Source organism: Schistocerca nitens, chromosome 2 (assembly GCF_023898315.1).
Source record: "Schistocerca nitens isolate TAMUIC-IGC-003100 chromosome 2, iqSchNite1.1, whole genome shotgun sequence".
Classification (NCBI taxonomy): Eukaryota; Metazoa; Arthropoda; class Insecta; order Orthoptera; family Acrididae; genus Schistocerca; species Schistocerca nitens.
Window position 1 is genome coordinate 284945849 of NC_064615.1, and position 125058 is coordinate 285070906.

General features: G+C 40.1%; 1 protein-coding gene and 1 pseudogene across 3 annotated transcripts; one reads left to right on the top strand and one right to left on the bottom strand.

Annotated features, from left to right (window-relative positions):
- Positions 1-17063: 17063 nt before the first annotated feature.
- Positions 17064-17181, bottom strand: LOC126238416 (5S ribosomal RNA; annotated as a pseudogene).
- A 30959-nt stretch (positions 17182-48140) lies between these two features.
- Positions 48141-121034, top strand: LOC126236032 (oligoribonuclease, mitochondrial). Of its 3 annotated transcripts, XM_049945057.1 has the most exons (7): positions 48144-48272; positions 68309-68411; positions 75674-75777; positions 97700-97861; positions 97939-98032; positions 120290-120416; positions 120739-121034. In XM_049945057.1, exons 2-7 carry the CDS (start codon positions 68384-68386, stop codon positions 120860-120862), a joined length of 639 nt encoding a protein of 212 aa, XP_049801014.1. In that variant the 5' UTR covers positions 48144-48272; positions 68309-68383; the 3' UTR covers positions 120863-121034. The 3 variants fall into 3 exon arrangements, with proteins under 3 accessions (XP_049801015.1, XP_049801014.1, XP_049801013.1); XM_049945058.1 differs by lacking the exon at positions 68309-68411 and having other exon boundaries at positions 48141-48272; XM_049945056.1 differs by lacking the exons at positions 48144-48272; positions 68309-68411 and adding an exon at positions 48279-48550.
- The last annotated feature ends 4024 nt before the right edge of the window (positions 121035-125058 follow it).

Sequence of the window (125058 nt, forward strand, 5' to 3'; positions counted from 1 at the left end):
GTCCGAGCAGATGTAATTTCGATGTATTGCTCACGTGCTGCCTGCGATATGTAAGGTATAAGAGAATCTCAGACCAGAGAGCAGTGTTGACTGCAATAGGAACTGTGTAGCTGTAGCAGTAAGTTGTTGCTAGCGAGCAGTCTGGTCTGGTGTATCGTGTTGGCTGGGCCGGTCGTGGTGCAGCGATGCCGGAGCCTGAGCATTATTGTATAAGGTAAAAAAAGCAGCCTCGTGCATATGTAGTATTGTTATCTCAAGTCCCATGTAAATGTTTTAAAAAATGTCCTAATAATAATCTTTCTCATAAAAAGTAACTTTTAACAATCATTCATTTCAATTTAAAGAATTTTACTAATTTCTCCAATCCATGATCATCCCGATTATTGCAAACGAAAAATCAGTTGTTTCCTTTCATAAATGACAAATCTATCGGCCAGCATTGCACAGGGCTGTGCCAGAAAATTTATTGTAAGAGCAGATATATATGCGTTATCCGGCGACTTCATTGAGGTAAGAATTTTTATTTTTTATTCAGAATGATCTTTCAGGGCCATGACGCAGCACTGCTGACGTCCAAAATTTACCAGGTTAAATTCACAGTCAATTATTGAAAAAGTTATAAGTGAGCGACAATTTAATTGAGAGGTTAGTTACATTGTATTATTACCAGGTTACTGAATTTATTTTTTGTTGGGACGTTACACTGAATGTGAACGACATAATTATAATTTTTACTGTTGAGAAGTTTAGGAATTTTTCTGTTTTGAGGTTACACTAAATGAGGATATTATTTATATTATTTATTTTATTTTGTGGGGAGGTTACACTCATTATTTTTTACTGCATGGAATTGATATTAACTATCCCAGCACAAGGACACATCATGCAGCCTCAGTTTTATTGTCAGTTACTGGCCTTGCCAAATTATTCTAACTTTATTAAGTTTCCATTAAATTTGAGACACCAGTCTGGTCAAATCACACACACTCATCTGAGTGACGATGTGCAATAGTTGAGACTCGGAACCGAATTAGGGATGCTTTAGATTTTAATGGATGCCCTAAATTAAAAGTGGCAAGTGCCCTTTAATAATGAGCTTATGGGTTGTTCAGCCGAGTTGCTGATTTCATTTCCTGCACAATTCTACACATTGTGCAGAAAATGGTAACAACTTGGCTGAACACCTGCAAGCTCACTGTTAATCAATTACGCCAAGAAAACCTGAGAGATCACAAGTGCCAATTGGTTCCTTTAAAATAGATATAGCCAAAATAGTTCCCAAAAGTTGCTCCATCTGAGATATTAGTCTATTTCTAATATCTTTGGCGCTGTAAAGGCATTGATTCACAATGTACAATATCGATGAGTCCCAACTAGAATCAGTCAACCCTTGGGTTTTTCTGTGACGGTGAGTAGATGGAATAAAATGCACAAAATGATTCCATGAAATGTAATCACTTTATTAAACATTAGTGATCATGCAAAAAATTACACATGCATTAGCACACACAGTCCAAAACTAACTAGGTAAAGACCATGCTCATGGAACACAGGACACTTATATTAGCACATACAGTCCAAAACGAACTAGACAAAGACCAATAACAAATTAAAGGACACAACAAACATTATGTTCTTAGGGCTCGATTTTGCTTGCTTATATAGACATCAGCATGTCAATGTCACTACAACCCACACAAATACCGGTGTGTAACTTAAGGTCATCTTAAAACAAACAATGGAAACTCCATGTTGGAATATCAACAATATTAGGAAAATGACAGATTACTACTCATTGTAAAGATGATCCGCTGAGCCGCAGGCACGCACAACGAAAAGCCTGTTCCTCATTTATAGCTCCCAGCCAAAGCCTTCTTCAGCAAACAAAAGAAAACACACACAAGTTCACACAAGCAAGCACACCTCATGCACACACGTCCGCTACAACTGGCATCTCTGACCAGAATGCGACTGCCACATGAGTAGGAATCTGGATTGGGACAGGGAAGGGGGTGAGATAGCAGGGTATGTGTGGAGCGCTGTATGGCGGGGTGCACAGGGTCTAGATGGCGATCTGACGTGACTGCCAGGCGGAGTGTCGAATTAACACTGGCCAACATGTCACATCACATCATGTATGTCAAAACATTCCACGATTCACTTCAAATGGCGGCTTTCACACAGTCAGTTGTAGCGATCTAAGGATCAGTGAAAAACAAATGATTACAATGGTGAAGTGTGGTATATCTTTTATACAATTTCTTTGTCTTTGTTTCCAGGACCTTTTGAGTTCATTTAGTCGAATGTTCGTTTATATGTTCTTTGTGTCTACCTACTGGATCTACAGCTCCATCTAGCATTTCTGCAGTGATGATCCGGCTTTGAACAGGTAAATAACGACTCCATCAGCAACAGTGGGGTAAGACAGGAGGACAACGGCAATTCTCAGTTTTCACTCTGAACTGCAGGATCAGGTATTTCCGACGCCCTACAACCGCAACGTCAACGATTTCCAGCACAAGGTAAGACTGTACAGCACATAAAATTGCCAGCATTTTGGACGTTCAGATCAAAACTTTGGTTCTTGCATGCAGAGAGCATTTTTTGCCAGCATGCCATTCACAATGACACCATCCAATCCCATTGCATCATAGCGCATGTCAATGAATTACAAACGATTCTGGCAGAAGGGGTCTTACATTCTCGCAGTTTATGTGGTGCTTAAGAACTGCTTAATTAAACATTTCGCCTCAGCTCCCGAAAATAGGCTACAGCAGTTAATGACTGATGAAGGGTTCGGTAAAAGTCACCTTGTCAACTTCTGCATGATCTTCATACACTAGCAGGACCGGATTAGCTTCCAGAACAATCTTTTTGCATGCCTTGGTTTAAGAGATTACCAGATAATATGAGGATAATTTTGGCCATGGAAAAAGATGTCCCCTTCAAGTGTCGGCAGAAAAATCTGAGGCTCTGGCGGCATGCTTATAATTGATAGCTGGCAGCACTATCGACTGCATTATTTCCCCTGGAGGCCACAGAGTGAGCATTTTGGAAACAGGTTCATTCAATGGTCCTGGAGCAAGCACAGAAGGGGAAACACCAGCTTCCCCTACCGAGCAGCTAGCAGAAAGCATTCAGGTTCTGTCCACGTAAGTGACAGCTCTGCAAAACAAGCAACGTTTGTCATAGTACAATCAAAGGTTATAGAAGGATAAGACTCACTGGTGCTGGTTCCATCAGATGTTTGGAGACAAGGCATGCAAATCCGCAGCATCATGTCAGTACCCACACTCATTTGATGGCCTCTAAAGAGCTCTGCAGGTCGTCGCACAAGAATTCTCAGTCCCCCTCCCCTATCCCATTCTGCTGCAGCCCGCATCTCGTGGTCGTGCGGTAGCGTTCTCGCTTCCCACGCCCGGGTTCCCGGGTTCGATTCCCGGCGGGGTCAGGGATTTTCTCTGCCTCGTGATGGCTGGGTGTTGTGTGCTGTCCTTAGGTTAGTTAGGTTTAAGTAGTTCTAAGTTCTAGGGGACTTATGAATGGTTCAAATGGCTCTGAGCACTATGGGACTCAACTGCTGAGGTCATTAGTCCCCTAGAACTTAGAACTAGTTAAACCTAACTAACCTAAGGACATCACAAACATCCATGCCCGAGGCAGGATTCGAACCTGCGACCGTAGCGGTCTTGCGGTTCCAGACTGCAGCGCCTTTAACCGCACGGCCACTTCGGCCGGCGGGACTTATGACCACAGCAGTTGAGTCCCATAGTGCTCAGAGCCATTTGAACCATTCTGCTGCAGCTACCATGCCAGAATGCCTTGGTCATTCGCAAACGATATTGTCTGTGGTGTGCAATGCACGATGACTATGGTGGAAATGTCAGGTCGTCATCCTTTATTCGCACCCAGCTATTCAGATTGTCACATGTTCCTGAGTTCAATGACATCAGCACCAGAGGAAGTTATCGGATGTTGAAATACACTATTGGCCATTAAAATTGCTGCACCAAGAAGAAATGCAGATGATAAACGGGTATTCATTGGACAAATATATTGTACTAGAACTGACATGTGATTACATTTTCATGCAATTTGGGTGCATCGATCCTGAGAAATCAGTACCCAAAACAACCACCGCTGGAAGTAATAACGGCCTTGATATGCCTGGGCATTGAGTCAAACAGAGCTGTACCAGCCGTCCATGCAGCTTCAACACGATACCACAGTTCATCAAGAGTAGTGATTGGCGTATTGTGACGAGCCAGTTGCTCGGCCACCATTGACCAGACGTTTTCAATTGGTGAGAGATGTGCAGAATGTGCTGGCCAGAAAGGTCCGTACAGACCTTCAACATGCGGTCGTGCATTATCCTGCTGAAATTTAGGGTTTCGCAGCGATCGAATGAAGGGTAGAGTCACGGGTCGTAACACATCTGAAATGTTACGTCCACTGTTCAAAGTGCCGTCATTGCGAACAAGAGGTGACCGAAACGTGTAACCAATGGAACCCCTATACCATCACACTGGGTGATACGCCAGTAGGGCGATGACGAATACACGCTTCCAATGTGCGTTCGCCGCGATGTCGCCGGCCGGTGTGGCCGAGCGGTTCTAGGCGTGTCAGTCTGGAACCGCGCGACCGCTACGGTCGCAGGTTCGAATCCTGCGTCGGGCATGGATGTGTGTGATGTCCTTAGGTTAGTTAGGTTTAAGTAGTTCTAAGTTCTAGGGGACTGATGACCTCAGATGTTAAGTCCCATAGTGCTCAGAGCCATTTGAACCATTTCACCGCGATGTCGCCAAACACGGATGCGACCATCATGATGCTGTAAACTGAACCTGGATTCATCCGAAAAAATTACGTTTTGTCATTCGTGCACCCAGGTTCGTCGTTGAGTACACCATCGCAGGCGCTCCTGTCTATGATGCAGCGTCAAGGGCAACCGCAGCCATGGTCTCCGAGCTGATAGTCCATGCTGCTGCAAACGTCGTCGAACTGTTCGTGAAGATGGTTGTTGTCTTGCAAACGTCCACATCTGTTGACTCAGGGATCGAGACGTGGCTACACGATCCGGTACAGCCATGCGGATAAGATGCCTGTCATCTCGACTGCTAGTGATACGAGGCCGTTGGGGTCCAGCACGGCGTTCCGTATTACCCTCCTGAACCCACCGATTCCATATTCTGCTAACAGTCATTGGATCTCGACCAACGAGAGCAGCAATGTCGCGATACGATAAACCGCAATCGCGACAGGCTACAATCCGACCTTTATCAAAGTCGGAAACGTGATGGTATGCATTTCTCAACCTTGCACGAGGCATCACAACAACGTTTCAGCAGGCAACGCCGGTCAACTGCTGTTTGTGTATGAGAAATCGGTTGGCAGCTTTCCTCATGTCAGCACGTTGTAGGTGTCGCCACCGGCACCAACCTTGTGTGAATGCTCTGAAAAGCTAATCATTTGCATATCACAGCATCTTCTTCCTGTCGGTTAAATGTCGCGTCTGTAGCACGTCATCTTCGTGGGTAGCAATTTTAATAACCAGTTTACCACACAGAAAACTTCTTTGGGGCAGAATCCTAAGTTCAAGTCTGTTCCGGGCAGGGAGTTCGTGCACATGCAGTGACACTGCTTTATATGAGTAGCCACACCCAAATGCGAAAAACTTAGCTTCAAAGACTTGCTGTCCCAATCAAACAAAGAGTAACTCCAAGACTGAAGGAAAACAGCTGAGAGTTGGATTTACATCTACCTCTGACCCTTCCAAACGAGTGTTTGTGACAGATAGACGGTTATGGAAGGACTTTTTGATTGACACATGGTCTGATAGTACAGAGTGCGTCAAAAAGAATCATCCGATTTGTTACCTCTATATTTCTGAAACTAATAAATATACACAATGAATTTTATTTTTTGATGAATGGGAAACTAAAAAAGTTTTTTTCCATAAGTTTTGACAGGTGTTCAGTATGCCCCCTTGAGATGCACAGCATATGTCAATGTGGTATTAAATTATTCCCACACTGCAGCGAGCATGTGTTAAGTTACAGTTTCCATAGCTGCTTCTATGCAGTGTCTCAGTTCATTCATTCTTGTTGGTAATGAAGGCACATAAAGGAAGTCTTATATAAACCCCCACAAGAAATAAACACATAGTCATCTCCAGTGACCTTGGAGGCCAGTAATGTAAGGCTGAATATTTTGGTCCAGTGTGACGAATCCATCGTTCAGTAATCCTTTGATTTAAAAATTCGTGCACTTCCAGAGGCCAGTGTGGCGGTGTCCCATCCTGTTGGTAAATGAAGACGTTCGAATCAGTTTCCGTCTGTCGAAAAAGAAAGTTCTCAAGCATATCGAGATATGTGCTTCCTCTAACCGTGGCCTCGGCAAAGAAAAATGGACCATGCACCTTTTCCTGTGAAACTGCAGAAAACACATTAACTTTTGGAGTGTCCGTCTTGTGTTGAACTACTTCATGTGGCTGTTCCGCATCCCATATTCTCACATTATGACGGTTCACCTTTCCATTTAAATGGAAAGTTGCCTCGTCACTAAACACTAAGTGTGGAAGAAAACTGTCATCCTCTATCTTGCCAAGAACGAAATTACAGAACTCCACACGTTGTTGTTTGTCACCTTAAAGAACAACTTGTGGTAGCTGAATTTTTTATCGTTTCATGTGTAAACGTCGACGCAACACATACCAGACGGACGTCGGGCACATGTTGAGCTGTCGAGCTGCACGGCGAACGGATTTCTGCGGACTACTTGGGAAACTATGGCGGATGTGTTCGAAGTCTGTGTCAGTCACTGGGAGACACTTCGGAGATTTGCCTTTACACAAACAGCCTGTGTCACGAAATTGTTCATGCCATCGTCTAATGCTCTGTGCTGTAGGAGGATACACACCATATCTAGTACGCAAGTCATGCTGAACAGTTACTAGTGGCCCGCACTGCACAAAATGTAGAACACAAAACGCTTTCTGTTGTCCTGACACCATTTTTACTAGAAGTGAAGTGGGAGCACACAGCTGCTGCCTAGCAGGACCCGTGTAGAACTCGAGAGTTTGCTCTTTCCAACTATATGTTAGTTCATGCACGTATTTCAAATAACTTGATATGCTTTTTTATTCCAGTCTCTGATCACAAATGAATTCTTTAGACGATGACCGGTTTCAGTCTGTAATGACCATCTTCAGATCTAAAATATATACATCTAGTGAGCAGTGTGCCTTTTAACATAAAACAGCAATATGTATCACAATATACTGTCATACACCAGGGAAATGTACAGATAAAATATGGTATAACGTACCTTTTTTACACCATGTCCTAAAGTGATACGGCCATAATGGCATCGTCAAAACATATAAATATAATCAGCATAGCATCGTCACATAGATTTAAAATATGGTGTAGAATAGGCCACATCGTCCACATAGTGATTACTGCCAACTAGCTACTGAGGTACAGTAACATCCAGAAACCTGTTTGCCTACACGGTCCCTAGATGTCACTACTGTGGGCTTGCTTATATGTAGTCATCGTTTATGCAAAAACATAATCTGATAAAAGTACATTAGATAAAATGCATGTAGCAGACTTATTAAAATTGATGACTATCATAGAAACCAACTGTGATACATTAAAAGATGAATGCTCTTACCCATGCAAAATTATTAAAAGAAAATATATGAAGAGTATAGGTCCGACCCTTATTTTTTATGGTGAATTTACGTTCAACAATTAATATAGCGTAATACATTGTCTGTGGCAACCTATAAATTACTTATGAAAGATAAAATGTCTATATGACAGCCGAAAAAGAGACATCATCACTGATCTGCCTGCCTATATCATTTTTCGCTCCTGTAAACCTTTCCGGGGTGAGACAGAGTGATTTAGCTACCAATGGCTGTTCTGGTAAGAGGCACGTGAAATGCTGTGTGTTATGACGAACTGTCGCCTTAGCCTCCGACATAGAAGAAATGCCTGGAAATTTGTTGAGAATGTGCTGTCATTCTTTATCAGTACTAGTCACCAAGGTCATTGCATTTTTCAATAGCCCGCTCTTTCCATCCTGAGACCCTTTCCATTGCCAACATCACTGTTGTAACTGTGTGAAAACACTACTCGGCAGTTGGATCCCGAAATTCGACACACCCCAAACAATAACAACCGACAGAGTCTATAATTCAAGGCCCAATTATTCCAAGAGCTACTTTGCCTTTGCAGTTGTACCCACGTTCATACAATGAGCTACCATCCACCCAGCAGTGGGATGGTGGAAAGATTCCAAGTTGGTCAGGCATGTGGACTTCATACTGCAATCCACAACAGACGTGCCCCACATAGATGGTAGCAAAAACATAGTCGCTGACGGTCTGTCTAGATGTGCAAGCGTGAAGATCGTACAATGGGACAACATTGTCCATGCACAAGAACTTGATCCAGAGCTATGCATCGGCATGAGGAGGAATGATTCAGTTTGAACCTGAAACAAGTAAAGACACTGTCATGCAGTTATGTAGTGGGATTTTTCACATGGCATAACATGGGTTTTCAAACCCAGGCCTTTTCAGCACGGCATTTCTGCTACATTCCATGGACCGTCGCATCCAGGAGTACAGGCTACCACACAGATGCTGTCCAAGTAGGTGGTGTGGCCCAGAGTCAATAACAACTGTCGTAAATGGGTACAGCAGTGTGATCACTGCCAGTACCTACAGCGTGGTTTAGCCACATGCATCTGGATCTGGTCCAGTCACTACCATACTCAAATGGCTACTGTTGTTTGGTCGCTATCGTAGATTATTTCACAAGGTGGCCTGAGACCCTTCCCATTGCCAATATCACTGTTGTAACTGTGGAAAAACACTACTCGGCAGTTGGATCGCAAAATTCGACACACCCCAAACAATAACAATTGACAGGGCTTTCATAATTCGAGGCCCAATTATTCCAACAGCTACTTTCCCTTTGCAGTTGTACCCACATTCATACAGTGAGCTACCATCCACCCAGCAATAGGATGGTGGAAAGATTCCACTGACCCCTGAAAGTGCCAATGAAGTGTAATGAGATTACATGGAAGGAGGACCACGTTGTTAGAGCTATGGTCAGCCTTCAAGGAAGACAACGTATACCAGTAGAGTTGGTGTATGGCGAAGAACTACGTTTACCAGACAAGTTGATTCAGACAAGTCATCAGATATCCCTTCAACACTCTAGATTTTTGTGTGTAGAAGACAGTTCCGTACAACCATGGGCCTCCTTCAATCAGCTGCTCCCAAGCCTCATGAGAACTAACACATTTTTATCCTCAGCGATCTGTGCAGCTCGTCACACATATGGTTTCGTGGTGACTCTGTTTGCCCTCCACTATTTCCTCCTCACATGGGAACATTCAAAGTGCTGCAACAGGGATCACATACCTTCAAGATTCGCTAGAACAGACGTGAGGAGATGGTCTCAGTTGAATGGCTTAAACCAGTTCATCAGGATATGGAGACAGGGAAGACATCAGCCGGTGCCTCCACTTCTATGGGCCGTGTTCTTTCGGCAATCTGCCCACCACCAACAGACAATGCGAGCGAAAGCAGCTTCAACATCAAGCATGGTACTCAGCAGCCAGTCACGCGGTAATTTTCACCGACTAGGACGCGAGCTGGATGCATGATCAGACACCAGTTCCCCGACATTCCCAGGGCTCCAGGTTTTTGTTCTACAGGAAAACGGGACCCGATGTAGCGACTAAGTGATAAACTAATAACGAGTGACTGCAACAGTGAAGTATAGTATGTTGTCGTTGTGGTCTTCAGTCCAGAGACCGGTTTGATGGAACTCTCCGTGCAACTCTATCCCGTGCAAGCATCTTCGTCTCTGAATAGCTACTGCAACCTACATCCTTCTGAATCTGCTTAGTATATTCATCTCTTAGTCTCCATTTACGATTTTTACACTCTACGCTTCCCTCCCCTACTAAATTGGTGATCCCTTTGTAACGGAACATATTAAAGGCTTTACTTTAATGAAGTATGCGATCCCTTCCAAATTCAACCAGTTTAACGAGTATTTATGATTATAGAAAAGTTATTGTGTATGTTAACAATGATTGCACAACATGTCTCCATAAACAGTCAACCCATTAAATTATACTGAATAACTGACCCACACAAAAGTTTATATCACTTGATCACTGATACAGCAAATGTCATCATGAAAAACACTAAGTTTATCTTAAATAATTAATATGAAGTACGAAAAATAGTGGCCAACTTAGGTGTTTTGGATCTCCTTAAATAAAAATCACCCAGTGAAACCTATTTGTTCACTAGGAGCGTTTTCACTCAGTATTCACGTAATCAATCCTATTTTAGACGAAAACCAATGTAATTCTTCATAATTCACGTTACTTACTTATTTATGCAAATTAGAGAAGTCAATTGACAAACTTCTAAAAAACGACCTTTTTGTAACAAAGAATTATTCTGTCAAGTCAACAAATCTGTCTGTCATTTTAATAACATGTTAAATTATGTCACTCGATGCAAATTAACAACTTTTCTGCACAAATTATGATAACAGATGTACATGTGACTTATAAACTATATCTCTTTTTAGTAATTCTTTGACAATGTTATAAATACAAGCAGTCGGAGGCAGTCCGGGGCAGTCGGAATGTCACTTTGGTGAAGTGTGTTTCTGTGTTATTGTTTGGCAAAACAAGGCAAAGAACATGTAAAGGAAGTACTACTTTGTGTTGTGTTATGGTCTTTGGTGGACAGTGCAATTAATATGGCCACTAAAGTAATAAATATTTGATGTTTACATACGTGTTGGTTTCGCTCGTTCTTTATCATCAAAAGCACATGAAAAACACGGGACCTCATGTTTTTTAACCCTAGACAACCAGATTTAGAGCCAGCATCAGCATCGAGACACAGCAGCGATCCAGCAAGCAGCAGCGATTACTACAATACAATACATTGTAATGGCGCCAACCTAACATCAAGTGCTAACAAGCTCCGTAAATTGGAGTGAAATAGTGCGTTTACAGCAATTAGCGATATCAACGACGACCAGGTGGACCATTTACACCTTGATGCCTCAGAACGTGTCCTACCAACCGATCCCTTCTTCTAGTCAAGTTGTGCCACAAATTCCTCTTCTCCCCAATTCTATTCAGTACCTCTTCATTAGTTACGTGATCTACCTATCTCATCTTCAGCATGGTTTTGTAGCATCACATTTCAAAATCTTCTATTCTCTTTTTGTCTAAACTAGTTATTGTCAATGTTTCACTTCCATACGTGGCTACACTCCACAAATACCTTCAGAGAAGATATCCTGACACTTAAATCTATACTCGATGTTAACTAATTTCTCTTCTCCAGAAACGCATTCCTTGCCATAGCCAATCTACATTTTATATCACCCCTACTTCGACAGTCATCAGTTATTTTGCTTCCGAAATAGCAAAACTCATTTACTACTTTAAGTGTCTCATTTCCTAATCTAATTTCCTCAGCATCACTTGATTTAATTAGACTATATTCTATTATCTTCGTTTTGCTTTTGTTGATGTTCATCTTATATCCTCCTTTCAAAACACTGTCCATTCCGTTCAGCTGCTCTGTCAGGTTCTTTGCTGTCTCTGACTGATTTATAATGTTGTCGGCAAACCTCAAAATTTTTATTTCTTCTCCATGGATTTTAATTCCTGCTCCAAATTTTTCTTTTGTTTCCTTTACTGCTTGCTCAGTATACAGATTGAATAACATTGGGGAGAGGCTACAACCCTGTCTCACTCCCTTCTCAGACACTGCTTTCCTTTCGTGCCCCTTGACTCTTATAACTGCCATCTGGTTTCTGTACAAATTGTAAATAACCTTTCGCTCCCTGTATTTTACCTTTGCCACCTTCATAATTTGAAAGAGAGTATTCCAGTCAACATTGTCTAAAGCTTTCTCTAAGTCTACAAATGCTAGAAACGTAGGTTTGCCTTTCCTTAACCAATCTTCTAAGATAAGCCGTGGGGTCAGTATTGCCTCATGTGTTCCAACATTTCTATGGATTAAAAATTGATCTTCCCCGAGGTCGGCTTCTATCAGTTTTTCCATTCATCTGTAAAGAATTCGTGTTAGTATTTTGCAATCGTGACTTATTAAACGGATATTTTGGTAATTTTCACACTGCTTTCTTTGGGATCGGAATTATTATATTGTTCTTAAGGTCTGAGGGTATTTCGCCTGTCTCATACATCTGGCTCTCCAGATGGAAGTGTTTTGTCAAGGCTGGCTCTCCCAAGGCTATCAGTAGTTCTAACGAAATGTTGTCTACTCCCAGGGCCTTGTTGCGACATAGGTATTTCAGTACTCTGTCAAATTCTTGATGCAGTATCATAACTCCCATTTCATCTTCATGTATATCCTCTTCCATTCCCATAATATTGACCTCAGGTACATTGCCCTTGTATGGACCCTCTATCCTCCTTCCACCTTTCTGCTTTCCCTTCTTTGCTTGGGACTTGTTTTCCATCTGAGCTCTTGATATTCATACAGCTGGCTCTCATTTCTCCAAAGGCCTCTTTAATTTTCTTGTAGGCAGTATCTGTCTTACCACTAGTGATACATGCTTTTACCCGGCAGCTGTGACCGAGCAGTTCAAGGCTCTTCAGTCCGGAACCGCGCTTCTGCTGCTGTCGCAGGTTCGAATCGTGCCTCGGGCATGGCTGTGTGTGATGTCCTTAGGTTAGTTCAGTTTAAATAGTTCTCAGTCGAGGGGACTGATGACCTCAGATGTTAAATCCCATAGTGCTTAGAGCCATTTTGTACATGCTTTTACATCCTTACATTTGTCTTCTAGCCATCCCTGCTTAGCCGTATTGCACTTCCAGTCGATCTCAATTTTGAGGCGTTTGTATTCCTTTTCTCCTGCTTCATTAACTGCGTTTTTATATACGAGGGTTATCCCAAAAGTAAGGTCTCCTATTTTTTATAAGTACATAGACCTGTTTATTTTTACAATGGTTTGCATCAGTTTACAGCTTGAACATTTAGCTATTTTTCGACATAATCACCATTTCTGTCGATGCATTTTTGTAGACGCTGTGGCAGTTTTTGTATGCCCATGTCATACCAGCTCGCCGCCATGCTGTTCAGAAACTTATGAACCTCTTCTTTCACCTCGTCGTCTGAGCTGAATCGCTTTCCGGCCAAATGTTCTTTTATCCTAGGAAACAGGTGATGGCACTATAGGGCGGGTTGGTGATTATGTTCCACTGAAACTGTTGCAAGAGAGCAACGGTTTGCCGAGCGATGTGTGGGCGAACGTGGTCATGGAGAATGTGTACGCCCTTGCTCAACATTCTTCTCCGGTTCTGAATTGCGCGTCTGAGTTTTTTGTCTCACAGTACCTGTCAACGTTAATTGTGGTCCCAGCGATACAGTTCGGACGACGAGGTGAAAGAGAGGTTCATAATTTTCTTAACAGCATGGCGGCGAGCTGGTATGACTGCCACAGCGTCTACAAAAATGCATCGAGAGAAATGGTGATTATGTCGAAAAATAACTAAATTTTCAAGCTGTAAACTGATGTAACCCATTGCAGAAATAAACGGGTCTATGTACTTATAAAAAATAGGAGACCTTACTTTTGGGAGTACCCTAGTACTCTCCTTTCATCAATTAATTCCACTATCTCTTCTGTTACCCACGGATTTCTACTAGCCCTTGTCTATTTACCTACCTATTCCTCTGCTGCCTTCACTATTTCATCTCTCAAAGCTATCCACTCTTCTTCTATTGTATTCCTTTCCCCTGGTCTTGTCAATCGTTCCCTAATGCTCTCTCTGAAACTCTCTACAGCCTCTGGTTCTTTCAGTTTATCCAGGTCCCATCTCCTTAATTTCCTACCTTTTTGCAGTTTCTTCAGCTTTAGTCTACAGTTCACAACCAATAAATTGTGATCCGAGTCCACATCTGCCACTGGAAATGTCTTACAATTTAAAACCCGGTTCCTCAATCTCAGTCTTACCATTATATAATCTATCTGAAACCTTGCAGTGTTCCAGGCCTCTTCCATGTATACTACCTTCTTTCATTATTCTTAAACCAAATGTTAGCTATGATTAAGTTATGCTATGTTAAAAATTCTACCAGATGGGTTCCTCTTTCATTTCTTAACCCCAATCCATATTCACCTACTACTTTCCTTCTCTTCCTTTTCTTACTATCGAATTTCAGTCCCCCATGACTATTAAATTTTCGTCTCCCTTAACTGTCTGAATAATTCCTTTTATCACATCATACATTTCCTCACTCTCTTCATCATCTGCGGAGCTAGTTGTCATACAAATCTGTACTACTGCGGTAGGCGTGGGTTTCGTGTCTATCTTGGCTTCAATAATGCGTTCTCTATTATGATTGTAGTAGCTTATCCATGTCCCTATTTTTGCTCGTAATTAGTATGTCTTTCATATAGTTTCTTCATCTTTGTTTATGGCGCATTTTGAACTTGTGCAATCGAATGTTCATCTATATGTTGATGATTAATGAAGGAACGTTCTTTACATTCTTTTGCGTTTGCCTACTATGTCTGCAAATGGCATTCCTACACTGACAACGGACTGTCACATCACGTCACGTCAAGGTACTTCGCGAAGAAGGGTTTGACGCTGTCACCGTCTGCTAACATCGGAAGTTAACTTGTCTTTGCCACGCACACTTATGCAATAATACCATAGTGGATTTTGTGGTTTTGTGTTTTCTTAATTTTTATTTTATTATTCTGCTTTGTTTTTGTGTCAAATTGAGAATGCTCCACGACGCCTTACATATTTTTTTCAGTTGTTTGTTCTTCCACAAAACAGGTGAGTTATCTGAAAGTGTATAATTATCTGTTTGTCTTCTTGTACAATTAACCACAAAACCACAGTATTTTAGATTCAAAATTATTTTAGGAAACTTCCTTTTTGTTACAGGACCAATATCACACTCCAACAACAAAATAACTGAAGTCTAAATCTCTTGCTTGATACATTTTAAAATGTTATTTATTATAAGAAAAATACACTTAACACAAAGAACAATTATTTACAGATCTGTAGCTTATGAACATAAACATAAACCTACATCACCCCCCACCCTACGCTCAGTTTGTAAGTCAATTATGTGAACTTTTTGGGGAATTTCACAACTTGACCAAATTGGGTAACTTCCTTTGATGAGACTGTTGGAGTTGTGGGTAACTCATTCACTGGTGAAGCACTCTCGTAGGCACGTTTCAATCTGTCAAGTGAGATGTTCGATGGCACAGCCTTAAATTTTAGAGCGAAATATTCATAGGAGCCTTCATAGGGAGGTACTAGTTTGGTTTTCGATTTTTCATTCCTTAAAAATACATGAGTTGTATTATGCAGATCTTTACTAACAAGTGGTGTTTCCTTAACCTTCTGGGAACATTCTGAAGGGCGTAGTTCATCCATATGTTTTGGCGTAACTGAGAAATGAAAGATGATAGATCTAGTTCTAGTTTGTTTTCCGATGTTACAATTAAATAACCAGCAGTGTTAGAGTTTGCCATACACCATCTCCGCAACTGTTGAGTTCTTGTCTTCTCTCACACAGCAACACAGTTGTAGGAGACTGGTTGGAATTATGTCATCCCATTTATTTTTACAATGTGCTCTGATGGCTGCCTTCAATGTTCAATGTAATCACTCTATTTTTCTCATTTCATTTGGGTGGTATACCGTAGTCTGAGTTAACTTAGAACCACAAGTCTTTGCTAATGCATGGAACAGCTCTGATTTGTACTGTGCTCCTTGGCCAGTCACTATTTGGTTAGGTGCTCCAAATCTAGTGATCCAGGAGTTATAAAATGCTCATGTCACGGTTTCTGCTCGCTCATCACGTAATGGAATGACTTCTGTCCAGTTAGTGAACTGATCAACGCACGTTAAACAGTCTATGAATTCGTCTGAGGGAGGCAGGGGGCCAGTTAAATCTATGTGTACTACCTTAAGTCGTCCATCTGTACTTGGAAACTGACCAATAGCAGATTTAGTATCTCTAGTGCCTTTGTTCTTTTGGCATGCTATGCAGATTTCGCCCAGTTCTGGATATCCCATTTTATGTTTGGCCAAATGAATCTGTGCATGAGTAATTTCACAGAAGACTTAATATAAGAATGTGTCATGCTGTGGTAATGCTGAAAAACGGAATATATAAATTATTGTGGAATATGAGGACGAATGTTACTGGTTGATATCAGCACACCAGAATATCTTCCACCAGGGTTTCATGCTGTTTAAATTTCAATGAGGTATGAAGACCAGAGCGAAGTTTCATAAATTCTTCATCACTCACTTGAACTTCTGCTATCATCTAGTAAACTATTGGTACTACTTCTTCCAGTCTGGATAATTTGTGAGTCACACTATTTTCTTTTACAGAAAGGTGTCTACTATCTGTCATAAACTGTGATATGAATTGTAGATGATGGAATTGCATAGAGGTTGCTTTATTGTTTGGTTGTTTAAAAGCATGTGTCAACGGAGCATGGTCAGTATGCCCAGCAAATGAACGTCCTTCAAACAAGTATTTAAAATACCTTATTGCCATGTACATGCTGAGAACTTCCCTATTGTATGTTGAATATTTCTTCTGGGATGGCGAGAACTTTTTCGAGTAGAAACCAGCTAATTTCCATATTCCTTCTTCTTTCTGTTGCACCACTGCACCAGCGTCTACAAGTAATTCAAGATCATTTTTACATTGTGGTGTAAACTAACTCGCGTCCACAGTAGAATACTGCACATGCACCCTGGGTAATGCTAAATGAAAAAAAAAGCACTCCGTCTTCAGGCCACAAGTGGCCCATCGCGACCATCCGATCGCCGTGTCATCCTCAGATAAGGATGCGGATAGGAGGGGCGTGTGGTCAGAACATCGCTCTCCCGGTCATTACGATGGTTTTCTTTGACTGGAGCCGCTACTATTCGGTGGAGTAGCTCCTCAACTGGCATCAGGAGGCTGAGTGCACCCCGAAAAATGGCAACAGCGCGTGGCGGCCCGGATGGTCACCCATTCAAGTGCCGACTACGCCCGACAGCGCTTAACTTCGGTGATCTGACGGGAACCGGTGTATCCACTGCGGCAAGGCCGTTGCCTAATGCTAAATGAGCTAGAGCGAATTTCGGCATCCAGACTATATCTTCGATCTCCTGGCTGACATACATGGATCCCAGAAGACCAGTAAGTCAAGGTCCTTATCAGGCCCAAATGACAAAGAACCTTGGAAAAATAATCTGTATCTGCCAACTAAATGCTGAGCGACTTAGCACAGACAAGAATGAATACATCTCGAAGTTCCTGCTAGAAGAAAATATTGACATGGCCTTGATCCAGGAAACTCATATAGAAAACGATAACCAGCAACACTATAAGGGTAAAATCCGTGGACATGAACTACTCGGCGCAACCTATCATCGACCATTTGGTGCCGCGACCTATGTCTAGAACAACATCGAAAACGCCCAACTCATACAGTCAAGCACAGATGGCGATATCCACCAATTAGCTGTCAAAATAGCCGATATAACTGTTGTTAACATACATAAGCCACCGCATATACAATGGCCCCAAAGGATGTTATATACCCATCCACACCTAGCTATATATATATATATATATATATATATATATATATATATATATATATGGGCGATTTTAATAGTCATCATACAACTTGGAAATATACACTCCTGGAAATGGAAAAAAGAACACATTGACACCGGTGTGTCAGACCCACCATACTTGCTCCGGACACTGCGAGAGGGCTGTACAAGCAATGATCACACGCACGGCACAGCGGACACACCAGGAACCGCGGTGTTGGCCGTCGAATGGCGCTGGCTGCGCAGCATTTGTGCACCGCCGCCGTCAGTGTCAGCCAGTTTGCCGTGGCATACGGAGCTCCATCGCAGTCTTTAACACTGGTAGCATGCCGCGACAGCGTGGACGTGAACCGTATGTGCAGTTGACGGACTTTGAGCGAGGGCGTATAGTGGGCATGCGGGAGGCCGGGTGGACGTACCGCCGAATTGCTCAACACGTGGGGCGTGAGGTCTCCACAGTACATCGATGTTGTCGCCAGTGGTCGGCGGAAGGTGCACGTGCCCGTCGACCTGGGACCGGACCGCAGCGACGCACGGATGCACGCCAAGACCGTAGGATCCTACGCAGTGCCGTAGGGGACCGCACCGCCACTTCCCAGCAAATTAGGGACACTGTTGCTCCTGGGGTATCGGCGAGGACCATTCGCAACCGTCTCCATGAAGCTGGGCTACGGTCCCGCACACCGTTAGGCCGTCTTCCGCTCACGCCCCAACATCGTGCAGCCCGCCTCCAGTGGTGTTGCGACAGGCGTGAATGGAGGGACGAATGGAGACGTGTCGTCTTCAGCGATGAGAGTCGCTTCTGCCTTGGTGCCAATGATGGTCGTATGCGTGTTTGGCGCCGTGCAGGTGAGCGCCACAATCAGGACTGCATACGACCGAGGCACACAGGGCCAACACCCGGCATCATGGTGTGGGGAGCGATCTCCTACACTGGCCGTACACCACTGGTGATCGTCGAGGGGACACTGAATAGTGCACGGTACATCCAAACCGTCATCGAACCCATCGTTCTACCATTCCTAGACCGGCAAGGGAACTTGCTGTTCCAACAGGACAATGCACGTCCGCATGTATCCCGTGCCACCCAACGTGCTCTAGAAGGTGTAAGTCAACTACCCTGGCCAGCAAGATCTCCGGATCTGTCCCCCATTGAGCATGTTTGGGACTGGATGAAGCGTCGTCTCACGCGGTCTGCACGTCCAGCACGAACGCTGGTCCAACTGAGGCGCCAGGTGGAAATGGCATGGCAAGCCGTTCCACAGGACTACATCTAGCATCTCTACGATCGTCTCCATGGGAGAATAGCAGCCTGAATTGCTGCGAAAGGTGGATATACACTGTACTAGTGCCGACATTGTGCATGCTCTGTTGCCTGTGTCTATGTGCCTGTGGTTCTGTCAGTGTGATCATGTGATGTATCTGACCCCAGGAATGTGTCAATAAAGTTTCCCCTTCCTGGGACAATGAATTCACGGTGTTCTTATTTCAATTTCCAGGAGTGTAGAACAACAGATCAAAACGGTGAACAATAGTCGCTCTACGTTAAGTTCCTATTAAATTGTCTTTCGCCCTGACTTCTGATAATCAAAATAATTGCTCACCACAAAAGTGGCAAATAACTGTCACCACTTGCCAAGCGATTTGTTAACATTACGGGCGGCACACTAACAGTTACTCTGAGAAGTCTAAGTCATCCAGGACGGTGTGTATTCCCAGGAGGGTCCATGGCAATGTTCCTGACCAGGAACTGCTGTGGCACATTAGGCTGCCTTAACGGCGCGATGCCACCACTCTTGTGAGACCATTGCTCAGTGACAGGTACGAGGTGATTTAGAACTTATGAATACCGCACAGCTCACAAAGTTTGGAAAACAGTGAGGATTTGAATTGGCAGACCTGGTCAGTAGTTACAGATTAAGGGCAACCAAAACGAGAAATCCAGGTGTTGATGAAGGCACTGGCGACTGAATCATCTCTAATATCAGATAGATGAATGACTTTGATCTACTTTATGATCGAGTTGATGACTGACAGTATATATCGAAAGCCCTGGGAAGGAGGGAGGGGGCGACGATATCGATGTGCACATGATGTAGGCGTCCTTTGGAGATTCTGAATGGCCTAAAGAGGACTGTGCATGTTGTTCAACTTTATTTCTCTGGCAAGGTACAGAGATCTTTGTTCAATCGCGACAATCGTTCGTTACCCCTCATCAGACGAATCGGTCAGTAACCAGCTTAGTAGAGTCCTTGAGGCCTGGGTGAGCGAGAGAGTGTACGGAGTTGCAAACTGCTCGTCAGGGAGGGGGTGGTATTGCTGGTTGGAAAGTACCTATTGAAGTGTCGCACACAATGGGGACGGCTGAGCCAGATGGTTGGCTTGGTTCAAGAGTCACATGCATTTTGTGTTCTTTGGTAAGTTTGCCAATGGACGTCGTTGTTTTGCTGGATGGCCAACTCACCCATGTCAATGGGGAAAATGATAATGTTCTCCTGTGACAGAAAATCCGCGAAAACTTTATAAAAACCAAGCACATAGCATATGTTTGTCGAAAAATGTCTGATTACGTCTATGTGCTGCAGGTGTCAGAGAGGGATGTCTTTACCTGGGTTGCAGAAGGCATCTGCATGTAGCCAATGGTTGGCAAAGATAGTAAGCGCTCGCCCTTCGATAACGTCACGGAAATTTATTATCACCTCACAGACCTCAAGGAGTTTGTAGCCTAAAGTAGACCAGTTTTGTTAGGCAGGACAGAGTTTTTGGAAAACAAATCGGAGAGGTTCAGTAGTATCACCGATACGTTGTTGCAGAATCGCGCCTATTGACGTACTGCTCACGTCAGCAGAGATGGAAATGCGGGCGACAGACACCAGGTGTGCCAGTGTGATGGTGTGGGCCAAGGCAGAGTTGAAGGACGAATGCTTGGATCGTGTCATCAGTCCATGGAACTTTCCTCATGCCCGAAGTCTTTTTACCGATCAGGGTGTCAGTGAGCAGTGCGATGGAAGTATGTAAGGAAGGTGACGACGGTAAAAGTTTATAATGGCTAGGAATCTTCACAATTCATACTAGCCCGTTGGTACAAGGAGGTTACAGATAAACTTGACATGGTCGGATGTCAGATGGATGCCCTCAGCTGATACTGTATAGCCAAAAATAGTTACATCATCGTGAGGTAGTTGATGAGACTTCTCATGGTTAATTTCGACATAGTTGTTGTGGAAAGTGTCTTAGACCTGCACCAAATGCTTTTCATGTTCCTTGGGAGAGTGAGAGAAAATCAGGGTGTCATCTAAACAGGCATATATGAATGGGAGGATTGAACAATAAAGAATCATATAATCGCTGGGCCGCATTTTTCAGACCATATAGCGTGAAATAGTACTGGGAAAGTCCTAAAGGGGTAGTTAGAGAAGCCTTGGGGATGCCGTAGAACATGGGAATTCGGTGGTAGGCCTCGTAGCAATCAAATACAGTGAACACATGTGTGCCATTGAGCAGTTGGGAGACATCCTGAATGTGTGGGATTGTATAATTGTCTATAATAGTGTAAGAATTCAGAACCTTATAGTCACCACACAGTTGAATCACCCCATCTTTCTTCTGGACGAGGTGCATGGGGGAAGACAAATTGCTGTGATGGGCATATAATGCATGTGTCAAGTAATTCACCAATAGCTGATATGTGTCACAGTTTTTTGGGATTGAGGCAGCAAGCCTTGTGTAAGGGGGGGGGGGGGGGAATTCCCATTAGTAATTGTACCTATGTGTGGACTGTGTGAACCTGTGGGAGTAACTTCACTCTTGGTCCGAGGGGGAAGAGCACACTTTGAACAATCACTAGATCACTGGGTAGCAAAGTTTACTGACCTTGGAGTCCTGGGCAGAAGGTGGCAGCGGAGGAGGCGTGAGTGTAGCCACTGAAATGTCGTTGGGCATAATAATTGCTTCATGGAGAGCTGATGTAGTGTCTGATGAGTTCACACCATTGTGCCAATGCTGTGCCAATCAGCTGGTGAAGTATGGCGTTGTACACTCACAGAGCAGCAGAAGCAGAGTGTTCAAGCATAAGTTCGACCAGTGATGTGATGAATTGAGACGTTATATTGGAGAATTTGGGTGAGAGAGTTAAAGAGGGGATACTTAGAGGGGAAAATGGAATAGAGCTTAATGAGCCCAGGAATAGAGAGCCATAGGTGTGCTGGAGCAATGAGGCCCACTAGATATTAGGTGACAGCCCGAAATGTTGAAGGAAGTCTATACCCAGAATGGATATGTCGACATCTGCAATGTGGAAAGTCCAAAAAATGAAGATCAGAAGTGAGGTGGACCTGAAGCTCTGCAGTACGAAGGGGAGTGATACTAGTGTTGTTAGCCACACATAGCATTAGTTTGGTTGGTGGTGTGAACGTAGGGACTAAGTGATGGCAATGGAGTTATCCTCCATACCTTTATCAATAATAAATCTTATGTTCAATGTTTGGTCCACCGTTAGAGATGGTTGCCAGAAGAGGAGGTAGTGTTAACCGACTGTTTTTCTGTAAGGTACACTGTGGGGATGGCTCAGACATGGATAACTAGACCAGTCCACAAGCAGTGTTTGGGAATAAGCAGGGAGGTCAGCAGTTCCACGTGATGTCGCCAAAGGTAGTGTGGTACCAGCAGAGGGGGTACGTAGAGTGAGAGGTACTCCGTACTGCCTGTGGGACATCTGTTAGATTCTGTGATGAGACAGCCAACTGCTTGGATGAGGCCTCGGCATTGCTCAGGAAAAGTCAGCAGTAGGTGCAGGTTGTGCACAAAGATTGCCGCCAGGTGGCTTAATGTCCTCTTGAAGAGCTGTGTGTACTCTTGCACATCCTCTGCCACTTTGGCAAGATAGAGGGTTGTGGGGGAAGGGGTCATCAGTAGTTCCAACCCTGTTTTCCACATACCCATCGGGGTTAGTGAGCTGGTGCCTATGATGAAGGACGTGGTAAACCTGGTATGCAAGGTGTAATTTAGACTCCAAATAATCTGAATCGCGAGAAAGGAACTGTAGTTGTAGCTCATATGGTAGCGTAATGAGCCACAATGTCCATAATGTGATTCAGGCATGAACTGCACATCAACCAATATGCCAGAGCTGGGATGGAGTCTGTGAACCCAAGCTTTCTTCATGGATAATGTGGTGAATAACTTCAGATGGAGGGGGGACAGAAACTCGATTATCGATGCTTTGGCAGGTGAGTATTTATGGAGAATACACAGGCAGAGAACAACGCCGCTATTAAGGACTGTGTGATCATATTGATAGCTCACCAGGAAGATAAAACGTGAGTCCTCATCTGTGATGCTGTGTACGATGAAAAGGTTGTCAACCAGGGCGAACCAGGTCTCAGGGTTGTATTAAAATGGGGGTCAATTTAGGGAACCTGCTTGTGAGAACACGCTCTGTCAGAGAAAGTTGAACCCTGAGTGTTTGAGAGAGACAAGGCACTGACGGAGTAATCTTGACAGAGTGATGCATGGTGTCCAAGAGCAGTGTCAACCAGCGTCTTCGTGGGAGGGTCGAGAAGGTGACCACACACAGTGCACGACGTGGTAGGCGCGAGAGCTGCTCAACACAGTTTTCAGATAAAGTGTTCACAATAACTTCGCAATACTGTCCGTCTGTACCTTCTGCAATGAATCCATAGACGTCCCAGTCTATAGTCAGTAGGTTGAAGTCGCCTCCAACTAGCGTTGCATGATCTGGATATTTGCGCGCTACTGACCATAGACTTTCTTCGAATGACTCTAGAATTGTCACAGTGGAATCAGGAGGCTGATAAAAAGTCCAACAATTAACTTCGTTTCACCTAGATCTGTTATACACGACCTGATAACTTCACTATCACACTGAACTTCGACCTCAATAGAGACAATATTTTTGTCAACTATCTTCCCACGAACCATACGCGACTGGAACCGGAAAGGGGACAGTGGCACGTAAAGTGCCCTCCGCCACACACCGTTGGGTGGCTTGCGGAGTATAAATGTAGATGTATATGTAGATGAATAACCACTCCACTCATACGGCATCTCGTCTGTCTTTCCGATATATGTTCCATGACTCATTAAATATCTCAGAGCTTTCTACTTCAGGTTTCAGCCAGCTGTTGGCCCCAAGGATAATCTGAACACGAGAACTGTCCTGAAAAGACAGTGAATTCGGGAACTTCATTACTAGTAGTTTGAGAATTTACTGATAACATTTATGCAGGCGAGGTTTCTTTATTCTGAATGCGGTCTGATTTCGCTATTGCCTATCAACTGGTGAATGTTCATCACAGTATCTTAAACAACATCATAGTGTAAAATACCCCAAGTGCACTCCACAAGTACTTTGCTACCCAAATACCTGCTTCCTTTGTGTAGTTTATCCCTGATCTGTCAAAGGAAGTACTATAATTCCCCACCAAACAATGCAGATCCAGAAATCTACTGTCAAGACTGTCACAGAGTCGACAAAGTCTTTAGTTGAGACCCTGCACATGGCTCCAAACCAAAGAACCTCGACTGACTCTGGGAACAACGTTTCAAATTGCGAGCTCTGCTTGCACCCTGCGAGCAAGGCCAGCAGTCTTCATTACCTCTGCCAGCCGCCTGTATAAACTGAGAAGACGTGAGCCACAACTTGAAACCAACTGCACCCTGCATGCACAATAGCCGCAAACAAGATCTCCTCCACATTTTTTTCGCAAACTTTTGTACATGGCTGTACGTTCAAAGACTGTGAATGGTTTAAATGGTTCAAATGGCTCTGAGCACTATGGGACTTAACTTCTGAGGTCATCAGTCCCCTAGAACTTAGAACTACCTAACCCTAACTAACCTAAGGACATCACACACATCCATGCCCGAGGCAGGATTCGAACCTGCGACTGTAGCGGTCGCGCGGTTCCTCAGAATTTAAATCGAAGAATGGTCTATAATATGGTCACAGAATTATGGCAAAAAACGTATGATACAGGGTATAAGTACGGAATCATTGTGAAAGACTGGCAGTACTTATGTCATTTATAAAATAATAAATATGCCAAAAGGGCATTAGTCACAAAGACATTTAAGATAAAAAAACTGTGATGGCAAGCCACTAAGGGCTGCTCGTTACTTGCGTGGTGCAGGTTGCAAACGGACTCTAATACCCTTTTGACATATTTATTATGTTATAAATGACATATAAGTACTGCCAGTCTTTCACGATGATTCCGTACTTATACCCTGTATCATACGTTTTTAGTCATAATTCTGTGACCATGTTGATTTAAATTCTGAGGAAGGCACTCCTAGCAGTGTTGAAACCCGGTTAATTCGTTAAAAATTAGTGACTGAGGGCTGTTTTCTTTCTATTGCCTCCTCCACATCTTGGTACAGAGCTCCAACGCCACCCCTCCAGCAGAAATATCGAGTACATGTTGCTTTTCTTTCTGGCTCTGAACGCCATCTGCCTAAGGGACTCCATAATGTGCATAATGTTGGGCCTCCCAATAACTAGTAAATCCCTATCCTCCATGTGCCTGCTAAGACCCAGCTGAAGGAGCAGCCACCTGTCCACTCACAGGGTGAATGGGCAACGCCAGATGACCTCCTTCCATATTGGCCCTCGGCCTCGAGAGACGTAAATGCATTACCACGGACCACTCATGAGTAGCATACAAGAGCATGTAGCTTCAATTTCTATTTTGGTTTATCTGACTTTCTTGTCTACTGCGACAAACACACCATCTCCATTTCCCATTTACCTACAATTTCGATGCACACTTAAATTTTCTCCAAAGATCTTATCGCTACCTATTTCAGGTTTCAGCCAGCTTTTTGTACCTCGTATTATGTGAGCCTTACTGCTTTTCCGAAGTGCTTCAAACACTGACACTTTGTTGTGAATGGTTCTGCAGTTAACCATTAGGATTTTAATACTCTCATGTGTGGGAGACATATATTGTCACATGACACAAGTTCGAAGTAGAAAAGAAGTTTCAGTGGCAAGCGCCTACAGTGCCTTGAGTGACACGTTGAGTGTAATAACTTGTAGTCTTGTGGCCGCTGTGCGCCAACGGCGATGTATACACCTTATTATCCCATGGACAGTGATGTCTGGTGCAAAACATGTGCATTCAACAGTCTGTGAAACATGTGGAGTGCTGAGGTCGACATGACCTTGTGGACACATTGTAGATGATGCACTTGGTTTGCAACACTGTGAATCTGGATATGTTAGAGGGCCAACTTGTGTTGCGTGAGGAAGGAAATGTTACAGTTCCATTTTAAAGGTTACTTGAAGTAGATGCTGCACTTGAGATTCACAGTGCATAGGCAAATTGAGATGAGAGAACAAGGGGTTCATTGTTCGTGGTGTGCAAACAACAGTCACTGAAATAATGGCCGAAAAGGCGGAAAAGAGTCCGGCACCATCAATACGGTAATTCTCTACCTTTTGTTGTATGGCGAACGAATAAGAATCACCAACACAGTGTCTGCTGAAGAACACTTTTATTAAGTAGCAATAGCGCATATACACAAAGCGTCAACATTCGAGACTAGAACCATGAAAAGATAAACATGTCAAACGTCCTTGATCAAAGGGTCTGCAAGTCAAACACGAAGATGATGTTTCATGTGGTTGATAGTTGATCAATCTGAACAGATACCTCCACAAATCTATGTCTAGATATATACTCTGTGAACTACCTTGAAGTGTGTGGCAGAGTGTATGTCTCATTGTACCAGTTGTTAGGGTCTCTTCATGTTCCATTCACATATGAAGCGTGGGAAGAATGATTGTTTGAATCTCTCTGTGCATACAGTAATTATTCTAATCTTATCCTGACAATTCCTTTGTGAGTGATACTTAGGAGGCTGTAGTATACTCCTAGACACCATTTAAAGCCGATTCAGGAGTCTGGCCGGCCGGGGTGGCCGAGCGGTTCTAGGCGCTACAGTCTGGAACCGCGCGACCGCTACGGTCGCAGGTTCGAATCCTGCTTCGGGCATGGATGTGTGTGATGTCCTTAGCTTAGTTAGGTTTAAGTAGTTCTAAGTTTTTTAGGGGACTGATGACCTCAGAAGTTAAGTCTGATAGTGTTCAGAGCCATTTGAACCATTTGATTCAGGAGTCTGCTGGTTTAGTTTCTTCAGTATCTCTGTGACACTCTCCCATGGATCAAACAAATCTGTGACCACTCGTGCTGTCTTTCTATGTATACAGTCAATATCTCCAGTTAAACCTATTGGTGTGGATACCACACACCTGAGCAATATTATTGAACCAGTTGCACGATTGATTTATAAGCAATCTCCTTTGTGTACTGATTGCACTTCCCTCGTATTCTATCAATAAACTAAAGTCTACCACCTGCTTTACCCATGACTGAGCCTGTGTGATCATTCCATTTCATATCCCAACAAAATGTTACCCCCAGGGATTCGTTTGAGTTGGCCGATTCTAGCAGTGAGTCCATCGATATTATAGTCATAGGATATTGGAGTGTACAATTTTTGATTTGTCAGTATGTAAAGCAAATTGCCAATCTTTGCAAGATCTGACTGAATATTTATGTAGCTTCTTTCATTCAGTACTTCATTATATATAAATGCATCATGTGCAAAAAGTATGAGGTTACTATTAATATTGTAAGCAAGGTAACTAATATGCAACATAAACAGTAAGGGTCCCAACACACTTCCCTGGAGCACACACAAAGCTACTTCTACATCTGACAATGACTCCCCACCCAAGATAACATGCTGTGTCCTCTCAACCAAAAGGTCCTCAATCCAGTCATAAATTTCACTTGATACCCCATGTGATCGTTCTTTTGACAATAAGTGTAGGTCTGGTATAGAGTCAAATGTTTTTTTTGAAATCAAGAAAAAATGCATCTACACGTTTCATTCAGCAACTTTCTGTCTAAAGCCCTACTCTCTGTTTTACACCTATTATGCAGTAATTTGTTTCTCTAGAAATTTCTTTATAGTGACTATACCATGTAGGATCCCTCCTATTATGAACTGCTCTACTGGGTACATATCTATCCAGTGCATGGTCAACTATTCTTTTAATCTTGAGCCAGCGTTCCTCTACATGTTCCTGTTCTGTGCTGAAAGCTTCAAGTTCCTCATTGAGGTATGATGCTACTGGCTTTTTATCTTGTTTACTGAATATATATTTCTTTCTGATTGTTTTAGTTGTCCTTTGTACTTTTGTAATCATTGTTGCCAAAACCACATCATGGTCACTCATACCAGTTTTGATGTGGATGTCGTGAAAAGGTTCAGGTCTATTTGTTACCATTAGATCCAATATATTGCCATCACGAGTGTGGTTCCTAACTATCTGTTCTAGGTACTTTCCAGAGAAGGCATTTAGTAATGTCCAATAGTGTGTCTTATCATGCCCACCCCTAACAAAACTGTAGTTTTCCCAGTTGACTGTTAGGGGATTAAAGTCTCCACCAATGATCACAGTATGATTGGGGAACTTACACACAAATGACTGGGGTTTTCTCTAAAGTTTTTGGTTACATCAGGAGATTCAATTGGTGGGCGATAGATGGACCCAGTTATCATTTTATAACCGCCCCTGATACTGAGTCTTCCCCAAAGAATGTCACATGCAGCTTCAATTTCTATTTTGGTTGATCTGAGTTTCTTGTCTACTGTGACAAACACAGCATCTCCATTTTCCATTTACCTATACTTTTGGTGCGCATCTAAATTTTCTCCAAAGATCTCATTGCTACCTATTTCAGATTGCAGCCAACTTTTTGTGCCTAGTATTATGTGAGCCTTACTGTTTTTCTGGAGTGCTTCAAACTCTGGCACCTTGTTGTGAATGCTTCTGCAGTTAACCATTAGGATTTTAATACTCTCACTTGTGGGAGGCATGTATCATCACATGACACAAGTTCCAATCTACTGCTCCCTCACCATCTGTCAGTGTAGAAAAGAAGTTTCAGTGACAAGCGCCTACACTCTCATACAGTAACCTCAAAGTTCATTTCATTTATTCAGAAATGCAGAAAATTCTATTGGAATCTGTATTCACAACTTGTTTTACAAAAAAAGACATAGCAAGATGGTCTACATAATGGATGTTTAAGCAAAGGCAGTTTTTGCGTGTTTATTTCAGATTTGCAGGATGAACTCAATGACTGGCGTAATTATTTGAGAATGGATTTAGAATCATATATCTATCTTTTGACACTCATAACTCCCAGTATAATATGAAAAAAAAACCTTGTATTGGGAGATCACATGAGTGCATACCTTAACCAACTGATAGGATCATTGTGCAAAGGTTTTACAAAGCAGGATCATGTTGTGATAGTGGGTGGAGCAGGAAACAGTATTGACAGGGTTCAGGACTACAATATTCAGTGTGACCTCGAAAAAACAGTATCTGCAATGAAACATACAAATGTTGGCTTTCTGCTTTCTTGCAGTATGATCGGCCCCAATTCAAAAGATCTGTCAGGTGGGTCAATATGGAGTTAGATCACTGCTACTTTGTCACGCTTGGGTTTGGTTCCTGCTGATACTATTGGTAGGTGGGACATTACAAGGCATGCCTTGCATCACAATAGGAAAGGAAGGGTAAATTGGCTGGGATGATAGTAAAATCCTTAAGAGGGTGGGGGCTCTGAAATTCATGGGAGTTCCTCTCTTTTAGGCTCAGATTAGTGTGCAATGATTCAGTGTTATCTGGAATTAAGCTTAATAAGATCCTCAGACAGGCAGATGTTAGAGAAGATAAAATACCACAACATTCTCATAAAAGTACAATGAAAATAATGTTAATATATCACAAGATTCTTATAAAAATTCGGTGAAAAATAATGTTAGTACGTTCCATCAGAATATCAGGGGATTAAAAAACAAAGTAGATGAGCTTCTTGTTTGTTTTGAAGATTTAGAAACTGAGGGTGGAATAGATGTACTATGCCTGTCTGAACATCATGTAGTCATAGATATGGAAAAGTTAAATGTAGGTGAATATTAGCTTTCAGCACATATAAGTATACATACCATGGAGAGAGGAGGATTTTCCATATATGTTAATACTGTTAATAGTGTTCAAAATTTAGAAAAAAAAATTATGTAGAGCAACATTTAGAAGCGAGTGCCTGTGAGTTTAAACTAAATAATGGTACTTTTATAATTGTAGTTGTGTATAGGTCTCCACTGGGAAATTTTCACCTATTTCTGAAAAAGTTGGGTTCTTTATTGTGCTATCTGTCAGACAGAGGAAAGCAAATTATTATTTGTGGGGATTTCAATGAAGATTTTCTGGAAGAGTTTGATCGAGAGACTGACCTTGATGTATTACTTGATTCATTCAATTTGACATTATTTATTGATTTTCCTACTCAGGTAGTACAGGAAAGTAGCACAGTGATAGATAATGTTTTTACAGACAAAGATAAATTTAATCAAACTTTTCCTGCTAAGAATGGTCTTCCTAATCATGATGTGCTGTACTGAGTACAGTATACGACATAGCTCCATACAGTGATGCAGGACAGTCCTCCAAAATAATGCATTCAATTAACGATTTAACAATAGTACATTTTAGGGAACCTTGCAAAAATTAAATTGGGGCAAGGTGTCCAGGGAACCTCACACTAATTTAAAGTGTAACCTATTTCATAATGCCTTTGTGGGTATATTTGAAAACAGTTTTCCTAAGAAAACAGTGAGACATAAGTGTAAGAAACTGTCTAAAAAGCCATGACTTACTAAAGGAATAAAAATCTTGCAAATAGACAAGGAAAATATATCTTATAGCTAGAACGAGTAATGATCCACACACAGTTAAACATTATAAAAACTATTGTACTATATTAAGAAAATTCATTAAGAAGTCGAGAAGTATGTGCATTATGTCTGAGATTAGCACCTCTGATAAAAAATTAAACAATTGGGAATATTGTTAAAAGGGAAACAGGGCAACCAAGAGTGCAGGCAGACTGTATTTGTATCAGACTCAATGCAAGTTTGTTAACAAAAAGTCAGAAGTAAATACTTTTGATCATCGTTTTTATTTGTTGTAGAGAAAACAGGATCCAGTTGTTCAGTAGAAAATATAAGGCTGTTTATGGAAGAGTCAATACCTATGCATTTTGATAAAATTGAAATTCTGCCCACCTCTCCTACTAAAATTAGGAAAATGATAAATTCACTCCAAAGTGAATGCTCATATGGAATTCATGGCAATTCCAAGAGAGCACTAAAAGCTTGTTCCTAACAAATCAGCCATACACATAGTAGCTCACTGAAAGAGGACATTTTCCTGGATAAACTGAATGATGTTACTGTTAAACCATTGCATAGAAAGGGGGATAGGTCTGATGTTAACAGCTAGCACCCAATCTCGCTTCAGACAGCTTTATCCAAAATCACTGAAAAAGTCATGTATTCAAGAGTAGCTTCACATATTTGTAAAACTCAAGTACTAACAAAATGTCAATTTGGTTTTAAAAAAGGCTTTTCAACCGAAGATGCTATATATGCTTTCACTGATCATGTATATTAAATGCTCTGAGTAAGCACACAGCACCCAAAGGGATATTTTGTGATCTCTCAAAGACTTTTGACTGTGTGTATCATGAAATTCTTCTAGATAAACGTAAGTATTGTGGTATGAGTGGGACAGCACACAAATGGTTTGGTTCATATTTAACTGGAAGAATGTAGAAGGTTGAAATTAACAGTACAGATGCTCTGTAAAAATCAGCAGAGTCATCTAACTGGATTGGTATCAAGAATGGTATTCCACACGGTTCAGTCATCAGTCCCATATTGTACTTTTAATGACTTGCCCCTCTATTTCATAAATATGCAAAGCTAGTTCTTTTTGCTGATGGTACAAGTATAGTACTTTGTCTAAAGTACTGGAGGGGACTTGGAGTGTGGGCCTATATAGATGTGAAACTTGGACAATGGAAACAGAAGATGGCTAGAGGCCCTGGAGATGTGGTGTTATAGAAGGATGGTGAAGATCAGCTGGAGAGGCAAAGTAGCAAATGAAGAGGTGCTTAGAAGAGTGCAGGAAACAAGATTCTATGGAGGCTCATCTACAAAAGAAGAGACAAAATTGTAGGGCACATCCTAAGACACAACATCATTGGAACAATAGCAGAAGGAGCTATTGAGGGAAGCAATCGGCAGGGCGACCATCGATATCATACATGCAGCAGATCATGAATGATGTTGGACATAACATGTACGTGGAAATGAAGAGGAAGGCAGACAGAAGGGAGAAACACTAGAAGAAGAAGACACACCCAACAAAGAAGAATCAGCTGAAGAAACTGTAAATACAACCCTTCATGTAATTATTAAATGGTTCCCTGGACTCTCATTACATTTTGAGAAAACACAGTATGTACAGTTCTAACACCATTGACAGATATTGACTTGCTACGGGAGAATGTTCAAATTTTTGGGAGTATGCATTGATGAGAAATTGAATTGGAAGAGAAACATTTATGATCTGCTGAAATGTATGAGTTCAGCTACTTATGCTATTAGGGTTATCTATCAGGGATATTGCAAATTTTGGTGACAAACATATCAGTAAATTATCCTACTAAGCCTATTCTCATTCACTGCTTTCATATGGCAACATATTTCGAGGTACTCGTTGCACAAAAGTGTGTAATCAGAATAATAGCTGGAGCACACCCAAGATCACCCTGCAGACATTTAAAGAACTAAGGATATTCACAGTACCTCCACAATACATATATTCACTTATGGCTGGTCGGAGTGGCCATGCGGTTCTAGGCGCTACAGTCCGGAACCGCGAGACTGCTACGGTCGCAGGTTCGAATCCTGTCTCGGGCATGGATGTGTGTGATGTCCTTAGGTTAGTTAGGTTTAAGTAGTTCTAAGTTCTAGGGGAATGATGACCTCAGAAGTTGAGTCCCATAGTGCTCAGAGCCATTCACTTATGAAATTTGTTATTAACACATCCCAACTCAAAAATACAAACATCAAAAAAAGTTTTGCATTACCTCAGTTCCAGGAGTTCTGGAACCTGTACGGAAAAATGGAATAGAGATCAACATAAACATCATTTCCGCCCTTTTTATTGCTCATAAATACCACACATTGCATGTTGTACCACCATACAGCGAGACCTTCAGAGATGGTGGTCCAGATTACTGTACACACCAGTACCTCTAATACTCAGTATCACATTCTCCTGCATTGATGCATGCCTATATTCGTCGTGACTACTATCCACAAGTTCATCAAGGCACTGTTGCTCCAGATTGTCCCACTCCTCAACGGCGATTCAGCGTAGATCCCTCAGAGTAGTTTGTGGGTAACGTCGTCCATAAACAGCCCTTTTCACTCTATTCCAGGCATGTTCGATAGGGTTAATGTCTGGAGAACATGCTGGCCACTCTAGTCGAGCGATGTCGTTATCCTGAGGGAAGTCATTAACGAGATGTGCACGATGGGGGAAGAAATTGTCGTCCATGAAGACGATGCTGCCGATATGGTCACACTATCAGTTACAGGATGCTATTCACATATGGTACAGCTGTTACGGCGCCTTCCATGATCACCAGCGGCATATGACGACGCCATATAATGCCACCACGAAACAGCAGGGAATCTCCACCTTGCTGCACTCGTTGGACAGTGTGTCTAAGGCGTTCAGCCTGACCGGGTTGCCTCCAAACACTTCTCTGACGACTGGCTGGTTGAACACACATGCGACACTCATCAGTGAAGAGAACGTGATGTCAATCCTGAGCGGTCCATTCAGCATGTTGTTGGGCCCATCTGTACCGCGCTGCATAGTGGCGTGGTTGCAAAGATGGACCTCGCCATGGATGTCAGGAGTGAAGTTGTGCATCATGCAGCCTATTGCACACTGTTTGAGTCGTAACACGACGTCCTGTGGCTGCACGAAAAGCATTATTCAACATGGTGGGCGTTGCTGTCATGGTTCCTCCGAGCCATAATCTGTAGGTAGCGGTCATCCACTGCAGTAGTAGCCCTTGGGCGGCCTGAGCGAGGTATGTGATCGACAGTTGCTGTCTCTCTGTATCTCCTCCATGTCCAAACAACATCGCTTTGATTCACCCCGAGACGCCTCGACGCTTCCCTTGTTGAGAACCCTTCCTGGCACAAAGTAACAATGCGAAAGCGATCTAACCGCGATATTGACCGTCTAGGCATGGTTGGACTACAGACAATATGGGCCATTTACCTCTTTCCTGGTGGAATGACTGGAATTGAGTGGCTTTTGGATCCCCTTCTTCTAACAGACGCTGCTCATGCATGGTTGTTTATATCTTTGGGCGGGTTTAGTGATATCTCTGAACAGTCAAACGGCCTATGTCTGTGAAACAATACCCACAGTCAACGTCTATCTTCAGGAGTTCTAATAACGAAGTGTGTAGCTATAACACCAGAAGAAAGAATGATCTTCACCATTCTGGGTTAAATCCGACTTTAGCACAGCACAAAAGTCTTTGGTCGTTTACCAAATAGCATTCAAAATCTGGCAGGTATCCAACCAAAATTTAAAAAAAAAATAAAAGAATCTCTGAACGACAACTCCTTCTATTCATTACATGAATTTTTAGATGTGAAGTAATAACTGAAATATATATATATATTCCACAGCATTCCGAAATGCTGTATTCATGATCTAGGGAACAAGTCTTAATGTAATGCAACGTAGTGAGTCCTGGCGGTGATGTTGAGAATCCTGGCAATTGGAACTGCAAGGATCTAGAATTTGCTACTGCAGTTTCGAAACAAGAATTGACTAAAATCATATCCAACACTCGAGCTATTTACTCTGTCCTGGAGGATGATTTCATGAAGACACATACTGTACTTGCATTTTGACAAGGTGCAAATAATATTTTTACGATTTGAGATATGTTTAAGAAAAAGCGTAATCTTAAAAGGCATATACGTGGCCAATGCGCTATGTAGTTCATTTTGTTTCTAAGTCGAGATTTTCAATTCGCTGTCTGAAGTCAACGGCAACTTTTGGAGCAGAATATAAAATTCCATTCTGAACTCTACACAGGGATTCATAGTATATCTGGAAAGTTGTGCTTGTTGTATTGAAGTAGTGAATTCTACATTTTGCCTCTAAATAACTCTTGTTATCACATATCATTTTAGTAAAGAAAGAGATATAATAATTACTATGTCCCTGAAGGCCATGTTCCAAGATCTTCCATTATTTGCTCAACACAATATTCTGATTGCAGTCTTCTTTAAAACAAATTGGGCCTACCATATTTTTGCTATGCTGTCACATCTCACATTACATTCAGGCATTGGACAGCAGTGAGTGAAAGTATTCTAGCAATCCCCAGGCACCAGATCGAATAGATTTCATTACTTCGCTTAACTCTTTGCAGTAAACAGTCAGCAACGAATAATATTTTTTAAATTGTGTAGTATAGTTTCCCTGTTTGACTTGGGGTGATTCGCTCGTAATTTCTCTGTTAATGAATTACAAGACCTGCCTTCTTATCCCTATAACCGAGTTCACACACACATCTAACGTGGCGCCATGGCTTGTGGCTTGCTGTAGTGGTATCGGGAGCTATGGTTCACGCAGATTTTAGAATCTTATTGTATTCGTTGATATAGGCATTTCGAACAATTAATTTTTAGTTTAACAGCCACCACATCACACTTTGGAGCTATTTTCTGGATATAATCCACAATTTATATAATGCTTAGTCTAACAAATTACGAAATTATGAAGTTTATACGACATACATACGCACACGAACACACACACACACACACACAGTTGTAGAAAATCAAACATATGTTACTATTCTTTTAGTTCTAGAAGCCGCGAAAGTGTACCTGTGTACCACTGTTTTCACTTTTTCAGAAATAAAAGAGAAACACACTGAAATCGAATAGACTACAGCAGCAATAACTGCGACAGAGTGCACGTGTTTCGCAACACTGCCACCAGAGAACAGTGGTGATAGCAAAATGGAGCAACAAAGTACAACCAAGCTGAACTTTTTGTGGCGTGACAAAAGTTGCATATCTTAAGTTGCGCCACTAAAATCTGGATGTTGAAACATACAACTGCAGTAGGCCACTAGCTGTGCCAATGTTTTGTTGCATGTGTGAATCTGGCTTATCACTCTATTACCTGCTTTTAATTATCTGCTAACAATATGACTCCTACACATTTCGATAAATTTGGCCATGAGTCATCTAGAAAACGGACGTATATCTGCCATTTTAAAATTATCTCTGTACACACAGACGAGAAACACGTTTTAGCGCCAGACTGTGGCGATCTCCCGTCCACAAGATCCAACTTGTCTGTGCAGATGTGATTTATTTATTTATTTTAACATGCAATCGATGTCGTCAGAAGAATTACATCTATTTGTACATTATGTTTTATATAATAAATATTACATGGTAAAAATATAGCAGTGTTGTACCCTATTGGCTTATAACTGCCTCTACACCCATATCTATACATAACAGTAAGCCTTAATTTATCAGCATTAACATGCAGTCGATGTTGTCAGAAGAATTATAGCTATTTGTACACTATGTTTTATATAATAAAATATTACATGGTAAAAAATATAGCATTGTTGTGCCCTGTTAGCTTATAGCTGCCTCTACACTCATATCTATACGTAATAGTAAGCCTTAATTTATCAATCTATACTATAGTTAGTATTTTCCTTCACCCACATTTTGGTTTTAGTTTTGAAAATATCCAGTGAAACCAATTGAGCCTGATGGGTAAAGTGTTGAATAATTTTATGCCTATGTATTCATAGCTAGATTGGGTTTTCTTAATCCTGGTTGTGGGTATATCAATCACATTGTTTGTCGAGTAATTTGTTGATGAAAAGATTCCTTATAGTGTAGTGGTTTAAGTTTTATGTTAAATAGGGAACAATATATGTAAAGAGATGGGACTGTGAGAATTTTTAAGTCTTTAAAATAAGGTCTACATGAGGTCTTGTTGTCAGTGATTCCATAAAGACATCTAATTGCTTTTTTCTGCCAAGTGAAATTTTTTTTGGCTCCTGGGGAGTTATCCCATAAAAGAATACCATATTGTAGACGGCAGTAAAAGAAGGCATAGTATGAATGAAGTAATAAATCTTGTGTAACACACGTGTGTACGAGGGCTATTCCGAAAGTAAGGTCCGATCGGTCACGAAATGGAAACGACTATGAAAATCCGATAAAGCTTTGCACAGATGTGTTGGGTAGTGTCTCTAGTATAACCCCAGTTAGCATCACGCCGCTCTTCTCATTTCTGAGCTCGCAGTGAGTGCGTAAAGATGTCTAGAAAATAGTGTCTGCTGCCAAGTACGGGGGCCTGGTGAGAAATGTCCCCTGAAGCTATGCAGCTAACATTACATAACTGTCGTGCTGTTTCGTCTTCAAGACAATTCTCAGCCGCATTCTGCAGGGGCAATGAAGATGCTCCTGCATCGTTTTCAAATGGAAATGTGAGATTACCCACAATACAGCCCGTAATTGTCTCCCTCTGAGTTTCAGCTCAGGTCACATGAACCGCTGGTTATGAAGACAACATTTCGGCACAAGACAACGAGCCGTAGGCCAGCGTAGAGAATTGGCGGAGAGCACTGGCGGCTGCCTTCTATAGCGAGGGTATGGGAAAGTTGGTACAACGCTACGATACACGTCTAAGTCGGGTCGGCGACTATGGAGATAAGTAGCTGCAAGGTGTATCTAACTGTTGCAAATAAAACATTTTTGATTTTTACCGTGGTTTCCATTTCGCGACCTATCGGACCTTACTTTCGGAATAGCCCTCGTAGTTTGGGTAGTAGGTAGGTAACTCGTGATAACTTTTGACATACATATTCTGTATGTGTGACCCACATTAATTTCGTGTCAATTTGTATTCCTAGTAGTTTAACAGGTGATAACTCAGTGTTACTGTTTGATAGACAGAAGATTATCTTGACAGTCTTTTTATGGTTCATAGTTAACTCATTAGCTTTAAACCAGATATTAGATTTTTTTGAGACATTCTTCACTTTCCTCCTTCAATTTGCTTATATCCTTTCCGGAAATAGCTGATGTTGTGTCATCAGTATAAAGAATAGATTTACAGGGTAAGTTACTCGGAAAGTCATTTACAAAACCGAGCGGGGTGGCGCAGTGGTTAGACACTGGACTTGTGTTCGGGAGGACGACGGTTCAATCCCGCGTCCGGCCATCCTGATTTAGGTTTTCCGTGATTTCCCTAAATCACTCCAGGCAAATGCCGGGATGGTTCCTCTGAAAGGGCACGGCCGACTTCCTTCCCAATCCTTCCCTAATCCGATGAGACCAATGTCCACGCTGTCTGGTCTCCATCCCCAAAACCAACCAACCAACCATTTACAAATAATATAAATACTCGTAGTAGAGGGCCAAGCGCTGAGCCCTGAGGAATATCTCGTTTTATACTTAGAGTCTGTGACTTTTGGCCATTATGCTGTACAATTTGTTTTCTATTGCTGAGGTATGATTCAATTAGTGAGAGTTCCAAGTGTTTGATTCCATAGCAACACAGTTTATCTAGTGATAATTTGTGGTTAACTGAGTCAAAAGCCTTACTCAATTCAATTAGAATGGCTTCAGCAGATAATTCTGACTCGAATGAGCTTAGTACAAGAGAGACAAGGTTTTCAACTGCTTTGACTGTTGATAAGTTTAACCTAAATCCATACTGAGAATCATTTAATATATTATTGTCTGATAGGTGTATGCATATTTGCTGCAGTATGCAGTATTCTATTATTTTTTAGAGAATAGGCACAAGTGATATTGGTCTATAATTATTGATACAATACTCGTCACCCTTTTCGTAAAATGGTATGACAACTGTATTTTTGAGACATTCTGGAAAGTGTCCACTAGAGAGCATCCAGTTTATCAATATGCAAAGAGGATATGATATGAGATCTACAATTTTTTTAATTACAAAGTTTGACAGGCCATAAACATCTTCATATCTGGAGTATCCTAATTTAGAGGTTGCTTTAATTATATCAATTACCTGCACTTCTCTCCATTTACAAGCTGACACTATGTTTGTAATGTTTTGTTGAAAATTTCTACCAGATGTGGGGTGAGAAACAGATATGTGTGTAGAATTGGAATTATGGTTGCCCTGAGTTGAGAGGCTAAGTTTGGCAGAGTTGACAAAAAAGTGATTGAAATCATCAGCAGTGATATTAGCAGCATTTGTGTTGTCTGTATAGTTTATATTCATACCTAGCTCTGCTTTTATTACTTTCCACGCAGCCTTATATTTATTGTGTGATTTTTTAATGAAATCACCATTTGCCTTACACTTGGCTATTTTAATTCCAGATTTGTATTTTCTTTTCAGGTTTTTGTAAGTTTCTTTGTCTACTGCTCCCTTTTTGACCTTACGATGACAATTAATTACCAACAGTCTCAGTTTTTATAATTGAGGTGAAAACCACTTCTGTGAAGTTGAGAAGTTGAGTAGCTAGGTTTCCATACTTTTTTCTTTTTTTTAACCAGTGGACAGCATCTATGGACGAGTGCAGAAATGATTTTGAGGGACGTGTTGAAGGCTATATCCACATTTCTAGAGGAATGTATAACAGTATTCCAATCTATAGACTTAAGTTGTTCTCTATACTTGCTAATATTTCTACCTGTAAATAGTCGCACACACTGAGCTTGTTCCTGGTCTTCTTTTGGTTTTTCAGTATTTAGTTTCACCCATATACCTCTATGGTCTGACAGGTAATCGGCATTAAATAAGCCTAGCTCAAAATCACATTTGTATAGATTTGTTATTAGATTGTCAAGACAGGAGAAATGCCTTGTAGGAATTTCATTAACACAAAATAAATTATAGGATCTTAAAATGTTTACTAAATTAACATTTCTGGCTGTCACTTTCCTAATGTCTATGTTTATATCCCCAAAAATTAATATTTTGTATTTATTATACTTTTGTATACTGATCTCAAGTTTTTCTAAATATTCTATAAATTGTTCTACATTACTTTCAGGAGTGTGATATAAAAAAAGAGTTATGAGCTGTATACTAGGTATAATTAAAGCAGCTGCTTCAAAAACACCTTTAATGCATAAGTCACTAACTTCAAGAACAGAAAACTTTAAGTCTACATCATTTGCTGACATATGTGGATGAACTCTCATACGATTCACTGGGTCTGCGGTAGTATGTAGCTAATTTGAAACCTAATGGTACATACAGTTTTATATCTTCTTCCTTTAACCAATGTTCGTTTATTCATAAAATCGTTCTTTTGTTACTTTTTAATAGTATACCAACCACATCAGCTTTATTTTTCAGAGACCTGACATTTAAGTGCAGAAATAAGATAGAGTTTGTGTCACAGGAGGGGAGGAGTACAGTATTATGGGGCAATGGAGAAAAGTTAATTGTTTTTCCAGCCCTGGAATCGATGTTAGAACCTACAGATCCGAGCAGTTTCGCTCAAGCCCCCAATTCCAATTTCTGCACAAATCTCAAATCTACGCAAATATCCCGTTCACACGCAATGATGTGTCTGCGCAGATGTGATGTGCGTAGACATTGTTGCATACAGATCGTGCGTGTGGACAGGCCTTAAGATAAAAATGCAGAAATATACAACAGCTTCCTGTGTGCCGCTCCTGGACGAACGGCAAAGACAAAATTATGCTTCTTACATAGTGCTGTGAAAACGAAATTTCGTATGACAAAAAGCAGAACAGCCGTAGAACAGGAAAAAGAAGAAATATAAATCAGCATCTACAAAATTAGCCTCTGAAGATGCCTTTCAAATAATGAAGGCAGAACGCGGATGGAAAGAAAAAAATTTTCATTTATGATTAAATGTTTCTGAAGTAACAATTACCAACATAAAAGTAATCGGTAAATTCGTTTCGCAGTTGTTTGGCTGATACATGTGTAGGGGTCCCAATACTATATTTGATTCGGCACATCTGTCTTTGCGTAATTCTCCCTTTCGACACTGACATTTAGCACGAGTATTGAACACACAAAACTTCTGCCAGTTGATAAAAACTTTTTGTAACTGGCAATTACTTGAGCAAGATACAAGAAACTGTGTCCGCTACAACTTGCAGAAGCTACCTATGGGGTCTAAGTTCTGCAAGTTGACGAAACTTGCGGAATTCAACTAGCTGGGGGACTGGGGGTGGTTTTTCGTGAAAGGCGCTTGCAGGTGTTTATTTGCTATAGTTGAATTCTTTTATCTTGGCGGCTCGCGCATGCCCGCCCAGACGCGGGAGATTGCTGCGTTGCCAGTTGCACACGACGCACGCGCCAAGAGAAACAGCGCCATAGTACAGTATAGTTCGCAAGCTTACGTTTAGGGGGGAGCGCGCAGTTTATGAAGTAAAGCCACCACGGCCGCATTAACCCTTTCGCTGCTACAGAGACGTGCTCCCCGCATTCCGCGCTGTGCGCGATTTTATCACTGCACTGATCGCCTGTGCTGACACATGGTGTTTTCGACTGCTTTGACACACTTATCATTCGATTCCACAACAACTATTTGGCCCAAAAATTAGATTTTTACACATCTTCTTGACTGATACCTTCCCCCCACTTCCTTTGACTGACTGAAGTGCTTTAAAATAAAGCCAAACGCGCCCGGTGTAAATAAAACTTTTATTACAGTCGCGAAAGACGGAATATTTCTCAGTATTACATACGACACCTATGTGGTACTTAAATTAAATGAGATATTGTTATACAGTAAATTTTATATGAAATTTAGGTACCTTGTCCACATTTCATTCTCAACATTGTGGCAACTAAAATCGACCATACGGAAAGTATACGCTATGGACTTTTACCTCTGCAAACTCTTCAAAATTTCGTGCAATGGTTTACTACATTTAATGCTGCACAATAACTGGGTTGAACATCGAAACAAAATTAAGTCATTTATGGGGGGAAGGTATCAGTCAAGAAGATGTATAAAAATCTAATTTTTGGGCCAAATAGTTTTTGTGAAATCGAATGATAAGTGTGTCAAAGCAGTGGAAACACCATGTGTCTGCACAGGCGAGCAGTGCAGTGATGACAAAATCGCGCACAGCGCGGAATGCGGGGAGCACGTGACTGCAGCAGCGAAAGGGTTAATGAAGAGACAAAGCACTAGAAATTTCAAAAAACTGCATTCAAACGAATAAAATTCGTGAAGTAAGACACTTCGATATTGGTTTAAAATAAAAAAAAATATTTTGCACCACACGAGGTTTGAACTTTTTTTTTTTTTTTTTTGATGGGATAATTTTTATTAAAACAATTTAATAATCATATTAGACAATTTCTGAAATACTTGAGAATGGCGGAAAGGGATATATAATAATTTGACTAGCCTTCCAACTACACTTTCTGGACATTAATTGAATCTGAAGTGATCAGATCTATATAATCAGTCTTTCACTGGATCAGATCTATATAATCAGTCTTTCACTGAGAAACTGACTTACACATCACAGTGCAAAAATGAACAGGCAATGTGCCAGCCATTGAATATTACATTTATCAGATAGAATCTTATGGTTTTAAACAATCGATAAGGACATTTCTATAAAAACTGTCTATTTCCAAATTTCTAGTATAAGCCAATAATGCACCTTTAATGTTTTGTGTTTTGACACTATTTCGACACACAATCTCAATGTCACATAAGTTCTGTACATTAGCTTATAAGTTGCAAAAACTACTCTCTGAAGTAGAAAAAGTACACATCATTAATATACTGTAAAATCTTAAATAGTATCCTTAAGGTAACTACAATACATCACTGTCAACACAGTCTTCTTTTTTATATTAACCAATGCCTATTCTTTCAAATACAATTTTTAACATATTACCGAACTTTTTCTTGTGATTCGAATAGCTTCTAATTTTGTGAAACTCACACAGCATGTGTACCTTGAACTCTATGATGCTATCGGATCCTAATTTGTTAAGGACGTAGTTAACAAAATTTCCCAGCAACCAGTGCACAGCGTTATTTTTTGCTTCTGGGAAATAGCGTGCGTCAGGCCTGTGTATCAATGACAGCGATATATACTCAGGGGATGTTCTTGTAATCAGAGCTATTTGCTCTCGGACCCACTTCCAACTATTCATGTGACCACTGCAAGTATATCTGTGAATTACTGTGTCAACTAGATGGCATTGTTGACATAAATTTGTTTCACAGAGTCCGATTGCGTGCAGTCTTTCATTGGTGCTAACTATGTTGTTAACTGTCTTGTACCATGCCGTTTTTATGTTAGACGTGAGCACATTAGAACTAATGTTTTTCCAAATCTCAGTCCACTCAATGTTTGGAAACTGTCGTTCTATTTTGTTTCTTCCTTCGCTTTTCTTTCGTTCCCGCATTATGGCTCTCGATGTTAAGTGTCGTGACTGCCTGAGTTCGACACTGACATAACTAAACTCAACATAGAAAATCCTCACGTGCTGTAAGCGACTGTTGATATTCTGCACGTCAATCGGGGGAAGCAGGCTTGGAGGTTTAATGATCTCGAAAAGTTGGCTGGTTATGCTTTCTCGTGAGTCTCTTATTAAATTAACTTGCCTTTTGATAAAAAGAGCAGAGGCTTTATCCGTTATATCAGTTAATCCTAGTCCACCATTTTTAGGATCTAAAGTGGCTACTTTAGCAGGTACTCTGAACACTTCACCTCTCCACAAAAAGTTGGTGATTTTGGCCATTATTCTCCTCGCTATCATTCTCGGTATTGGAAACAGCTGGGCAGTATAATAAGCCTTAGCAAGGATGCATGAGTTGATATACTGTGTTCTTTGAACTTGGTTCATATATCGAGTTAAATTCTCTACAATGGCTCCTTGCACTTTTCTGCTGCAACTTTCCAATTTAAAGCCGTCATTTTCATAGGACATGCTGTCAGGGTGATCCCAAGTGTTTTATGTTGTCGGACTATTTTTGCCCACTCGACGTTGATATTATCAAAACCTCTGAGATTTAACATCTTACTTTTTTTTTCGTTTGCATTGGCTCCAGATGCTCTACAGTACGAATCAATCACCGTTGCTAGCGTGGTTACCTCGTCATTATTCCTTATAATGACCCCTATATCGTCAGCATAGGCTCTTATAACTGTTTTATTTCCTGATAATGTTAAGCCTTTTAATGTAGCATGGACATGTCGGAGGAAAGGTTCCAGCGAAATTGCGAAGAGCGACATGGACAGAGGACTTCCTTGAGGAACACCTCGTTGTATTTGCATCGGCCTGGATTGTTGACAATTCACCGCTATTTTAGCATTTATTCCAGTTGCTATGTTCTTAATCAACTGTATGACCCTATCGTTGAAACCTACTTTCTTCAATGTCTGTAGAAGATATTCATGATTTACTACATCGAACGCTTTATAAAAATCTAAAAACAATAAAGCACACTTTATGTTTGTTACAGAAGTTATTGCAATGATATCCCTGAATTCCGCTAGATTTTGAAAAATGGTTCTGCCTTGTGCACATTTCTGATGTTGACTAATAATTTTATCTGTAAGGCATGAAATTCTCTTGTTTATTATTCGAGCTATTAATTTGTAATCAGAATTCAGCAGTGAAATTGGACGAAAATTATTTAAATCTTTGTTTCCATTATTTTTTGGCACCAAAACAATTTTACTCTCCTTAAACTCAGCCAGAATCATTTTCCCCTGAATAACCTCATTTACAATGTCCGTGATTTTTGCACCTACTATTGGCCAGCAACGGATGTAAAACTCTGCTGGCAGACCATCCGGTCCTGGGGATTTTTTTGGTGGTGAGGCGCACAGAGTCTCATACACGTCTTCTTCAGTGACAACCTCGAGAAAATTTTCGTTATCATCTGTCAGCTGTGGAGCTAGGATGTCAAGGAATTCTTCCAAGGAAGCATCTCTACTTTGATGTACAGAATATAGCTCGCAATAATAGCGATAAATCTCGTCCATGATATCCTGCTGGGTTCTGAGAATCGTACCGTGTTTTGTTCGAATTTCATCAATAAAAGTCCTTCTCCCGTTTTTCGTATGCTTCACTAAATGATATAGGGAAGTAGTTTCATCTTCTGACACCGAATTTGCCTTCGATTTTATTTTCAACCCTTCCATTTGACTTCTCTTGATATTAAGTAACTTGGCTTTGACTTTTTTGATGTCTGCTATCCGAAGTGAGGAACCTGCTGAGACTTGATCATATAGATCTCTCAAAACGGAATAGTAATACTCTATAGTGGATTTCATTTCCCTTGCGCTCTGGGCACTGTATTGAATAAGAACTTTCCTCAACTTTGGTTTTGCCATTTTAACCCACCAGTCAATAGCAGTGGCATATCTACAACGGGCTCGCAGGCATATTGCCCATGTTTCTTTAATCAGATCTTCTAAATCATGATTTACTAACAAGGAAGTGTTCAAATTCCACTGATTCTTGAATCGGCGAACCGGCTGTCTTGTTAGATTTATGCAAGCTAAGACACTTGAATGGTCTGAAAAGTACGTAGGAATGGTTTCTACTTTTGTCACGGAAGTTTCAAGATTTTTAGAAATATATAGTCTATCAATCCTGCTGCGTGATATTGCCGTGACATAAGTGAACTCAACACTGGAGGGGTATTTGATTTCCCATACATCCTTTAATTCTAAACCAGTAACTAGTTGTTTTAGTTCACTTGAGAAATTAAAATTAGGTAACTGATCTTTTCGATTTAAAACACAATTAAAATCACCTCCAAGTAATAACTGTCTTGGCGATTTCCTTAACAAGTATATTAGGTCATCTTTGAAGAAACGTGCCCTGTCAGCTCGATGAGAACTTCCTGAAGGGGCGTACAAGTTGACGATAGTCACATCATAGATATTTAGTCCTATTCCTCTTCCGGATTCCAGTCGTTCCACCTCGCTTACTGAAATCCCTTCCCTCACCAAAATAGCTGTTCCAACACTTGTTTCGTGAGACACATTTATGTAACTGACAAAACCGGGAATTACCAAATCCGAAATTAGAACTTCTTGTAACAGGGCAATATCAGTCGCGGATTCGTACAAAAATTCCTTAAGGGCCGATAATTTCAAACCGGTCGTGATTTTATTTATGTTTATAGTGGTGACAGAATAAGATTGCGTCATTGTGCTGTCACTATGTAGTTGTTTTGATGAACTAATATAGTTTTATTTGGTTCAGGGTTCAGTTAAGCTGTAACAGCTTTCTCGGAAGGCTGAACATGGAATAACACTTCAGTCAGTTTATTAGTTACTGTCCCGTTTTTTTCTGCTTCTAATGTTTTCTCTTGTAACGCAAGCAGACTGATTTCCTGCTAAACTTTCTGATTTTTCCTCCAGTGATTCGTGTACGACCGTTTCGGACTGAACATTCTTTGGGCTTGGGTCGCCCCTACCGGATTTTCCCTTCCCTTGGTTACGAACTACATTCTCATTTGGTTGTGTCGGTATTTTACTTCGCGGCTTATCTGGAGCAGCAGCAGACGCTTTCGCAATCTCGGTTGCCGGCGGCGCCTGCCCTGAGGTGTTGACCGTGATTTCATTTTGGCCACCACTTCCTCTTTCTTTATTAATTTCACCCACTTTCTGATCGAGGGAAACAAGTGGAGACTGAAGTTTTGCAACCTCTCCCTGAATCTGTTTATTAACAGATAGATTCTGATCTTTGCAATCGGCTACTGCACCTGATGTTTCTTGCAAATTAATGCTGCTTACACCCCCTTCATTTTCTGGTACCGTATGTGTATTATCTTTCTGTTCATTAGATTCCATTCGCATTTTGCCTTCAGGTTCCTCTGCCTCCTCATCGCACTGTTTTTGCTTGCGAAGTGAGGGAGTGGGACAAGACAGCTCGTCCTCTGAACAACTATCAGTTATCTCCAGAGGTCGTTTTTTCGGTTGCGTTTCAGTTTCACGAGTAGTGGCAACAGGGTTTCCTTTTGTTGTTAACGGGGGAAACTGACTGTTATCGTGAAGGGAGACATCAGCTTGGCCCGCTGCGTTAACATCCTCAACCAGTTGTTCCGGGCTATTCTTTGGTAACAGATCATTTAAGGTAAGCTTCTGACGCTGTATCAAATTACTTTTAAGAACAACAGTTCGCCGCGGACATTCCTGTCTGAAGTGGCCGGTTTCGTTACATATATGACATGTAGCTTCCTGACCTGTATAAACAATTTGTGCCTTATACCCACAAACAGTTATGTGAGACGGAATATTCGTCTTAACGTCCATCTCTACACAGCGGACCCCGTTAAAACACTGCAGTTTAAAGCGAGGCGACCATCTTTCATTTGCAATTGATTTAACGTCTCCGTAGTTTGAAAGAGCTTCCTTAATCTTATCATTTTCAATTTCAATGGGAAGATTCAAGACACGAACGGTTTTGTAGTGAATGTCCGCTCTATAGATGGAAACCTTACTTTTATAACCATTTCTATGCACAAAATCTACTTCATAGCCCCACTTTCGTAACACTTTATCAACAGTCGAAGCACTGATTAACTTGACAAAAACACAGTATTTTTCCTGATCCAGTTGCCAGGTATGAACGGTTTCAGAATTTAGACCAATTACCTGTGTAATCCAGTCATCTATTTCCAGGGATGTCGGCTGAACAGGACGGGATTCCTTGTCAAAAGCAAATACCAGAGTATTCTTCCTGAGGTTTGTAGCCATGGTTAATCCAGCGAAGCAATTTCGGTTAAACAACCGAAATTCCAAGTAGCAGCAGCAAGACCAGAAAGAGTGATCAGATCACAAGGAACAGGAACGAACACGGAGATTAACGGACGGACGGCACTCGGCGGAGCACAAGTACAGCGATGTAAACACTGAAGTGCAGCGGAACAGTTAACAGCGGCCACTCGCGAGCGCGGCTGAAACGGAACTGTACTCGTTAACTATCGCCTTCCAATCCAACGCCTTAACCATTACGCTAACGCAGCTTGTCTTGCATTATGTCTCCATAAGGACTCTAACACGTCACGCAAAATTCTGACAAACACTGTTGGTATGCCTATGAATTACTCGCACTTCGTCGAAGTACAATAGGAAATAAACAATTACCGCTGTTCTTTATTGCGAAAGAGCGGTTCGTGAAATTGATACAAACACCTTTCCTTGCTATCGCCTGAATTAAGAGTCTTATTGCTTGTTTGGTTTAATTAATTAATAGAAAATGAAGCAATTGGCATAAAGAATGGTTTTTCCAAACTTTCGAAAAACAAGTCTGCTATCAAGACATTGCTTTTGTTCTATTGCTTCATTTATGACTGAACATTTCTAAAACTGAAGACACTCGTCCGTGCTCTGTACTACAGTCGAGATCTGGCAACGTCGTTCTCTGTTCATTGGCTGACTGTATGTTTTGACGTCAGATGCGCAGAACGAACCTAAACTCGGCCGCCAAGATATATGACGCGCACTTTAGTGGACACTCGCTGTACAGAAGCAGCCACACATTTCTGAGTACTCGAAGGATTACGCTCTTAACAACCGAGGTATTAGCTGACATGCACTTGCTTTTGGGTTCATAGTTCGCGCGAATTACAAAGCTTTTGCGAGCCCATATCCGTAAATGTTGACCAAAATAATGAGGGCAGAGGGTGTGTAGTAAGTGTGTTTTTATTATAATGTTGGAGAAGTGCCCTAGTTTAGCAGGAAGATTCATATATCGGACGTTTTCAGTAAGAATTGCGTTAGATGTATTGCAGACGTCTGTATAACGCCGCATTTCAACCAGTTCTTCAGTACTTTGGCCGATCCAGAATAAAACTAAGTAAGAAACCTGTATGTTATATACGACTTCTGAACTGGCAGAATGTGTTAAAACAGTCTCTTCCAATTATCTCCCGCTTTAACGTGCATTTGAAAACTAATTACAGTAATTTCTGAATGACAACTTTTTCCACTCACTAGATGATTTTTATATACATCAGTAGTCACACAAATATTAAAAGAAAAAAAGAGAACGTTGAATTATATAGTTTAAAGCAAATTTTGTTAACAGTCGTATTCATGGTGTGTGAAACAAAGATTAATCTAATCAAGCCATTTTTTAAACTGTCGAGAAGGTGTTACACTCTAACCTTCGTTAAAAAAAATTGAGTGTCATGTAATATTTTGTCTAATGTAATATCTTGTGTAGACACCTTTATTAATCTGACACGTTCCACATCATTACGAAGTGTCGTATTCATGATCCATGGAACAAGTACTAATCTAATCTGTCTTGAAAACAACAGACACACATCCGAAGAACGTAATGAGAGCAATATATGCATATTGAAACACCGCTTACGTTTTAGGTGTCTGGCTTTACCTTAAGACTACAAATTGTAACATTCCAAATTGTAACATTCTGTACTTCCTCTGAGTTTGTAAGTAACCCGTTCAGTTTTTTGAGCGGCAGAAGCCGCCAGCCAGTTTATTTATTTTGATCCAGCTTTGAGCATTTTTATGCAGTGGATGTCTTCATAGGGAAATTACATATATTTTACAAATATGTTTTGTTGACATTGTTACAGTACACATACTAATAATAATATAAGGCACATTATATATATATTTTACAGTACATAGAGAATAATATATAGTAGTATCAAATAAATTATAGACATACTAAGGCAAATACAACATAGTTTACAGTTAGTAAATTATTTCTATCTCTGGTCATCTTTAGAACAGGTGAAATTCTAAAATATTGTAGAAAGCCTTTTCTTTCACTCATTTTTGATTTTTTGTTTGAAAGTCATTAAATGAGACTGTGGGCATATATGTTTCATTTGCTTAGTTTCTTCCTTCTTCCCTGGAGATGTAGGCTTAGCTGTTTTAAGTTTCCTTTAATATTGAATAGACAGCTGAATTTTTATTGTTCCTTAAACCAGACATCTTTCACCTGATTGCAGTGAGCATTTTCTTCTGGTCTACATTTGCGACCATTTGCTCTTGTGCAAGCACTTCATGAACCAAACAGTAACTTTCCAACCAGTCATAATTTTACAGGTCACTGCACATAACCTTGCAGTGCATTGCACTTGACATCGTACAATAATTGTATTCTTTTAGTTTACTTTATGAAGAAGGCTGTAGTTTAGTAATTTGAATATTGCATTTATTACTACATTTTATCAAAGGCAAATTCATTCAAGAAAACTACAGAATTATTAGACAGATTTGCAGGCTAGTAGGCCTACTTACCTCCAGGAAACAAAACGTTTGGTGCTGTCAATACATACATATCAAAGAGTGTGGAAGTGGTGACACCATCCCCCAACTTTGGAACTGTTGGTTCCTGCTCAGGGTGGGGGGAAAGGATAGGTTGGGGAGGTTAAAAAGGAAGGGAAGGTCACCAAGACCCCAGCTACTCTGTGATGTAGAACATGTCATTTGTAAACTAATTTATCATCCATACAATCTGCTGTATGAATCTCATACTATTGTACTCCCCCATGTTACCTATCACTAACCATTTTGACAGTATTCTTATCTTATTATTCAAATCCAGCTGATAAGCAGATGTTACTGTTAATATTTGACTGTTTAGAATTACCTTATGTTATCCTTTTAAGATATAAATCACTAAAGGTAGGTAGATTGAAAAACAAGTTATCAGTGAGGCTTGCACTGTGCCTTAAACAGTCAGAGGACAAATAAATAAAAATTATTTAGACACAGTAGAATCCATAACTTGTTGTTGTTGTTGTGGTCTTCAGTCCTGAGACTGGTTTGATGCAGCTCTCCATGCTACTCTATCCTGTGCAAGCTTCTTCATCTCCCAGTACCTACTGCAACCTACATCCTTCTGAATCTGCTTAGTGTATGCATCTCTTGGTCTCCCTCTACGATTTTTACCCTCCACGCTGCCCTCCAATACTAAATTGGTGATCCCTTGATGCCTCAGAACATGTCCTACCAACTGATCCCTTCTTCTGGTCAAGTTGTGCCACAAACTCCTCTTCTCCCCAATCCTGTTCAGTACCTCTTCATTAGTTATGTGATCTACCCATCTAATCTTCAGCATTCTTCTGTAGCACCACATTTCGAAAGCTTCTATTCTCTTCTTGTCCAAACTATTTATCGTCCATGTTTCACTTCCATACATGGCTACACTCCATACAAATACTTTCAGAAAAGACTTCCTGACACTTAAATCTATACTCGATGTTAACAAATCTCTCCTCTTCAGAAACGCCTTCCTTGCCATTGCCAGTCTACATTTTATCCATAACTTAGCAAAAACTTAATCTCATTACCTTTAAAAACTTGAGAGAATCTGTGATAATACTTGAAGGTGTAACATTAATATGGCACTGGAAAGTCATGGATGGAATAAAAATGCTGGAGAGTGTCAAGATAATGCTCACTATATGGTGGAGGCATTGAGTGGCAGAGTAGTGCATAAGAAATATTGAAGTTACTGCTTAAGTTTTTGGACAATGTTCTTCTGGTTGGTCATCAAGCAGATGTAAAAGGCTGTTCAGAAATTGAAGCGAAGTTTTGTGTATGTCAAGGCTGTTTTCACAGGTGGCTCTACCTTGTTGCTGTGCACTACCCGTGAGCAGACTGCAATAGGATGGGCTGGTTGGGTGTGTGTGAGACAGGTCTTTCACCGGAGCCTTTCATACAGATTTGCCATGTATAGTAAGGTGTAGGGAATAGATGTGGCATAAAGAGATACCAGGATGTTTTGTAGGTTGGGTGGGCAACGGAAAACCACTTTGAGTGAGGAAGGAAGAATATCGCCCCTTTCAGGGCATGTTGAAAGGCAGTTGAATGCCTGATGGAGGATATGGTTAAGTTGTTCCATTCCAGGAATGGGGTGGTACTTCTAAGCAGATGGGTAGTTGAGGGGACTGGTATATTAGGAGGATTTGCAGATATGGTGCAGGAGCTCTGTGAACTAGATTTGCACAGTAGTACTTGTTCTGTACAGCTTTACCAAGACTTTCAGTATAGTGGACAATGGCATCTCAGCTGGGCTCCACAGTATTAATGTCTAGAGTCATGGGGGTCATACACCACTCTCATGAGTGTGGACAATTCCTCAAGAATGGTGCATTGTCTTGCTGAAAGTATAAATCACCTGCAGCGTACTGTAGATGAACAAGTGGATGCATGTGATAGAAAAGAAGTTCATATATCATTTGCCAGTGAGAGATGATGTAGATATATCTTGGAATCAACTTCATCTGTTGTAAACATACCACCTCAACTACCTTCCTGAACAGTTCTTCATTGGCAAGTGAGGTGCATTGCCTTGTGTGGTACCTTTGGCTCATATCAGTGAGTGTCACACTAGTCATTCCAGGCAACATTTTTCCCTTTTTTGCATTCAGAATCTATAACAAGCTCACTAGATATTATTGTATTTTTTTGTGGCTAGAAACATGCTTCCACCACCAGTGTTCGATCTATCTTTGTGATATACATTCCAGTAGGATTTTAGAATTTCATTGCTATTAACATCTGGTTCAGACAGCTTTATGTTCCTAGTACTGTTCGGGAATTGTTACCATTTATAAGTAGACTAGTGCTGGGGCCATTCCACTGACACTCCTGCAGCAAACTACCACTATATTAACATTTTCTTTCTCTGAACTATTATGACAAATGCTACCCTGCCTGGAATTGGAATGCACCTTATCGGGCCTGTGGAGGGATTTCTGTCTCAAAAAACCCCACTTGTGCACACCACACATACTCCGCTACCCTAGTAGCCACTTCATTGCTGTGGGACACACCTGACTTACATGGGGCATCCAACAATTTTCCGCCCAATAGCTGAGGTCAGGAAATCCACGTAAAAGATCATAACAGAATCGCTGAGCCTCTAGCTTAAGCGTTCCACTCAGCTCCAACCATAGGACCGAGATTGATTCTGAGAATGATGCTGCTAAACGATAGCTCTGTTCCCACCCTGCAGGCAAGGCTAACAGTCTTTACCAAAGCAGCCAGTCACTTGTAGGAAATGAGGATGGCCTCTGAACCCATGCGGCAAGCATCGTTCGTGCCCTACATCAGCCTCAATTTGCAGGTGGGTGCAGACCCTCCTCCAGACCTTGGACAAGGCCCCTGGAAAGCAAACAAAGTGGACACTGATCTTCTTTCTCACCCTGCCCACTGTTTCCTGACACTTAATGGCTCAGCATTCATTAGCTGGGTACGGGCTACCCTGGGGTACCTGAGCTGGGGACTAGGGATGGCGGTTATTGTTGAAATAACCATTTCCCAGATGCATCATTTTATTTCATGTCCAGTTTAACCTGACTATTAAAACTGCTGAAAATAACTGGTTCCTTAAATAAGTGATATTCTGTTTTTTATTGCTGTTATTTCCAGTAATAAATGTAGACACCAAACAAAGAGTGAGAAATTCTAATATGCCCTCATACTTTTGCATTATATGTTTAAAGACAAGCAGAGTCAAATGGATTAATGAAAGAAAACAGTCTGTTTTGCTGCAAAAGTAATGTGGGATTGAATACTGCAAAAAATTTTCCTACTGATTCTAATTTTTTGAAACTCTGCTCAAAAATGGTGTTGTGATTGAGGATTGTACCTGGTTTGAGCATTATGAATAGCCAGTGCTAAAAGATGAAAGCTGAGATTGGAGAGCTCTAATTTTTCGTGTTGAGTTGTCTGTTTACAGGGTCTACATACAGAAAAAGCACATTATGTAGACACAGGCAGCGAATCAGCTACTTTTTTTTATTAGAAGCTGTAAATGAATTGTTAAGTTTTTAGTTTATGACTGTTGCCATAATTTCCTTTCTGTTTTACGATTTCATGTAAGTGGTTGACAAAGAATAAGTTTTTGTGTAAACTTTGTAGTATTCTTTTACTTTAGTTATTTTGAATTACAAACCTGTTTTGTAGTCGGATATATTAATGTAATTTTTAACAGGGATTTGGATATATTTGATTTTTTCATGATAAAGGTGAAAATGCTTTTCCAAAAAATTCAAATACATGCACACTTACATACATATATTAATCCTTGTTCCATAGATCATGAATACATTATTTCATAATGATGTGGAACGTGACACTTTAACATAAATTTTCTTTACACAAAATAATTAATCAGTTTTTTATTTATTTTCTTTTTTACAGTTACTACTTCGTATCTAAGAATTCATCTATTGAGTACAGGGAGTTGTCATTCAGAAATTCTTTTACTTTGCTTTTGGATATCTGTCAGATTTTTAATACTATTTTGCAAATTACCAAAGATTTTTGTGGTAGCGTATTTTACCCCTTTCCATGCCAAAGTGAGATTTAATCCGGAATAGTTAAAATCATTCTTTCTTCTAGCATTGTAGCTATGCACTTTGCTGTTATTTTTGAATTGGGATGGGTCATTAATGAAAAAATTCCATAAGTGAATATATGTATTGCGAAGGTACAGTGAATATCCCATCTTCCTTAAATAAATGTCTGCAAGGTGATCTTGGGTGGGCTCCAGCTATTATTCTGACCACACACTTTTGTGCAATGAATATTTTCTCTGTTAATGACGAGTTACCCGAAAATATGGTGCCATATGAAAGCAGTGAATGAAAATAGGCATAGTAGGCCAATTTACTGATATGTTTATCACACAAAATTGCAATAATCCATGTAGCATAAGTAGCTGAACCTAACCGTTTCAGCAGATCATCATTGTGTTTCTTCCAATTCAATTTCTCATCAGTGCACACACCCATAAATTTTGAGTATTCTGCCTTAGCAACAAACTTCTGTTCATAGACAATATTTATCAATGATGTTATGCCATATACTGTACAGTATTATATAAACTGTTTTTTCTCAAAATTTAGTGAGAGTCCATTTGCAGAGAACCACTTAATAATTTTCTGAAAGACATTATTTGCAATTTACTCAGCTGACTCTTGCTTGTTGCATTTGATTACTATACCTGTATCATCAGCAAAAAGAACTAGCTTTGCATCTTCATGAATGTAGAGTGGCTAGTCATTAATATATATTAAGAACAATAAGGAACCCAAGACTGGACCCTGTGGGCCACCATTCTTGATACCTTCCCAGTTAGAGGACTCTGCTGGTTTTTGCAGACCATCTGTACTGTTAATTTCAGCCTTCTGCATTCTTCCAGTTAAGTATGAATTAAACCATTTATGCAATGTCCCACTCATACCACTATACTAAAGCTTATCTAGAAGAAATTTATGATTCACACAATCAAAAGCCTTTGGGACATGATAAAATATCCCAATGGGTGATGTTCAGTTATTCAGTGCATCTAATATTTGATCAGTGAAAGCATATATAGCATTTTCTTTTGAAAAGCCTTTCTGAAAATGAAATTGACATTTTGTTAGTACTTCATTTTTACAAAAATGTAATGCCACTCTTGAATACATTACTTTTTCAAGAACTTTGGATAAAGCTGTCAGAAGTGAGATTGGGTGGTAGTTGTTAGCATCAGATCTATCCCCTTTTTTTTATGCAATGGTTTAATAATAGCGTATTTCAGTCTTTATCTGGAAAAATGCCCTGATTCAGTGAGCTACTACATATGTGGCTGAGAATCCTACTTATTTGTTGGGAACAAGCTTTTAGTACTCCGTTTGAAATGCCATCAATTCCATGCGAGCTTTTACTTTTGAGTGATTTATTATTTTCCTAATTTCAGAAGAAGAGGTGCTTTGAATTTCAATTTTATCAAATTGCATAGGTACTGCCTCTTGCATATACTGCCTTGCATTTTCTAATGAACAGCTGGAGCCTATTTTCTCTACAACACTTAAAAAATGGTTATTAAAAATGTTTTCTACTTCTGACTTCTTGTTAACAAACTTTTCATTGTGTTTGATAGAAACACAGTCTTCCTGTGCTCTCTGTTGCCCTGTTTCGCTTTTAACAGTATTTCAAATTGTTTTAATCTTATCAGATGTGCTAATGTCAGACATAATGCACATACTTTGGACTTTTTAATAACTTTTCTTAATACAGTGCAGTAGTTCTTATAATGTTTCACTGTTTGAGGATCATTAATCCTCCTAGCTAAAAGATACAGTTCCCTTCTCCATTTACAAGATATTTTTATCCATTTAGTAAGCCATGGCTTTTTACATGGTTTTTTACAATTATGTTTCACTGTTTTCTTAGGGAAACCGTTTACAAATATACTCACAAAGGTATCGTAAAATATATTAAATTTTAAATTAGCATTATGTTCCCTGTACGCCTCATCCAGTCTAACTGTTGCAAGCTTTCCCTAAAATTTTGAATTGTTAAATCATTAATTGTACGCACTATTTTGGAGGACTGTTTTGCATTACTGTATGGAGCTATATCATATACTGTAACTAACTGTGCATCATGATCAGACAGACCATTCTTAACGGGAAAAGTTTTTATTTGATTAAATTTATCTTGGTCTATGGAAACATTATCAGTGTGCTGCTTTCCTGTACCACCTGAATAGGAAAATCAATAAATAATGTCAGATTGAAAGAATAAAGTAATACTTTCAAGTTCAAGCTTTCTGTTGGACTCTTCAGAAAATCTTCACTGAAATCCCCACAAATAATAATTTGTTTTCTTCTGTCTGACGGATAGCACAATGAAGAATCCAAGTTTTTCAAAAATAGTTGAAATTTCCAGATGGGGACCTATACATGGCTACAATTATAAAAGTGCCATTATTTAGTTTAAGCTCATATTCACATTCTTCTATATATTGCCATAAGCAAAATTTTTGAGTTTCCAAATTTTTCTCACTATGACAGATTTTAACATGTATGGGAACTACTCTTCTCTCCATAATGTCTCTACTTACATGTACTGAAAGCTTATATCCACCTATATTTACCATTTCCATCCCTGTGACTATATGGTGTTTAGACAGGCATAGCACATCTCTTCCACCCTCAGTTTCTAAATCTTCTAAACAGACAAGAAGAACATCTACTCTTTTTTTTTTTTTTATCCCCTGATATTCTGATGCAATATATTAACATTATTTTTCACTGTGCCTTTATGTGAACCTTGTGAGAGCTTCTTACCTGAAGGTAAATGGTGCATTACACCATGAAGGGATCAGGCTGGCCACAAGCACTTAAGAACCAGCCCCCTTACCCAGCCTCTGTGCTGAAGCTGGTTAACCGTCACTTAATATCTGACGGCAACTCCTCATGATGTGTGAGGCGTATACGTCCCCAGTTCTCCACTATACCATATTGTTGCTCGTCCATTTGGGATCTGCACGAAGTGTCTTTTGGAGCCCCTTGGCGTAGGGCACATACAAGCTCAAATCCGTGGTTTTAACTGACTGCCACCCTGGTTACTGCAGAGGCACCAAGTAATATTAGGTTTAGTGGAGTACAGGATAGATTGCACTCCTGCTTCTGTTTTTAATATTATATTTTATGACATTTTAAATGAGCACCACAACTATGTAGCTGTATTTACAGATAAGTCTAAACAGGGGGAATCCGTTGGTTATCCCCCTGCAGGTCCCGGCAATGGCCCTCCTGCCAGGTGGCCTTTGCTGCGGCTGGGTGGTGCCTGTGGGGAGGGTCCCTGGTCGGAGAGGCTGGCATCAGGGCAGATGACACACAATGAAGCGTAGTCTATCATCTCTTGCTGGTGGTGAAACACCAGCAGTCTCTAAGTGATCACGAGCTCAATTCAGCGCACAGAAGTAAGACCCCAAATTGTTCCCCTCACTGGCCACACAATGGGAGGAACATCACGCTAAGGACGGCATCAGATCTTATTCACCCTGGTACCTTGTATGTTAGAAAGCTAATGGGGAATCTTTAATGAAGATGAAGCCTCAGTTTTTTGTTGAGCATTTAGAGGACAAGTTCGGGGAGGTGGAGGGCTAGTCCAAAATGAGACATGGGTCTTGATCAAAACAGCATCCTCTGCCCAGTCATGGGAGTTACTCATTTGTGACAAGCTGGCGGATGTTTCTGTAACCATCACGCCCCATAAGAGCTTAAATATGGTGCAGTGTATCATATTTCACACGGACCTTCTTTTGCAGTCCGGCGACGAGCTGCACGCCAATTTAGAGCGGCAAGGTGTACATTTTCTTCGACGTGTCCACCGGGGTCCGAAGGATAATCAGGTTGCCATCAGTGCCTTCATCTTGGTCTTCAAGGGTGATACATTGCCCAAGGAGGTCAAGGTGATGGTCTACCGGTGTGATGTAAAGCCCTATGTCCCTCCCCTGATGCGGTGCTTTAAGTGCTGGAAGTTCAGCCATATGCCTTCCTGCTGTCCTTCCAGCGTCACATGCCGAGATTGCAGACGCCCATCACATCCCAATACTCCATGTGCCTCGCCTCCCATCTGTGTCAACTGCGGAGGAGAGCACCTCTCACCTTGCTCGCCTGACTGCAGGATTCTCCAGAAAGAAAGGAAAATCATGGAGTACAGGACCCTGGACAGACTGATCTACACCGAGGCTAAGAGTAAATTTGAACTGCCCTTCTTCACAAAGGCTGGGAAAGGTGTCCTTCTGCTGGGTGCCAGAGCACATGAATATTGCAGGGAATAAAACGACAGATGTAGCAGCAAAGGAGGTGTCTCACGATCCTCAGTTTGTTCAGTGTGCCATCCACGTGCATGCTATTGTCTCACTGTTGAGGTACAGAGTCATGTGTCAATAGGGAGTGACAGGCAATAAACTCAGTATAGTAAAGCCCACAATGTGACCGTGTCATATTTCCGTCTGACAAGGCAGACAAAATGAGGTCCTCCTTGTTAGTCTTTTCATAGACCACAGCCCTACGATGCATGGCTTCTTACCCCAGGGAGAGCACCCTCCAAAATTTGGTGCTTGTGGTGAACAGATCACTGTGCACCGCATTTTATTAGACTGTGTTTTGTTTTCAGACCAGAGGGCAGCGGCAGATTTGGCGACACATCTGTCCTCTATTTTAAGTGACTATTAAATGAATGTGGTTTGAGTTATGAAGTTTAATGATTTTGTCCAACATGTTTCTTAAGGCTTTAGGGTGATGCTCTTAATGTGTTAATAGGGTGACTGGCTCACCAATGTTTTTTATAAGTGATCAACTTTGCCTGTGCCTATCTTTTATATTCTCTGTCGTTTTACTTATATTTTAATCCCAGGTACAGGACCATTCAGCCTTTCTCCATTGTCTTAAGGCATGTAAAATAGTGATTGTGTGGATCAACACGAGTGAAGTTGGAGTGGGTGAATGAGTGTCATTTTATAGGTACCCCCCCACCCCCTCACTGAATGACAGCAAGTTTAGGCATTTCATCCTCATTCTTTTAAAATAAGTGCATGGGTGCCTAATAACCTCACTGTTGAGTACTCGTAAACTCCAGCTCCCCCTCCACACACACACACACACACACACACACACACACACACACACACACACACACACACACAAAATTTCCCTTAGGGGCTCCATTACTTGCCTAACATTGGAGCTCACAATGAATAAGCAATCCCACCCTCTGCACTTGTCCATACCTCTCAGGAAGGCTGACTACAGTCCCAATAAGTGAGCTATCCTGTGCTGGCTCTGTGTATTTTCAGCAGTGGGGAATTCCTCAAAACTGTTTTTGAGGTGTAAAGGGACAGTCTTGTGGCCTGTACCCACTGTCACATTCCACTCAGAGATCCACGATCCCGCCACTGTTCGTCAGTGACAATCAGCTTTCTGGGACATGGGAATTGGAAGGTGCATCAGCATCAGGGGTCCAAGGTGACACTATAGGCTCCAAAGGTGCCAAAGCATTCGTCTGAGGTGCCCCAGCACCATGGCAGTAACCTGAGTCCTGTGGACTGCGGCCGAAACAGCTTACAGATGTTTACGGACAGCGGCCAGTTCCCCCTGCATCCATACACAACAGACACAGTCCCTACTCGTCTTCAATCAGTTCTTGTCTGTACCACAAGTAATGTAACACCAACCCAAGAAGTCACTAAGCTCTGCAGCTACTCTTCAACAACTGCTACATGACAAGAAGAGAACAGAAGCTCCTGAAATGTGGTGCTATAGAAGAATGCTGAAAATTAGAATGAATAACTAACTAATGACGTACTGAGTCAAATTGGACTAAATGGAATCCATTACACAACTCATAAAAAAAAGTGATTGGTTGACAAGAAAAGTCCTGAGGCATCAAGCAGCTTGCTAATGGGAAAGGGAGGGGGGGGGGGGGTGAATATCGTAGAGCGAGACCCATGCTTGACTGCAGCAAACAGGTTCAAATAGATATGCAGTGAATAGACAAAATTATGGAAGCACTGCAAGAAATACATGCTTGAACATGAATGCAGATGCTAACCCAGCCTGTAGGTTGCCCTGTTGTATTTTACCACAAATTGCGCCTTCAAGTGTCAGTCATGGTGAGAACAGTGTTGTTTGTAGCTGTGAGTGCATTATGTCGGAGCTCATTGACTTCGAATGTGGGCAAATTATTGGTGCTCATATAATGGGTGCTTCAGTAATGAGTATTTGATGTGTCAAGAGAGACTGTGTAGAAGATTCATAACACATACAGAGAAAGCAGAAAAACATCAGACAAGTCACACTGTGAATGAAACTGTGTGTTGACTGTCATTGAAGAGGACTGTGACGAAAATTAAGGAGATGCCCTCAAAAGTCACTGCAGAACAGGTTGTCACACTCACAGACCCTACCCCCTGCGGGTCCGGGGTAAGAATAGGCCCGAGGTATTCCTGCCTGTCGTAAGAGGTGACTAAAAGGAGTTTCAACCATTTTGGCCTTCCATGTGATGGTCCCCCTTGGGGTTTGACCTCCATTTTTCAAATTTCTTCTGAAGTACGAGCCTTTTGGGGAAGGACGCCTTACGTGGTGTCTCACTGGTCCTCAGTGCACTAAGACCTTGGCACTCAGCATTGTAACGGCGTTGTAACCACACCCACTATTCCTCAAATTGGGCCTAAACGCGTGATGGGTTGCACAAGTTACGCCCATAGTGCATCCCCATCTGCACCTACGATCATGATGGACTTTCCATGGCACCCAAAATCCAGCACGGTAGCCAGCCCATTGTGGTGGGGTCGTCATGTACCCTCTAGGTTGTAGCCCCCTGACAACACAGGGATCGTACTGCCGATACCTGAGCTGCACCCTCCCCACGTCGGCCAAGGAGTAGATGCCCATCTCCTTGGGGCGTCAGGACTCCCGGCAATGGTCACCCTGCCAGGTGGCCCTTGCTGAGGCTGGGTGGCGCCCGTGGCGAGAGCCCCTGGTCGGAGTGGGTGGTATCGGGGCGGACGTTTCGCAGATGAAACGTCAACATGTATCGGGTCGCTCTGCGGCCGAGTCTTTTAAAAAGAAAGTTACTGTCTCTGATTCTGGTTCTCCTGCCCTTTCCCCCTTGGCCACTCCTTGGGAGGAAGGACAGGCCCGCCGGCTTGGGGCGAAGTACTTCCCCCGCTATTTAGTCTGTTCTCGGACCGATGGGGGGACGTTCGCCACCTCCAAGCCCATGTTCTTTGTCCAGCACATCGAGGACATCTTCGGGGAAATCGAGGCTCTCAGTAAAATGCATTCGGGGTCCGTTCTTATAAAGACCACCTCCGCCACTCAGTCAGTGGCGCTCCAGGCGTGCGACCGACTAGGGGACATCCCAGTGTCCATTGTCCTGCATCTGGCACTGAATAGGACGTAGGGGGTTATTTTTCATCGGGACCTCCTGCTGCAATCTGATGAGGAGGTCAGGGCCAACCTGGAGTGCCGAGGCGTGCATTTCGCCCGGCGAGTCCAGCGCGGCCCCAAAGACCGTCGCATCGACATCAGGACATTTATCCTCACCTTCGAGGGGGACGTTCTCCCGGAGAAGGTAAAGGTGATGTGCTACCGGTGCGACGTGCGACCTTACGTCCTGCCTCCTATGCGCTGCTTTCGGTGTTTGCGCTTTGGGCACATGTCGTCACGGTGTGAGGCTGAGCCCCTTTGTGGCGATTGTGGACGTCCTCTTCGTGAGGAACAGATATGCACCCCACCACCTCGGTGCGTCAATTTGTCCTGGCATCCACTCGCCTAGATCTTTAGACTGCCCCGCGTATCAGATGGAGAAGAAGATTCAAGAATTAAAAACTTTGGATCACCTTTCTTATTCTGAGGCCAGGAAGAAGTATGACCGCCTCCATCCTGTGACGTTGACAACTTCGTTTGCCTCAGTTGTGTCCACTCCTTCCACAGTATCCTCACCCCTATCCTGTCCCCTCCACCTCCTCACCCCATCCGGGGTCTATGCCTCCGCCTCCCAAATCCCTCCCTTCCAAATCCTCCTCCCTCGCAGCCCCTGCCCCCTCTGCCCCAGGGGCCACCCTTCCTCCTCCTCCCCCTCCGCCGCGTGAGAAGCGATCCTCTTCTCAGGCGTCCATCGGGGAAACGTTCCGGACCCCAGCTTCCGAGGTCCGGCGTTCCAAAACGGACCCCGCGCGTGAGGACCTCCTTCGGGTCCAGCCCACCATCCCCGTGCCTCATCGGACTTCCCAGAAGGCCTCCAAGAAGAAGTCTTTATCCCCCTCTCCACCCCGGCGTGTTTCGTCTGACGCTCCATCCGTGAGTCGCTGCTCCCGGCCGTCCTCAGTTTCGCCGGGACGCGCTGCCAGGCGCTCAGCTGGCCTCTCGTCGGCGAATGATGCTGCCCCTCCTACGCAACCCAGGAAAGCAGCCGCAGCTGGCGACGACTCAATGGAACAGGATCCGCCTCCCGCCGGTTGTAGCGTTGTTCCCTCGAAACCTGGCCCTCCGCGGCCGTCGAGGTGACCAGCTCTTCACCCGTTTCGTTCCCCCTTTTTTCTGACTAGCGATGGCTTTGTTACATTGGAACATAAGAGGTATTCGATCTAATCGGGAGGAATTACAACTGCTCCTCCACCTGCACTGTCCGCTCGTCCTTGGTCTCCAGGAAACCAAGTTGCGCCCAACTGACCGTATTGCTTTTACCCACTATACCTCGGAGCGGCCTGACCTCACCCCTGTGGACGGTATTCCAGCTCATGGTGGGGTCATGTTGCTCGTTCGGGACGATGTCTATTACCATCCCATCCCATTGACCACCCCACTTCAAGCAATAGCTGTCCGTATTACTCTTTCTGCCTTTACTTTTTCCGTTCGTACCGTCTACACTCCATCGTCATCCGCAGTTAGTCGGGCTGACATGATGCACCTGATTGTTCAGCTTCCTCTGCCGTTTTTATTGTTTGGAGACTTCAATGCCCATCATCCTCTTTGGGGCTCTCCTGCATCTTGTCAGAGAGGCTCCCTCTTGGCGGATGTCTTCAACCATCTCAATCTTGTCTGCCTCAATACTGGCGCCCCGACTTTCCTCTTGGACTCTACTCATACCTACTCCCACTTGGACCTCTCGATCTGTTCTACCACTCTGGCCCGTCAGTTCGAGTGGTATGTCCTTTCTGACACCTATTCGAGCGACCACTTCCCCTGTGTCGTTCGTCTCCTGCACCACACCCCATCCACACGTCCTTCGAGCTGGAACTTACCGAAAGCTGACTGGGGACTTTACTCCTCCCTGGCGACCTTTCCGGACCACGATTTTCTCAGTTGTGACAGTCAGGTCGAATACCTCACGGCTGTTATCATCAATGCTGCCGAACGTTCCATTCCTCGTACTACCTCTTCTTCACGTCGCGTTTCCGTCCCCTGGTGGAATGAGGCTTGTAGAGACGCTATCCGTGCTCAACGACATGCTTTACGCACCTTTCGCCGCCATCCTACGTTGGTGAATTGTATTGGATACAAACGACTCCGAGCACAATGCCGTAGAGTCATCAAAGACAGCAAAAAAGCTTGTTGGGCCTCTTTCACCAGCTCCTTTAACAGTTTTACTCCCTCTTCTGTCGTCTGGGGTGGCCTGCGCCGGCTGTCGGGCATTAAGGCCCACTCCTCGGTACGTGGCCTGACTTCAGGTAATGAGGTCCTTGTTGATCCTGTGGATGTCTCCAACGCCTTCGGCCGCTTTTTTGCGGAGGTTTCAAGCTCCGCCCATTACCACCCTGCCTTCCTTCCCAGGAAAGAGGCAGAAGAGGCTCGGCGACCTTCCTTCCACTCGCTGAATCTGGAAAATTATAATGCCCCCTTTACTATGCGGGAACTCGAACGTGCACTTGCACTGTCCCGGTTCTCTGCTCTGGGACCAGATGCCATTCACGTTCAGATGCTGGCCCACCTTTCTCCGGCAGGCAAAAGCTTCCTTCTTCGTACCTACAATCGCGTCTGGACCGAAGGTCAAGTCCCCATGCGTTGGCGTGACGCCATCGTTGTTCCTATACCCAAACCCGGGAAGGATAAGACACCTTCCTTCTAGTTACCGCCCCATTTCTCTTACAAGCTGTGTCTTGCATGGTTAACGCTCGGTTAGTTTGGATTCTTGAATCTCGATGGCTACTTACCAATGTTCAATGCGGCTTTCGTCGCCGCCGCTCTGCTGTTGACCACCTTGTGACCTTGTCGACATTCATCATGAACAACTTTTTGCGAAAGCGCCAAAGTGTTCTTCGATTTGGAGAAGGCTTATGATACCTGTTGGAGAGGAGGTATCCTCCGCACTATGCACAGGTGGGGTCTACGCGGTCGCCTGCCCCTTTTTATTGATTCCTTTTTAACAGATCGAAAGATTAGGGTACGTGTGGGTTCCGTATTGTCCGACGTCTTCCTCCAGGAGAACGGAGTGCCTCAGGGATCCATCTTGAGCGTAGCCCTTTTTGCCATAGCGATCAATCCAATTATGGATTGCATTCCACCTAATGTCTCAGGCTCTCTATTTGTCGATGACTTCGCGATCTACTGCAGTGCCCAGAGAACATGCCTCCTGGAGCGCTGCCTTCAGCGTTGTCTAGACAGCCTATACTCATGGAGTGTGGCAAATGGCTTCCGGTTCTCTGAAGAGAAGACGGTTTGCATCAACTTTTGGCGATATAAAGCGTTCCTTCCGCCATCCTTACATCTCGGTCCCATTGTTCTCCCATTCGTGGAAACAACTAAGTTTCTAGGGCTCTCACTGGACAGGAAACTTTGTTGGTCTCCGCACGTCTCTTATTTGGCTGCCCGTTGTACACGTTCCCTTAATGTCCTCAGAGTTCTTAGTGGTTCATCTTGGGGAGCGGATCGCACTGTCCTGCTTCGCTTGTATCGGTCCATAGTCCGATCAAAGCTGGATTATGGGAGCCTCGTCTGCTCGGCCATCCCTCTTACGCCGTCTCAACTCCATCCACCATTGGGGGTTACGTCTTGCGACCGGAGCATTCTACACTAGTCCCGTCGAGAGTCTTTATGCTGAAGCTGCCGAATTACCACTGACCTACCGGCACGACGTACTGCTTTGTCGGTATGCCTGCCGGCTGTTGTCAATGCCCGACCAACCCTCTTATCAGTCCTTCTTCGCCGATTCTCTCGACCGTCAGTACGGGTTGTATGTGCTGCCCTGCTGCCCCCTGGAGTCCGCTTCCGTCGCCTGCTTCGACAATTGGATTTTGCCCTCCCTACTACCTTCAGAGAGGGTGAGAGCCCGACACCGCCGTGGCTCCAGGCTCCGGTTCATATTTATCTCGACCTCAGCTCGCTCCCGAAGGAGGGTACTCCGGCTGCAGTGTATTGCTCACGGTTTGTTGAACTTCGTGCGCGACTTGCCAGTCACACCTTTATTTACACTGATGGCTCCAAAACTGACGATGGCGTCGGCTGTGCCTTTGTCGTCGGGGCCGGCAGCTTTAAATACCGGCTCCTCGACCAGTGTTCCAGCTTTACGGCTGAGCTTTTTGCTCTCCATCAGGCCGTTCAGTATGCCCGCCGCCACCGCCATTCATCGTATGTACTCTGCTCTGATTCACTCAGTGCTCTTCAGAGCCTTGGAGCTCCATATCCGGTCCATCCCTTGGTGCAACGGATCCAGCAGTCCCTCCATTGTTGATGGCTCTCCTGTCAGCTTTCTGTGGGTTCCCGGCCATGTAGGAGTGCCTGGGAATGAGGCTGCTGATGCTGCAGCCAAGGCTGCAGTCCTCCTGCCTCAACCAGCCTCCCATTGTGTCCCGTCATCTGACATTAGTGGGGTTGTTTGTAAGAGGCTTGTGTCTTTGTGGTGGGATACTTGGTCATCACTTCAAGGAAACAAGCTCCAGGCAGTAAAACCGTTCCCAACTGCTTGGACAACCTCCTCCCGACCATCTCGGCGACAAGAGGTCCTTCTGACCAGGTTGCGGATTGGGCATTGCCGGTTTAGCCACCGCTACCTGCTCTCTGGTGACCCAGCCCCGCAGTGCCCTTGTGGTCATGCATTAACAGTGCACCATGTTTTATTGTCGTGTCCCCATTTTAGTCAATCTTGTGTTGTCCTGTCCCTGCCATCTACTTTACCGGATATTTTAGCTGATGACGCTCGAGCAGCTGCTGGTGTTCGTCGTCTCATTACTTTGACTGGCTTGTCCAAAGACATCTAACTCCTTCACTTATTTTATCTGCATCTTTGTAAGAACTTTCTGGTGTCCCCTCCCCCGCCCCCTTGAGTTTTGCTAGATTCTATGTGCTCTAACAATTGTGACTGGGCGCTAATGACCTCAGTAGTTAAGCGCCCTTAAACCCCAAACAAACAAACAAAAAAAAAAAAATCACAGATCCTGTCAGCACCAAAACAACATGAAGGGAGCTCCGAAAGCTGGGAATTGTAGGAGAAGCTGGAATTCCAAAACCACTCATCACTTATGCAAATGCCAGTAACAGGAAAACCTGGTGCCAAAGCCATAAAACCTGAACCATACGGCAATGGAAAGAAGTCATTTGGTCATTGTCTTGTTTCACACTGTTTCCAAATTCTGACAAAATTTACGTCCCAAGAATGAAAGGTGCCAGTGGTTCCATGGACATCTTGGGTACTCTGCATGTCACATTACTGCTATCAAATAATCATTTTGGCTGATCAAGTCTACCCCATGGTAAATTGTTTGTTCCCCAATGGTGATGCTGTGTTCCAAGATGACAGAGCTTCTGGTGACATAGCTTGTATCATCCTGGAATGGTTTTGTGAGCACGAGGATGAGTTGTCACGTCTCCCCTGGCTATCACAGTCACCAGATGTCAATATAATTGAGCTCTTTATTCTACCATGGAGAGAAGGACGTGTGGTAGCCATCCACTTCCATTATCGTTACCTGAACTTGCCACTATTTTGCAGGAAGAAGGGTATAAGATTCCTTTGAAAGCCAAACAGAGCCTGTATTTATCCATTCTGAAATGACTGGAAGCTATTTTGAATGCTAACAGTTTTCTTACGCTATATTAGATGTGGTAATGTGTTGTTGTTCTTGGTGTGTCTGTATTTTTGTCTAGCCTTTGCGCGTCACACTAATTACGCATAGATGAGGCGACGTGCACAGGTAGGATAATGTGATGAGCTACTATAAAGGGTGTACACATCATCATCATCATCATCATCATCTTAACAACAGGGAACATAGGTTCACATTAACAAGTTATACTACAGGAATAAAACTAAATATGGAGAAGAGAAACATTAAATATGTGTCCTACAAGGTTTGGTACTTGGTCCACTGCTGTCTTTGACCTAGATAAATGGCTTACCAAAGGCATTGAAGAAAGTGTAGAAACTGAGATGAGATGTTGATAAAAGTATAAGATATTCAAATACAGATAAGAGAATGAACAGGCTTAAAGCTGGTTCACAGCAAACAGCTTTGTACGTTAAGATTTTTAATTGTGTAGTTTCAAACAAACAAGAGTCATGTGTGTTCTTAGGTTTTGTCAGTGAATGTTGTGCTTGAAACCCTCTTGATCAAACCCTTTGACAGAGGATGTTAGCTGGAATAACCATGATGATGATACATTATTCTGTCCAAAATTCATTCTGCTATTACCAATCCATGTGACTGCATGACCAAGAGACTTTGAAGGAAATGAAAATGACTTAAAGGATAAGAAATATGGGCACACACTGGATGCAGCTCCAAGTATGAAATTCTTAGTCATCCAGGTTGATAAATAAATCCAGATGGATAAATAAATCCAGATGGATAAATAAAGTTAGGCAGTACTAGCGTGTGGATGTGTTAACTGAACAGCTCAGTTCTGCCTGCTTGACATTTTGAAATCTCTCTCACTTTGTTAATCTGCAGATATGTGTGTCACTTCTCTTGGTACTGTCCTGCAGCATAATCTTCTGGGGCAGTGCAGCTAATATAAAAAAGTATTTATTCTACAGCTGCGTGCAGCAACAATGTTCTGACATGTTGATAGCCAGATATCTTGGAGAAACCTCTTTAGGCACTGTAGCGGTTCACCTACTTTGTTTCTTCGTTTGGTGTCCTTGGTGTCGACGTACTGGGTTGCTACGCTGGCTGAAAAATGTGTTATGGATTCCGACACTGACTACTGTAAATAATGTAGCCGACAGATGCACAGTTGCGTTTCACAGTCTTTTACTTTCACTTTTCGCAACCCCCCAATAATACACAGTTACATCTGGCCAGTGCACTATTGTTCTAACTTCCCGTAAACCTCATTAATAGTTTTCAGGTGAACATCCACATACTGCTACAATAGTTTCCTGTTGAACATCTACGAGCAGCAAAAGCTTAACCACAATGTTCACAGTTCCTGAAGAATACAAAGGTATGTGTGGAGCAGACACTGTCAATGTTTTCACACATGTCCTAATTATGTAACACTTATTACACTGTTAAGCTGATGCATTGTTGTCGTTCTAACCAACACAGTTTCCTCGTCTGAAACTCTGCCATGAACTGACTGTTTTGTGACAAAAAAACTGGCCCTTATATATCCCCACAAAAGTAGTTACTGCACGTACACATTGTACAAAGTTAAATTTACAGAAATTAGTTAAAATTTAACTCATTAAATTAACTGCATATTATTTGTTTAAATGATGAAATTAACATATATAGTTAAGTAAACAATATTTTTGATAAAACAGTTAATTACTTTGGAATTAAGTGCTTGCTTTGCTAACATGTTTTCGAATAGAGCGAAAGAAATCCTTTAAGAATACTCTTAGTTGTTCCTCCAAATGTTTATAATTAGCACAGAATTTATATTTGTTTATATGTCAATAATAGAATTTAAGTTATGAAACAATTACTGATGATGTCACCCTATAACAAAAGATACTAACTAGGCATAGTCAAAATAAATTAGAAAATCAATTACATACATAAAACTAAGCACAAAATTAGATCTGTTGTTATATTCTTTAAAACTAAGGGCCAAATCTTTCATTTTTATGAAAATGCAGATTATACTCACGTATGTTAATGGTAAATTGTAAAAAGTGAAAAAACGAATTTAAGGAGGCAGATGGCAAAACAAGAGGGGAGGTAAAATTATCCCAACTCGCTTCGTCACATCACCCCCTCGTTGGACTGATCAGATAGATACTGCAAATAGCTAAATGGGCAGTTTAGTGAACACAAGTGACACCAGAAATTGGGTTTAACATCGACACAAAAAGAAATATTACATCTGTGTTTTCAAATTTTAACTTATATGAACTTACCATATAAAAATCTCCATACAAAATATTTAAGTCGTGTATCATACATTTGTACAAAACATCTACAAGATACACTTTTAATAAAATTTTAGGCATCTTCATCATACGTGATGTCCTTTTTGGGTAAGCGATGATTATATACATATAAGATACATATAATTTGATACAGGTCCTGTCTTGCTTAACAAAAAATTAATCCTCATGGGCAGCAAAGAGTTAAATTACACTGCGCATTGCAGTTCATGTGTGGACAAAAAAATTTCACTTGCTCAATGTTTAGTAATTTTCAAAAGCTCTTCCACTTTTTCAATCGGCTTTAACACACTTTCTCATCAAGCTCTCCATGCCTTCAACAGGTCCAAGTGGAAGTTAGTTAGGAAATGCACTGCAATCAATTCCCTTGGAGGTGGTTCTCATCCGCCACAGTACATGAAAAAATTAGACGAAATACCCTATTTTAGTACACTTACTTTTCCTTCTAACTAAGTCTAAGAAAAAACATTTAAAATTAATGACAAATGATATAGTCATTACATCATAAATAAATACATGGTTCTTATAACATTACAATAATTACACTAAATTCACTGTAGTATGAAAGGTGTGGGCTAATAAAAATTTAAAATCAAGTACACATTACACTACAAAACATGACTCAGTCATAACTGTCTGAAACTGGTTAAACTTGAAAAATTTTTGTTTCTTTCCCTTTTGCAAAATCGCAAAAACTCAAGATGTGCAGTAACGTAGATTTACTAATCATTACATTATGAAAAAAGGAAAGTCACCATCACATAACGTAATTACAACTCAACTCAAAATTAAGGGGGTGGAAGTTGTACCAAATTGTAGCCACACTTGTCTACCCAACTCTGAGCACTACTCTCATTCAACCAGAAAATTAAATTCTCACAAAATGTTACCAAAAAGTTGACCTGTCAGAATGTCCACATGAGTCTAGCATCACAGTTATCAGTTAATCAGCAGAATTACTTTTCTTCGTCCCAGTATTACCACTTTAAGCTCATAATTCCTCAGAACACAAATAGAAGTTTTTAGATAATCTGTAGACCCAATGACGTAGTGTTACATATGCTGTACCTCACAAAAATATTGCTCTTTCTGTTAATCTCTCATTCCAGCTTAAATGTCATGAATTGCACATTATCTTTTTCATTACTCAATCATGTCTGTCAGCTCCATTGTTTTACTTAACTAAGTGAGAAAGGTAACTGGTGGAGTGAATTCTCAAAAAATATCCTTACTGCAGAGACAGACTCCCTAACACTTACGACCCTAACATTATTCATTATTTTCTTATTTCATTATTGTTTCTTTATCTAATAAATAAACACCTGCTCTGCTTATTTAATGCACAATTGATGCTACTCAGAAACACTCCACAGTAACAGATCCTTATGCAAAGGCAAACTTAACTTTTATTATTGATCAGACAAAACTATCACTCAGCAAAACTATTATTTCACTGTATTCTAGCAAATTTCTTGAAATTCTGGCCTGAATCGTGATATACATACAAACCTTGCTTATTCGTTCCACACACATTACTTCAGGCAACTATGTTTAAAGTTGTAATTCCTTAATATTAGAAAAGACTTTACCATGACACATTTCTATGGGTAGTTGGTTATCTTCAGGCAACTATGTTTAAAGTTGTAATTCCTTAATATTAGAAAAGACTGTACCATGACACATTTCTATGGGTAGTTAGTTATCTTCAGATACTGACTGCACCGAACACAAACACTTCTATTACACCGCAATTAATATCTCATATTCAAGATGATTCTTTACTGCACCTATGAGCTTATTACTTCAGATGTTAATTATCCTCCACATATGCTGACACCTTTTCTTGCATTACTTATAACTGACACAACATACTTTTTCTAACATATTCCTATACTTAAGTACCCTACTGCACAAATTACATGAAAGTCGAAGATAGAATGTTTGTGATTCACTTATAGACTACAGATAGGATAGTAGAAGAGTTTGACTGCCTCAGGAAACATGAAAAATGAGACAGACAGCTGGGGTAAGCATTATCCCCACATAATGAATCCAACTCAGGATGCTGAACCCCCTACTTTCTATTTGCACAGAAAATTAGTCTCAAATGTTACATCAATGCTGATATTTTGAATTGCCATGAAATTGCCCTCCAACAGCTGTCTCGCCAATTCCACAGTTAATAGTACCTCTTGTTTCACACTCTTTGATAGCTTACCAGTAACACTATTAATTTTTGTTCCAGAAACATATATTACTACTATACCCTCTGTGTTCTTAATAGACTCAAAAAATGCTTGTGACATGCCATTCAAATCACTACCACTGTCTAGTAAACACTTAACATGTATACCCTGTACACTTGCTGTTATTACAGGATGCCACACTTACATTTTACTTGCCATGTGTTCTTCTTCATACAACAAATCCTCATTAATCCTTTCCCTGGAAAAACTATCATCCTGCTTACCAAATTGATTATCAGAGACAGTCAATTGACAGACTAACTGTCCCCTGTGAATACATTTTTCAAAGTATTATGTATGTAAAAAAAATATTGACTGCTATATGAAAAATTCTTTAGTACACAGCTATGGAACTAGAAACCAATACCATCAGCATCTAGAGAGGAAAAATAAAGTTAAAACTCGGCAGAGCTTGTTGTACAATGCCATTAAATTATATAATAAATTACCCCAAAATATAAAAGATATCGACACTATTGGACAGTTCAAAACAAAACTAAAATTTTTTTTATTAAATAAAAGTTATTACGCAGTAACGGACTATCTGAATTAAAATATGTAGTGTAATTAAAGTAGCCTGCATTGTAATACATGAGGAAATAATTATAATATGAAATCCAGAATTGTACAGTACTATAAGAAAATTACATAAGGATATAAAACTAATGTAAGATACCTCAAAATGTGTATCAATATTAATTTTACGTGTATAAATTGTAAGTATATTGTATTGTATATGATTTTGCTGACAAAATCCACACAATGTAAATTGGTACATGGATTAATAAAGAAATCAATAAATTAATCACTTCCTCATTACCCCCTCTCAGACTCTAACTCTTCATTAGGCATAATATTACCCTCATTTATCCTCTCTTTAGTTACCACATGGGCATCATTATTATAAATTCAAATACCTCATCCTCACCACTGCTGGATTTGTCTCTGCTATCATCATTACAACTACTGTCAGAATCAGACCCACTGTGACTTCCACAGTCCTCAAATATTTGGCTAATTAGTTGATCTTTGTTTCCAGTATTAGACCACAAAACAAAACACCTGAGTTCCTTATGTTCTCTTAAAAATTTAACATTCATTTTGATACTTTGGATATCCTGTGCAACATAAACACATGCTGTCTCATCACTTAATTTTATTATAGTAAGTTCCTCCTCGCCTTTTTTCAGGCAAATCATTAAATTCCCTAATGAAATCCAGTGGATGCACTTCCCCATACGGTTCAAAATTATTAAATTTTTTACAGCTAACAAATGAAGGACTATTTGGGACACTACATACTCTATGCTTTTGATTTTATACCTCTTCCATCTTTTTCTCCATTTCAGCCAATTTGGAATTTACATTTTTATTTACTTTCAACAGTTTTTCCTCTACCACTACTGCACACTTGGTTTCTACTTCTGTTTCTAAATAATTTGGTTCACAAGTTTAACCCTGTTTTCAGCACAAAATTTCCTGGCTGCTTTGACTTCATCACACCGTTTTTCAGGGTCCTCCACCCTCCTACTATAGTCATCACAAAGTTTCTTTCTCTCTTCTACACATTTACTACTCATTAATATTAATTTCTCATTAGTATTCTGCTCTACTTTCTTTATATTTTCAACGCAATCTTTCATTACTGCCTCAAACTTCTTATTTAATTCTGAAAGATTAGAGCTGGCTACTGTAATCTCCTTTTTAATCTTTCTTCAGTTCATCCTTGAAGCTAACCATGTCAGTTTTAATGCTATCAGTTTTCTTTTCCACCCTATTAATGTCTTTTATAATACTACTAATGTCGTCTTCCATACCACTAATGTCTTCTTTCATACTCATATTATTCAAATAACTGAAACTACTCATAATTTGCCTTCACATCGCTTCCAAATTTCCACCTGCCATAAACTGTTGCCCTTGCTGACTTTTGCTACTAGATTCCTCCTCCTTAATCTTAATGATCTCACCCACTTCAGTACTGTTTTCATCCATTTCACTCACATCACCACTCAATGTAGATGACACTTCTATCATTTCATCTACAATAGGACTTTCATCCCCATCATTCAAAGTTACATTCATGTCTGATTTATAATTACTAGCATCTACAGAAACAGTCCCACTTAGGTCTTTCTGTTCACTTAAAAACTTAAGCACTACATATTTGTCCTCAGACACACTGTCTTGTTCGTTAAGGTCACTCGTTATGTATCACTAAATACAAAACAGATTTTGCTATGAAATACCTTATTTTTCAATAACTCGTCTCCTGCTGTAGCTGCTGCTGCTGCTGCTGCTGCTGCAGCAGCAGTTGTCATCCAGTTCATCATCTACACGGCTGCGACAAGCTGCAAGGCACTTTTTTTAAATTGTGATTTCATTCTCCTGCTCCGTATGGGCACAATCCGCTGCTCTTCAGCCGAGTGATATGACAACTAAAATAAGAATGAAATGTTACATACAGAAGGCAATAAAAAAGGGGAACATAAAACAGAGTAATGGGAGAAAATGGAGGTAAAAATAGACTGACATGGAGACGCTCATGGGGGACAGTTAAAAAAGTCACCAGAAAGTGTAAGGCTCTCGGCGAGGCGTCTTGTTTATCTGCAGTCAGCTGTGTCCATCTGCATGCTGATTGGCTGCTCCTGTACTCAGCAGCTGCTTCCATAGAACCTGCTCACTGATTGGCTGCTGTTATACTGCACTGTAAACCGCTGTTGAGTTTACTGTTCAAAGTTTGCGAGTTCTTGTTTGTGGCTACGTACAATATTCCTCACCCATGGCACCTTATATAGCAGTTCGCTTACTTTATTTCTGTGTGTGGTGTCCTCGGTGTCAATGTACTCCATTGCTACACTGGCTGAAAAATGGGTTGCGGATTCTGACACTGACTACTGTAAATAATGTGGCCGACAGATGCACAGTTGCGTTTCACAGTCTTTTACTTTCACTTTTCACAACCCCCCAATAATACACAGTTACATACGGCCAGTGCACTATTGTTCTAACTTCCCCTAAACCTCATTAATAGTTTGCAGTCGAACATCCACATACTGCTACAGTAATTTCCTGTTGAACATCTATGAGCAGTTCTTGAAGAATAGAAAGGTACGTGTGGAGCAGACTCTGTCACTGTTTTAACACATGGCCTAATTGTGTAACACTTATTACACTGTTAAGTTGATGCATTGTTGTCATTCTAACCAACACAGGTTCCTCGACTGAAACTCGGCCGTGGACTGACTGTTTCATGATCAAAAACCGGGCTCTTATATATTCTCACAATAATAGGTACAGAAACTATACATTGTTCGAAGTTAAATTTACAGAAATTATAATTAAATCTTAACTCATTAAATTAACTACATACATCAAAAAATTGCGTCTTTTTAACAGTTTCTTCTACTGCAAGGGTTAACCCGAATTATTTGTTTAAATGAGGAAACTAACATATGTAGTTATGTAAACAATATGTTTGACAAAACTATTAATTACTGTGGAATTAAGTGCTGGCTTTGCTAACATGTTTTTGAATAGAGCCAAATAAATCCTTTAAGAATATTATTAGTTGTTCCTCCAAATGTTTATAGTTAGTACAGAATTTCTATTTGTTTATATGTCAATAATATAATTTAAGTTACGAAACAATTACTGATGTCACCCTATAACAAAAGATACTAACTAGGCATAGTCAAAATAAATTAGAAAATCAATTACATACATAAAACTAAGCACAAAATTAGATTTGTTGTTATATTCTTTAAACTAAGGGCCAATCTTTGTCTTTTATGAAAATGCAGATTATACTCATGTATCTTAATGGTAAATCGTAATAAGTGAAAAAACGAATTTAAGGAGGCAGATGGCAAAACAAGAGGGGAAGTAAAATCATCCCAGCTTGCTTTGTCACAGCACCTTGGTGTTTCATCCAGTTACGTGCCAGTACATATACTCCCAAATGATATTTGTTGTTCTGAATAACTGTCAAATTGAGTAAATGAACACTGCTTATAGTTTGTTGTTAGTAAGCTTTACAGCTCCTTCTAGCTGTTAATAAATTTTGAATCGTGATTTATTTTCAGGTCATCTGCCGTCTGCAACTGCTGCTTTTTATCAGACATCACCCCAGAGGATGTGTGAACGACTTAAAATGCCAGGAGACTATCTTGTGTGGATGGATATGGAGGTGAGAACATAAGTTACTAACAGAATTTTCTTTTCAATGCTGTGAAATAAAATGTTCCTGGTCTATATGAGAAACACTTTATGTAAATGTGTAGATGAGACATTACTTTTTTGTTAGCTTGAAAACTATTAATAGTGGTTTTCTATTTTGTACCTTATTCTTCTTTTATTTAGTTATTTATTTTTATTGTGATATACATGTCACATGTACAAATTTCTCATATATGTAAATCGACTTCCGTGTAACACAATCGTGCAGAATTAATTAGTGTTGCAGATTTTTTTTGTTGTTGTTGTTAATAACCTACAGCAACAGAAGAAGTTGTAAGAATATGTTCAGAGAATTATCGGATGGTTTTCTGCAAATGTATATTTGATTCTGCACATCAACAGGTATAATATCAATAACAAATTTAAAACTGGGTAAGGGATAATAAGGACACCAGAACCTTTCAAGTTTCCCAGGTATGCATATTCATGAGGATTTAAATTGAAATAACAAACATTTTATAGGTTCTTAACAACAAAATTTAGGCTTGTTGCATTTTCTCGTTGAAAGTTTTGGAGGAAAACAACAAATCATTAAGATAACATATTTTGCTTATTTCCCCTCAATACTGTCATATATCTTTTGGCATAATTCATCTTTAAGAAAGAAAGTTTTCATTGCATGGTAAGCATTCCATAAAAATAATATGTGATGCCCACCCACAGTTGTATTCTAGACAACTGTTTACCACATAGAGGAGGCATTAATGCACACATAGTAGAAACAAAAAAGAATACTAAAAATATTTATGCCTTCAGATAAAAACCTTCATCAGAAGTAAAACTCTCACACAACAAAAACAACAACAACAACAGCAACAACTACTCTCACACGAATGGCTATTGTCTCCAGGTACTAAGGCCTGAGCGCCTAGAAGTTCAAAGGATGGACTTCGTAGGAAAACTTAAATATTCCTAGTAAACTTTTTTTGTTGTGCTTGTCTGCATTTCAATATCCTCTTCGTGGTGAGTAGCAGTCTATCCTTTCTGTACTGTTACTCAATACTGGACCTTCCATTCTTTGTTTGAGTTAGATGTATTAACTACAGCATCACAGTACATATTTTCTTTAAAGACGTTTATTATACGAGGCATCTTCAGAAAGCAAGTGTACCACATTTTTATGGAGACTGACATCAAAATCATTCATTAGAACTAGATATGACAATCTTCTCATAAGATTCGTACAACATCAAAAGTAATATATGAACCAAGTCTGTACCTGTGTTGTCGAGTCCTTTGGGATCACCAGATGAATAAGTTTATTGTCCTATGATATGATGGTCAAAATTATTTTTTCTCTCTGACTACCCACCTTTTCATAGTTTTAAAAGAATGTGTTGGATTGAGAATTCGAGAATCTCGTGAGAGCATCAAAATCTGGTAATCAAATGGCTGACTAGATCGAAAAGTATTTGAAAGATGTTTTCTTTCCCAGTGAGTGAGAAACATCTGTAGAATTGGTAGATTCTTAGGGCTGTCAGTGTGAAAGAACCGTATAGAGCACCACGCCTGAGGACATGGAACTTGTTCACCTGGTGATCCCCAAGGGCTCAACAGCAAATGAGATATATATCGCTTTCGATGTTGGAAAAACTTTGACAAGATTTTCAGATCTTGCTCTGTTGAATAATTCTGATGTCAATTTCCACTTGAGAAACTATATAAATAAGCTGCAGTCACTAGTACATAATCAATTCTTTTTGTCCAGTCTTGCCAATGTACTGAAATGTGGCTGATAAAAATCAGGATATTTAGAGGATCACCTGCGACAGTTTGAAATCCTGACAATTTTTTATTTATATTGTGTTTTCCATCGTGTATATTATGTGAAGAAATTTCTTTCATTTTATGTGCGTTGTGTAAGGAAATGTTATTTTTTAAGCATTTATTTACAGATTAAATAATGATAATGATTTTGTATCATCATAATGAGTTACTAATTATTTTCAATTAATGTAATAGACATGCGTGAAATGGTGAAAAAGGAAAAAGAAAGTAAAAATTAAAATAACAATTTAACATGTAGAATATATCTAAAAACAAAGATGATGTGACTTACCAAACGAAAGCGCTGGCAGGTCGATAGACACACAAACAAACACAAACATACACACAAAATTCTAGCTTTCGCAACCAACGGTTGCTTCGTCGGGAAGAGGGAAGGAGAGGGAAAGACGAAAGGATGTGGGTTTTAAGGGAGAGGGTAAGGAGTCATTCCAATCCCGGGAGCGGAAAGACTTACCTTAGAGGGGAAAAAGGATGGGTATACACTCGCGCGCACACACACACACACATATCCATCCACACATATTCAAAGATGAAGAGTTTGGGCAGAGATGTCAGTCGAGGCGGAAGTGCAGAGGCAAAGATGTTGTTGAATGACAGGTGAGGTATGAGTGGCGGCAACTTGAAATTAGTGGAGATTGAGGCCTGGTGGGTAACGGGAAGAGAGGATATATTGAAGAGATGGATATGTGTGTGTGTGCGAGTGTATATCTGTACTTTTTCCCCCCTAAGGTAAGTCTTTCCGCTCCCGGGATTGGAATGACTCTTTACTCTCTCCCTTAAAACCCACATCCTTTCGTTTTTCCCTCTCCTTCCCTCTTTCCTGACGAAGCAACCATTGGTTGCGAAAGCTAGAATTTTGTGTGTATGTTTGTGTATGTTTGTGTGTCTATCGACCTGCCAGCGCTTTCGTTTGGTAAGTCACATCATCTTTGTTTTTAGATATATTTTTCCCACGTGGAATGTTTCCCTCTATTATATTCATAACATGTAGAATAAATATACTAATAACAGATATTTATATTTTAATTAGGTATGTTGAAAATACTCTGTCAGCACATTGTGTACAGCTTATTTTGCAAAAATGGCATTTCAGAAACGAGCTTTATTACACATGGATGTATGTTGCTTGAAAGCTTCTTTAATTTATGATGTAACAAAAGTTTTTCTTTTTCAAAATTAATTAATGGTTGTGTGGTATTTTGCAAAATTTCAAATTATTACAAAATTCGATCATACAGTTATCAAGACCATTAATGACACATCAACTTTCATATAGAAACATTTTTCATATATAACCATTTCTAAAATATTACCTCCAAACCTAATATGACAAATTACCTTATAGGGTGTATTTTACCCCTTAAGGTGAAATTGGGCACAAACAAGAAAATATGTATTGCATTATCTCCCCCCCCCCCCCCCCCCCCCCCCACACACACACACACAGTTTCATCAAGATCGTTTACTGGTGCTTGGGAATGTTCCCTTGTCAGTGTTGCCACCCCTCAAAAAGCCACTGCCTGTTATGGTCATAGTACACTTACTTTCTGAACATGGCTCGTAAATAATACATTTGAAATCAGAAGGACTGATTTTCATAATTACCAGAAAAATTACACTGTTATTCTTACTTCATTACTCATTAAAACTGAGTGCAGTTCAGAAAGAGGTGCATAATGATAATCCTGCTGTCAAAATCTTTGATTACTACCCATAGATAGAAAATGCCTGACACGTGGCTTGCTTTCAAATTTAACTGTAAACTGTAATGTTCCTTCTGGACATCCCACTCCACCCACAGAAGAATTTTTACTTTTAGTTGATGACAGACGCCTTAGCACATACTACAGCTCAGCGCACAGACTCCACCTGTTACCACTGTAGATAAATACTAACAGTGTTTTTCTGTGTGTTCTTCTGTTGCCTCCGCTTTATGCACAATATTTCGATGACTGATTCAGCTGTCCTCTTCAGGTGCTGCAAGTTTTCCTGTTACGTGTACTTGCTGCCTGGTCTCCAACCAGATAGAGGAGACACATAACAGCAGTACTTGCAGCACCTGAAGAAAGTAGCTGGGTCTTGAAATATTATGCATGAAATGGAAACAGCAACTCTGCAGGACACAAGAGAGTACAGTGGAGATCAGTTTCACCGAGAAACCCTGAGAGATTGTGAGGTACAAGGCCTGTGTAAAAAGTATCCGACCTATGGCCAGAAAAAATATTTCGAATACCTGACGGGGTTGGGACCCTAATCACCTTCAAAGTAGGTCCTTTGTGCTTGTACGCACTTAGCCCATCGGTCCTTCCACTGCTGGAAACACCTCTGGAAGTCTTCTTTTGGAATGGTGTTCAGCTCCATCATCGTGTTCCGCATTATCTTTTCTCTACTCTCAAAATGGGAGCCCTTCAGTAGTGCCTTCAATTTTGGAAACAACCAGAAGTCACAAGGAGCCATGCCTGGAAAATAGGGAGGTTGGCAAATGGCTGTAATTCCATGTTTTGCCAATAAATTTTGGATGAAGTGGGATGAATGTGCGGGGATGTTGTTATGATGCATTGCCAGTTTTTCGCTGTCCACAAGTCTGGTCTTTTGCGCCAAACTGTGTCACAGAGTCGCCGGAGATCATCTTGATAGTACTCCTTTGTCACTGTCATCAAGGAAGACAGTCAGCATCACCTTGATTTTGCTTCATACTTGCCGCACTTTCTTCGGCCTTGGAGACTCGAAATGCTTCCATTGCGACGACAGTCTTTTTGTTTCCGGCTCATATCCATACACCCATGACTATCTCCAGTTATCACAGTGTGCAGAAACCCAGGATCAGTGTTGGTGGTGTTAAGAAGGTCCTGTGCAACGTCAAAACGGAGGTGTTTTTGTTCCAGTGACAACAAGTTGGGCACGAATTTCATAGCCACTTGGTGTATCTTCAAATCATCATGCAAAATTTTATGTGCAGAATCTTTACTCACTCCAATCTCTTAGGAAATCTCCTGCATGGTCAAACGACGATCTGCCATCACCAAATTTTGCACCCTCTCAACAACAGCTGCACTCTGAGCGGTTTTGGGCCTGCCAAGAGGCTGGTCACTCTCCGCTGATGTGCAGCCATTTTTTAATCTGTTGAACCACTCCTTAATTTGTGTTACACCCATCGCATCTTCTCCAAATACCCGCTGAATCTTATGAATTGCTTCACTTTAAGAATCACCAAGCTTTTGAGAAAATTTGATGCAGTATCTTGGCTCAACACGTTCAGTTATCTTGAGAGAATCAGTAATTCGATGAACACGTTGTGTAGCACCTCACTCAGTGACCAGTAGGCAGAGACTGACATGCTGGAAGGCGGGAACAAAATTCACACGTGCGCATAAAGGTCTCTTCCTTTTCTGTGTACAGTGGCGCTGCGCTGTTGTCTCTATTTTGCGTGGGAAAATCAAAGGTCGTATACTTTTCAGACAGACGTCACACATACTGGTCTGAAGATGGTCTATCTATAACCAAAGCCGATAACCAGAAAAATAAACACCATTTTCAATTTAGACTGATTGTTTTTGGTAAATTACAATACAAGATCACTGTTGTTCCAATTATGACACAAAAATTATTAACGAGCTTATTAGCATTTTTGGAACACAGCAGCAATTCTATGTGGGATGGATTCGACAAATCATTGATAGATTTCCAGAGATAAAGCTCCAGTTGTCTACACACTGGTCATGCAATTCCCGTAAATTATGGGCTGGTGGTTTTTGGATGCTAAGCTGGCACTTGATAGCTCAGATGTGTCCCATTGGGTTCAGATCAGGTGAACTGGGAAGCGAAGACATCAATGTGAGTTGTTGATCATGCTTCTCCAACCAGTGTAGCATGATCCAGGCCTGTGAAATGGACATTTGAATTGCATCACCACACAGAGATCCATCGTGGGCTGTAATTATTGTATGGCAACAAAATTTGGTAGGTGTGCTAATGAGTTAATATGGAAGCAATTTATGCTGGAAAAAAATTAGTTCCAAGTTTGGCCACCTGGTGCAAATCTGTCACTGTACAGCACCTCGTCAATATCTCTCATGCTCATATTGGACAAATTGTATAACCAGTGGTTCATAAAAAAAAATCAACATTTTATTTTTTCACTTGTTTGACCTTTCCTGTCCATATATCGCTCCTAATCCATTATGTATGGAAACATTTCTATACGTATTTCTTGCATTCACAGTGCCAGATTTACACCTGGTGGCCAAAAGTGAAACCAATTTTTTACAGTGTAAATCAGTTCTGCATTAATGTGTTAGAATATCTACCAAGTTTTGTTGCCTTACGATAATTACAGTCTATACTAGATCTCTGTGACTAGCTACACTTTAACTATTACCACCTGGTATCTTCTGAGTAAGGCAGTTAGGAATGGTAAAAAAAAAAAAAAAAAAAAAAAAAAAAAAAAAAAAAAAAAAAAAAACACGTGTTTTAATAACAAAATTCAGAAAACTCTGAGAAAACAGACATTTTTGCATTCTTTGTTTGAAAAAGAACATGTAAATGTCCACAAGCTAAAGTTAGGGGAATTCATACGGCTCCATGAAGCATACAGTTACATCCACAATTGTACCCAAGTGAAACTTCTTACTGAGAAGACAAGAATATTATAATAAAATAATCAAATGGATTGACCGTATTTACTTGAATCTAATCTGCACCTGAAAAATGAGACTGCAAATCAAGGAAAACAAATTTTCCCGACTCTAAGCCGCACCTGAAATTTGAGACTCGAAATTCAAGGGGAGCGGAAAGTTTTAGACCACACCTCCAGATCGAAATGAAGTTAGTCCACTGTAACATGAGACACAATTTAGGTTGAATGGATGAAGATACATCTACAGTAGTTTGGTTCGAGTCGTAAGCTTAGCAGTTAAGCTTTACCAGGTAGCCATTGCTGTGCGTCAGGCACTCCGTCCATATTTATATGGGTACCCTTTCTTTTTCACGTGCTTCGTCTGGTTTGAATCGATTGCTTATTTTGCTTTGATCTGGTAAGTGCCGTTCTCTTTGTTATAGGTGTTTACGTCACTCTAAGCTGAAAATGCATTATTGTACTGTGCCATGCATTGTTTTTCGCATTCTGATAATGAGTGTTTACAACCTGTCATCACTCGCGGTATAGCTTGCTTTTGTGTGTGCTACCGCCGCTTACAATAAAAAAAAATAAAATAAAAAAAAGAGAGAGAGAGAGAGAGAGAGAGAGAGGAATTGTCTCATTAGCGAAACAATGGCAAGAGACTGCTATTTGTTACTACTTACACTGCTGCTTCCTTTGATAATGATCAACAAGAACCAAATAATAGACTGCGTATGATAGAAAATGTTCTGAATGAGAGTTTAGTGAAAATTTTTCTCTGTTTGAAAATTTTTGCAGACGCCTCTTTAGTACATTACATTCTGCACAGAAATCAGTCATCTTAGATTTAAAAATCTAGTCAGTTGCCGTGCTTCATTTCTGACTGTATCACTATTCAGCATAATACCAATATAAACATACATGATATGTATACTCTTCCGCATTTGCTGTTGTCTAACTCTAGTTTCATAGTTTATTAGGCAGACAGGATTTAAAAGAGATAGCAGCAAACACGAAAGAATACATGGCATAATGTTTACATTCGTATTATTCTTATGATGAAGAGAATATTGCATGTGATTCAAGATTCATAAAAGTTCCTATTAGCAACCATCTCTTGTTACAGGTAGGAAAAAATTCAGAATGTAATGTTGGCCATATTGACATACATCCCAAACAGTCTTGCCAGTCGGATTTTCGTAGTAGATTTTTAGTGATAACTTCAAATGCAGTGTGTGTCTTCAGTCCATAGACTGGTCTGATGCAGCTCTCCACACTTTTCTATCATGTGCAATGCAGAGTAGCAACACTTATAAAATAAGAATGAAAATAACTTAGAAATTAAATACTGAAATTTTAAAACAAAATTTTATTAGGTTTGTAATACATCTTATATGAAATGTCTAAAATATCAGTCATGATTCTGAATCACTATCACTCGATTCTTTGTTGCTCATTTCTTCATACAGAGCATCGTCCTCCATACCATCTAGTGCATTGGTTATCAAACATTTTTTAAATGCTTGTTGCACAGTCTGATTTGGAACACACTTGCATGCATCATAAATGCATTGGCACACTTGCGACAAACTTGCACGTTTTACACATCCTGTTGGTGTCAGTTGTCTGTCGCTTTTCGAAAGCCAGTCTGTGTACATGTGCTTAAGCTTGCTCTTAAATGGTTTATTCAAACAGATGTCAAGTGGTTGCAGAATTCATGTCATCCCGCTTGGAATTACTGACAAGTCCGTTTTGCTTTCCTCTAAGTTTCGTATTACTGCAGGTGATGTATGGCCTGCATACTCATGTAATACCAACAGGCTGTGTAAACCAAGCATTGTGTCAGGATGACAATTTCACACATGCCTAATCAATTCCAGTACCATGTCTTCCGAAAACCACCCTGTTTCGTTTGCTCGTACAATTACAGTTTTTGGAAACACTTCCGATTTCGGTAAAGTCTTTCGCTTGAAAACTATGAATGGGGATAATTTATGTCCATCTGTTGTGCAAGCAAGCATGATGGACATCCGCTGTTTTTCACCCCCTGATGTAGGAACACTTATGTCTTTCTTTCCTTTGGCGTCAACCGTATAATTTGACGGCTTGTCAAAATATACAGGAGTTTGGTCAGCATTTCCTATCTGCCCAAGAAGGTATTGCTTTTCTGTGCGCCACCTAATTATGAAGCGCTGAAATTCCACAAGTTTTTCTTCATAATTTTTTGGCAGCTTCTGTGCAATTGAAGTTCGCCTCCGAAGTGAAAAACCCCAGCGCTTCATAAACAGATCAATCCAGCTGCGAATAGTCTTAAAATTTTCGATTTTTTGCTCTCTAGCAATTTCACATGCCTTAATTTTAAAAATTTCGGCGTTCACAGGCAGGAATTTCTGGCGCTGTTCCTTAACAAATTCATTTAAAGTCACTTCCAGTGCATGATATTGGCCACACTTTGGCCCACTAAATGCTTTCCTGCTACTTGAACATTCAAATAATTTGTCTGTCTGCCGTCGTGATCGCCTGACATTGCTCTCATCAGTCCCGTATCGCAGACCTGCAGCACGATTAGAACTTTGTTCTGCAAAAGAATAACAACCCTCTTGAATTTGGCACTACAATGAAAGCACTTCATTATGGTTCACTAACGCCAACAAGTGTTTCACAAAATTCTTAATAAGCCCCAGCGTATCAACTTGTGCAACAATCCTAAAGCCTTGTACATTGTTGGTATTTGGGTGTAAAGAAATTTATTTATGTTGCTACGAATATTTGAAAGGCTGCTACATTCGAAGATGAACAATACGGAATTTATATTTACTTCGTTGGATAATAAATGAAAATGCAGTGGTCGAAACTTGGGGCGGAGAAAAAAACCTCGTCTTCCACCTTTTTTTAAATTTATTTCCTGACGCAAAAGTTTTCACACCAGTATTTATCTTTGTGCCTGCAAAGCATGCCTGTGGAGCGCTACATATATTCGACCGCATAGGTTAGTTTAGACGGTGCCTACCAACATTTTTCAGAACTTCTGCTTACTTTGCACTCGATTCTAAGCCGCAGGCTGTTTTTTGGATTACAAAAACCGGAAAAAAAGTGCGGGTTAGATTCGAGTAAATACGGTGAAGACTTCTGTTCAGTCACTTGCCAACCACTCTAGTGTGGCAATAGAAGACAGTGAATTGTACAGACCTACTGTCTACATATACATCTATACTTTGCAAACCATTGTGAGGTGCGTGGCATAGGATGCAATGCATTGTATCAGTTATTAGGGTTTCTTCCTGTTCCATTCACATATGAAGTGTGGGAAGAATGACTGTTTGAATGTGTCTGTGTGTGTGCAGTAATTATTCTAATCTTACTCTCACAGTCCATATGTGAACAATATGTAGGAGGTTGTAGTATATCCCTAGAATAATCATTTAAAGCCGGCTCTTGAAACTTTGTTAATAGACTTTCTTGGGATAGTTTACATCATATCTTCACGGGTCTACCAGTTCAGTTCCTTCAGTATCTCTGACACTCTCCCATGGATTAAACAAACCTGTGATCATTTGTGCTGCCCTTCTCTGAATACATTCAATATCACCTGTTAGTCCTATCTGGTACAGGCCCCACACCTTTGAGCAATATTCTAGAACCAGTAGCAAGAGTGATCTGTAAGCAATCTCTTTTGTATGTTGATTGCAGTTCCCCAGTATTCTAAAAATAAACTGAAGTCCACCACCTGCTTTCCCCATGACTGAACCTATGTGATCATTCCATTTTATATCCATACAAAGTGTTACACCCAGGTATTTATATGAGTTGGCCAATACCAACTCATTGATATTCTACTCATAGAATACTAAGGTTTTTCATTTTGTGAAGTGCAAAATTTTACATTTCTTAACACTTGAAGCAAGTTGCTTATCTCAGCCAGCAACCATTAAAAACTTGGTTTCGGATAAAGCACGGTTTAAACAGAGTTTGAAAGACTTTTTGATGGGCAACTCCTGCTCAGTAGATGAATGTCTTGACCAGGGACTGTTGGCCAACTTAAGTAAAAATTTCTGTTAGATTTCAGTTTTGACAGCACTTGGTCACAACATTCAAGATTAGGTATTTTGTGTATGATAAATTTATTAAAAGTGCGTAACAATGTTTCATTCTGACAGACTGTTAATTCTGTAAATATTATCAGTTCCAGTTTACTGTAATGTATTCACCTATTTTGACAATCTCCTGACAAATGATCAGAGTTGTAAGTTTACATCCAATTTTTTATATATTTTTTATGTTATACTTTCTGACGTGTTCCAGACCCATGAGAATCATTTCATTTTTGGGTGTTTGAAATGAAAACTGAATCTGATCTGATCTAATCTGCACCACTTTGAAATCTCGTCAAGACTGCCTGTATTATGTAGCTTCTTCCAGATAGAACTTCATTACAGACAACTGCATCATCTCTAAAAAGCCTGCTTTTACTATTAACATTGTCTGCAAAGTCATTAATATTCAACATGAAAAGCAAAGGGGGGTAATGGAGCCCCTTAGGGAAATAGTGGAAAGGTCGAGAAAGAAGGCCAGTGTTCACTCTGTCCGCTTGCCAGGGGGTCTCATCCGAGATGTGGAGGAGGCCCTGCAGGCGGCGATAGAGAGCACTGGGTGCACCCGACTGCAAATTGTTGCTCATGTCGGCACCAATGACTCCTGCCGTCTGGGTTCAGAGGTCATCCTCAGTTCATACAGACGGTTGGCGGAGTTGGTGAAGGCGGAAAGCCTCGTTCGCGGGGTGGAATCTGAGCTAACTATTTGTAGTATCGTTCCCAGAACCGATCGCAGTCCTCTGGTTTGGAGCCGAGTGGAACGCTTAAACCAGAGGCTCAGACGATTCTGTGTAGATCTGGGGTGCAAATTTCTCGACCTCCGCTATCGGGTGGAGAAATGTTCAGTCCTGAATAGGTCAGGCGTGCACTACACGCAGGAAGCGGCTACAAGGGTAGCGGAGTACGTGTGGAATGCACATGTGGGTTTTTTTAGGTTAGAGAATTCCCTCCCTAGGCCCGACAAGACACCTCCAGAGACGCAACAAGGTGGTAGTAGGCAAAACACAACAGGGAATAACAATATTAATGTGGTAATAGTAAACTGCAGGAGCGTCTATAGAAAGGTCCCAGAACTGCTCTCATTAATAAACGGCCACAATGCACACATAGTACTAGGGACAGAAAGTTGGCTGAAACCAGATGCAAACAGTAATGAAATTCTAAACTCAGATTGGTATGTATACTGCAGAGACAGGCTGGACAGTGAAGGGGAGGCTTGTTTATAGCGATAAATAGTGCAATAGTATTGAAGGAAATTGACGGAGATCTGAAATGTGAAATGATTTGGGTGAAGGTCACGGTTAAAGCAGGCTCAAACATGGTAATTGGATGTCTCTATAGGCCCCCTGGCTCAGCAGCTGTTGTTGCAGAACACCTGAAGGAGAATTTGGAAAATATTTTGAGTAGATGTCCTGACCATGTTATAGTTCTGGGCGGAGATTTTAATTTGCCAGATATAGACTGGGAAACTCAAACATTTATAACGGGTGGCAGGGATAAAGAATCCAGTGAAATTTTTTTAAGTGCATTATCTGAAAACTACCTTGAGCAGTTAAACAGAGAACCGACTTGTGGCGATAATATATTAGACCTTCTGGTGACAAACAGACCCGAACTATTTGAAACAGTTAACGCAGAACAGGGAATCAGCGATCATAAAGCGGTTACTGCATCGATGATTTCAGCCGTAAATAGAAATATTAAAAAAGGTAGGAAGATTTTTCTGTTTGTCAAAAATGACAAAAAGCAGATTTCAGAGTACTTGACGGCTCAACACAAAAGTTTTGTCTCAAGTACAGATAGTGTTGAGGATCAGTGGACAAAGTTCAAAATTATTGTACAATATGCATTAGATGAGTATGTGCCAAGCAAGATCGTAAGAGATGGAAAAGAGCCACCATGGTACAACAACCGAGTTAGAAAACTGCTGTGGAAGCAAAGGGAACTTTACAGCAAACATAAGCATAGCCAAAGCCTTGCAGACAAACAAAAATTAAGCGAAGCAAAATGTAGTGTGAGGAGGGTAATGCGAGAGGGGTTCAATTAATTCGAAAGTAAAATTCTATGTAGTGACTTGGCAGAAAATCCTAAGAAATTTTGGTCTTATGTCAAAGCGGTAGGTGGATCAAAACAAAATGACCAGACACTCTGTGACCAAAATGGTACTGAAACAGAGGATGACAGACTAGAGGCCGAAATACTAAAAGTCTTTGGAAAGCTGTTTCACAGAGGAAGACTGCACTGTAGTTCCTTCTCTAGATTGTCATACAGATGAAAAAATGGGGTAGATATCAAAATAGATGACAGAGGGATAGAAAAACAATTAAAACCGCTCAAAGGAGGGAAGGCCGCTGGACCTGATGGGATACCAGTTCGATTTTACACAGAGTACGTGAAGGAACTTGGACCCCTTCTTGCAGCGGTGTACCATAGGTCTCTAGAAGAGCGTAGCGTTCCAAAGGATTGGAAAAGGGCACAGGTCATCCCCATTTTCAAGAAGGGACGTCGGACAGATGTGCAGAACTATAGACCTATATCACAAACGTCGATCAGTTGTAGAATTTTGGAACACGTATTATGTTCCAGTATAATGACTTTCCTGGAGACTAGAAATCTACTCTGTAGGAATCAGCATGGGTTTTGAAAAAGACGATCATGTGAAATCCAGCTCGCGCCATTCGTCCACGAGGCTCAGAGGGCCATAGACATGGGTTCCCAGGTAAATGCAGTGTTTGTTGACTTCCGCAGGGCGTTTGATACAGTTCCCCACAGTTGTTTAATGAAGAAAGTAAGAGCATATGGACTATCAGACCAATTGTGTGATTGGATTGAAGAGTTCCTAGATAACAGAACACAGCATGTCATTCTCAATGGATAGAAGTCTTTCGAAGTGAGAGTGATTTCGGGTGTGCTGCAGGGGAGTGTCGTAGGACCATTGCTATTCACAATATACATAAATGACCTTGTGGGTAACATCGGAAGTTCACTGAGGCTTTTTGCGGATGATGCTGTGGTATATCAAGAGGTTGTAACAATGGAAAATTGTACTGAAATGCAGGAGGATCTGCAACGAATTGATGCATGGTGCAGGGAATGGCAATTGAATCTCAATGTAGACAAGTGCAATGTGCTGTGAATACATAGAAAGAAAAATTCTTTATCATTTAGCTACAATATAGCAGATAAGCAACTGGAAGCAGTTAATTCCATAAATTATCTGGGAGTAGGCATTTGGGGTGATTTAAAATGAAATGATCATATAAAGTTGATCGTCAGTAAAGCAGATGCCAGACTGAGATTCATTGGAAGAATCCTGAGGAAATGCAATGTGAAAACAAAGGAAGTAGGTTACAGAACACTTGTTCACCCACTGCTGGAGTAATTGCGAAAGCATTACGGAGATCATAGATAAACTCCAGTGGAAGACTCTTCAGAAGAGATGGTCAGTAACTCGGTATGGGCTTTTGTTGAAGTTTTGAGAACATACCTTCACCGAGGAGTCAAGCAGTATATTGCTCCCTCCTACGTATATCTCGTGAAGAGACCATGAGGATAAAATCAGAGAGATTAGAGCCCACACAGAGCCATACCGACAATCTTTCTTTTCATGAACAATACAAGACTGGGATAGAAGGGAGAACCGATAGAGGTACTCAAAGTACCCTCTGCCACACACCGTCAGGTGGCTTGCAGAGTATGGATGTAGATGTGGAAAGGTCCCAACACACTTCCCTGGGGCGCACCCAAAGTTACTTCTACGCCTGACAATGACTCTCCATTCTAGTTAACACGTTGCATTGTCCCTACCAAAAAGCCCTCAGTCCAGTCACGTATTTCACTTGATACCCCATATGATCCTTCTTTTGACAATAAGCAAAGGTGTGGTACTGAGTCAAGTGCTTTGTAGAAATCAAGATGTACAGCATCTACCTAATCATCTTAATCCAAAACATTCAGTATGTCACATGAGAAAAATTCAAGTTGAGTTTCATGTGAGCAATGTTTTCAGAATCCGTGCTGGTTGGCACTGATGAGATCATTCTGTTAGAGATACCTCATTATGTTTGAGTTCAGAATATGTTCTAAGATTATACAACAAATTGATGTCAAGGATATTGGATGGTAGTTTTGTGGATCACTTCTAGTACCCTTATTGCAGACAGATGTGACCTGTGCCTTTTTCCAAGTACTGGGCACAGTTTTTTTGTTCACGTGATCTACAATAGGCTATAATTAGAAGAGGGCTAACTCAGGCGCAACACTTGCCCAGTCTCCCATATGGAGGAAATAGCAGAAGGCACCCCTGGCGTAGAATGTCAATTGAAAGCATTGAAAACAAATCGAAAGTACTCTGTGGCATTGGCCTCTTACTTAGGTTTCACTTATTGCAAATCTTTTGCCCAGTGCGATGTCCCAATGAACTCAGGAAAAGTGCAAGTGAATCCCGTATATAAGTAGATTAAAAGAATGGGCCTGCATAATAACATGCCAATATCCTTAAAATTGGTTTGGTGCAGAATTCTTGAGCTTATTTTAAGTTCGGATGTAATAAATTTCCCTGAGAGAGAAAAGCTTTTGTCAACAAATCAGCATGGCTTTAGAAAGCGTCACTCGTGCAAAATTCACCTTGCCGTTTTGTTGCACGATATCCTGCAATCTATGGATGAAGAGCAAAAGACAGAATCCCTATTCCTAGATTTCTGGAAAGAGTTTGACACTGTGTCATACTGCAGACTGTTAACAAAAGTCTGAGCATACATAATAGATTCTCAGATCTGTGAGATGCTCAAAGACTTCTTCAGTAATAAAAACCAGTATGTTGTCAACAACAGCAAGTGTTCATCAGAAGCGAGGTTATTGTTAGATGTGCTCCAGGGAAGTGTAATAGAATCACTCTTGGTCTGTGTATACATGAACGGTCTGATGAGATGGGGTGAGCAGCATTCTGCGACTTTTTCTGATGACACTGTAGCATACAAGAAAGTGTCGTTGACTGACAGCAGAAGAATACAGGATGATCTAAACAGAATATGTATTTGCTGTAATGAATGTTTGCTCTAAATGTAGACAAGTACAGGATGTTGGGAAATTCCCATTACAGACTTTGAAGACTTGTAGAGGGGAGTGAATACATAATATTTTGAATAGGAACCTGTGTCCAGAAATGTACCGTTTTCATTATATGATGGTTTCAATTCAAATGTTTAACTCATCCATTTCTGCAGGATGAATTGAATTAGGCATGGCATAGTACAGCTATTAGGTAACAATTCAAAAGGAAACATAACGAAACATCCATTAATCACTTAAGCACATTTGTTTGTTTTAACACTTAAACATTATGTGTTTACATTGTTCCAAAACCGAAAAGGACCCAGCCATATTGTACATACAGAACAGTACTGATGCATTACAAGGAAGGCATCAAAGTAATTCAGAAGTTTGCTGTTAGAGTTGTTACTGGGAGAGTTGATCAACAGGTGAGTACTATGGAAAGGCATCATGAACTCGCACGAGAATCCCTGGAAGGAAGAAGAGGTTTTTTTCACGAAAAACTATTGAGAAAATTTAGAGACCAAACATTTGTAGCTGTCTGCAAAACTATTCCAATCCTACTGCCACCAATGTGCATTTCATGTGAGGAGAAATAAAGGCTCATACGGAGGCATATAGATAGTTGTTTTTCCCTCGTTTCTTTTGCGAGTGGAACCGGAAAATTGTGGGGAAAGGTACCCTCTGCCATGCACCGTATGGTGGCTCCCAGAATATTCGCATTTATCTGGAAGAGATGCAGGTGGCCTGTAATAATGCTCACAGTCCACAGCTGATGTGGTGCCTTAGATTACCACCACAGCTCCCACAAAAGCCCAGGTGAATGTTCCACATAGAATAACACTGCCCCCACTGGCCAGGTGCTTGTTGCAGACAGCCATTTGTCAGGATGATGGCATATCCAGACAAACCATGGAACTGGTGTAGCAAAAAATGTGATCATTCAATCAGGTGCCATATTTCTATTTATCTACAGTCCAATCTCCACAATCCTGTTCCTACTGTGACCCTGATTGATGATGTCATTGATTCAACATGGGAACACATAGGGTTCGTCTTCTGTAGAGCCCCACATTCGCCAATATGCGCTGAATGGTGTGTCATCCAAAATATTTGTGCCAGCATCACCATTGCGCTTTATCTTCTGCGACAGATGCCTGTCCATATTGCTTTACAGTGCCAACAAGTCTGATTTCCGCATTCTGTTAAAAGTGTGGACGTCCAACACCTTGCCTACATGTGGTTTCAGTGCCCTTCAACCATTTTTCATAGGTGCTTATGACTGTAGCATGCCAAACAGCTTACCAGCGTTACTGTTTCCGAGATGTTTATTCCCAGGTGCCAGACCATAACAGTCTGCCCTTTGTCAATGTCCTCTGGCCACTTGTGGCCTGTATTGCCGCTAGAATGATTCCCATTGATCTCTGCTCCGCTTATATACTTACTTTGCCACATCATGAGGCCTCAGTGTCACTAGGCAGCACTCACTCAGGTAGTGGTCATGATGTTTTGGCTCATCAGTGCATGAGAATGTGAGAAATTAGAACTAGCAGAGAATAGATGGCAAAGCAGATGATTGGGGGGGGGGGGGGGGGGGGGGGAAGCATACATGGTACAAAGATTCTCACAAACAAAGGAAAAGTTAAAAAGAAACAAACATTACAGGGGAAGAAAGCTCAAGTAAAGCAAAAAGGAAATAATGTTAACTACGAAATATGAAAGTATGTGCCACAAAGAAAGTTAATAACTGGCTGTGAGTGAGGTGGATGGTAATGGCAGGAAAAAAATAGAAAGACAAAGGATTAAACAAACAAAAAAGAGAGACTAGAAAAAGTTTAGACCAGTTTCATTAGATAATTTGCTATATAAGCTGTAGTGGAACAAGTAATTTTACTGAAAATGAATATGAACAGTCACAACCACAACAAACTTTTTTTTAAAATATAAGATCACCAGTCTCAGTCTTTTAGACTGCACATAGCATTTGTGGAGGTGTAATGCCTACTCCATTCACAGCCACCATCTACCATCATGGTGTAGGTCTGAACAGGGTCTAGAACAAACTGAAGCTGGTAATCTTATATTTTAAAAAAAGTTTATTGTGGTTGTGACTGTTCATATTCATTTTTAAGTAATAAATAAACCACTGTACTTCAGAGAGACCTGTTATCAAAAATTACTGGTTTTACTGGTTATTAATGTAACTCCCTTTCACACATTTATGTCTACATGGTTAGACTGCAATTTACACTTAATTGTTTGGCAGAGGATGCACAGAATCATTATGACTATTTCTCTACCATTCCACTCTGGAATAGCATGTGGGAAGAGTGAACACCTAAATTTTTTGTTATGAACTCTGATTTATCTTATGTCATGACGGTCATTTCTCTTGGTATAAGTGGGAGTCAGCAAAATATTTTGGTATTACAGAAAAGTTGATGATTGGCCTGTAGAGAATAGATGCTTATTGCTGGAAGTGGCAATTGATACTCAACATAAACAAATGTAATTTATTGTGAATAGATAGAAAGACCATTTATTGTATTATTATACAGTTACAAAACAATCACCGGAAACAATTATTTCCATAAAATATCTAGGGGTAAGCATATGAGAGGTTCCCTGTGGAACAACCACATACAGTTAATCACGACTAAGGCAGATGCCAGACTGATATTCATTCAAAGAAACCTCAGGAAGTCATGTCCAATAAAGGAAATAGCTTACAAAATACTTTTTGACTAATACTTGACTACTGCTTGTTAGTGTAGTATCCATACCAGGTAGGACTGATACAGGACATAGAGAAGATCCAAAGAAGAGCAGGACATTTTGTTACAGATTCATTTAGTAAGCATGAAAGCACAGAGGAGGTGTTCAGTTTCACATGCTGAAAGAGAGGCTTTCTGCATTATGGTATGGTCAACTGTTACAATGTTCAGGGAGTGTACATTCCTAGAAGAGTCAACAAAGTCCTCCTATGTGTATCTTGTGAAAAGACCAACAAGAAAAAAATTAGAGAGTTTCAAGTCCACATGGGTGCTTACCAGCAGTCATTCTTCCTGTGAACAGGAAAAAGGAGAAGTAACACTGGTATACAAAGTACCGACCACCACACACCACAAGGTCAGAGTGTAGATGTGATGTAGACTGAAACTTCATGAAGACATCTCACTGCAATGAAAAGTGCTTTTGTTTTAATGAATGCCACCCCAACTCGCTTGCCATATCCCTGACACACTGTACCATGTATCAAGTTGTTACGAACAAACTGCCTTTCTTTGCATTTTTTTCGATATACTCCAGCAGTTGTATCTGGCAAGGATCCCACCCTGTGTAGCCATACTCCAGAACAGGATGGAGAAATGTAGTGTAGACAGTCTCATTAGTAGATTTGTTGCACCTTCTACATGTTCTACTGAAAAACACAAAATGTGATTGACCTTTCCCCCAAAATTTTCTTTCTGATGCCTCGAATTTAAGTTGAACATAATTGTAACTATTAGGTGTCTAGTTAAATCAGCAAGCTTCAAATTTGTGTGATTTAACCAAAATATAATGGAATTTTTTTAGTATTTATGCAGAGGAACTCCCACATTTTACTGTTCAGGATCAATTGCCACTTTTCACACCGTGTGTGTAAACTGCATAAAATCTAAGAGTGCTGCTCACATTGTCTCCTAAATTGTGTATACAGATTAATAAAAGCAGAGAGTCTTTAACACTTCCTTTGGGAACCCAGATCTAACTTTGGTTTCACTAGATTACTTACTGTCAGATAATATACAAATTGTGATCTTTCTGACAGGAAATCATGAATCTGTTCACAAATGAGATGATATGCAACAGGCATGCAATTTGATGAGAAGTTGCTTGTGAAGAATGGTATCAAAAGGCTCATGGAAATCTAGAAACATGGAATAAACTTTAGATCCCCTGCAGATAGCAGTTGTTGCTTCATCCAAATAAAGAGCCATTTTTGTTTCACAAGAACAATATTTTCGGAATCCATGCTGGTTGTGTGTCAATAGATTGTTTTGTTCATGTTATTTCATTGTGTGGGAATACAGTGTACATTCCAAAATCCTCCTGTAAATTGGAATCAATGATACAGACCTATATTTCAACAGGTTACATCTATTTCTTTTTTATGTGTGGAATTTTCTGGTCTTTAGGTACAGATCTTTCATCGAGCGAATGGTTGTGTATGTAAGTGAGCAATATCGTCAGCATATTGTGAAAAGACTATGCACAAGTGGCTAGAAGACAAGAGTCTACAGAAGCATGTATAACTAGGGGAAAGACAGATACCACCTAAAGGAAAATTAAAGAGGCCTTTAGAGACAAGAGAAGCTGCTGTGTGAATATCAAGGGCTCCAATTGAAAACCAATGATAAGCAAGGAGGGAAGCTTAAAAGTGGAAGGAATATATACACAGGGACTATACAAGGGAAATGGACTTCAATGCAGTATTATGGAAAGGGAAGAATGTAGATGAAGATAAGATTGAAGTTACAATACTGCGAGAACAACTTGACAGAGCACTGAAAGATATAACCTGAAACAAGGCCCCTAGAGTAGACAACATGTCCTCGGACTTTCTGATACCCCTGGGACAGCCATCCATGACTAAACTATTCTATCTGGTGTGATATGAGGCAGGGGTAATACCATCAGACTTGAAGAAGAATGTAATAATTCCAGTTTCATTGAAAGCGGGTCTGACAGGTGTGAATATTACCAAACTAGTTTAATAAATCATGGTTGCAAAATACTAACACAAATTACTTACAGAAGAATGGAGAAGTTGATAGAAGCCGACATCGGGGAAGCTCAGTTTCAGTTCTGGAGAAATGTCAGAACATGCGAGACAATACTAATCCTAGAACATAGGTTTAAGAAAGGTAAAGCAATATCTATAGCATTTGTAGATTTTGAGAAAGCTTTTGACAGAGTTGACTGGACTGCAATCTTTGTATTTCTGAAGCACACTGGCTCTGTTGAGTCATGAGGTAGAGACCTGATTGTGAAAATGATAATTACAGGTTGTGATCGGCACACTTAATCTCCCTGTTGTTCACTTTTCATTGACCTATTCATTGTTGAAGCTTCTCATGAAAAAATGTTCTTTCAAAATATTGTTTTTATCCATTGTTATGTGTTAATAATCTCCAACGGTGATTAGTGAAAAACGTGTACACCAGGTTTGTTGTGTATAGGATATTGGCTGTGGGTGTAAGTAGTGGGCTACAAAAATTTCAGAAATAGGACCCTGGTTATTGTATTGTATTGTATGGAACTGGGGACTTAGAAACGACGGAGAGGCTTCGTCCCTGCCGTAGCCCTCAGTGGTTCACAACCAACAACAGGCTACACCAGTCCACTCACCCCACCACTGCCCCACACCGAACCCAGGGTTATTGTGCGGTTCGGCCCCCAGTGTACCCTCCCCCCCCCCCCCCCATCGCCCCCTCCCCCCAGGAACGTCTCACACGAGACAAGTGTAACCCCAATGTTTGTGAGGTAGAGTAATTATGGTGTAAGTGTGGAGAAAGTGTTTATGCAGCAATCGCTGACATAGTGTAACTGAGGCAGAATATGGGGAACCAGCCTGCATTCGCTGAGGCAGATGGAAAACTGCTTTAAAAACCATCCACAGACTGGCCGGCACACCGGATCTTGACACTAATCCATCAGTCGGATTCGTGCTGGGGATTGGCAGGCCTTCCCAGGTGGAAAGCAGTGTGTTAGACTGCACAGCTAACTGGGCGGGCAGATCCCTGGTTAACACCAATAATGTTTTCTTGTTGTTAACATTACTTTTATATTTGGTATTGTGTTGTGTTTGTGAAAGAATTGTATTCAGTTGCCATATTAAAACATGTGTTCTCTGGTAATTGGTGGGGTGAGGCAGGAAGCCCAGCACTCAGGAATCAAAGACAAACTTTCCAATAGGGCTGTTTGAAGTAAAGTATTGTGGTGTTCAAGTTAATCTCGATTATGGCTTTACTTTTTTATTATATGATCTTGATTTATATTTAGTCTTAGTTTACCATGGGCATTGCACATCACTCTTTGAGACTCAATGTAGTTTGACCTTGACCTTTCGTCTATCCATACAATATGATAAGACAAGAAATTGGGTCCTACCCCAATTAAGCAAAAATTTACTATTTTTCATATGACCTGATAAATACTACCAGAGTCTCAGCTAATGTATGTTTGCATGTGCTTGCTCCTTCATCAACATCTACATTTTCCCTATAACATGTATCGTATTATGGGAAACAAGGAGACTCATGATTTATTTTATTTTTCAGATGACTGGCTTAGATCCAATTAAAGATCACATTCTAGAAGTCAGCTGTATTGTAACAAATGCTGATCTGAATGTTGTGCAAGAAGGACCTAATTTGATTATACACCAACCTGACGAGATACTGGGCAATATGAATGAGTGGTGCATTGAAAATCATAGAAAGGTTTAATATAAATATTGATAACAAAATTGCAGTAGTAGTTAATTTCATGGATTGTCATTTCATTTGATATCTTTCAGACAGGTCTTACTGAGGCTTCTAGGAAGAGCACTATTACGATTCAAGATGCACAAAACTCATTGTTGAGCTTTTTGAAAGAAAATGTGCCCCAAGGTAAGCACAACTTAAATTGAAGTAATTCTTATTTTATGATATTATGTATTTGATATGATTCTCTCTTCTTCTGTACTTCCTCTAGGAATTTTCAGATTAATGTGGGAGTACATTTTACTCCTTAATGATATTTGTAGCTGTTAATATAAATTGGTTTCATATTACTTGCTCTAATATTTTGAATGAGGACTTGTATTTTAGTGAAAATGCTTTTAATTAGCTGCCCACAGTCATCTTTGTTAATAGTGTTATAAGTAACAATGCAGGAATAGGTTTAATAATGAATAAAGAAATAGGAGTGCAGGTAAGCTACTACAAACAGCATGCTGCTGCTGTGGTTTTCAATCCTGAGACTGGTTTGATGCAGCTCTCCATGCTACTCTATCCTGTGCAAGCTTCTTCATCTCTCAGTACCTACCGCAAACCTACATCCTTCTGAATCTGCTTAGTGTATTTATCTCTTGATCTCCCTCTACGATTTTTACCCTCCACGCTGCCCTCCAATACTAAACTGGTGATCCCTTGATGTCTCAGAAGATGTCCTACCAACCGATCCATTCTTCTAGTCAAGTTGTGCCACAAGCTCCTCTTCTCCCCACTTCTATTCAATACCTCCTCATTAGTTATGTGATCTACCCATCTAATCTTCAGCATTCTTCTGTAGCATCACATTTCGAAAGCTTCTATTCTCCTCTTGTCTAAACTATTTATCATCCACGTTTCACTTCCATAGATGGCTTCACTCCATACAAATACTTTCACAAACGACTTCCTGACATTTAAATGTATACTCAATGTTAACAAATTTCTCTTCTTCAGAAACGCTTTCCTTGCCATTGCCAGTCTACATTTTATATCCTCTCTACTTCGACCATCATAAGTTATTTTGCTCCCCAAATAGCAAAACTCCTTTACTACTTTAAGTGTCTCATTTCCTAATCTAATTCCCTCAGCATCGCCCAATTTGATTCGACTACATTCCATTATTCTTGTTTTGCTTTTGTTGATGTTCATCTTATACCCTCCTTTCAAGACACTGCCCATACCGTTCAACTGCTCTTCCAAGTCCTTTGCTGTCTCTGACAGAATTACAATGTCATCGGCGAACCTCAAAGTTTTTATTTCTTCTCCATGGATTTTAATACCTACTCCAAACTTTTCTTTTGTTTCCTTTACTGCTTGCTCAATATACAGATTGAATAACATCGGGGTAGGCTACAACCCTGTCTCACTCCCTTCCCAACCACTTCTTCCCTTTCATGTACCTCGACTCTTATAACTGCCATCTGCTTTCTGTACAAATTGTAAATAGCCTTTCGCTCCCTGTATTTTACCCCTGCCACCTTCAGAATTTGAAAGAGAGTATTCCAATCAACATTGTGAAAAGCTTTCTCTAAGTCTACAAATGCTAGAAATGTAGATTTGCCTTTCCTTAATCTTTCTTCTAAGATAAGACGTAGGGTCAGTATTGCCTCACGTGTTCCAACATTTCTACAGAATCCAAACTGATCTTCCCTGAGGTGGGATTCTATCAGTTTTTCCATTCGTCTGTAAAGAATTCGCTTTAGTATTTTGCAGCTGTGACTTATTAAACTGATAGTTCGGTAATTTTCACATCTGTCAACACCTGCTTTATTTGGGTTTGGAATTATTATATTCTTCTTGAAGTCTGAGGGTATTTTGCCTGTCTCATACATCTTGCTCACCAGATGGTAGAGTTTTGTCAGGGCTGGCTCTCCCAAGGCTATCAATAGTTCTAATGGAATGTTGTGTACTCCCGGGGGCCTTGTTTCGACTCAGGTCTTTCAGTGCTCTGTAAAACTCTTCACGTAGTATCATATCTCCCATTTCATCTTCATCTACATCCTCTTCCATTTCCATAATATTATCCTCAAGTACATTGCCCTTGTTTAGACCCTCTATATACTCCTTCCACCTTTCTGCTTTTCCTTCTTTGCTTTGAACTGGGTTTCCATCAAAGCTCTTGATATTCATGCAAGTGGTTCTCCTTTCTCCAAAGGTCTCTTTAATTTTCCTGTAGGCAGTATCTGTCTTATCCCTAGTGAGATAAGCCTCTACACCCTGACATTTGTCCTCTAGCCATCCCTGCTTAGCTATTTTTCACTTCCTGTCGATCTCATTTTTGAGATGTTTGTATTCCTTTTTGCCTGCTTCATTTACGGCATTTTTATATTTTCTCCTTTCATCAGTTAAATTCAATATTTCTTGTTACCCAAGGGTTTCTACTAGCCCTCGTCTTTTTACCTACTACTTGATCCTCTGCTGCCTTCACTACTTCATCCCTCAGAGCTACCCATTCTTCTTCTACTGTATTTCTTTCCCCCATTCCTGTCCATTGTTCCCTTATGCTCTACCTGAAACTCTGTACAACCTCTGGTTTAGTCAGTTTATCCAGGTCCCATCTCCTTAAATTCCCATCTTTTTGCAGTTTCTTCAGTTTTAATGTACAGTTCATAACCAATAGATTGTGGTCAGTGTCCACATCTGCCCCTGGAAATGTCTTACAATTTAAAATCTGGTTCCTAAATCTCTGTCTTACCATTATATAATCTATCTGAAACCTTTTAATATCTCCAGGATTCTTCCAGGTATACAACCTTCTTTTATGATTCTTGAACCAAGTGTTAGCTATGATTAAGTTATGCTCTGCCCAAAATTTTACCAGGCGGCTTCCTCTTTCATTTCTTATCCCCAATCCATATTCACCTGCTATGTTTCCTTCTCTCCCTTTTCCTACTCTTCAATTCCAGTCACCCATGACTATTAAATTTTCGTCTCCTTTCACTATCTGAATAATTTCTTTTATCTCATCATACATTTCATCAATTTATTCGTCATCTGCAGATCATCTGCAGAGCTAGTTGGCATATAAACTTGTACTACTGTAGTAGGTGTGGGCTTCGTGTCTATCTTGGCCACAATAATGCGTTCGCTATGCTGTTTGTACTAGCTTACCCGTACTCCTGTTTTTTTATTCATTATTAAACCTACTCCTCCATTACCCCTATTTGATTTTGTATTTATAACCCTGTATTCACCTGACCAAAAGTCTTGTTCCTCCTGCCACCGAACTTCACTAATTCCCACTATATCTAACTTTAACCTGTCCATTTCCCTTTTTAAATTTTCTAACCTACCTGCCCGATTAAGGGATCTGACATTACACGCTCCGATCCGTAGAACACCAGTTTTCTATCTCCTGATAACGACGTCCTGTTGAGTAGTCCCCGCCCAGAGATCCGAATGGGGGACTATTTTACCTCCGGAATATTTTACCCAAGAGGATGCCATCATCATTTAACCATACCGTAAAGCTGCATGCCCTCTGGAAAAATGACAGCTGTAGTTTCCCCTTGCTTTCAGCCGTTCGCAGTACCAGAACAGCAAGGCCATTTTGGTTAGTCTTGCAAGGCCAGATCAGTCAATCATCAAGACTGTTGCCCCAGCAACTACTGAAAAGGCTGCTGCCCCTCTTCAGGAACCACACGTTTGTCTGGCCTCTAAACAGATACCCCTCCGTTGTGGTTGCACCTACAGTACGGCTATCTGTATCGTTGAGGCACGCAAGCCTCCTCACCAACGGCAAGGTCCATGGTTCAAACAGCATAGTGAACGCATTATTGTGGCCAAGATAGAAACGAAGCCCACGCCTACTACAGTAGTACAAGATTATATGCCAACTAGCTCTACAGATAATGAAGAAATTGACGAAATGTGTGATTAAATAAAAGAAATCATTCAGATAGTGAAGGGAGATGAAAATTTAGTAGTCATTGGTCACTGGAATTCGATAGTAGGAAAAGGGAGAGAAGAAAACGTAGTAGGTGAATATGGATTGGGGATAAGAAATGAAAGAGGAATCCGCCTGGTAGAATTTTGCACAGAGCATAACTTAATCATAGCTAACACTTGGTTCAAGAATCATGAAAGAAGGTTGTATACATGGAAGAAGCCTGGAGATACTAGAAGGTATCAGATAGATTATATAATGGTAAGACAGAGATTTAGGAACCAGGTTTTATATTGTAAGACATTTCCAGGGGCAGATGTGGACTCTGACCACAATCTATTGGTTATGAACTGTACATTGAAACTGAAGAAACTGCAAAAAGATGGGAATTTGAGGAGATGGGACCTGGATAAACTGACTAAACCAGAGATTGTACAGAGTTTTAGGGAGAGCATAAGGGAACAATTGTCAGGAACGGGGTAAAGAAATACAGTAGAAGAAGAATGGGTAGCTTTGAGAGATGAAGTAGTCAAGGCAGCAGAGGATCAAGTAGGTAAAAAGACGAGGGCTAGTAAAAATCCTTGGGTAACAGAAGAAATATTGAATTTAATTGATGAAAGGAGAAAATATAAAAATGCCGTAAATGAAGCAGGCAAAAAGGAATACAAACGTCTCAAAAATAAGATCAACAGGAAATGCAAAATGGCTAAGCAACGATGGCTAGAGGACAAATGTAAGGATGTAGAGGCTTATCTCACTAGGGGTAAGATAGATACCGCCTACAGGAAAATTAAAGAGACCTTTGGAGAAAGGAGAACCACTTGCATGAATATAAAGAGCTTTGATGGAAACCCAGTTCAAAGCAAAGAAGGAAAAGCAGAAAGGTGGAAGGAGTATATAGAGGGTTTATACAATGGCGATGTACTTGAGGACAATATTATGGAAATGGAAGAGTATGTAGATGAAGATGAAATGGGAGATATGATACTGCGTGAAGAGTTTGACAGAGCACTGAAAGACCTGAGTCGAAACAAGGCCCCCGGGAGTAGACAACATTCCATTAGAACGATTGATAGCCTTGGGAGAGTCAGCCCTGACAAAACTCTACCATCTGGTGAGCAAGATGTATAAGACAGGCGAAATACCCTCAGACTTCAAGAAGAATATAATAATTCCAAACCCAAATAAAGCAGGTGTTGACAGATGTGAAAATTACCGAACTATCAGTTTAATAAGTCACAGCTGCAAAATACTAACGTGAATTCTTTACAGACGAATGGAAATACTGGTAGAAGCGGACCTCGGGGAAGAAAAGTTTGGATTCCGTTGAAATATTGGAACACGTGAGGCAATACTGACCCTACGATTTATCTTAGAAAATAGATGAAGGAAATGCAAACCTACGTTTGTAGCATTTGTAGACTTAGAGGAAGCTTTTGACAATGTTGACTGGAATACTCTCTTTCAAATTCTGGAGGCGGTAGTGGTTAAATACAGGGAACGAAAGGCTATTTACAATTTGTATAGAAAGCATATGGCAGTTACAAGAGTCGAGGGACATGGAAAGGAAGCAGTGGTTGGGAAGGGAATGAGACAGGGTTGTAGCCTCTCCCCGAAGTTATTCAATCCATATATTGAGCAAGCAGTAAAGGAAACAAAAGAAAAATTCGGAGTAGGTATTAAAATCCATGGAGAAGCAATAAAAACTTTGAGGTTCGCCGATGACATTGTGATTCTGTCAGAGACAGCAAAGGACTTGGAAGAGCAGTTGAACGGGATGGACAGTGTCTTGAAAGGAGGATATAAGATGAACATCAACAAAAGCAAAACGAGGATAATGGAATGTAGTCGAATTAAGTCAGGTGATGCTGAGGGAATTAGATTAGGAAATGAGACACTTAAAGTAGTAAAGGAGTTTTGTTATTTTGGTAGCAAAATAACTGATGATGGTCGAAACAGGGAGGATATAAAATGTAGACTGGCAATGGCAAGGAAAGCGTTTCTGAAGAAGAGAAATTTGTTAACATCGAGTATTGATTTAAGTGTCAGGAAGTCGTTTCTGAAAGTTTTTGTGTGGAGTGTAGCCATGTATGGAAGTGAAACATGGACGATAAATAGTTTGGACAAGTTGAGAATAGAAGCTTTCAAAATGTGGTGCTACTGAAGAATGTTGAAGATTAGATGGGTAGATCACATAACTAATGAGGAGGTACTGAATAGGTTTGGGGAGAAGAGGAGTTTATGGCACAACTTGACTAGAAGAAGGGATCGGTTGGTAGGACATACTCTGAGGCATCAAGGGATCACCAGTTTAGTATTGGAGGGCAGTGTGGAGGGTAAAAATCATAGAGGGAGACCAAGAGATGAATACACTAAGCAGATTCAGAAGGATGTAGGTTGCGGTAGGTACTGCGAGATGAAGAGGCTTACACAGGATAGAGTAGCGTGGAGAGCTGCATCAAACCAGTCTCTGTACTGAAGACCACAACAACAACAACAAGTAATAATATTCATCATAAACAATCTTCCATTCCTGACTGTAGATAACTGTTACTTTTCAACAGTTCGTAGTGTATTCATATACGTTTTAATCAATCAGTGATTGGTTAAGACATTCAGCACTGCCCTCTCTCCTCTACAATAGCATAGCTGAACTGACAGTTTTCTAGCAAATATAAAGAATAATTACACAGTAGTCAAGCTTCTTAGAGGCACACGTCTAGCATTGTTTTAAAATACATACTTTATAGATTACAAAATATGGTTACTTATAAATGTCTTTGCATTAGTACTTGTGTATTAGCATTGCCAAAAACATGAAAAAAGTCCCTCCCAGAAAAAGTTATCCATTTGCACACATAGAAATAAAAACAAAGAAATAACTTCACAAGTGCATATTTATTTCATATTTTATAATAAAAAATAATTACATGTAGTTTGTACAGAACTTGCTTTTAAATGGTAGTCTTTGCTCCGCCGTCTGCTTTCTTTCCTTACCCACAAGCCAGTTTCTTTCATACTGTCACAGCAAACTTTACAGTAGCACATGACATTTACTTTGTTGACAGTGAGTGGTACCTTTTACAGAAAATGGCAACCAAATTTTCTTTCTAGGCTAGTGGCTGGTGTTGGTTCCAATGATAGAATGTCTACTCCTGCTGCTTCCACATCCATGCTAACTTTCTTTATAAATTGCACTAGAGACATATTTTGCTTGATGACTTTCTTGTACATCCACAGTAGAAAACTATCCTTAGTAGAAAGAAAAAAAATTTTCCCCCACTTCATTGTTTTGCTTGTTAATGGGTAGTAGATTAAACGTGATTGACACAGTGTACACCAGTCTTGTTCATATTATAATGTATGACAATATTTGGCTGTATTGTTCTTGTAAAACCTCCTTTTGAATGTACAGAAACCACCTCTTGTGTGGTTGCCTGATGTTTTGTGGAGAGACAATATACATAATGTTTATTGGAAATGAGCACTAGAGTAGGACTCTATATATATAGTTTTGTTTTGAAGCTTAATTGGCCTTTTCTGTTGTTCATGACAGTTTCAGTAAAGGCACATTTGTAAATATGCAACTGCTGCTGCATAAAGACAAAATAGGAACTACCACAGGCATCCTACTACCAGCAGTCGTGTAGCATGCAGGAAAACATATTTCAGTGAATGGTAAAGCTACACCTGTATGACCGAGCGAGGTGGCGCAGTGGTTAGACACTGGACTCGCATTCGGGAGGACGACGGTTCAATCCCGCGTCCGGCCATCCTGATTTAGGTTTTCCGTGATTTCCCTAAATCACTCCAGGCAAATGCCGGGATGGTTCCTCTGAAAGGGCACGGCCGACTTCCTTCCCCATCCTTCCCTAATCCGATGAGACCGATGACCACGCTGTCTGGTCTCCTTCCCCAAAAACCAACCAACCTACACCTGTATGGAATCTGAATGCCATCCATACGGCTGATAACATGCACCCGTATGGTGTGTATGGGCATAGTGCTGAATGTGTGAATAGCAAATACTTAGCATGTAAGTGTGTAAGACAATAATGGGTTCTCTATGAATGGTATTAACTTTATTTCCACTCTATGTGAATGCACATAAAGTAAAACAGATTAATATTAATTAATTGTTAACGAAACCCATTGAAGTCAGTTGACAGCTTCTTTTTTGTTGATATATATTGTAATGGCTTGATGAAAATTAATTGCATGTTTATATATGAAATACTCCTCTTTGAGCTAAAAGGCTCATGACGTTTTGAAGGAAATTCTTTTGCATGTGCTTATGAAACAAGACTACTGCTGCCTTGTCACAGAGTTAGCTTTTTTGAAGACACACCATACTACATGGCTTTAAAGCTTAGAAATAAAACACAACCCAGGTTCACGGATTAGAAGCTAGGAACTACAGAAGCAAACATAGAAAAATACTTAAAAAAATTTTTATAAATTGTGAAGACAAGTAGCAAAAATTTAAAAAAATATACATTACAGTCTCTCAGCATGTGTGTGTTCTTTTTTAACGGAAGTACAAGTTCTTTGTATATATAACTATATTTACAAATTACAGAAAAAAGTAACATTTTCATTTTATTACAGTGTGAAAAAATTTACAAAAGAGGAAGACATGCAATACCTATTTAGCTTTTTTAATGTTACAAGTGTGTGTGTGTGTGTGTGTGTGTGTGTGTGTGTGTGTGCAAACATGATGTACAAATAAACCACTGCTGCAAGTAAAATGTAAATACTTTCCAATTACAAGAAGTTGCAACAAGTAAATTATTTTGTTATTTTTAAGTTAAATAATATCAGGTAACAATAAGTAAATCCTGCTATTATCGTGCCAACGGTTCCATTAACAAATTATGATCTCATTTGTCAACACACTTAGCTTTAGATTAGATTGGCACATTATGTTCTGACAGAGAGGGAGATGGCACTTGAGGGGGGAGGGGGAAGGCGAGTTGGAAGAGGAGTGTTAAAGAAAGACAGAGGTAAATGAGAGTATTGCCAACTTCTTTAAGAAAATCTACCAGTTAATTCTTAAAGAGATGTGTATTGGATGCCTAACTGGAACATTAGTTGTACTCAGTATTTTACAAACAGTATTATGTAGTTATTGCTGATAACTGATTAACGGACATAAGGCTGTTTGTCCAAGGCACAGTTCTCCACCCAATGTTTCATCAGCCAATCCTGGAGTCATCATCAGAGGCTTTAATGACTCAGAAAGCTGTTACAAATTTGAACAAACTCGGCAAGCTGAACTGTTTATACATACATATCCGTGCAACAGTTGGTTCTGCACACTTTTCTTGTTGGTTTAAACACTATATCAATACCATATTTTTTTAGTACTTTGCTGATGCAGTCGGTGACAGTTTTTACAAATGCAAGAAAAACTTTCCCTTTAGTTTGTCCTTTCTCATTAGAAGCACCAGATCTCTTAGGGTGTAGTGCCCTACTTGACTGTCATACTGACCATTTCTTCCAAAGGCCTTTCTTAAATAATTGAGCTAGTCCTCCAAGTAATGAGTTTTCTTTAAAAAAAAAGCCTTGTTTATATGTGTAGTTGTATGATTGTTTTTAAGTGTAGTCGCATGAGTAGGACTAAAAAATTAAATGTTCTCATTAATGTTAGCACTAATCGTGTTTACATATCCTGTAAACTGACTCGTTCCACATCATTTCAATAAAAGAATCGTTCAGATAGGGTGTATTTGTGGACAAGGAAAAAAAAAAATCCTGGATTTCCCAGGTGAAAATAAACTTTTTCCTTGTTAAGTGATAGTATACTTTTTCTCAGAACTGTAAAACTTATCAATCCTTTGAATGGTTATGGTTATATACACCGGCATAGAACTTCCCTGCACTCGAGAAAACAACACTCAATGGAAAAAAAAACACGTTTTGGAAAGATCTTTGATATGCATTAACAGGTACGCTGCATATATTCGTACTACGAAAGTATAAATTAATTCCACCAAACTCCACATGTTACTTTCCGAAGCACTGAAATTGAGATTGCAATGTAATTTTGTACGCCAGTCAAGAAGTCTTCGAGCCACTCACATATTTGGGAACCAATCCCATATGCTCGTACCTTAGTTAGGAGTCTGCAGTGGGGCACCGAATCAAACGCTTTCCAGAAGTCAAGGAATATGGCATCCGTCTGATACCCTTCATCCATGGTTCACAAGATATCATGTGAAAAAAGGGCGAGTTGCGTTTCGTAGGAGCGATGCTTTCTTAAGCCGTGCTGATGCATGGACAGCAACTTCTCTGTCTCAAGGAAATTCATTATATTCGAACTGAGAATATGTTCGAGAATCCTGCAACAAACTGATGTTAAGGATATTGGTCTGTAATTTTGAGGATCCGTCCTTCTACATTTCTTATATACAGGCGTCACTTGCGCTTTTTTCCAGTCGCTCGGGACTTTACGTCAGGCAAGAGATTCGTGATAAATGCTAGCTAAGTAAGGAGCCAACGCAGTAGAGTACTCTCTGTAAAACTGAATTGGAATCCCATCAGGACCTGGCGATTTATTTATTTTCAACCCATTCAGCTGCTTCACAACCCCAGGGATGTCTATCACCATGTCCTCCATAAGGGAATCTGTATGAGACTCAAACGGCGGTATGTTTGTACGATCCTCCTGCGTGAAAAATTTCAGCTTTCGTTTTGCTGTCTTCCGTTGCAGGTCATACTGATCAGTGAGTGACTGGATGGAAGCCTTTGACCTGCTTACCGATTTTACATAAGACCAGAATTTTCTTGGGTTTTCAGAAAGATCTTTTGCTAAGGTATGGCAGTGGTAGTGGTTGTATGATTCGCGCATCGCTCTTTTTACAGCAGCACGAATCTCTACTAACTTTTGCCTTCCCTCATTCTACCGATCTGCAACTGTCTTTGCTTCCTGAGCATTCTCCGAATTGCGCTGTTAAACCACGGTGGGTCTTTTCCATCTGTTACCCACTTTTTCGCCACATACTTCTCCAATGCGTGATTTACAATGTGTTTCAAATTTGCCCATAATTCTTCCACATCCATCGTACCAGAAGTAAATGAAGTCGATTCATGTACTAAGTGGGATGCTAACAACTGCTTATCTGCTCTTTCTAGTAAGAATACTCTCCTAGCCTTCTTGACCGACTTTTTAACTTTCGTAACCAAAGTCGTAATGACAACATCATGATCGCTAATCCCTGTCTCAACACTGACACTGTCGATGAGGTCTGGTCTGTTCGTGGCTACCAGATCTAAAATATTTCCATTACGCGTTGGCTGTCGATTTAGCTGCTCAAGACAGTTTTCGGATAATGTGTTCAAAAGTAATTCACACGATGGCTTGTCTTTACCACCTGTAATGAATCAGTGGAAAAGATTACTAAAAGCCATATTTCTTTAGCAAACTGACAAAAATGACTTCATTGTTCTGCAAGGCAGTTAATGCTTGACTGTCAGAAAAGTGGAAATAAAATAAAATTTGAAACTAATAACATATTTTAGCCTTCAGTAATTCCGTGAATGTATTTTAATGCACTTGATAGCTCCAGGCCACAGAAATCCATTTTGACAGGACAACAATCGGACTTGTATAGGCTTGCAGATGCAATTGTTATCCTGCTGAAACAATTACCACAGCATTATGGTCATCATTAGCTAGTGTAATGTGGTGTGTTACATTATGCAATTGATATACTTTATTTGATCAGCCTACCAGATATCGCAGATGTTAAAAAACGTATTTTTGAAATTTTTTTCCATAACTTCCAGTTGAATCTAAAAGTGGAAATTTATACTGAAGTTTGATATCATAAAGGTCTATTAACTGTGAATTTTTCAGATTTTTATCTGGTCCCCCACAAAGATATTGCTGGCCACAGAATGGAAAATTTAAAAAAAATCCATTTTTTAAAATAGTGTATTTTTTTAAGTGTGAGCTGCTCACCATTGATACTCTAGTAACTATACTATACAGTGTAATAGCAGGAAAAAAAGGTTAAAGCTGAGAAATTAATCTTTCTTTGGAAAACTACTGTTCAAAAACTGAGTTTTTTTTTTTTTTGTAATTTGTGGCTGATAACTTTGAACTATTAAAAATATATTACAGAATACATTCAGCTAAGTGATAATGATGTCAATTTGTAGCCCAGAGTGTGTTGAACTAAGTGCATTTTATCTGACAGGCTTAGGACAATCCACTACTGAATGATCGTAAAAAAATGTAGATGCTCGCAAATACAAAAAACGCATGCAGCCTGGAACAAATATGGCAGAATGTCGTTCTCTAATACTGAAAAAGCTGTTAATACAAATGGTACCCAAGACTGATGTGGTTTCTCAATCTGATTACGTATATTTTGTCACTGTCTGTTAGATAAAACAAAATAGGCCTGCCTAATATTGCAGCAGATGTAACACACATCAAATAAATGAGACTTTTGGCACAAATGGTCATTTTTATAACACGATAGAATATAACTCACGGAGTACCAATATGAAATGCCTACAAGCAAAAAGCTTCACTTTAGGAAATAGTTTCACATTTTATTCATACACTCCAGCTTCTCAAGCATGAGATCAAAAAATAGTAGTATAAAATTTTTATATAAATTTGGAATTGTCATATTCTTCCGTAATTTGTGTGATGTCACTGTTTCATATCCTTCCTCGTTCTAAAAAAACAATCTTTTCATCACTAATTCTGTAACTGTTCCTTCCAGTGTCAAAACTTATTCTCCGGTTAACTTCACTAACCCTGCCACAATCAGCAGGTTAGTTATCTCGCATTTATTCTCCAGATAGGCATTATTACGTGTTCTTACAAAGCGTTTTCCACGCTACTTCCAGAATAGAACTTAAGCTGGCCAAAAATGTTCTGTTAAAATTTCATTTTCTTGGATACAAGAAGAAGATAATAAGTAATCTTTATTACCTGTTATTCCTGGTAGCCTGTGAATCTGTGGATGTCGCAAGTAATTATAACAATGCTGATCGTTCACAAACCAAGTCAACCACATAAACAGCGATTAGCGTTCACCAGTTCAGCTTTATTCCGCTCATCTTGTATAGCTTCGTCACCTTTTGTCTGCAGGAAAGTTTATTTCTAGATGTGATGGGGTTCCCCTGGCAGAGACATCACATGCACTATGCACACATTCAAAAATCAACTTATGATTCAATCGGAAATCAACTTAGAATGTGTTCATAAACCAACAGGGGTCCATTTCAAAATCGTCCGATTAATCGATAGACCAACATCTACAGTATGCTAGGCGCTTTGTGAAACAAAACTGCTGCCGGAGGAAGATACCCTGGTTAGCCTCCCACCCCCTAAATCTGGACCTGTTGTGCCTGCGTGAATCTGGCAGCTTGGGCGCACCAGTAAAATTTTCCGGGTAGCATCTTGTTGCTACTACTTATACAGCTAACAGCCACACTTCTGTGGCCAGAAGTGGGAGAGATACCCCCCCCCCCTCCCCCCCGTCCTCATGTTTTATTGCTGCAGTATTATTCTGCAGTAGCGAGATACAGTAATATCCTTTGTTAGAGTACTGGTCAGTCAAAATTACAAAAATGTAACTGTAAAGTAAAACAATAAGAAGTTCCTGGAATTCTAAAAAAATCCCGGGTTACTCCAGATTTTCTCCCAGATGAAAAAGTTTTCAGGATTTTTCCCCGCATCTCCCGGGTGGTATATACACACTGTCAGATGATCTATGGACCATGTAACTAACTCAAATTCATTTAGCCCTGTCCACCAATGTTTTGATCACTCCTCTTTCCTGCTTGAGATGTTGTCTGGAATTTCTGTAAGTAGGCTTTCAATCACCATCTCAGTAAGATAACTGTGAAAGCCTGCATTCTATGAGTATTATGTACTACAAAACATACTGTAAAATTAAAATAATGTACTCAGTTTGCCAAAGAGTATCATGTGAGATGGTTTGAACTTAAGTTTTCTACCTGATACACAATTTTTTTTTAATACCTTTTGTCATGAGAGGCAAGTTATCTTCATAGTTTTCAGAGTTACTTGCTGAAAGAACTAATGAATAAATACATGGAATTCAAGACCTGATTGTTCTGGGTTAATCATAGGTGGGAAAATTATTTGAAAATAAAAATTTGTGTAGTTAATATTCAGCAATTCAAATGCGTAACACAAACATTATGACTAAACTTCACATTGCTGTATGGTCAGGATTGAGACTTACCACCAAAGAGAATTCAGTTTTTTCTCAGCAGCCAGCAACTTCAAGATAACAATGAGGTGCATTCACATTCATATCAAAACAATCGTTTTATTGGGTTATTTTTCTAGAATCTTGGTGATCTGTGACACAAAAGAGCAACACCTGTATGTGTGACTGCAATGGATGTCTTATGTGCATTCATCAACTTGTGCTGACTGTGAGAAAGGAAACAAAATTGCATATTTTCACAGCACAGAATTTTCTTTCCCACAGTTGGTCTTTACAATAAACCTGTACACTGTTGTAAAAAAAAAAAAAAAAATTATTGTAAAGACCAACTGTGGGAAAGAAAATTCTGTGCTGTGAAAATATGCAATTTTGTTTCCTTTCTCACAGTCAGCTGTAACTATGATAGCAGGGCATTTAAACCATTAGACAAATTATTCCTCCCATATATTCTTCCATCTTACATATAATTTTACACAAAATTTGTATAAACAACTAAATGCTGTTTTGTTCTCTCCTTCACAGTTTTAACCATAAAACAGGACAGTTGTATTAATGGCTTATCAATTTATAATTGGAATACTATTACAGAATCTGAATTGCCTGCAATTTTGTAATCTTACCCATTTGAAGATTAAAACTTGGGAAATACTGCCATTGATGCTTTTATCCTCGCAGATCCAACACCAAGAGAGGTCTTCCATACCCCAGATGCCAATGATCCCAACCAATTTATCCTTTTATTTTAAGCGACTTCAGTGCCCAGTCGAGGTTTTATTGACTACAACAATAAAAAAGGCTCAAGGTCAGCAAGAGGAGGAGGGGGAGGGCAGAGGGATAGTGGGAAACAGACATTGAGAGGGGGATAAGAGGTCATGGACAAAGAGTGGCGATAGGAGACGATGAAGAGAGATAGGGTGAGGAGAGGGACAAAGGAGGGGGGAGGAGGATGAGATAAACAAAGAGAGGGGAAAGGAGGATATGAAGAGAGAGGAGGGAGAAGGGATCAGGACTATATCCAACTTCCATACATATTTAGCAATTGTGAAGCATTGTCAGGTTTGCTAGTGTATTGTAAAAGAACAGAAGACGTGCATGATATTACTGTGTTAGTCTGAATATAAGCTTGCACGTTTAAGTTTAAGGAGGGGGTTAAAAAAAAAAAAAGATAGGAACTTGGTAGAGAAAAATTTGTCATATTCCCCATTTACTAAATCGGTTCATAATAGTGTCATTTTTAATCACATCTTTTTATGTTGTAATACAAGCCTTCTAATCAATCTTCACTGATGTTACTGTTAACTACCGGTATTTGGTTTGTATTTGTAGTATTATCGCTCTGCTCCCAAAGTACATTGTCCTTGATACCATCCAGGGAAATGGGCAAGCAGCACTACTTTGTTACTGTCAACATTTATGTTACTGTGCACTGCGAAGAGAGTAAATCCACTCACATGTAAGGCTGACTGATGGCTTTTTAATCTTACCAGATGATGCAAGTACACAGTCTACATCTAAAAACCAGTCAGAATAGTATTTTCAGACACGATCTTGTTTAAAATGGCAAAACACCTGCAGTTTTTCACTCACAGCTTCTGGTATAACGATTAGATCTGTCTGCAATGCAGTATCTAAGGAAAGAGCACTACAGTCGAACCTTTTTATGGTGCAAAAATATACCATCGTTTGTAGAGTCTGTGATGATGCTCGCCTGCTTTATTTCTTCGTTTGTTGTCCTTGGTGTCAATGTACTGCGTTGCTACACTGGCTGAAAAATGGGGTGTGGAAGTCAGATACAGACTACTTTAAATGATGTAGATTACAGGTTGCGTTTCACAGATTGTGATGAAGCAAGCAGGGATATTTTTACTTCCCTACTTGTTTTGCCATCTGCCTCCTTAAAATTCATTTTTTTTTTTTTTCATTTTTGAATTTAGTATTAACATACATGAATATAAGAGAAAGGTTGGCCCTCAGTTTTAAAGAATATAACCCCAGATCTAATTTTGTGCTTAGTTTGAGTATGTAATGGATTCTATACTTTATTTTGACTATTCCTAGTTACTGTCTTTTGTTATAGGGTGAAATCAGGAATTGTTTCGTAACTTAAATTCTATTGTTGACTTATAAACAAGTATAAATTCTGTACTACTTAGAAACATTTGGAAAACGAAATACTAGTAATCTTAAAGTATCTATTTGGCTCTATTTAAAAACATGTTAGCAAAATCCAATTCTTCATTAATTCCAAAGTAATTAACAGTTTTGTCAAAAGTATTTTTTGCATACTTATATTTGTTAATTTCATGGTTTAATGGACTAACTCTTGTAGTAGAAGAAACTGTTAAAAAGAAACAATTTTTTGATGTATTCGATTAATCAAATGAGTTAGGTTTTAATTGTAATTTCTGTAAATTAAACTTCGAACAATGTGTAGTTTCAGCACCTATTATTGTGATGATATGTAATAGCCCGGTTTTTGGTCATGAGACCATCAGTCCACTGCCAAGTTTCAGACAAGGAACCTGTGTTAGGTAGAATGACAGCAATGCTTCAACTTAACAGTGTAATAAGTCTTACACAATTAGGCCGTGTGTTAAAACAGTGACAGTGTCTGTTCCATACGTACCTTTCTATTCTTCAAGAACTTTGAACTTCATGGTTAGACTTTTACTGCTCGTAGCTGATTCAACAGTAAACTATTGTAGCAATATGTGGATGTTCACCTATTAAAGAGGCTTATCGAAAGTTAAACATAGTGCACTGGCTGTATAACTGTGTCATATTGGGAGTTGTGAAAAGTGAAAGTAAAAGACAGTGAAACGCAACTGTGCCTCTGTTGGCTACATCGTGTAGTGTGTACTTCCACAACCCATTTTTCAGCCCGTGTAGCAACAAGTACATAGACACCGAGGACAACAAACGAAGAAATAAACAAAGCAGGCTGAGCACCATCACATATGGTGCCCTGGGTGAGGAATATTGTTTGTAGTCACAATAAAAATACAACTCATGAATTTTGAACAGTGAACTCAACAGCGGTTTACAGTGCAGCAGTGCAACAGCCAATCAGCGCATGGTTTTCATGTCCACAATAGGAAAACAGCCAATCAGCGAGCCAGTTCTATGGAAGCAGCCACTGAGTACAGGAGCAGCCAGTCAGCACCTAGGTGGACACAACTGACCGGAAATAAACAAGACGCCTCGCCGAGAGAATTACAACTCGCAGCAGACTAAAAATCGAAATGACAATTGCAGCAGTAGCAAGCAGCAGACGAGTGATTAAAAAACTAGGTAATTTCATAGCAAAAGTGGTTTTATATAAAGTGATACAAGACAGTGTGATGGGAGACAAGGCACAACAGCGGCCTGATGCAGTAGACAATAGTGCTTATCAAACTGACATGAATGTAACTTTGAATGATGGGGACAAAAATCCTATTGTAGATGAAATGATAAAAGTATCATCTACAGTGTATGGTGATGCGAAAAAAATGGACGAAAACAGTACTGAATAGTAAGACAAATTATGAATAATATAGCTACAAAAAAGATATTAATAGGCTGATAAATAGTATGAAGAAAGTAGTAGATGATATGAACGAGAAATAAACATCGAATAGTAAATGTGTAGAAGAGAGAGAGGAACTTTGTGATGGCAATTGTAGGAAGGTGGAGGTTTTGGAGAAACAATGTGTTGAAAATAGGGTTGAACTTAAGAACCAAATTGATCAGATTAAAAATGATTTAGAAACAGAGATAGAAACCAAGTGTGCATTAGTGGTGAGGAAAAACTGGTAAAAGTAAAAAAAAAATGTAGATTCAAAATTGGTTGAAATAGAGAAAAAAGTCGAAGATGTACCAAATCTAAAGCATAGTGTAAGTGACAGTGGGTCTGATTCTGACAGCAGTGGTAATGATGATGGCAGTGATGAATCCAGTGGGGATGAGGACGAGGTATTTGAATTTATAATTGATAATGATGGCCAAGTGGTAAGTAAAGAAAGAGTAACGGACTATAATATTAGGCCTAATGAAGAGTTTGGGAGTTGGGTGAAGAGGACCATGCTACCTGTCATTTGACAGTGTCTGATAATTGATTTGGTAAGCAGGACGATAGTTTTTCCAGGGAAATAATTAATGAGTATTTGTTGTGTGAAGAAGATCACATGGTAAGCAAAAAGGAAGTGTGGCACACTTTAATAACAGCAAGCATACAAGATATACATGTTGAGTGTTTACGGGACAGTGGTAGTGATTTGAATGGCGTTTCACTGGCATTTTTTGAATCTATTAAGAACACAGAGGGTATAGTAGTAATGCATGTTTCTGGAATAAAAATTATTGGTGCTACTGGTAAGCTAACAAAGAGTGTGAAAGAAGAGTTACTATTAACTGTGTGATTGGCGGAACAGCTGTTGGAGTGCAATTTGTTGGCGATCGAAAATCTCAGCATTGATGTAATATTTGGAATTAATTTCTTGTGCAATTAGCAAGTAGGGGGTTCAACATTCTGTGTCAGATTCATTATGTGATGATAATGCATACCCAATACACTAAGCACATTCAGAAGGATGTAGGTTGCAGTAAGTACTGGGAGATGAAGAAGCTTGCACATGATAGAGTAGCATGGAGAGCTGCATCAAACCAGTCTCGGGACTGAAGACCACAACAGCAACAACAATGCATACCCCAGCGGTCTTTCTCATTTCTCTTTTTTCATGTTTCCTGAGGCAGTCAAACTCTTCTCCTATCCTATCTGTAGTTCATAAGTAAATCAGAACCATTCAGTCTTCGACTTTCATGTAATTTTGTAAAATAGGATACTTTAGTATAGGGACATTTTAGGGGTGTCTTCAGTGTTGTTTATATGTTATGTTAGTCATAAGTAATCTAATCATAAGAGAATGGAAGAAAATAAAGTGGTTCTGTTAAAGAATTTGTCAGACAAAGAGGTAAGGTAAACTGAAAATGAAAGGTGTCAACATATGTAGAGAATAATTAACATCTGAAGTAATCAGCTCATGTGTGAAATTAGTAAATTTGGCGCAGCAGCAGAGGCAATATGTAGTTTAAACAATCTTAAATATGATATCTGAGAAAATATATAGTATATAGAAGTGTGTCATGGTACAGCCTTGTCTAGCATAAAGAAATTACAACTTTAAACATTGTTGCTTTGGAATAATGTGTGGAAAGAATAAGCAAGATTTATACATCACCATTCAGGCTATAATGTCAAGCAAATAATAGTTTTTCTAAGTGATAATTTTGTTTGATCAGTAATTAGAGTTGTTTGCCTTAGCATAAGGAAGTGTGAAGTGATTTTCAGTTGAGTCAGTTTTGCACTGAATAAGCAGAGCAGGTGTTACTTATTAGATAATGAAACAATAATGAAATAATAAAACAATGAATAATGTTAGGGTCTTAATGGTTGGGGAGCTTGTCTCTGCAGTAGGGATATTTTTTGAGAATGCACTCCACTAGCTGACAAGGTAAGAAATGTAAGTGAAATAATGGAGTTGACAGACATGATTAATGAAAAAGATAACTGTATGCAAATAAATGTGGTGTAACTATCTTGATGATCTATTGTTGAACTAGGCAACATTGGATACTGTGTATATTGTGCAATTCATGACACTGCAGCTGGGAATGAGAGCTTAACAGAAAGAGTAATATTTTTGAGAGGTACAAATCATCTAACACTGCATTATCAGACCTATATATTATCTAAAAAACTTCTATTTGTGTTCTGAGGAGTTATGAGCTTGACGTGGTAGTACTGGAACAAAGAACAATAAATTTGCTATTAATGAGGCTTATTGAAAGTTAAACAATAGTGCACTGGCCATATAACTGTGTAATATTGGGGGCTGTGAAAAGTGATAGTAAAAGACAGTGAAACACAAATGTGCCTCTGTCGGCTACATCATTTAAAGCAGTCTGTTGTACTTTCACAACCCATTTTTCAGCTAGTAAGTCGACACCAAGGACAACAAACGAAGAAATAAACAAAGCAGACTGAGCACCGTCACAAGATGTTTACTTTCACTATTCACAACCCCCCCCCCCCCCAAATAATACACAGTTTTATGGCCAGTGCACTATTGTTTAACTTGCAATAAGTCTCAGTTTGCAGGCAAACCTCCACATACTGCTACAATAGTTTACTATTGAACATCTATGGGCAGTAAAAACCTAACCACAAAGTTCACAGTTCTTAAAGAATAGAAGGGTATGTATGGAGCAGACACTGTCATTGTTTTAACACATGGCCTAAATTTGTAACACTTATTTCACAGTTAAGTTGATGCAATGTTGTCATTTTAACCAAATGCAGGTTCCTCCTCTGAAACTCTGCTGCGGACTGACTGTCTCGGGACCAAAACTCAGGCCCTTATATATCTTCACAATAATAGGTGCTGAAAACTACACATTGTTCAAAGTTTAATTTACAGAAATTACAATTAAAACTTAACTCATTAAATAAACTGAATACATCGAAAAATTGGTTGTTTTTCATAGTTTCTTCTGCTATGAGGGTTAAGCCAAATTATTTTTTTAAATCATGAAATTAACATATATAGTTATGCAGACAATATTTTTGTCAAAACTGTTAATTACTTTGGAATTAATGAAGGGCTGGTTTTGCTAACATGTTTTCGAATAGAGCCCAATATCTCCTTTAAGAATAGTATTAGTTGTTCCTCCTAATGTTTATACTTAGTGTAGACTTCATACTTGTTTATAGGTCAACAATAGAATTTAAGTTACAAAACAATTACTGATTTTGCACTATAGTGAAAGATACTAACTAGGAATAGTGAAAATAAATTAGAAAATCAATTGCATACATATAACTAAGCACAAAATTAGATCTAGTGTTATATTCTTTAAAACTGAGGGCCAACCTTTCTTTCTCTTTTCTGAAAATACAGATTATACTCGCATATGTTTGTGGTAATTAGTTAAAAGTGAAAAAACGGATTTAAGGAGGCAGATTTCAAAACAAGAGGGGAAGTAAAAATATCCCAGCTTGCTTCATCACAAGTAACACAGACAACCTGCACCTTAATTTTTCATGGCCACATTGTGGGGATACTGGAAATGTGTTCACTTCAATGGAAAGGAGCTTATTACTGCGAAAATGAAAATTTCCTAAAGATTGTACAATAAACATCAGATGACTGGAACTGTTACCTCAAAACGAAATGGTTTAACCCAGGGTTGCAACATGATCATTGTTGAGAAGAGCCAATACCTACACTTTTTCCATAAATTTATGCACAGATTTTAGGAGTCTCTATTGAACTATTCTGTGAGGAAGCTGTGTCTTATGTAAGCATTTATTCTCTGCAGACTATGGTGAATTGCAGAATCGAGGGAACTTGCTATTATGATTCCATTATGAGTTGTTTTATTCCAATTTACTCATGAGGACAAGAGTGCCTACATACCTTTAAAAATCCTAAATTAATATCCTTTAACCTCTGTAAACCATATGTTCTGGTATGTACAGGTTATTAACTAGGTACATGATGTCAACAAATACTTGAAAATGGTATCACGATACTGTTGACACTCATGATTGACAGTTTCCTTCATAAGTTACCTGTGATGCCTCTTGATTTAGCTGCATGTGAACCTGTATGATTGTTTTATTTTATATGTTGGCTCATTGTAATTAAAGAACAATTTGGTTTTGATTTTTAATTATTATTTTTTAAACATTTGTTACCACTGTTTGCTTTCAGTAAAAAAGGATCGTTATGATTTTCTGTATTTGTGACCCGTTTCTTAATTTCACTTCATACCACTTCAGATTAAGACAGAACTAGAGATCCTTGTGCCTTCCTTTTGATAACAGTGACTTAACTGAGCACTCTATGACAATGAGATCGCAGATATGAAGTTATCAATGTATACCATGGAAAGCAAGGATTCCTTTGCCTACACAGAAACACAGCTAATGGCATTGTGGCATGAGTTTCTGTTTGGAATGAAATGTTATACTACATTTTTCAACAATCCTTAATCCTAGCCTGTTCTTGCTGAGTGATTGTTCGGCTCTGATTACTTATGAAATGTCACTTACAACATACCAATAAAGCGTAATGCATATTTGAGAAGTATGTCTTGTGTTAGGGAGTTTAAAATAGCACCTTTATTTTGTATCAGTAAATTTCTGTGTGTGTGTGTGTGTGTGTGTGTGTGTGTGTGTAATTCAGTGGAAGTAGCTGTATAATATTGCTGTCAAGGAACATGACTGTTTTTTTTTCTTTATAGGGAAATGCCCAGTTGCAGGCAATACGATTTATATGGATCGTTTATTCCTTCGATATCATATGCCAGAAGTGAATAACTATCTACACTACAGAAATGTGGATGTTTCATCACTTAAAGAGCTATACAGGTTTGAGCAAAATAATACTATAGACTGACATTATCTCAGAATGGTGTAAGAAGTTGTAATATCTTTTTCTTGTTCCTTTCTGCACACATTGCAGGGCATATGTTTGTGTGTCTGTGTGTGCTTTTACTAGACAAAGAGGAACTCAAAGGGTAGTGTAAATACTGTTTTCTGTTATGTGATTGTGTGTGCCACGCATTTATCTACTATATGCCAGTGGTTGCCTTTCCCTTATTCTGTCCCTTATTTTACATGTTTTCTCCATCCGGGATTTTCCATTATTGCTGTACTATTATTAATGTTGTTATTGTTTTTAATGTTTCAGACGTTGGTGTCCTAACGAATTCAGGGCAATGCCAAAGAAGCAGCTGAAGCACAGAGCACTGGACGACATACGAGAAAGCATTGAAGAGCTGAAGTACTATAGAGACACTATTTTTAAAAAATAAACTTCATACTACAGAAATGTTGTATTACAAAAAAAAGGAAAGAAAGAAAGGAAAAAACTTCATTCACTTTCACCTTACAAAGAATTGCTTTATCTATAAATTGGTTCTATTAAAAGTAAATAATCCATGTACATTTTATATTCTTTTAATTAAAAAGTTGTTATACAATGGAGTTAGCAATTTTATTTTTTTGTCTACCTATCCTGGTAAGATTATGACTGACCATCAGGTCCTCTCGTGCAACTTAACCATTTTACTCATCATGTCATCCATATTTACCATACTTACCCACCTGGCACACCAGTTTCATAGAGAACATTGTGGCCTGTGTAATGTGTCTGTCCTAAACATTACGTGAGTGAACACTGTACGTGCTTATGAAAAAAAATGTTGTCTTCTGTGAGGTGTGATGCCAGTGTAGGGCAAAGCTTGGAGATAGATGTTTCACTTGCTACACTAAAACGTAAATTCCTGTGTGGAGGGGCACTGCTGCAGCACAAAAAATTCTGATGGGAGATGTAGTGTTTCACCAGTGATTACCTTGGCTGATGTGTCTCCCTGTGTATCCTGCTTGGCTGTGGTGCGGGGCCGGGTAACACTAACTGGCAATGCCACCATCCCAGTTGTAACATTGCACAGAAGCACTGCTTTTAGCATCCTGTGCTAGTGCTCCACCATCTGGTTGCTAGTGGGGTGGTAAATAGTTGTTTGGTGGTGGAGGTGGAAACCAGACAACTTGGCAAGTTCCCAGAATAACAATGAGACAATCTTTCATCCTTGGTCTGTTGCTACCTGTGCCAGGAAGCTGAACCACATGATGTAGTATGGAAATATTTCCATGCAAATGTCCGTAATAGGTGTAGCTTCCACCAACGGATGTATCAGTCAACTGACATAAAGAAATATCGGAATCTTTCCACTGGGTACAGTGGGTCCACTAAGTCAGTGCGTACACAGGAAAAACGCTATGTGGTTTCAGAAAACTGACTTATTGGCTTACATACATTGCAGATAACTTTTATTTGCCAGCTCTTCACATATGCTGTAGTCCATGAGTGACAGTATTTTTTAATACCCAGTCAATCATATCTGTCTTTGACTAGTTTAATTGCGCTACAAGCTCTGTGGTGCAACTCCAACATTTGATTTCAAACCAGGAACATACTGCTTACAGAAATAAATACCATCCCTAAAAATATAACTGTTCAAAGTCAGTGGGGGTGAGGAATGTTTTGTATTGCTTCCACTTGCATTTGAAGTGAACGATGCCTGCTGCAGAAACTGCATGGCCTAAAAAATTGCACTTGGTGTTTACGAAGCATGCACTTATCTTTTTTTCACTATTAAACCAAAGTTTGCAATCTACTGAACAGAATTTGCAAATATTCTTTATGTTCTCTTGCTGTTTGTGAAAACACTAGCACATTGCCCAAGTAGCTGAAACAATAAATTAGTCCACTTAATACCTCATCCACAAATCTTTGCCATGTTTGCACAGCATTCTTTAACACTAAAGGCATTCATGGCTATTTGAACTACACAATACATGTTGTGTTATGGCTACTTTCTGAATGTCCTGAGGCACTTCCAGAATTTGATGATAAGCTTTCTTGAAATCTGTAACAGTGGAAATGGTCATCTTGAATACTGAATGGGATAGCAGTCAGGTATAATGTGGTTGTTTAGTGCAAGATAATCATCATACACTCTACCATGTTCCATCTATTTTCTTAACAAGATGCAGTGGTGAAACCCAGGAACTGCTGGATCTGCAGATTACTCCTGCCTGAAGCAATTCGTAGTTTCCTTTTTTCGTTGTGGAGTACTTGTCTTGAGCTAAACGACGAGGTTTCTGGGAAACAGGTATGGCCTGGGTGTGGTGTGACATATGCCATACATGACGTTGCAGAGTTGTGTCGGAACTTGTAAATGTGTTCTAGATTGCACTTCTCGATCTTTTTTAACCTATGACGTTCCATTTTAGCAGCATTTTACAGAATACCACTTGGCTATCAATTCCTAGTTTTAATCACATAATTTTGCTTTTTCTTTTCATACTACCATTAGCGTACATTGCAAAAATATGACAGTTAACCTCATTTGTGAAAGATAGGAATATATTCTAAATGATCAAATTCCAGCTTGAGTGAGTCCATTCCCTCTGCATTTGTACGCAACATATTGGGTGGGGCAATGCTGTTTGTTTCGTTCTTGCTGAAACAAGTTTGCTGCTATTTAGTGAGGGATACGTTGTTGGTTTCGGAAAACCTACCTTTCTATTATTTCAGTCCCCATCTGAAGTTTTGCTGTGCATAAGTTGATATCTAATTCATAATGATGTAGGAAGTTGACACCCAACATTGGCTCTCACACATCAGCTAACCCAGGACCATTCTAATATGTTGACAGAAATCCAAGTTCACCATAGTCACTCACCAAATGTGGAAATAGGCAATCTGTTGGCAGCAATGAATCATGTGCTCATCTAGCTTTGCTGTTGCTGTGTTGCCAGTACAGCATTCACACCCAAACCACAGTCCCCCCAGGTATGTGGGATGTCACCTTTGCTCTAATGTCGTGGTCTGTGGCAGTTATGTAGGTAAGCCACGAGTACTCACAGTGCTGATGTTTACTGTGGTTTCGCATGAACTGCTGGATTGGGAACTGCCGGTTTGTTGTGACAGATGGTGCAGTGGTGGCTTTAATGTTATTTTTGTTGTCACCACTGGTAGCATCCCAGGCACTGACCAGTAAGCTGCCATGAAGCTTTCTTGTGGCCGACAGGTCACGCTGTATATTCTGAGTAAATACAATATGTGACACTCCCTAACCTGAACTCTGTAGTGGCTTTGATACCAACACACAGGCAGATGCTGCTTCCCGTACGCTTTCTTTATGTTTGAGTGCATGGAGCGACAGAGTTACTGCAAGGAAGCGTGTGTTTAGTCTTCCTTCTCAGTCGTTTGGTGTTTGAATGCATCCACAGTTTGCAGTAAAGTATACTGCAGCTCAAAAAGCATCATGTGCCATCTTTGCAGGAAGGGAAAGGTTGTGGCTGTAGTGACCTCGTGTGATTGCATCAGTGTTCTGCCACCGCTTGGTGAGTAGATTTTCTTATCTATCCAATTGTGCAATATATACATTGTCATTTTGAAGTAAGCGGTGGACCTTACTGGTAATATTCAGTTGTGACTGAATGTCACATCAACCAAAAAAAGCCTTGCTGTGCTGGTACTGCAAACTGCTGAAAGCGAGGGGAAAGTACAGCCTGTAGAGTTAAATGATGATGACATCCTCTTGGGTTAAACATTCCAGAGGCAAAGATAGTCTCCCATTCAGATCTCCAGGCAGTGACTACTCGGGAGATTGTCGTCACGTGCAGAAATGAAAGATATTTTACAGGTTGGAGCATGGGATGTTAGATCCCTTAATTAGGCAGGTAGGTTAGAAAATTTAAAAAGGGAAATAGGTAGGTTGAAATTCTAGTGGGCATTATTGAAGTTTGATAGCAGGAGGAATAGGATGGCAGGTGAATACAGAGTCTTAAATAAAAAATCAAATAGGGGTAATGCAATAACGAATAAGAAAATAGGCAGGTAGGTAAGTTACTATGAACAGCATAATGAACGCATTATCATAGCCAAGATAGACATGAAGCCCGAAGAAATGCATGATGAGATAGGTAAGGGAGATGAAAATTTAATTGGGGGGGGGGGGGGGCTGGAATTCAGTAACAGAAAAGGAAGAGAAGAACAAATAATACATAAATATGGACTAGGGGAAAGGGATGAAAGAGGAAGCCACCTGGTACAATTCTGTACAGAGCATAATTTAATCATCACTAACAGTTGGTTTAAAAATCGTGAAAGAAAACTGTATACTAGAGATGGGCAAAACCATTCTTTTAATAGATCAGATCAGAACTGCTCATTCACTGGAATGAACTAGCTCTTCTTCATGACTCACCACTCATTCTTCACTCACAAAAATAAATAAAAGTAAGTAAGTCACCTTGACTTTTTAATTCAGAACATTATATCTGTGTTTTATCTGATTTAGTCCTGTTTTGAAAGATCGTAGAAAGAGAAGTAATAACTCTGTACTGTCCCTAATAGTTTTGAGATTTAAATCATCTGCTGGAAAAATTAAAAATATTACGACAGTATCCTAAATACTTTTTATGCAGTGGGAAAATT

Coding starts and splice junctions, on each gene's coding strand:
- LOC126236032 (XM_049945056.1), top strand. CDS start 48,475: ATGTATTGCAGACGTCTGTATAACGCCGCATTTCAACCAGTTCTTCAG. Junction 48,551..75,673: donor CCGATCCAGAATAAAACTAA/GTAAGAAACCTG, acceptor ATTTATTTTCAG/GTCATCTGCCGTCTGCAACT. Junction 98,033..120,289: donor GAAAGAAAATGTGCCCCAAG/GTAAGCACAACT, acceptor TTTTCTTTATAG/GGAAATGCCCAGTTGCAGGC.